This window comes from Leiobunum rupestre, chromosome 8 (genome assembly GCF_980474605.1).
Source record: "Leiobunum rupestre chromosome 8, qqLeiRupe1.1.hap1, whole genome shotgun sequence".
Lineage (NCBI taxonomy): Eukaryota > Metazoa > Arthropoda > Arachnida > Opiliones > Sclerosomatidae > Leiobunum > Leiobunum rupestre.
This window is the reverse complement of record NC_143391.1, coordinates 10,139,652-10,283,830: the sequence shown is the minus strand read 5'-3', so window position 1 is coordinate 10,283,830 and position 144,179 is coordinate 10,139,652. Positions and strand designations below refer to the sequence as shown.

At 37.4% G+C, this 144,179-nt stretch overlaps 1 protein-coding gene across 1 annotated transcript; it reads right to left on the bottom strand.

Annotated features, from left to right (window-relative positions):
* Positions 1 to 76,874: 76,874 nt before the first annotated feature.
* On the bottom strand, positions 76,875 to 140,599 carry LOC149932359 (glutamate receptor ionotropic, kainate 3-like). The gene is made up of 14 exons (XM_090155239.1): positions 140,455 to 140,599; positions 126,424 to 126,675; positions 117,146 to 117,312; positions 113,088 to 113,141; positions 112,492 to 112,656; positions 111,214 to 111,366; positions 106,546 to 106,650; positions 105,554 to 105,667; positions 84,573 to 84,773; positions 82,696 to 83,075; positions 80,836 to 81,034; positions 80,520 to 80,745; positions 78,008 to 78,729; positions 76,875 to 77,842 (listed from the first exon to the last, which is right to left on the bottom strand). Exons 1-13 carry the CDS (start codon positions 140,462 to 140,464, stop codon positions 78,452 to 78,454), a joined length of 2,304 nt encoding a protein of 767 aa, XP_090011365.1. The 5' UTR covers positions 140,465 to 140,599; the 3' UTR covers positions 76,875 to 77,842; positions 78,008 to 78,451.
* Between the last annotated feature and the right edge of the window lie 3,580 nt (positions 140,600 to 144,179).

Below are 144,179 nucleotides of genomic sequence, written 5' to 3'. Positions count from 1 at the left end.
CTAAAGGACTGAACATAAGCCTAATTTTTAAAAACCAAAAAATAAGTTGCGCTTATTGGGTCTCTCTGGGGGATTTGACCCGTTTAGCCCCGGATTTTATCGAATTGTCTCTTCGGATAACCTTTTAATTATATTAAATTGAAAAATGTGAGATCGGCTCTGCATATTAGCTGTGTTTTTCCTAGGTACCACGTCAAAAATTCAGTTTCATATTCGTAAATTTGACTAAACGTGTTAGTGTATTTTCTACAATATTGTTTGTTGAATTAATTATTTGCTACTTATCGAATTTACTAAGATGTAAAAAGTATTTTCTACCGACGGATGTGTAAAACCAACATTAATAAGCCAATAAAATTACGTATAAGGTTCACGTACTCCAGACTGTTATTCATGTTGATTTGACAGACTTTATAACTGTGTTATTTACAGCTATTTAATCATGTTAAATTGACATAAAATTACTTGAAATATTATAATACGGAATAAGCTGTTATATTTACAGAAACGTCTTGGCATCCCCTGCTTCCAACACTTTAATGTAATTTGAACAGGGCTTTTTTCTCTCAGTGTAGTTTTAGAATCACAAATGTACGGGAAAGAGCTTTGAACGAAGGAAACAATTGTGGAAACAACTGAAACAAATAGCCGACTTGGGTATTTAATATTTCCTCTATCTTGCTTGTTTATCAAATCTAGGAGATGAGAGTTTTCACATGACTGAGAAAGATACACATTGCAAGGTCCTGGCAAATTCCCTATGCTAGCTAATTTCACAGTTGGCCATTGATTTTCTGGATGAACTAATAGTTGTTACAAAATATCAAGAGTCGTTTCTGGGATAATAATGGTAGGCGATTTAGTCGGTCTGGAATCAACCCTTGAGACCACGTAATCATCTTTCAATCTGGACATTGCTGTGAAACTGTCTGCTGCTACGCTAGATATTCGAACTTTTGAAGTTAGTGTTCCCTTTTTAAGTGTATTTTCAATTGCAAAAACCACAGCTCTGGAATCAAGCATATATGTAATTCCCACTATAAATTTGACGAAGAATGCTGGAAAACATTTCTATCCGATCGCTTCTGAGTTTTCTCGTTAGCACAAATTCAAAACCATCGTTCAATATATACTTAACGCACGCTACAGTCAGGGGCGTATTGACTAGGCTTTAGGCAGAGCATGGATTAAGAAAACTAAGGCTGTTCAGCAAAGCTAGAAACATTAAAAATACCTGTCCCAAACGCTATCTCGCGGGCGAAATCGTCAAAACGGATGCAATATTGTTTTTGTTGCGTCACAAGTGACCTAGGCTAGAGCGGAGGAGCAGACGAATGTTGATCAACGGTTACCACGTAGATGTTTAAAATTGATGATGTTTTCGAATTATAATGATAATTATAATTAGTAGAGATATCTAGCTCTGCTGAACATCCTTAGTTTTTTTAATCCATGGGCAGGGTAGGCACCTGCCTAGGGCGGCCTTTTTCTAGGGGCACCAAAACTCTGATAAAGCCACACGGTCGAAGTACTTGGCTTGCCCCTACTTAGCTGACCAACCCGTTAGACAAAGTCAAGGGGCACCAAATTTTTCTGTTCCTAAAGGGTGGATTTAGTTGTGAATTTGATTTCGTGACAAGTTTCATTTGTCAACATTAATTTATTTTCATCTTTTAAGATTTTCAAGATATTCCAAAAAGGTAGTTTCTAACCAAAGAAGCCTTTCATAATCAAATGAGAAAAAGTTATGCATTTCGAAACATTTTTGAATGGTTTCCATGTACTCAATAGCTGCGATAACAGGTGGGGAAAATTAGTTTTAAGATTCTTACTGTATTAGCAATAGTTATGCTTTAAGGATTGATTCTAATAGGTCTTTCCATAAAATAACTTTATCTTCTTGTTCTAATGTTTCTTTTACGTTACTGCCTCTAACTGTTACAAGTCTTTGAGCGCGTGATAGAGATGCGATAAATTTCTGATTTTCTAGTGCGCGTGCTACGATTATTCTAATAAAGCCATATAGATAGAAATAAGTAGATATAAACTATTGAGAGTCGGGGCGCGCTCGTGCTGGTTCTGGAAAATTCACCCCCCCTCCCGCCGTAGAATCTATAATATGGACAAAAATACGTGGCGCCACTCATGTGCTAGTGGGGAAACTAAGAATCATGCGAAATTGAAATTGAAAGTTTCAAAAACTAAACTTTATAGGCTTAAAACAACTTGTAATTAAGGTTTTATTTTCAAAAAGTAAAGTGAATTTTCTAATGTACAACAATACTATGATTTATTAACATATAATACAGAATAAAATACAGTAAATTTACACTTTTTAATCTGAAAATGGTTAAAACCAATAGATAAAAATCACAAAATATCATTTTACAAGTATTATTCTAATTTTCATAACTGTTTCAGATAATGCTTTTATACTTTTCCATTTTTATGCCAAAGATTTCCCCAACGTAACAGAATTTTGTGCACAAAATGGCTTAACGCTATAAACCGGTTAAATAATCTAAACCCTGGAAATTACCGTTTTAAGGACAGTGACTGTTGCGTTGGAAAAAAAAACGAGAAATATCTAACAAGGAAAATATTCAAAGAAGACGCAATTCCTTCGGTTTTTGTGGAAAACGAAAAATCTGATTTTTACCTAAGATTTAATAAAACTGGAACCAAAGTATACTATTATATGTGTTTAATAATGTTAGTCAAAGTGGTGGATTATACAATAGGCACACGCCTAGGGATTTGTAGCTTCAAAAACTACATATCAATAAAACAGGAAGAAACCTAGGTGCAGATCACTTTGTTAGAGGGTGTCCTAATAATCATTATTAAAAATTTAGACATTTTTCCGATATTATATTAATATATTAGCACATGTTTGATGAAGAACTTGGCCCGCAACACTAACTTAATAATAATAATAATCAGCTAGGCACCACCTTAGGCCTAAGTCATCATGCGACTTCTGAAGCCCTTAATTCAGGTGGCCGGGTTACAATGCGTAGGAGGGTGGTGGCAAGCCCTGCATGCCACGAGATCGCGCCAACAACTCCCTACACTAACTATTACCGTTAACCTAGACAAGTTTTTATGGAAGGGGAAACCGAAGAACTCGCGGGAAAACCCCTTAAACCAGTGGGAAGAGAACTTGCAAACTCAACGCAGAAGGACTTTTTCCGAGTTTTCACCCAGTGCCACAAGCTGGAATCGAACCCGGCTCCTCTTGCTGCGATGCGAAAGTGCTAACCACTCTGATCGAAAGAAGTATCCATATTTATATGAACATACGACTAAGGAAAATAAGCAGAGACATTAATGATCAACTCCAGAAAGAAGCTATTAGAAAAAAAACTCACCAAGTTAATCCTTTTCCGAGTAAATGGACAAGGGTTAAGTTAGACCTTTTTAATCTGAAATAACGCGGTACTTCGGCACATATGCCTTCGAGGACAATAAAAGTTATTATAAAACATATCAAATTTCTAAAGTTATTTCTTCTTTGGTAATACCAAGTCTACAGACTACTTTTGAAAATTATTATATTAATATATATATAATATATATATATATAATATATATATATATAATATATATATATATATAATATATATATATCATCAAATAATAAATATATGTATATAGATATATATTAAAATATAATTATTTATTTATTACTCGTAATTTTATTTTATTTTATTTTTTTTATTATTATAGGTAATTTCACCTTTTTTTCTTCTACATTTAGTAAATTAATACATTTTTCTTTCGAGCCATGTACAATCTGGCGTTGTCCACGTCCAAACCACAAGTGTAGGTGGCGCCACGTATTTTGGTCGTTAAGACGCGGGGGAGTTGATCCTCGGCTTCACTCTCTACTTATTTCTATCTCTATGAATAAAGCAAAAAGTTTTAAAATTATTAATGATTAGGCTTAGCTTCTCGTTCGGTTTAGTTAGTCGCATCATGGACCAGGAATCTAAGGGGACTCATTGTTCCCGATATTTGCACACGGTAGGCGTGGCCTAAATCGGAAGGCTTACTGAAGTACATCAGCCGCTTTGAACTAGAATTCTGTTCAACTATCAGTAACAATCTTAGTCGGGGCTTAGGCGACAGTACGTGCTTAGTCCATTAAAGTTTACAAATGAAATGGATTCCACTGAATTTGATTAAAAATATTTAGTCATACGTGGCTTACTGATTATTTTCACCTAGCATTATGTTTAATTTCAATTACTTAAACTTTTAAAGAACCAATTTCAAAAGTAATAGGTCTAAAACTAGCTAAGCCTAATCATTAAAACGACAACAACGGTGCCATTTGGTCAAAGTTGAACGTGAACGCTCCAGCTTCACTACGAAACTACGTCGGAAATCGACTTCAGCCACGCCACGTTTGTCCACATTGAACTAAAATTACACGTGATTTTCCTATTCCCAGTATTTACGAGTGCTTTTTAAAGCCTGAACAGTGAGTCCCCTTAGATTCTTGGTACATGGTCGCATCAATGAATATCCATGGTCGCATGTCAGATTCGCTGCGTAGTACTGATGAGCCATAAATAGGCCGAAACCAGTTTACCGTTAGAAATTCTATTTTAATTTAATTTTAATTGGTTTTTGACTCGAAGATCTATTTGGTCCAAGTTTCTCGTTTCTATTCAATTCTCGAACACCTCTTGGTAAGGTCGGTTTACAGTTCGTTCGACGCCGAGTTTGCTTTACAGGGGTAAGCAAAAGCTCGGATTTTTTAGCTTCTTTCAATCGAGAGATGGCGCCAATAGTTGCTAAATTGTAGCGAAAACGTACTAGTGGCGCTATTAAAAACAAAATCTTAACATCGCCCTGCCCCTGTGAGTTACTACCCAGTTATACATCAGTAAACCCACCTACATTTCGTATATTTTATTCTGAACCACTATCCCCTATATTTGACTTTCTGTTGCTACGCAACGAGGATTCAAATTTTTTATAATTAGGCTTAGCTTCTATTTTCGGTTTCGCTAGAGGAGGACCAAACGCCTGAACCAGTTGATGGTAATTGGGTCGCCTACGTAGATGTACGCAAGCCCTTGTTTAGGCCGGATACCGTCATAGTCAGGTAGCAGCTGTTAAGTACTTTGGAAATTTTGCCAAGTACGATTTTTCAAATGAAATAGTCTAAACACATGTTAAACTAAATATTTGGCCTTGTCTTAAAAAATTCTTTGGCCTCTTTCAATTAGTTTTAATCATTTAAAATATCGCAAATATTTCGAAATTTGTTGCCGAGTTTCGGTGTTACTTAGAGCCCGTAGCCTAATATTTAATAAGTTTTATCGAAATCGCTAAGACGCACTGTACGTCCGCAACATTGTTTTAGATTATTATAAAACTGATATGATTTAAATATTATTAATTATTAAAATATCAAACACAAATGTGAACATTGAAATAATTAAGATATTTATTTTTTACAATATTTCGCTTTTAATGTTTAACCGACTAAGTTTACATAGTATCATCTGTCGACATTTCAATGTCTCTTTTGTTTTGACAATTATCCCTACAACTACATAGGTCAGTGCATTCAAGATTGTTTTTGCAACACCCACACGATCGGTTTTTACATCCCTTTGTGCAATTACATTTTCGAAGCTCTAAAAGAGCTTCTGGTGCGGGAGGCAGGTTGCATTGTTTTGGCCTATACACATGTTCCAAATACTCCCATCCAAAGTCAGTTGCGAGTGGTAATCCCGGCAATGGTTCTTTGGATTTCTTTAAAACCAAAGTGTGAAAATGGGCGCGATTTGTGTGGGGAATTAATGTGGCTGTTGTCGGCGGAAGTTGCCTACCTTCCTTTCCTAACTTCCTTTCCGGTTTGAAATTGCAATCGGCCGAATACGGTACATTTTTTTCCTCTAGTAAAGACTTGTATTTCAAGTGAATTGCGTTCATGTCTATACTTCGAGGCTTTGTTTCATCCTGAAGAGACAACAGAGAATATCTAACGATGTTAACTATTTCGAGGTCGCAAACAGCATTTTCAACAACCATGAAAATTTTGGTTTCTGGAGGTTTTTCGGATATTTCAACATTTCTTGTCTCATCACGAAGACAGTTCCTATGATAACGCATATTTTTGGCAAACGCGTCGTGCTCGTCTATCAGAAATGCTAATCTAGCTCGAACTTTTTCGCTTTTACTATGAATCTTGATCGATAAAAACTTCTTACCCATATCTCCTGATTTGACACCAAAGGTTTCAGGGCTATGTTCGCTTTGATCTTGACAGAATACACAGAGGTTTTCATTAAACGATACTCTTGCGCGTTTATATTGAGTTTCATTAAGTATAGTTTTCGTATGATCCCAGTTGCTTGGTCTACCTCTTTTCTTCCGTGCTAACTTTTCGATAGACACTTGATGCTGTTTTTCGTAATGATTAATGTTGCTCTTGTTGCAAAACGTTTTGTAGCACTTTCTGTGGTAGAAAATTAAATTTTCTTCCGTGATAGTAATCGCTTGTATTCGACTAAACGATTCCATATATTTGCCCACGGTATTCCAGCGTTTTGAGAGGTTTTTAATGGTTTCCATGGATACTAGCGTGGCTTTTGAAAAGTTATCGTCACGCTGTTCATAACAAATTACACACAATCTAACTTTTTCAAATTGGGCTTCCGCCATCGCGATTAATATTTAAGTTTCGATCAAAAATTAAGAAAAGTGTTATACTGATTAAAAACGCTTTAAAAATACGAATGACCGCTTTCTATACTTATAGCAAACCAGCCCCACCTTTTTCACCTTTGTGTTCTATTTCTACGAATTTCCCAATACTTCGGACAATAGACCTCTACTCTCATTCAATTTGTTTAAATAAACTTTAAAAAGTGGTTTTTATCTTTTTCTAAAATTATATTTTTTAAATTATCTTAATTATTTTAATGTTCATATTTGTGTTTGATATTTAATTAATTAATATTTAAATCATAAGTTTTTTTAATAATCTAAAACAATGTTGTTGACATATGGGGCTTTCTTTGTGAATGATAAAACATATTAAATATTAGACTACTGGTGCTAAGTAACACCAAAACCCGGCAACATTTTTCGAAAGTTTTGCGATTTTTTAAATGATTAAAACTAATTGAAAGAAGTTAAAGATTTTTTTAAGACAAGGCCATATATTTAGTTTAACATGTGTTTGAACTATTTCAATTGAAAAATCGAACTTGGCAAATTTTCCAAAGTAGTTGAATTATTTTTACACACACAACCTGACTATCAGAGACAAAAAGGATAAAGGATCCAACTAGTAAGGAATAAAATAGAAAGTCACCAATTCAGAAGGCTAACTACAAGTGTCACGTGGTGCCCCGAGGGGATCGCTAGCATTACCTAATTTTGCTTCGCCACTCAGCCCTCAACACCATGCCTCACACCTTGGCTTAAGGAAGAAACCCTTGATGAGCCTCCTGGCCTCTTCATCAACGCATAGAGGTTTAAGGTTGCATTTTATAGAAGCATTTCAAATGGTATCCAAAAACATTAAAAATTTAATTTGCAAATGGTAACCGAAAATATTATAAATTTTATTTAAAAATGGTATCCAAAACATAATCCGCCAATTTTATAAATTTTGTTTGCAAATTGGTGAAAGTAAAATCCCAAACCAGGGACTTTCCACCTGAACTTGGTGTAAAATAACTGATTTCATTTTGTTTTATATCAATTAACCATTTCTAAAATTTTGTCTTAATGCTCAATTTAAGTGTATCTATAATATTTGTCGTATTTTTTTTATATATTTCGAAATTTGTCTTAATTTGTGTTTTTCCATGTTTATATATTTTACCGTTTCTAAAAATTGTGAAACTAGTTTGGGAGAGAGGAGCTGGGTTTTCTTTTTCATTTGGACACTCCTTGGAACGAAGAATTCAAATCGCGTACGTGAAAGTTTCTCCATAGAGAACATAATCCACTCGAGAGCAATGGTCTTTCTGATGGACTAACAGCGGCTAGTGACGTCAGCCGCAAAAGTAGTGGCGCCTGACCTTCAGCCGGGGTTTGAAAAATGGAGGTACGAACGACGGCGCCGTTTTCTTCCCAGTTTGACCCACAACTCAAATCAAAACTAATACAAACAACTGTAAAATATAAAGTATTGTTGAAACGAGATAATATTTGTGTCTGTCCCTAAATAACAAAACTTCCCTAGAAAAAGAGGAAACGCGAAAAAAAACTTCTTGTAAATTTAAGCCTTGGTCATAATAACGCTACAAAACGAACACATTTGTTAGTTTCAACTTGGATTAATAATAGAAGCTAACGCTCTGTTATTAATCCAAGGTTTCAACTTTAATTCAAAGATATATTTCTTAAAGTATTATATTTTACTATCTACTATCATTTAAATTACTCTATTTATTAATTGCAACCGCTGTCTATAAACTGTTAACATGTTTGTAGGAGTTATTAACGCCACAAAAGTTGCAAAAACGTAGACAAGTACAGGAAATGTACAATTATGCCGATATACCAATTTGTGAGGCGGATAAGTCCACTTTTTCATCCGAATACTTCACTTTTTGATAAAAGCATGAAACTTTCCACATATGTACTATAGGTCTAGGAGATCATTTTAAGAATGTATGCCCAGCCGTCCGCCATCTTGGATCCAAGATGGCGGCCATTTTATGTTGGAAAATCCGGTTTTTGAATCCAAGATGGCGGATTTTGAAATTAACCCCGCAACTGAAAATACGTATAAACACACAGTTTCATACTTCAAATAAGCCAGTTTGAAGTGCAAATGATATGTCTTTTAGCAAATTTCATATTTATAGGATTTTGTCAAATCACTGTCATTTTGAATCCAAGATGGCGACTTTTTTTTGGTGTGAAATTAGGTTTTTATTTTTTCCTGAACATCCTAGTTGAGCTAACGACAAAATGACAACGATAACAACAATCGTAGGTGTTTGGATATATACCCTATTTATTTCGAATTTGTCAGCCATCTTGAGTCCAAGATGGCGGCCATTTTATGTTAAAAAATCTGGTTTTCATTTTTTTCGTCGGCCATATTGGACCCAAGATGGCGGATTTCGAATTAAACCCCGCAACTGAAAATATGTATAAGCCCACAGTTTCTTACCAAAAAAATCTATACCCAATGTGAAAACTTGTCTTTTGCTTAATCCCTAATTGCCTTCCCTAATTGTTTTACTGGAATGCCGTAGATGGAATTGAAGATGGCGCGCATTATAGTTATCCCCACAATTCAATGCAGATATTATTACAGGGGGAAATTTACACTCTACCTTCGTAAAGTATGGTCTGGCGGTTATCTCAGTGAGATAGACGAGACGTTAGAGCATGAAATGTCTCAGATCTATCCAGTGGATTGTGTAGTATATTGAAACTTCTGCCCTCTCTGCTTTAATGTCGTGTATTACTTTAAGAATTGATAAATTTAGACAAAATTGTAAAACCACGTCGTGTTATGGATAAGCGATTTTCTATAGTAGTTACAAACGAAAATGAAATTACAAAGCCTTCGAAAAACCAGAAGACCTTTGACTGGGAGTTATGCGTTATTGATAGAATGGTATGTCCAGCGAATAGAAATGGATTAGGTTATAAATCGCTGTGTAAGGATCTCAAAGATTTTAGAACAGCCGGATTGCTTCCTACGGAAATTCCGTATGATACTATACTTAATGTCGGAGGTGAGTTGAAGGCTAATTTAATGTCACATAAAGCAAAATACCACTTTTCGTGGAAAGTATAGCCAATATAAACTAAATAGAGCATTGAAATGTAAATCAGCACCCAATATGTCTTTCACGAGGTCTAAATGCGGGACTGAAAATTTTTCTAAGGCTTGCTTTTTTTGTGACATGATATGTGGAGACAGTGGCGGCGCTACTGAAATGCACCAAGTAATGACTTTAGAAGTAACTCAAAAGATTACCCAGTATGCTCAAGAGCTTTCAGATCAGAAAATTTTATCGAAACTTAGTGAAGGAGATTTGATAGCTACTGAAGCTAAATACCATAGGAAATGTTTAGTCAAATTTTATAACCAAAGACGAAAGATTTCTACCAAGAATTATGAAACGAACTCGAACATTAGAGTATACGAATCTATGGCATTTGCGGGATTACTAACTTATATTGAAGATAGAACTAACGACGACGAAATATTTCCAGTTTTTAAATTGAAAGATTTGTTAAGAATATACAATGAGCGGTTACAACAACTACTAGGCTATGAGCCGACTACAAATATCACAAGACTGAAGGAAAAATTACTCGACAGTATTCCGGAACTCTTTGCGTATACCCAAGGACGTGAAGTACTTTTAACTGTCAAAGAGGGAATGGGTGGCGCCATTCAAAAAGCTTGTGAATATGACGCAGAAAGAGAGCTTTTACATTTGAGTCGTTACATTAAACAAATAAGAAGAGAGGTTTTAAAATCTAAAATTACATTCACTGGACATTTTGATGCTGATTCACAGATAAATTCGATGCCTAAAGAATTATTAACCCTAGTTAATATGATTTTATATGGCCCAAGTATAACCGAGCTAACAAATAATACAGAAAATCAAGAGTCTTTGACCATTGCACAGTTGCTCTGTTTTAACATGGTTAAAAATTCTCCGAAAGAAACCACTATTAGACATGAACGCCAACGTGAAACTCCAATGTCGGTTTATTTATCTCTCGTGCTTCACTCCGAAACTAGGAAAATAAATTAGTTGACAAGATTCATAAATTAGGACTAGGAATATCGTACGACCGCGTTTTGCAGATCTCATCTGAATTCACCGAGTCAACAAGCAAATATTATGAAGAAACTGGAGTGGTCTGTCCAATCGGCCTCCTTGGTGGAATTTTCACTACTGGTGCCGTAGATAATATTCATCATAATACAAGTTCACTTACGTCTTTGAACTCTTTTCATGGTACAGTGATATCTCTAAACTAGGGATGCACCGATATATCGGCTAATTTTTCAAATATCGGTATCGGCCAATATCGGCTTAAGCGAGGCCGATATTAGCCCTTACTTCTGGTATTAGAAAAATATTTTCAGGAAAAACTTTAAAAAAAGGCGATACTCAACTAACTAATTAATGGAAAACATTTATTGCCACAACCTTACATTTCCTTTTAAAAAGGCCAGTTGATCGCTGTTGTAGGAAATAATTATTCGCGTCCAAAACGGTCAGGAATCATAAGTGGTTTTTCGACTCCAAAAGCCATAGATCATATCATTTTTTAACAGGTGGTTACGAGAGTAAACAAAAAAGCATAATATTGTGATAGGTAACTTTGTTAATATCGGCCGATATATCGGCTATTATAGGCCGATAAAATCGGCCGATATTATCGGCCACGATTAGCCGATATATCGGCCGGCCGATATATCGGCTGTACCCATATCGGTGCATCCCTACTCTAAACCAACACCGATTTCCAAGCGAACAAGGCATTACTAGAGGTTGTATACACATTAATAATACTGGAACTAAAAAACAAATTGCTGAACTTCCAGTTGCTTATACTCAAGTACAACCAATTTTCGATACGGTTGATACGAAACATAACGTACCGTTATCACCTTCACTAAGTTTATTACCGACTGAATGCGTTCCATTTTCAAGTGAAAATTGGTTACAGAATATTGGAAAACAATTGAATAAGGACGACCACGAAGTCCAAACTGATGTATCGTGGGCTTCCTATCAGTCTACAATAATTAACAAACCTATACACACCACGTCATGCGCTTTGATGCCAATGTTCCAAGATGCAGCGCACTCTGACGCTATGATATATCATTCGATCAAAGTAATTGTCCAAGCTACTGAGCATTTAAACCCTGGTCAAGTTCCAGTACTAACTTGTGACGCCCCATTGTACGCTATTGCCAAAAATCTTCAGTGGAGATTTCCTGATATCATTGGCGAGGAAAAATTAGTGACTGTAATGGGAGGAATGCACTTAGAGCTGTCCTTCTTGAAAGTTCTAGGAAATTTGCTAAACAATAGCGGTTGGATTGAAACCTTGGTAGCGGCACATGTCACCACCATAGGAAGAGCGCAATCGCTTATCTCAGTGTCAAATTTAACCAGAACAAGGTACGCACACCAAGTTACACTTTGCGCTTTACATTACTTGAAGAAAATGGCTTACGATAAGTACTGCAAAGAATGTGGACAAAATCCAGAATGCTATGAAAAATGGCAAGAAAGTATGAGCTCTAAAAGCGCGCAATTTAAATACTGGAATTTGGTTATGGAACTCCAATTAGTCCTTTTAGATTTCATTACTTCCCTGCGCAGTTCCGATTTTGACTTGTACGTAAAGAGTTTGAGAAAAATGGTACCGTTGTATTTTACTTTTAATCATTCAAATTATTCAAGATGGCTTCCTATCCATATAAAAGATATGGAGAATTTAGAGACACAGCACCCAAGTATTTACGAGGAGTTTTCACAGGGAAAGTTTACCGCTAACATTACCGGAAGGAATTTTTCGGCGATTGCACTCGACCAAGCGCACGAACAGCTAAATAAGATTGTTAAAGGTGACGGCGGAGCTATCGGATTGACTGAAGATGCGGAGGCTCTTAGGAGATGGATGGTTGCCGGACCAGAAATATCCAAAGTAATAAACGACTTCGAGCGGCTCTTGTTTGAAAGAAACCATTCAACATTAAGTTCTCACCATGAAAGTCAGCCAGCGTTTCAAAACACTTTCTTTTTGAATACCAAGGCGTTGATCAAAGAAATTAACGAACTAGGAAATCCTTTTGATAAGTTTGACAACTAGAACAATTAGGGAAAGTGCACGTACATGCTTTGACATTGGGTATAGATTTCTTTGGTAAGAAACTGTGGGCTTATACATATTTTCAGTTGCGGGGTTTAATTCGAAATCCGCCATCTTGGGTCCAATATGGCCGACGAGTTCGAAAAAAAAATAAGGAAAATGTCCTTATAGGGTATATATTCAAACACCTACGATTGTTATTATCGTTGTCATTTTGTCGTTAGCTCAACTAGGATGTTCAGGAAAAAATAAAAACCTAATTTCACACCAAAAAAAAGTCGCCATCTTGGATTCAAAATGACAGTGATTTGAAAAAATCCTATAAATATGAAATTTGCTAAAAGACATATCATTTGCACTTCAAACTGGCTTATTTGAAGTATGAAACTGTGTGTTTATACGTATTTTCAGTTGCGGGGTTAATTTCAAAATCCGCCATCTTGGATTCAAGATGGCGGATGAATTCGAAAAAAATTAGGAAAATGTCCAAATACCTACGAATATTAATTCCGTTGTCAGTTTGTCGATAACTTTAATAAAACTTCCAGAAAAAAATAAAAACCGGAATTTCCAACATAAACTGGCTGCCATCTTGGATCCAAGATGGCGGACGGCTGGGCATACATTCTTAAAATGATCTCCTAAACCTATAGTACATATGTGGAAAGTTTCATGCTTTTATCAAAAAGTGAAGTATTCTGGAGATATCCTTGCGTTGATGCCTCGAGGGAGTACTCCCAAATGGGTTAAGAAATATTTTGTCATAATTACTTAAAAATTAAGGCATAGCCTTATAAGAAGGACTGTCAGGCTTAAGTTTTCTCTTTGGAAAGTTTAAGATTTGCTAAAAATACATTGTGGCACTCTAATTGCGCGGAAAAGTGTTAAGTCTAATTTGCTCCTTTATAACTTAAATCACCTTGTTTAAATCCATAATTTCACAATTAATCACTACACTACACTCTTCCATGTAAAAGCAAGGCCAATTAAGTAGACAACCTAGGCAACATCAGATATTATAGCAGACGATTGAGACCGCTTTACCGCGTATAAATACTACAAACAGTAAATGCTGTAACTCTACGCGTAGCTTAACGACGAAATAGGGCGAAACTTTCATATCTCGCGATTTTGGGATATTTTCGTACTTCCCTCTACTGGTGCCTACTATTGTTAATCCAAGGTGTCATGGACATCATCTCGCTTACAAACCAGGAAGCTCGAGAATCACTAGGATTTTTTATAAGCACTTCCTTAGTCTTCATAACAAAAAATCGATTAATCTTTACTAGCTAGTAAAATAGCTGTGGGTCAGAGTTAAGTTCTTGAAGTGTAGCTTGATCCTAGTCTGAAAATTATTTACATTCAAATATTAAAGCTTAGGCGAATAGCACCTTGTTTGAGTTTTCAAGAACAGTATCTTTGTTTTGCGTTTCTAAATTAGCATCTTAATAAAGAAGATAAGTCAATAATGAAAAGGGATAATAAAGCTAAACCCTAAACAAATTTGAAGAATTTTAAAAACTTACTAATAGCTCGTATCGATAGGTCTTCGAGAAAACAAAAACGCGAAACTCGGACTAAATAGATCTTCGAGTGAATAATTAATTAATTTTTTAATTATACACTCGAAGATCTATTTGGTCCGAGTTTCGCGTTTTTGTTTGCTCGAAGACCTATCGATACGAGCTATTAGTAAGTTTTTAAATTTCTTCAAATTTGTTTAGGGTTTAGCTTTATTATCCCTTTTCATTATGGACTTATCTACTTATTCGCCAATTTTATCATCCTTTACAATGCAGTCCATAGGTGGTTCCTTTTAACTTAACATCTTAATAAAGAACACCACGTTTTCTGCTATTCATTACAAATTATTCCACGAAAAAATGTATCACCATTTCCCGGAAAAGATTCTTCGCCTTTTAGTGAAATTGGGTTTCCAAGACCTTCATCTGTCGATGTCAGATTTACGTTTACAGAATCAAGATTGACATTCACTTAGATAGATGAAAAAAGTTTTAACTGCATAATAAGGTACCTAGACATGATTAAATTAGTTCATCTGCCAGTGGCGTAGCTAATATCTCCGCCCCCCCCCGGGTACGAAGGCTTAAGCCAGTATCTAGCCCATATAATTTAGGGGCCCGTTGAAGCCGGGCCTCCCCTCATCGTGAAGGTCCTATTTACGGCACTGGCATCTGATACATTCGCTTCCGTGAGCAACGGCTTCTGAAGACAAAAATAAGTTAAAATGAAAGCGATTGACAATTGTCCTAAGCCTCTTGACTTACTTGCCGTAAATTGAAATTGATGATACGTTTTGGGTATCTTTAATTTGGCTGACGTTCGATTTACCCCAAGAAAATTTTTTTTTTATATAATAGAAACCAGACCCAGGTTCAATGAAAAACCACCTTTTGAATGTCATTAGAATGGACTTATTTCCCTATATTTGAAAATTTCTTTTTTAAGACAATTGGAAAGGAAATGGTAAAGAACTCGTACACATCCTAGAGAAAGAAGAAGAATTTAAGTAAAAATTCCAATTCGTGGGTGGTTGTCAACTATAGTCCCACAAATACCGTCTAGTGGCGAAACACGAGAATAAATCACCTCTTGATTTCTGTCATTAAATTTAGTACTTTCGTAGCTCAAATATCGATGGTTTTAGGTAACCGTTGCTCTAATAAATGATCACTCGGTAATTAAATTACTGAGAAAATGAAAGGTACAAACTTGAGAATAAAGGAGGGGATTTGTAATGTTTATACTTAATCTTCTAGAAATTTAGTTTGGTTCGTCGCTTCCCAATCACTGTGGATCATTTGTATTATCACTTTTAATTCCACTGGTATTCTAAGGAAAGGATTTGTATTTATTAACAATAAATCAAAATGATGATAAATAATCATATCCAGTAGATATATCAAAATATTTTGGGTGGGCTATTTCCAGTAAAATAGGAGCAGAGACAAATAGGCGCTAGCATAAATTATTCATGTCTTATTCAACTTGTTAAAATGTTCCACGCGCTCTTTAATATTTTAGCGTAAAAGGCTCGGGCGTCTTTTTATATTTCAGGGAGCACGCGCAAAATCGCTCGAGCCCGTTTGCGCTAAAATATCAAGACGCGCGTGGAACTTTTTAACAAGTTGAATAAGACATAAATAGAATTTATGCTAGCGTCGATTGACTAGTTGAAATGAGTGTGTCGGAACTGCAAATTAAATTGTCGTCGAAAAAATCTGTCTCGATAGAGAAATCTGGATTAAACTTAGCAAGTCGGCGTTTTTCTCAAGAACTAGACATCTTTCCAGACCAGATTTAAGTTCTTTTTCAAACAAGTTTGCTGATTTGTCATGGTTGGCCCTTCATTGACCCGCTTTTTATCAACCGACACAGACTCTTCTTCAATCGGTGACATTTTACAAATTCCTGGAGTGGCCACTTTATTTGGCAATACTTTTTTTCTTCTCGTTGTATCATTTTTTTTTGCTCAAGATAAAATTCTTTATATTATTGTTATTTATTACTGATTTCCATCATGAGTTGAAAGAAAGGCCAATTTTTCGAGATATCCTGTGAATACTTTATTTATTTAAGGGACGAATGGCTCGTATGGTATGTCATTGAAACAGTATGTCTCTCCGATTAAGGACGACCATTGGGAGGGTTTGGAAGGTAGGTAAATATGGCCATCAGATTAAACTATGATCAAGGCGGATTTAATCTTAGACGACTGGACCCAAACCTAGATTGTGATATTAAGATTTGTACCAAAATATACTTTTAACAAGTAGCGGTATTTATTGAATTTAAATTAGTGAAATCCATCGATTTCAAAATTCATCTAACGTGTTAAAACATGCGTTTGAATTTGGGTGGAAAGGTTTCTCACGGTAGGAGCGCTGACGGCGATGTCAATTGTAGAAAAGGCTCCAGGAGTAGCGTTGCCAGACGACCTATAAGTAGAGTACTTTTAGATAATTTCGATATAATTTTTGAGGTGCACTATAACTTCAACCACCTACTGTTCAAGGTGCTACCTAAAAAACGATACAGAGTAAAGTAAAGCGGTGTCCTCACTAAAACTAGTTTGTCATGAAAATTTTGAGACCTAAGATCTAGTAGTTTTTGATTTATTACCACTTAAGTGCCGTCTCTTGATCATTATTCCCTTTTGTAAAACCCACATTTGCATCCGCAAATGTAGGCTTTGTCCCTAACAGTCTTTCCCTTAACTTCAGAGAGTTATCTCGTTGTTTTGGGCCAACGCTGCTCGAGAAGGTAGGGATGACTCATCCTCGCTCGCGCCGTACACTTTTGGAATTCTCCGAAAGTGGCGACCTCTGACCCGAAGGGTTAAGAGCGGGGTAAAGTTACCGGTGACGCTTACTATTGCACCACAGTGAGTCCGCAAATATTTCTTGGCGGGCTTTCTTCTCCAGCCAATTAGGTTGGAGACCGGTAGCGTCATTCGAGGGCCCGCTATATAAGGGACGTCGGGACAATGGACTAACCCTCTTGGTTACGGACTCCGACCTAACCAGTCACATCTTGTATATTCTCTCTTCTAGAGAAAGTTTAGTTGTTTGCCATGCCTTGTAATATTTGGTAAATATATATATATATATTATTAATAATAAAGAGTATTTTATAGTGTAACTCTCGTACATGGTTTAGACATAAGCCGACAATTTCCAGGCTTCACACTTTGCAACCTTCCTGTGTTTGGTATAAAATTGATCAGGTTACGATTGGTCACATTACGTCGGGCTTAAGTTATTTCAACATAAATTGTGATGATGAACTTTTTTCTAATTGGAACCAAGTTTCTATCTTTAATGATTCTCGAGATTAATTTTGAATGACCTTAAAGACTTGGTTCAAGGTCATTGAAATTTTCATTATTGGTTGACACGCTTCATACACCCTTAAAATTTCAAATTCGAAACTAAAAACATTTTTAAAATTCGTTATTGGCCTTATATCAAATTTGGTGGCCGAACGGCTAATAATTATTTTTTCAATTTTACTTCTTCAAAAAATGATAAAGTTGACGCCGGCTCAGTTCCTTAGCCTTAATGTTTCAACAGTCAAATATCAAATAATTTATTTCGTCGAGCTAATCTCCTTTTTAACACATTATTATTATAGGAATGTTTTGTTAAAGTACCTCTATTTAACGTAGTTACCAATTTTCAAAGTACAAATAATTTAATTATATTATAATAAAACTAAGCCTTGGCTTCATTGAAGCAATTGCCCCCAGACTGTGTTCATACATTCTAGGTTCACTGCTTCGAAAGTACACATTTTAAAACTTCCTTATATAATAATTGTTATAATGAAACATTTTATGGAAAGTTAATCTAAATTAATTTTATCTAACAATAATGATTTTAACTTCAAAGTTTAAATGAAAATCGTATAACCCCATAGACGTGTAATAAGCTAACATGTACTACAAATATTTTGGCCTGCATATAGTAACGTAAGTTACTTAACAACATAGAATGTTACTTATGATAGAACCAAATATTCTTTCTTTTAACTTTTGCGTTGTTCGGTTTTATTGGTGTCTAAGACATCTGTTTCTCTGAACAAAAATCTTGAGTACCCAAGGGTATCAGTTTTAATAAAACTGTAGGGATTCGCACTGCTGACAGAATTTTGTTTTTATAAAACTTGGCTTAGAAGGTACTTCTCACTGTCTCTCACACTGATTTTTTTTTCCCTTTCAGAGTGTCAGATGCTATCCTGACATAAATGTTACTGTAAAAAAGGGTTTTCAAGACGATTTACTTGAAAGGTAGATTATACTTGCTACCCTAACTCCAATCAACATAAGTAATTAGTTAATGGGTTTATAAGTGTACCAATAAATATATTATTAGTATAGAAACATCTGATACATAGTTCCATCTGACATAGTTCGCCAATTTTCACTAATCTTTGGAATTTTTTCTACCTGAATCTCGCCCTCACTGTTTCTTGCACAAAATTGGAGCCAGCCCTTACCAAAATGGGAGTCTTACTTTAGTCGTTAATTAGTCTCAATGTAGGATTAAGGGTTTTTAAGTATTATGTAAGCATTAAAAACTGAGACCAGAATTGTGGGTCCTAAATAAAATCTATTTTAGTCTCAATAAAAGAGTTTTATTATTATATATTTAAATGAAACTCATTTTAGTCTCAGTTAGGAATACTCATTTCTGGAGACTTGAAAAAAGTTTAATTGAGAGTTGATTATGAGTTACAATATTATATTAAAATAAGAGTCATTTAAGACTTCACTTTAGTCTCATATTTGAAGACTCATATTTGGGGACTTGAAAGAGACTTAATTGAGAGTTTACTATGGGTTAGAATTTTAGATTAAAATAAGAGTCATTTAAGACTTCACTTTAGTATCATATGGGGATACTAATTTTTGGGGACTTGAAAGATACATAATTGAGAGTTGCTTAGGGGTAACAATTTGAAGTTAAACTAAAAGTAATCGTAAATTTTATGGTAAACTTTCGACTGGATCCTCTTATCTAGCTATTTTTGTAGGGTTATCTAAAGCGAATTTCGCTCACGTGCCGCGCAATTTCTTGCACAAAATTTTATCCTTTCTGAAATCAAAATAGGCATTAAGTGCCAGTTCTTACATTAGGGAACCCTCCGAAGAAGCTCTCGTGAGAGAAATATTACTGGGTAAAAGTCAACTGCTCGGAGACCATCCAAAATATATTTTTAATACATCATCACCACCATATGTAATGACCCTCAAGAGACCGAAAGTAACCCGCTGATGATGAACGGAAATGACGGAAAATGTCCCACTAGAAACCGGAAGGGACTACACTTACCAAAATGTTAGTGCTGCAATGTCGCTTTCAAGCAGCAAATTTGCAAACATTTTTCATAACAGCACATGAGCTACAAAAGGGGTTGTTTTATGACTGGGAATCGGTCAATTCCTGCCACTTTGCAGTGCGCTAACAGCAATGCTTTTATCCAGCTCTCCCGCAGCAAATTTAAACTTCAAATTGCGTTAGAGTTCTATTAGAGCACCACTACAATTACTTCGTAGCCCCACTACAGTTATTTTGAATCGCGTTGCAGCTATATTACCATTATTGGCAGTCCTATTTCACAAAAGCTAACAACCTCAAATTACACTGGCGTCTAGATCCTAATTTTCCAGGTTAAGCCACATCTGTAGGGGAGACTTGTTGATGCAGTTTCTATATACACCTACTACAAAGCTCATCATAATGACTACGTTATTTAAAGCTGAACACAAACCTAGTTACTTATTGCAGTTGGAGAAAACCAAAGAAAGTCTTACGTTGTCTTTGTGCTGGAATTAGTAAACGTCCACTAACGCTCGTTTGGATAATACTACTAACATTAACCAGAAACGAGTATGATAACCAAAACACTTAAGACATTTTCAAATGTAATTGGGCTACAAATTTACTAATTACTTCGCCATTATTGTAAACCTTCCAGTGGACGTTCAGGATATTTGTAAAAGATGAGACCCATACAACCCCATGCAGTAACAGCACACAGAACCAAGTTTAAGAATTTAATTAAATGTGAACTGAATAATTCCATATCGTTGATATTACAACATTAAATGACTCAATGTGAGGTTCATTGGGTAAAATATTTAAAAACTAACCGCTAATTTGAAATGATTGAATACATAAGTAAGATTCATAAGCATAATTTTGGTAGTTGTAAAACGCAGAGGTATTCCTTGGTTTAAATGAAACTTCTATGTTGTTTATAATAGCATGATCGCAACGTTATTCAAAAACCAGATAACTCAAAAAATTCAATTTGAATAAACATTATTTATGCAAAGATTTTTAGATATGGAATAAACAACTTGTTTACTGGGGTGAAATGTCTGGATATGTATAAAATTTACAGCCAAATTACAGAAATAATTAGTTGCAGTCAATAGTCTGCAATTGTAGCTTTATTTCAGAATGTTTATAAACTTCAGAAAAAACAAATGGACCGCGCAATTGCATCAAACGCTTAGCCATATTACCGCTAATATTTAGGGTACAGTTGTCTAATAGCATCTTGGTCAAAGATATGTTAATTTTAGTTTCTTATTTTTGTAAAGGCAGCTACTCCTAGAGCTCAGCCAAAAATTTCAATTATTCATAAATATTTCGTGGTTATAAAACTAATTAATATGCAAAAAATTAAGTTTTTACTCGGATAATTTTCGGTTGTGGATAAAAACAAATAAAACGGATATTTCTTATCTAGCGACTCCCTTACATCTAGTCCCTTTACAGCAACAATTTGAAGGATCAGAATTAAGAAAAAAGGTTTTTAAATAAATTTTCTACTGACAAATATGAATATCGGTTTCAATAGGAAATTCATATATTAAAATATATTGTGTTCTAAAATATTTTTAACCTTCGTTATCTATTCCTTGGGAGATTCCAAACTAAAAAGAACATCATTCGGCCTGATTTTTGTAGAATCATTAAAAATATAAATATAAATATATATATATATATCATACAGACGTACTTTTTATAGTACCACACGATTAAATTATGTCATAATTTACATTATAAATACTATACACATTTTAAAAACTATATACACACAATTATTTGTAATTTTTTTTGTAATTATAGAATAAAATAAAATAAAATAAAATAAAATTTTTCACTTTCACGATTAAATCCTAATAACACCCAATTTGGATTAAAATACATCAATAATCTTGTTTGGTATTAGTATTTCATTTAAGCAATGGATAAATTTCGTCCTATTTGGCTCACAAAAGTCATTATATTCTGCCAGACGATTACAGTTTACCTGCACTCTTCCAAGACATGTTTTATCTCTCGTTCTTGGATAGGACAAATCTTTACTACGTACGTTTTTTGTGGAATTTTAACATTTATATTCAATAGCAAAACAGAGCAATCAATTTCGTTATTTATTATTCTATTAATTAAAAGCGCATCTGATCTTAGAAACCGGTTATGAACAGTTTGTAGTTTAATAGCATTTAAAATATTTATGTAGTCAAAGGTACCCGTCTTTATAAAATAATTATGATATAAATGGGTAAATTTACGCTGAATACGTTCTACCATTATGAGCAAGTACTTGCTACATCCCGTATATATTTGTGAACAATATTCTATTTTGCTTCGTACTAAACTTGCATACAGTTTGACAAATAAGCTTTTGCTTTTCAAAATATATATATATATATATATATATATATATATATATATGCGTGTGTGTGTGTGTGCGTGTAGCTCGGTCAAAGAGCAAACTAGGAATCGAGGTCGAGAATAATCACCATCAGCGCGTGTCTCAACCATGTCTATCCATATCGCTCGCCTCGGAAGTTAAAAAATGTAGGACCCGAAGAGAATAAACTGCTTAATGTTCTATGTATGATCGATTACTCACTAGCCAATGCCCTAAACATAACGACCTAAGACTTTTTGGCCTTCAGCTATATGGAGGAGAAAGAGATTGTTCGTTGACGTTGGTGATAACGGCTAATGTACTCCCGCTAAAACCGATTTATCTGTAGAAACCTAATTGGGACATCGTCTGATTGGTATTAGTCTCAGCATAAATTTATCATAGAATCCCCCAAATTTATGCGATAAAATAAAGAAGAGCCTGGGACTTTTACTGTATACAACGCAAGAACTACGGTATCAATGTTAAACCCACTTTTTGCTTATAGCCTGCACTGAACTCATTTTAACGCATTAAAAAGGTTATTCAGGTACCATCTTCGGGTAAACAACTTACAAGGAGACACCATTTTCGTTGCCATGGCAAAACGGTTGCCCATTGAATAAATTCCCTTTAGGATTTTTCATGATACATGAAGGTCTACCAAAAAAATCGGTGGGTTACACTTCGGGGTGTCTCCTTGTTAGTGAACTTACCGAGTTTTCAGTGTATTGTTAATTTAAAAACGACATTAAGTTATTAGGGCAAAAAACTATGTTAACTAAATGTGAGCTAGAAGATTAAATTAAGTAGAATACCAAAGATGTAGTGAACTTCTTACTTACCGTGTGGAAATCTTAAAGGCAGCCTGGTTTAACGGAAGTGGAGGATATAGAGCTGATATAAGCCAAACGCAATTCTAAAATAGTAAGCCTTAAGGGGAAAATATACATTACACACTCAAAACTTACTGTTGAAAAAACAGCAAATACGGTTTATAATTTACAGCAAGGTGCAGTTGAAGTGGGTTAACAGCAGTTTGTCGTAAAATTTACGGCTTTCTGCTGTATTTTGAAGAAAACCGTAGCGACTGTAAAAATTCATATTCTTACGGTTTTTAAAATGACAGTTACATTAAAATTAACAATATGAAACCATGGTTGACGTTTTACTTCAAAAATGCGTAAAATATACCACACGTTGCTGTTTTTTCTGTTATAAACGGCAAGCGCTAGTATATAAAACAACTAATTATTATTTAGTTGTCAAAACATATTTTGTAATCGCACAAGTTTCATTTTAGTTTTAAATATAATAATATGCGATAATAATATTTTTATATACTCTTTTGTATAAGTAGCATCCCACGCAAAATGCTATGTTAATTACAACCCTTGTTCATCGTGTGCTTAATAATTTTAATAGTTTACTTTCCTTTGGTTCTCCCTATAACTCTAAAGTACAAAGGCTCGCGCTAAACATGATCAACTAGAGTTGTAGTCATTTTGATATTTTCGATTAAATTTTTCTATTGGGTTATGAAATTATTTTGTCAAAGTTTTGGTTATAATAATTTTAATAATTGATAAATTTTTTTATATATTTCTATCATGAATTGATTAATAAAATATATGAAAATTTTTAATCAAACCAATATGATAATCAGTAAAATTTTTATGAAATTTTAAGGTTGTGAATAGGTTCTGTACTAAATACGTTTGATAACTAAAATTACGGCAAACACTGGAATTTTACAAACATTGGATTTTACTGTAAAAACTGCGTGCATTTACCGTATTAAATAGTCTGGAATGAAGGTTAAATAAACAGCAATACTCTGTAAATATAACTTTATCTTGCTGTATTTTTAAACAGCAGAGTGTCCAGTAAATTTAACCGGAAGCATGACAATAAAAAAAACATTCAGAGTTGCTTGTGAAATTAACAGCATTCTGTTGGCATCTATGCTGACCGCAGCCTAATGTAAAATTTACAATAATATTTTTCTGTGTGTAGTGGGCTAATAGGAAATAACGTCAGCATTTAAACTAGTCCCGGGTAACTCGCTTAACTTCACTATTGGTGTTAGCGAGGGCATGATTAATTTTAAAGGTGTCTAGTAGCAGTCTAAGATTTGATTTGATACCAAATAAGAAGAGTACGATTGAGAATTGCCTATTAATTTACTTAAGAGATGTAAAATTATATTAAATTAATGTCTCCTGGTAATACTAACAATATTTTGCCCGAAGGACATAAGCGTTAACGTGCCGTAAAAGGCCATTATTCCGCTGAAGTGGTTTTTAAAAGAAAGAAGATACCGCCAGAAGGCGAAGATCAACTTAATGATACTTAAGTTAATTGCCAGTCAAGAGTCCAGATTGTTGGATGGCGAAAAATGAATGTGAAGTGGTCTCCGAACGCACTAACAAATGGTTGCGCGAAAGTGCGAGGAAGAATGGATCATTTATATAACCATAAGTTTAGGATACCTCTAAGTAGTCAAATAAGCCCTTTCAAGGTGGAATCTTTGTCTAGAAAACGTGATGAAACTATATTGGGAGGGGCTAATTTTACTAGGCGGAGCTTAGTGGGGTGTAATGGGAGAGAGGGATCTTTACGATAATTTTCGTGTCGGCTGCTCGCGTGGAGTAAGAACCGTCTTTTCTCTTCATATAGTGGGCAAGAATGGAATAAGGAAGTTATATTGAAAGGGAGTTAGTGAGCCAGAATTATAGATGAAATGCCGTATTTAATTAATGTGAGATTAAAGAAAGTTTTTAATTCTATATAACTTTATGGAAAGTTTACTTACCAGTTGGCTCTAAAAACCTTACCGCTGTAACTGCTAGCGTTTGAGTGCCTTTCTTTAAAGTTTTTACTTTCAAATCAACCTGGGATGATTTTTCCCAATGTTGATGACTTAGGCATAAGGTGGTGCCTTGGGTGTTAGCCTAGCTGATTATTATTATTACTGGCAACTAGCTGCCAGTAATTTGACCGTTAAAACAAATGTCAAATTGATCATTAAAATTCAATGCTATATTATTGTAAATAATACCGTAACAATGAGATTTATATTACTGTGAAAAGAGTAGTTTAAAAGTTTATTTAACGGTGACATGACTGTTCGTTTAACATGGAGTTTGCAGTAAAATAACGGTTAAGATATGTTTAATGTTACATTTGTGGAATACCCAATTTTACATTCACCGGTAAAATGAAATCTAGTCAAACCGTAAATTTTACATTTCTGAAACCAATCCAACTGTAAAATGAAATGTATAGAAACATTTAATTTCCTATTTGTATAGCACGACATTTCCAATCAAACCGTAAATTTCACATTCATAATGCATTTAATTTCCAATCAAACCGTATATTTCACATTCATAATGCATTCAATTTCCAATCAAACCGTATATTTCACATTCATAATGCATTCAATTTTCAATCAAACAGCAGTTGCGGATTAGTTTCCACCTTCGCCCATAAGTTTGGGATAATTACCTTCCTTACCTTGATATGTCAGCGTTTCGAGTCAGTAAGTTCTGTACAAGATCTGGACCCCTGCTAAGCCTATTCGTAAATCCTTCGCTGATTGAATCGTTGATTTTAAACTCTCTTTTATAGAAAGTGGGATTTAATCTAGTTTCAATTAATTTACATGATTAAATCAACTGTAATAATACTTATCTGTTACATATTTCAATATTAAGCTTATTCTCTAAATTGCTTAGTATCTAACAAATAAAACCAGCACGTCAACTATAAAATCGTTTAATTTATTAATATTACATTTAAAAAAAATGGGAACCAAGACTGTTGGCAGAAGCAAATAGCCACGGTTGCAGAAGAAGTTCAGTCTGAAAATAAAATAATTGTTTTGTTTTTCACAGAGGCTCTTGTTATAATTACCAGATCTCTACTTTTAAGAATCTCCCCTTTTAATCTTTAATCTTCCATTTAATAGACTAACCCCTTATTTAAAAAAATATCTAATACCTCAAAAAATCAAATTAGAGAAAAAAGTAAAAAGGACATACTTTAAATATACCAATAAATAAGTGAGAAAACTAGACTATTTTAGTGAGCTATAGCAGAGATAATAAACAGTGACAAATGTAGAGAATGGGGTCTGGTGGCGCTAATTATATAGGTACTTTAGTACCTATATTTTATCTGTGAAACCCGTTTTTAACGGAAAGATAACGGTTTTGTTTTAGTCGCGTATCCGACTGCATCGTAAATTTTTGATTTGTGCTGTATGTGGATCAGAGTTGGTTAGTTACGTTAAGTTAGAAACTTTAAAAAAATAAAGGGGAGATTTTTTAGTAGCTGGGAAAACGGAAAATGAAGTAACTGCTGATGGTGTTTTGTTTTGAACATTTGCGCCAAATTATGTAAAATAAAGTGTTGAACGTGATGCAATTTTGTTTGGCGGAAATATATATTTAATTTATAAAAATTAAAACTAATTACAAAATGGGCATCCCAACCTCATTATTATATTACATCGTTGGGCCATCTAAAATCGTTCCTAGTGACATAGTCACTAGTTAAATAGTACCTATTGACCACGTGATCCCTCCTAAATTTTTACCAAAGACTGTATAATAGCTTCGCTATAGAGACAGGCGTGTTGTATGCCTTTGCATACAATACTTTAGCGCTTTCGGGTGGCCGGTCAGAGAAGCTGTAGCAAGGTCGCGCTTTCTGATGGGTAGATAAAAAATTTTAATTTGGAAATTATATTTTCAACAAAATGCTGGATTCCTTGTTAACAAAAATGATAGTGTTTAAATTTCTGTAAGTATATATTGTTCTTACAATAACGTTTTAATTACCTTTGGATAGAGAATGGTCAATGAAAAATTAATTGGAAAAAGACAACTATATCTTACATCACCATCATGTAAAATTTACTTCAAAACGTGAATGTGATTCATATTAACTAATATTTTATTATGAAAATGTTTAAAAGAGGTGTAGGTGAGTTTTTATTGTGAAAATGTTTAAAAGAGGTGTAGGTGATTTTTTACTGTGAAAATGTTTAAAAGAGGTGTAGGTGAGTTTTTATTAGAAACTGTTATTTGAAGCTTAATTTTTAAATAATGTTATCTTTTGTTATTTAATTTTAAGTTCAAGTAAAAGAATGAATTAAAAATGTCCAAAGTATGGGCAAAAGAGCTCCGGATTGCCAGAATATACAAGGGGTTGAAGGATGTCAAAAATAATTTTTTAGATTTACAATTAATCAAGAACGGTATGGTTATTCTTTACAAGGATTTCACAGTGTATAGTTTGTGCTCACTATGCCTAATTATAGGCTTCAGTGGCAGATGCGTTTGGTGAATCGCAGTCAACCTTTCATCATTCAATATACTGATACCCGACTGGTGCTCACTTTGCCAAATGAAAGGCTTCTGTGACAGATGTCTTTGGTCGTCTTTAAAATTACTTTTTAATTAGATGCGTGTAATATTATTATTATAAAATGCATGTTTAATCATTTGAATGTTTAACTGATTCTCCTTCAAAATGGTGTAATTCAGCAAGGATATTTTTGGTTTATCGAAATTTACTTCCTGTACTTTAAGTTCATTGTAACTATATTTTCTTTCAAATTTAGTTGTCAAGAATGGGTTTTAAATTGTAACAACTTCAAGTTATTTTATTTTATGAAACAAAAATTATTTTAACTTGTTTTTAAGAGAGTAATTTCATTAATTAATAATCACTTTTTGCCTGATATCTTTTGTGAAAGATATTTTTCAAATTCATTTCAAATTTCCCGCAAACCAAAAACACTAAATCTTAGTTCTGTAGTCTTTGTAAAAGAAGTACAAAAAATTTTCGAAACCCTTTTTGACCAGCCACTGTTAACAGCTTTCTTACCTATAGACGCCTGTCTAGGGTATACATAAGACCTTTTCACACGGGCCAACTTTTCAAATCAAAATGCTGAGTCAGCAAAAATGGATCAGTGATCCATTTTTTCTCACGTATTTTTTTATTGGATCAACTCATCGAACTTTTATTCACACGAACCAACTAGTTGACTCAACTCAAGTTGACTCATCTAGTTGGGTCAAAAAGCTGGCTCGTGTGAAAAGGCCTTTGTCTTTGATTTTTACCAATACTGCGGATATTCAACGCTTACAATACTAAAATTTATTTATTATTAATAATATTATTTTTCATTTCCACCGTGTTATTCCACCACAATTATTTTTATATATATTATAATACAATATATAATATTGAACCAATATATTATCGGGATCGCTAAAATGATTATCCCATCTTTCTAAAAATGGGCTCAAATTAAAATTACTAACTACCACTTTTCTTCCACTCCTGTTCAAAAGTCACATTGTTTAGAACTATAGCCGTCCTAAATTTAAGTTAAATTAGTATGAAAAATGTATTTTAAAATAAAGATTACAATAATTACCTAAATTTTCAATATACACACTGCGAAGACTGCCCAGTAAAGTACTACAATTCAGAGATGGGAAAAAACCGAATTTTTTAATATTGAGCTAGATGGCGGCGCTCGCGCTCACACTCTTCTCTCTTTTGCCCAAGAGTGGAGCTCACGCTCGCGCTCTTCTCTCTTTTGCCCAAGAGTGGAGCTCACGCTCGCGCTCTTCTCTCTTTTGCCCGAGAGTGGAGCTCACGCTCGCGCTCTTCTCTCTTTTGCCCGAGAGTGGAGCTCACGCTCGCGCTCTTCTCTCTTTTGCCGAAGAGTGGAGCTCGCGCTCGCGCTCTTCTCTCTTTTGCCCGAGAGTGGAGCTCACGCTCGCGCTCTTCTCTCTTTTGCCCGAGAGTGGAGCTCACGCTCGCGCTCTTCTCTCTTTTGCCCGAGAGTGGAGCTCACGCTCGCGCTCTTCTCTCTTTTGCCCGAGAGTGGAGCTCACGCTCGCGCTCTTCTCTCTTTTGCCGAAGAGTGGAGCTCGCGCTCGCGCTCTTCTCTCTTTTGCCCGAGAGTGGAGCTCACGCTCGCGCTCTTCTCTCTTTTGCCCGAGAGTGGAGCTCACGCTCGCGCTCTTCTCTCTTTTGCCCGAGAGTGGAGCTCACGCTCGCGCTCTTCTCTCTTTTGCCGAAGAGTGGAGCTCACGCTCGCGCTCTTCTCTCTTTTGCCGAAGAGTGGAGCTCGCGCTCGCGTTCTTCTTCATTTTTTGGCCCGAGAGTGGAGCTCACGCTCAAAAAAAACTCTCGCACTCTTTGGAGCTCAGAGCACATCCATTGTGAATTCTGATGACAATCCGATTGACATTTGACAATGACATTGACAACTGACAATCTATTGAAAAGATATAAAATTAAGATACAAAATATATAAAGAATAATGAATTTAAATGCATATTAATACATAAACATGCAATATTAATTATTAACATTATTTTTATTCTGAAAAAGTACTAAAACCTCGTGCTCTTTTCTTTTTTTGTCAGAGTCCGAAGATCGTACTCGCGCTCTTCTCTTTTTGGTCCGAGACTGGAGCTCGCCCTCGCGTTCTTCTTTTTTGTTGCCGGAGGGGGAGCTCACGCTTGCGCTCTTCTCTTTTTTTGTCGGAGACTGGAGCTCGTGCTCGCGCTCTTCTCTTTTTTTGTCGGAGAGTGGAGCTCGCGCTTGCGCTCTTCTCTATTTTTTTGGCGGAGAGTGGAGCTCGCGCTCGCGCTCTTCTCTTTTTTTTGTCGGAGAGTGGAGCTCGTGTCGCGCTCTTCTCTTTTTGGTCCGAGACTGGAGCTCGCGCTCGCGCTCTTCTCTTTTTTTGTCGGAGAGTGGAGCTCGCGCTTGCGCTCTTCTCTATTTTTTTGTCGGAGACTGGAGCTCGTGCTCGCGCTCTTCTCTTTTTTTTGTCGGAGAGTGGAGCTCGCGCTTGCGCTCTTCTCTATTTTTTTGGCGGAGAGTGGAGCTCGCGCTCGCGCTCTTCTCTTTTTTTTGTCGGAGAGTGGAGCTCGTGTCGCGCTCTTCTCTTTTTGGTCCGAGACTGGAGCTCGCGCTCGCGCTCTTCTCTTTTTTTCTGGAAAGTGCAGCTCGCGCTCAAAAATAGCTCTCGAACTCTTTGGAACTCAGAGCGCGCCCACCTCTGCTCCAATTCTCCAACGTGGTGTGCAAATAGGCTTAGTTTGAATTCAATTTAAAAAAGTTGTCTCGTGGTTCGTTCTTAGAGCATTTTGTTTACATCAAAATATTAGAGATTTATTTGGCACTAGTAAGCTTTCTATAAAATACGGGAGGTCAAGTGTAAATGTTTTTCTACGTTACTAGCTGTAGCCTGTAGTTATTGAAGATATAGAGCGCAGGCTCGACTCGATAAAGATTTTGATGTTTGAAGTACACGTGCGAAACGGGCTTGTCAATAAAGTATTCGAAAACTTAAGCCCTTGACGTAGATAAAAATATTTTATACTTTAATTTTCTTATGGTTTTATTTTATGGAAATACCTATGAAACATAATTTTTTATTTAAATAGATATTTGAAAAATGAATAAAAATAAAACATATAATATGTATGATTTCCACGCGCGCTAGAAAAACCTATATTCCTCGGGTTGGAAGCCCGCACTCTAAGACTGCCACAATTAAACAAGAAGGCCAGAATACTTTATAAAAACTAAAAGAACTATTTAAAACATAAGCTTATAGTTTCCTTTAAATCATTTTGCTCTAGGGTTAAACACGTATTTCAACAGTCAACACTTTTATTGAATGTTTTGTTATTGTAAAGTTAAAAAAATATATTATCACTGTTTATTTAAAGGTCAAAATTTTCAAGTTCCATTTCACCGTAATGTTAAATATCAGATTACCGTTAAGTAACATAACACTAATTTGACCGTTAATTTTACGGCAAAATTTGATACATTCATATGACTGTAAATTTTAAGGTGAAATTACCGTTCGGTTCAGAGGCGTAGTGAGGGGGTGGTGGGGGTGGGGGGCATACGCCCCGGGCGCCGACGGTCAGGGGGGCGCCAAAGAGGCTCCTAAAGTATTAAAGCGGATATTGGAAACTTGAAAATTTTTAAATAAAAATTTATTTTCTTATTGATAATGATTAGGTTTCGTTTAAAAACAAGGAATTTTATGGCAGAAATTGGGGCCGGCGTAGGAGGGGGGGGGGGGACGAAAATTTTGGAGTTTGGCCCTCGGCGCCAAATAACCTCACTACGCCACTGGTTCGGTTAAGGTTATTTATTAGAGTGCAGTCCAGGATATCAGGGTGAAGATCCACAGCTTCCTTATTAAAGGCTTCAAAAAGTCGCTTGATGACTTAGGCCTAAGGTGGTGCTTTGGGTATTAGCCTAGCTGATTATTATTATCTCCTTCGATGTACTCGTTGACTCGTTGCTGGTACTGCTCACCTGACGTGCGGAGTTTCACCGGTAATCTTCCAAAGTAGAACCGTCCATACGGCGTAACGGAAGTGGTCAACTTCATGTAGGTTTCATAAAGAGACACTCGCCAATAGTCTGGCTTGCTAAATACTTCTGCATTCGCTATCCACCCCAACAGATCGTCTACTTCCATTTTCTGTAATACTTCTTCAGCAAGCGTATACACCTGTAGTTTCCTGGTTTAACCGAAGAGAAGGATCTAGAGCTGATATAAACCAAACACAATCGTATACACCTGTAGTTTCCTGGTTTAATGGAAGAGAACGATCTATAGAGCTGATATAAACCAAATACAATCGTATACACCTGTAGTTTCCTGGTTTAATGGAAGATAAGGATCTCGAGCTGATATAATCAAAATTTCTGTTTAATAAAACACTATTGAAATATTCACTACACACTGATTAAGCATTAGTCACGGTGGAACCGGTTTAATATGGACTAAGACATTACACATTGCAAACCTGGGGTTCCGTAACCTTAAAAAGATACAGTGCACTGCAACCAACTAACGGCAATTACAAGGCAGAAATGGTATAGAAAATACCTAAAGCCCACTCTATCTAAATAATGGCCTTAGTGGATCAACTCCTTCAGTCTCCTTGGCGGGTTCAGGTGGGTCGTTGACTTTTTCGAGTTACTTATCTCATCGGCCTCACTCCTCACTTAATGGCAACCCTTACGGCCATTATTCCGCGCGCGTAGAACAAAGTCACCGGTTTGCCCCATACCAATTTATACTTTCTATACCACAAAGATGAGTTTGGAAAGTTTTTAGGAAATAAGGCTATACAAACGACTAAAAAAATAACAATAACTGCGTTCTTGAAATTTAATTACTATGTGGATTAAAGAGAAAGTAGACTCGAACGAACCGCACCAATCTGGCGTTCCTCAACTTACACCTACGGGAAACAAATTGGCCTAACCCTATATCCTAGTTCCAAAAATTCTGACATTTAACTGAGCGGACTCAATTATTCGTCACAAAGTACTGGATGTAATTACCAAATAATTTTTACGTCTTCTTCATTCTTTCCAATAATTCAAACATGCAATTTAAAATGAGGTTAAACTACAGTTTAGACAGCTTTGATAGCGTTAAAAAGATATTTCAATGACCAAGATTTCTAGAGATTTTTCAGTAATATGGGGTTTTAAAATCTTTATTAGGTCTAATGATGGTTCTACGGTGAAACTCGCCCTCGGAGTGTTTTTGCCGCAGCGAAAACCATCCTTTATATTAAAGCTAAATATTTAAAGTTCATTTCTTGAAAATATTTTTCCTCATATCATAAGTAACATTATCTAGCAGGATAATAATCAACTTAAATTTAAAACAATTAATGAAATTTCGAGATACATTTTCAAGAAATTTAATAAAATTAAATGTTTTAAAATATGTAAATAATGACAATACTAAATATTATTAGTTTAGCTAGTGAAGCGAACGACTATTATGGCACTAAAATACTTTTAAGTGTTCGTGTGTTTTGTACAGGCGCAATAACTAATTCCATAAGTAACATAATACCCCTAAGTATGACATTGCGAATTTTTTTTACTGCATCCTTTCTTCACAGTGACGCAAAACAAAATCGAAATAGCGCCCCTCGGTAAGGGCACCATGATCTAATCTTACTCAACGTCCGGTAACGTGATATTCCGAGAATTTGGATCCCGATTTTGAATATCGCCATTTTTAGGCTTAATGCGTATTTAGCCGCGCTAATTTCGTTTTCGTCGCGTGCTCGTAGGCAACACTATAGTTACGTAACAGACGAAATTTTCTGTAGTACTATATGATTGGCTGAATTTGAACTCTGACTGCTTTTGGATGACCGATAGAAAAATTCAAATCACAAAGAGTGTTAAACTTCCGGGTTACAGAGTTGCTAGTCGCTTTATTTATTATCTTTGGTGAAAAAGGATGTAGTAAGAAAATATGCACGAGCAAGGCTTCAAGTGTCATGCTTAGGGTTATTATGTTACCTATACTCGTGTGTAACTAACACAATGCCGCGAAGTTGTTATTAATTAAAAGGGGATTTCCCCACGAAGGAAGCTATGTAAGACGTTCAGGTCATCCAAGAGAACAGAGCTGGCCATAAGTATACTATTATGAACTTTTCCAGTTTTTCTTTTGTAAAATCTAAACCACGGTAGGTCACCGGCGTAGGAACCTGGGGGGCAAACGCCTTTGACAGTGCATTGCCCCCTCACGTTCCTACGCCCATGCGGTAGGTACTTTGCTATGATACATTTTTTTAAGCGCAATCCACCCGTGATAAACATAAATATCTGTCAAAATCTCGTACTCGAGTATCAGTTTTGTCTAATTCTTGCAAAAAGCGGAACCGGAAGCTTCGGCTTCTTTTCACGTGGCCGAGCAATTTCCGGTTCCCGTTGACCCGAATTGCGTCATTCCTCCTCTGTTAGAAGTCTTAGCTTGGACATCCACTTAACGGCGGGCGTGCGCTGGCTGGCTCTGGGGAGAACTCCTCATCGATCACCGCGAAATCTTATAGGAAAGAAAGCGGAAGAAAAAAGCGAGATGAGAAGATGGAGAGAGGGAGGAAGCTGCGGAGTGAATCCTCCCTCTGTATACGGCAAAAATCGTTTCCACACGTCTCAAATTCCCCGCGTATCAAAACACTGAAATTTAAGCTCCATTTGCTGCCTATCATCCTATTACCGTCACGATCTAGATACCTTTATCATGAATAGTAGATTTTAGAGGATCGGTAAAAAGCCTGGTTTTTAGCCCCCGTAAACCAATCACACTAAGGTTATTTGAAAAAAAAAAAAAACAAGTATCGCTAAGAGTGGACGATACTGTTCGAAAAAAGAAAAAAGATAAACACGAAGTACATTTTTACGTCAAAAGGTATTTTTTCACGTTTTTATAGATTAAATATGATATACTAAATATCAGTTGATAGTTGTTATTGAATTAAAAAACCAAAATTTCGTAACAATATCAACCGCATTAGATTGCCATTTTGAAATTTTAAGATCACGTGGTACAAACGACCTTGCAAAACTCCCTCGGAGTCCCTCGAGCTGATTGATACGTGGGGAGAAATAAAATGCACTGTGGAAGGGTATCGAAAACCTGTCCTCTTAATTTACTGTCCATGCCTTTATAAAGAAATATAGGCACTGGAAACGTGCTTTCCAAAAAGCTCAGCCTTTAAAAAAATTGAAGACTGTGCTGTCATCGGCATGATAAAGTATTTTTTTTTAAATTATGTAAATCTCCTTTTAGAAGTTAACTCTGTCCTCGTATTGAATGCACCTTGAATAAATAAACTACTGAACCCAAATAATAACCAAAAACCTATTGTCCGTTGATAGCTACAGCCATTAATAGGAAAGCTGATATTGGGTTATTATTTGCTACTTCATTACTAGTGTATTGGATATCATTTTTCCAACCCTACAAATCAGGAAATTAGCCATAAATAGGAAAACTGATATTGGATATTAGCCTAACTGATTATTATTATTATTTTCTACTTCATTACTAGTGTATTGGTTATCATTTTCCAACGTTAAGTTTACACATCCGAAAATTATTTTCCAGTCCATTCGAATATTTTTGACATTTCATACAAAGACAATGCTACTACAAGAGAATTTTCGAATTTGTCAACCTCATTTTTAATAAAAATTAAATTATTATTTGTTCATTCGTGTAGAATGTTGAATTGCGGTAGACAAACGCGGTTCTTTAAAAATTCATATGCTTTGGGAGAATAAAAAATCAACGAATTAACTGAGGGTATTGTAGTTTCTTTTGATTGCTTCAAAAATTTTAACAATACTTTTCCAGTTGGGTTGAATCTTTTTTCAATACCAAGAGCATTTTTTCTAAGAGACGATTTTGCTTTCTCAATTGGTGAAGAGCATGCTTGAGAGAAGAAAGCTTTCAATCTTTGTGTTTCTTTGCCTGCCTAGTAACCTCCAGTGGTTTTCGTACAGATGGAACTTGTTTCTCCCAATTTCTAAAGCATTTTGGAGTGAAACCCAATGCAAAAATATTTGCATTGATTTCTATCGCATAAATTTCAAACTAAGACTTATTATTTCAAATCAATGTGAGCGCATGGTAATAAAACCAGCTGAATTGTTCGGAATTATCATACAGCTTTAAAAATCAATACACATGAACTTTGTGCTATACTGGTTACATATCTTTCTAAAAATCTTATTTGCTAGTTAAACACTTGGTATTGAGATGGCATAAGTATTTGATCTTTAGCCATTTTAAGTACATCCTCTAATATACACTGCGTCTCAGCAACACTTGTGTAAGAATATGGACAGATGGTTATAACTCGAGTAGTAAAGGTGGTAAGGTAATGACAATTTTAGTAATACATAGCACTGAATATAGACCCACTTCCAATTATTTGAAATAAATAATTTTGTTTTTGTTTACTGACCTATATAAAAAGGCTTCCTTTCACGAACTCACATACGGCTTAATAATAATAATATCTAAAACTAGATATAGAGCCACTTTCAATATTTAGTGAGTTTCCTATTTTGTGCTTTGTTAATTATTTAATTTTGAATATTACTGCCAAATTTTAGATTTAGCTAATTGTTTTCAAATTATTAAAAGTTAAAATGAATTTATTTCTTTAAATTGCAATTTTATTTATTATGTAATTAATTTTCATTAAATGTAAGCTACTTGATTATTATCTGTAAAGAATATTAAATAATTGTTTATATTTATATAAATATAAATATTTATATAAGCTAAATCACCCCAAAAACCTGCCTTACGCTTCACACCTAAGGTACGCCCCTGCAAACTCACGATAAAAGACATTTCATTACCGACCGAGTTGGCCCCCCTATTTCTCTGGTTAGGAAATTGTCACCTAAATATGTATCCGCTTACTCTGTGCCTAATTATAGGTAGTAATCTAATCATAAAGTTTTTACAGATAAAACTTAACCAATATAAATTTATAAAATTATTATACATAGATTTACCAAATATTAGATGTAGCTCTCTATATAGTTCTAGTTATAACTATAAGAAGCAGTATGTGAGTTCGTTAAACGAAGACTTTTAATATAAAGTTAATAAAAACCACCTATGGACTATATACAGTTACATTACGCGTAATTTAACCTTTTAATATAGACCAGTAAACAATAACCAAATTATTTCAAACTGGAAGTGAGTCTATATCCAGTTTTTAGTATTACTGTAGTAAGTATCATACTAAAAATTCATAACTATATCACCTTTACCATCCGAGTTATAATTAACATCCACATTTTAACACAATTGTTGCTGAGATACCGTGTATATTAGAGGACATATTTAAAATGTCTTTAATTTAAATACGTACGCCATCTCAATACCAAGTGTTTAAATCGCAAATAAAATCTGAATAACTAGGATTTTTTTAAATATATGTATCCAGTATTTAATATACGTGTGTATCAATTTTTAAAGCTGCAATTAATTATGAAATTATAACCTATGGCAAATAGCGTTAATCCTATATAATTCAAGCTTATTAAGTATAGCGCCATCTGCTTCAATATCTGTCAAGAAGTGAAGAAATAGCAGACGACTTTTGAATTTTTACGTTTTTCGGTTGAATTTTCAGCTGTTGCGTCAAGATAATTTTAAACGAGCAGACAGGTTTCACGTATTTTATTTAAAACTCGGTTGATATGTGGCGATACTTATGACAAAAATTTAAACTACGCACGAAGCCTATAAAGTTTATTTTTTGAAAGTTTCAATTGGAATTAGGCGCGACTCTTAGTTTCCCAGTTGAGTTCAGTTCATTTTCCGCCTCCAAGAGGGTCCCTTTTAAATCAGGGAGGCTCACATTTGCTTGCGCAAACGGGGCACGGTGGGGATAAGTTCACCACGTTGGTCCCTACTAACAGATTGGTGGCTCCACATATTTTTGTACCTTATATACACGCGACAGGGGGAGGGGAGAATTAATTTCACCAAACAAACACGAGCGCACCCGGAACCTCAATAATCTACTTCTTTCTATCTCTATGGTTTACGTTGCGCAAATATTTAATATTGGATTTCTATTTCGAACACCGAGGCGCTACCAATCGTGTAATCTAGATTCTGGTCCAAAAGAACATTTGTCCAAGAATGTACGATACATAGATGCAGAGGCTAATTAACCAATTAGGCTGACTAGACTTAAGAATAGAATCCGGCATCTTGCCAAAAGGTAGGGATGCTTAGACCTAGGGTTCGAAGTGTAGTGAATCCGCCACTGACCACAGCGCTTTTCATCATTAAACTACAATGAGCATCGAAACCTAACCTAAGAGGGGTTCCTTAAATTTTGAATTATTTATATTTATGGAACTTGATGCTCCGACAATCGATCGAAAAAGGGTAAATTGCACGCTAAACTAAAATTCTCGAGGAAAGCGAGCGGCTGTATCCTATAAATCCCAGTAGTCCCGTTTAAGTTGGTCAATTGTCGGTTGTCAGTGCGGAATGCAAATTTAAGGGTTGCATTTACGTTTCAGCCGCGGAGTCAAATCGAATGAATCGCGAGGAAAAGAGAAACGAATTTCTTACTGGAATAATTCATAAAAAGAAGCGGAAGAAAAACGAACTAAATATAGTCAGTTTTAATGAGAGAAATCCCAGAATGAGCTCTCCGATGTCATTTAAACTAGAGATTTAAAGCGAAGAGCTCTCCGAGGTAGTTTGGCGACGGGAGAGGGAATAATAATAATGGAGTAATCATTGTCTTAGGCTGTTACCTTTCCTTGACGGTACGAGATGTTAAATTGGGCGAAACAGTTAGGTTCTAAAAAACGGAATACGCGTTCGGAGTCGAGGCTGAATTTGGCTCTCGGGATATTATCGTCATTCTCCGCCTTTTCTAAGTCATCTCCGAATTGGAGTCGTATACCCAATGCCGCTTCGTTTAATCTTACGAGACACAATTTAAAAAAGGTTAGAATGGAAATATTATACGTTTTGAACTCGCGCGTGTGAAATGTAAGCCTGAACATTAAAAAAAAGAATAAAGCAAAAATGCTTCTAAACTACGGTTTGGTCTTAGCACTACATTCTTTCTACGATATATATTTAAAGAGTACGCTTGCTAATAAAGCGCTTCTAAAGTGAACTTAACATACCGAATTTGAGAATTGGCCGTATTCATTACGCGCAGATGTTTTCCGCTACAACCCTTTTCTAAATGGTCCAATATTACCCATTCCGAATACTTTGGCCCTAAGTCTTTAAACAATTACATCCAATCTATTTCTTTTTTGCAAATTACAAAGTATGACTTTTTCCTGATAAAGTTTATTTTTCATCTATTATTTCAAAATAAACACGCAATACCATCGAAGAAAGTAACCTTTAATAAAAAGGGATAATATTCGTGATCTCGGTATAGTGGTTAGTTTAATTTTTGAAATTGTACATTTTGGAGACATAAAAGTACGAAAAGTGTGAAACATATTTTGTCGATATCTGTTTGATGGTTTAAATAAGAATAAATCATAACTCGGGAATTAAAAAGTTCCTTAAGATTTGGATTGAATTAAATACACCTTGGGTAGAGAATTTTAATAAATAAAATTAAAAATCGTTTAAAGGGACTATAACCCATCTTGTTTGGTAGGGTGCGCTTAGACTATACAGACTAGCTTCCACAAGCCTTCCTAGCGGGGGCAAGGAAGTAGTAGGAAGGCTTGTAGGAGCTAGTCGGTGTAGTCTAAGCGCACCCTACCAAACAAGAGGGGTTATACTCCCTTTAAAAATACGGTTTAACCCATCAATTTAGTATAAAATGATAAGGTACAACCAAAAGTAGCATAAGACCCTAAAGTGTGTCAGCTGTACCTTCGCGCCTATTAAAATCTCTAGTGAGACCTAGTAACGCTATAGACTACATAACCTACTAGTTGGAATAGTACTAGCAACTTAATATTTAGTCTATAGTCTGGCGCGACTTTCTCTCTTCGATTTACTTACCTGTAGACATACGTTCTAAAACGCCTCACTCGGCGGCGCTGGTGTACCTCTTTTTTGATGACGTATTTTCCGACCCCCCTTCGTTTCCCTTTTTTACTTTGCGACAAACTCTCATTAACTACTATAACGTTCTGACACACTTTTGGGTCTTATGGTACTTTTGGTACAACTAACAACTTATATTGGATTGCTCTATTCTTCATCTACAAAATGGAATATATCTCGTGTATCTAAGCCAAGTCATTGAAAATATACACTGAGGTTTTGGGGTCAAGGTCAAATTTGGTAAAATAAAACGAGGTATCAAAAAAGCAACTATATGGATTTTTCATAAATCGATTTTTTTCGGTTGAAATAACCCTAGAAACGCATTTTGATAAAACTCCCCAAAGGGTAGGGTTGACACTCGCTTAAATCTGTCGCGAAATTACCCTAACTCTAATTGTCGCCTTTGGGAGACATTCAGACAACGGTTGTCTCGTCGCTAATACTTAACTGAAAAAACTTACAGCTAGATTGTACGTAATATTTTCCCTCTCGCTCAGTCTCTTTTTTACGGGCATCGTACTCCAATATCATTGACGTGACAACGAGAGCGAGATGGAACGACAGAGGAGTGTTCGTGTTGACCCCGGGGCACCCGTGAGACTGAGGAGACCAGTGAGTAGAGCTCTCCTCACCGACACCTAAGAGAGGAGTGTGATATCGAAACTTAGCTCGTACATCAAGACGTGACAGAAGTTTATTAACTTCTTGTCGGAGCATATTTCCAGCCGAAAATCAAGCGCTAGTAATAGCGAGATTGATCGCGACCGACCACATCGCCAGATATATATATATATATACACATATAGAGGCGGAAAACGACATCTATCCCTCACTTTTTTCACCGCTATAATACGTAATATCGATGGAACAGAGGCCACGACCGCGTACCCACACCCACCCGGGGCTATCTTAACCAAAGCCTACTGTCCGGCGGATGGTCGAGCCAAAGCCCGGTCGAAGGGCTTCACGATGGAACCTATCCCCGACGTCCATTCTTCGCGGACTATACCAGAAATGTGTATACTAGAGTTATTCACTCCAGTAATAGTCTTTCACCCTTCCCAATTTCTCAATAGGTATAGCGGTCGACGATGTCTTTCTCATACATCGCTCCATCCCTCTCTCATCCCCGCTCTGGCGCTTCTTTTTCCCTTCATCTTCATCCTTTTTTACACGGAAGAATCACGGCAGCATCCGACGAAAGAGATAAGATCATCTAGCGTATAATAAGAGAGCCGACGAGAAACAAAATATATTGAGTGGCGATCCATTGATTTTTTCACTCCTTTCTAAACACTCGAACACACACACACACACACACACACACACACACACACACACACACACACACACACACACACACACACACACACACACACACACACACACACACACACACTTGGCTCGATTCTTACAACTCTTTCACGAGCCTTCACAATTACTCTAAGAATAGCCTCAAAGAATACATTCACATAAATAGAACTTTGGCGAGCTTCTTTATGATTTTACGTTGACAATGAAAGTAAATAACCAGTTTTCTTTCAAGGCTGTACTTTAGAAGAACCAGTCACTTATGATTAATAATAACCAATTTAAAATAATTATTATTCATAATTAAAATTATTATCTTTTCTAGGTCATTTTCTTGTCTCTTAATTAGAAAAATAAATAAGCACATTTTTTCCTGGGTTAAAATTATTTAAAAACAACTCGCGTGTTAATAAAATTAATTATAATTGATTAATAATAATTCTTAATTGTATTGACCATCGTTTAAAAAAAATTCTTGTCTCATAATTAAAAAGAATAAATACATAAAGCTATGATATATTCGAATAATATAACTCGCGTAATTCCACTATATCTTAATCATAATTAATTATAATATAATTTATGGAAACTTCTTTTTAAAACGTATAATATTATAAAATTTTATAACAACACTTTTGATCAATAAAACAAACGTTTCCTAATTTATGCGCGTAAAAATATTCCCATAATTAGATACTTTAAAATTTCGTTCTATTTTTAGCTCTTTAGATGGATCTGAGAGTCGACTAGTTATTTCATATTTGGTTCGTGATCTCTCAGACTTTTTTGGTTCCCCGCGCGCGCTTTGCCGCAGTAATAAGCTTCCATTAGTGTCAGGAATCCATCACGTAGCCGACGGGCATAAAATGTTTTTTAGCGCAGAGATTTTACCAGCGTTCCCGATACTTCGGAGTATACGAAAAAAATATGTTTTATACAGAGTAGCCCATTTGGGTAATGCTCGAGATATAAGTGTAGCCAACCTCCATCGTCCAAAAATGTACCGAAGTCAAACTCTACTAATGGTACGGGACTCAACCATTTTTTGCGAACCTTTTTTCCCCTCTGGCGAACTATACCACCCATCTCTCACTCAAAAGAGAAAGAGTTTTAAAACAAAAATCTTTTTTGTAATTTTTTTCGCCAGTCTCGCCCAATCTACACGCGTCCCCCATCTTTACCGTTTTCGAATTTCCCAACCGAATATTTACCGGTTTAGGAAATGTAAACAAAGAAGGGAATATCCTTCGTATCAAGAATAAGGAACTAAGTCACCCTATATAGGGCTTTCGCCGCTATCCGGATCTTTAATTAAAATTTCGTTTACCACCGTATTCGTCGTTTAATTAATGTTCCGCCATTCTAATGAGAATCTTGACTAAGACATTTTTTCGTTATTTGACGCGAGTTTTTCAATTATATTGAAAAGCTACGCGGGAATGGTAAAATTAAAATATGTATTCTACGAATATTTTATTTGTCTAAAGTAACATATTTAGTTGCTGTAAATACGTAGTGACGTACCCAGGTTCTAAGACACCCGGGGCAAATGCTTGATTGCAGCTATAGTTTAGGGGCTAAAAAGTTACTTAGAATTAGAATTTATAAATTTTTAGGCAACTATGTTTAAGTCTCTGCCCAAGAGATATAGGTTAATATTTTTTTTCTCAAAACAAAGCTCCATTTTAAAATTTTGATAAATATATTCAAACTAATATATAATTTATTGTGTTAGCTGTATCTATATATAATAATATTCAAATTAATTTAGAATTTATTCTATTAGCTGTATCTAATATATATAATAATATATATAATTATATTCAAATTAATTTAGAATTTTATCTATTAGCTGTATCTAATATATATATAATTATATTCAAATTAATTTAGAATTTATTCTTTTAGCTGTATCTAATATATATAATAATATATATAATTATATTCATATTAATTTATAATTTTTTATATTAGCTGTATCTAATATATATAATTATATTCAAATTAATTTAGAATTCACTCTATTAGCTGTATCGAATATATAATAATATACATAATTATATTCAAATTAATTTAGAAATTTTTCTATTAACTGTATCTAATATATATAATTATATTCAAATTAATTTAGAATTTATTCTATTAGCGGTATCTAATATATATAATTATAATTATAATTATATTCAAATTAATTTAGAATTTATTCTATTAGCGGTATCTAATATATATAATTATAATTATAATTATATTCAAATTAATTTAGAATTTATTCTATTAGCGGTATCTAATATATATAATAACATATATAATTGTATTCAAACTAATATATAATTATATTCAAACTAATATATAATTATATTCAAACTAATATATAATTATACTCAAATTAATATATAATTATATTCAAACTAATATATAATTATACTCAAATTAATATATAATTATATTCAAATTAATATATAATTATATTCAAATTAATATATTATTATATTCAAATTAATATATAATTATATTCAAATTAATATATAATTTATATTGTTAGCTGTATTTATATATAAGTATATTCAAATTAAGTTACAATTTATCCCGTAGACAATATCTATATATAATTATATTCAAATTAAATTACAAATTATTCTGTAGACAATATCTATATATAATTATATTCAAATTAATTTAAAACTCATGTCCATAGCTTTATTACAAATGCATTTTACGTCACTTCAGTAAATTACAGAAACGATAACAGTCAAGTGGCATTACGTACAGTACTGTAAATTCAAAACAATTGAGAATTACGTGACAGACAAGATGTAAATATAATCAGCCAATAGTTACTTTTATAACTTTTAAAAAAACTCCGTAATAGTTCAAAATTATGACGCATCCGTCAGTATACTAAGTTAAGTGGGTCGCGTTTGTCAAGTAAAATATTAATCGCTCTAACAACAGAGTGCTTCAATTGATGGTATTCTCTTCCACGTCTAAATTCATTACGAGATGCGCGTCCAGATTATCGGACAGAGGCGCCAAATCCCGCCTGTACATTTTCATTGAGCTTATTCCAGCTTATTCCAAAGAGAGATCGCCCAGATTCCTAGTTTGCAAGCCGACGGATTCAAAATGTGATTAAATCGGTAAGGCTAGCGCTATAAGCCGACTAAACGGGTTACGTACTTTTAAGTACTACAAAGACAAGTTTTCGCGGTAACTGAATAACAAGAGTAAGTTGCAAATTATTCTTTACCGCCTTAATTTGTTTTATTAAACGAAGCTTACGTATAAAATACCCAAACATAATTTCGTAGTTAATTAGAAGTAATTAGTAGAACAGCCAAACAATTTGAATTTTAGCGTTGTGGTTGACGGCAATGACTACGCGTTATTTCTCATTGGCCACTATCCCCAACATAGAGTTTAGGCTTCGATACAAAATGTAGATGCTACTGATTCCGTGGCCGATACCGAAAAATCTTCTGTAGAACCATGATATTCTACTACTGAATTTTGTACGCGGGTGCTCGGTGCTTACATGGTTTTAAAAGCACGAGCGTGCTAGATTGACATCGCCATATCTACCAAGGATATTACGGTTATGATCTTGGTAGGATAGTGGGAATTATGCAATTTACCATATGCAGTGGGAAAAATTCAGAGAAAACCGTAGCCAATGACGTCACAAACTAGGCGCGATAAAATTATCATTCAAAATGAAATCCGCAGTGGGGCGCTAGACGTTAATTTAATTTTAATATTAAATAAACGGTATTTCATCAAAACGAACAGAAATATATAATGTAGTTTAGTTGCAACTTACTCTTTAAATTGTTTTATACTGTTCAAACTCTTCCCCTTTTAGCCCTAAGGAGATAAAGTTTTCGACCTCAAACCTATTCACTAGCTAATTAAAATCTTAGTCTACAACACTGTACGAAGGAATATAAATAGGTACGCTTATAATACGTTGAAGAGCTTGACGGGAGTGAACCAAATTAATCAAAATATTCTGTTAGTGACAGAACTCCGCGCTGCCCACCCACGGAAACTCCATTGATAAGATTAATTTTGTTTTATGAAAATAGAAATGGTAGGCGTGCGTAATACCTACATCTCTACTTTCCCATACCGAGCTGTCCAATACACTACTCGAAACAAAATTGACTTTTTCCATCGAATTTATACACTGAAAAATGAAAAACTAACATTAATTTCTCATCATATTAATATTTTTAGTGCAGGTTGTAAAAATAGCTTATTTATTTAAATTTAATTTATTCTAGAACATTTTCTAAATTTCTTGCAATATACGAACTTAATTGAATTTTTTTTAATATTATTTATTGTTTAATTATATATTAAATGTATATAAAAACGCGACGAAGTAAAAACGACTAACGACGTTTTTCGATAGTCCATCCAAGCGAATATTAAATTTAAAACACACTCTTTTCTTAATAAATAATAGAACATATACTACTACGATCCATTATTTATAAATTATATTAACTAAGCAGCCGCGTATTTTCAATTTAAAATATTTCAACGCAACGGTTCTATTAGCATTCTAAGGACACTAACAATTGCGCTTTTATGGACTTAATTCCGACAACTCAACGGCGACCTAAAATATTCATTTTAAACTTTCATACATTATAACAAGCTTATCTTGAAAGAAAAGTGAGAGAAATGGAGAATAGAGATTGAAACATTCCTCGCCTCTCAAGAAATTAACAAGGCGAATTGAGGAGCGGCTGCCTCAACGCTTTGATACAATGGAGAGAGAGAGAGAGAGAAAGAGAAAGAGAGAGAGAGAGAGAGAGAGAGAGAGAGAGAGAGAGAGAGAGAGAGAGCGTTGGCGCTCTCCGTTGTAATGGAAGAGAAGATAATTACAATCAAAATCCGGATACGCAGTCAACGACGGAGAGCGAGGGAAGAGCCAGAGAAGGATGTTTGTTAGGAATTTCCCCTTTTACTTCTCTGGACTTCCGAGATTTTACATTCCGTCGTTGAAACGGGGCCCGGCTGGCCCCAACTCGGAGGGACCCCACTCGCGTCGAGGCTAAAACCGGGTAATTATACGAACTCATAAATTATGGCGCTCGCGTGCGCTTGATGTAGCCCCCCCTTCCCAGTCCCTTTCGCACTTATATATATAACATAGGCATCATCGGAGGGGGAAGGCGACTTTAAGGAGACCAGCCTACTAATGCGAATTTAATGCAGATTTGGGGAGGCCGCGCGGGAGCACGAACCCGCTAAAGGGGTTTAGTTTATGGCCGTATCATCTTTAGGTTTACTAATCCAAGGCTAATTTACAGAGAAGTGGTCTTCCACCGATATATTTATCGAGGCGTGTGGTAGTGCCCTCTAGCTTTCGTTCGGCCCGCGCTACTTAATTCTTTATTCCGCGGCGTCTAAACAATCGCGAACGAATGGGTCTCCGAGGAAAGACGGAAATTCCGCTCGGGCAAAATGAAGATCTCTTTCAAATCTATATATAGCCGACATTTTCTTCCGGCTTTTACTTACAATGCTAGTCGCCATATTGAAGGTGCTTTCCAGGAAATCCGTTCTCGATGGATCACTACAATTATTATTCAGGAAAGGTGGCCGATTCTATATTATAATAGAATTTCGAAGAGATAACGCGCGGGTCTCGGTGGATCCGAATAATGAGTTTTGATAAATATCTAATTAACAGTATACGTTCAAACGAAAACAGACTAAATGGCGTATGTAATTATTACGCGAGTAGTAACGGAAGTACTATTGTATCTGCTGGGGCTAGTTTACGCGGGTTATATATCTCACTTTTTAAATAAAATAAATAATAATCAGCTAGGCTAATACCCAAGGCATCACCTAAGGACCAAGTCATCGAGCGACTTTTAAAGCCATTAATTCAGGTGGCCGGGTTACAATGCGTAAAAAAAATAACTATTGCGCAATCATTTATTTTACCTTATTTTAAAAACACGACAGCTGTTTCGAGACGACCTACGCGTCTTGTCGTCAGGTTGAAAAAAAATTATAATTTTTGAATAAATAATCAAGGCATCTAGCGACTTATAATGCCTTTATACAGGTGGCCGGGTTAAGTATCGTAGAAGGGTGGTGGCAAGCCTTTCATGCCACGCGAGCCAACAGATCCCCACACTAACTATTACCGTTATCCTCAACAAGTTTTTATGGAAGGGGAAACCATTTGACTTTGGGCCCGTAAATTAATATTTGAAGGGTCCTGTAAAAGCCCACGCGAGCTTATTTGTAGGCCCGCAATTAAGGTGCTTTACTTTCTGAAAAATTCTAAATTATTCTCAATATAATTATATTTAGATACAGCTAACAGAATAAATTATAAATTCATTTTAATATAATTAGAAATTTTTTAAAATGACGCTTATGGTTTTGAGAAAAAAATTAGATTACATCTCTTGAGGAGCCCAAAACTAGTTGACTAAAAAAACTGGTAAATATCCATTCCAAGTAACCTTTTAGCCTTTAAAGAAGAGGCATTCAAGAATCCCCCCCGGGGGTTTTTAGACTCTCGGTTGGTCACTACGTATCTATAGCAACCATCCAATCAAATTCAATGGGAACCAGTCTCTATGGCTTCACCTATATTAGCTAGAAGTGGGCGCTCTTCATTAAGATTTATTTTACGGTGGAATGTGTTTGACTGCAATATATAAGCAGTAGACGGATCACTTTTTCACGATGTACTTAATGGAGTATTATTAGCTATTCTTTTAAGCCTCACTTGGATTTCTCGAGCTTAACAATCGTAAGAAGAGGTCACTGAAAATCCCAAAAAAGGTCATTATATACATTTGTTTACTTTTAGAAGAACTTGCACTCTGGCCCCGAATCTCGCGTGGGCTTTAGTCGTTAGGCTTCGAAGATACAAATCACGGAACTAAGAAGAAACGCTTCAACGAATTTTCTTTCGCATTTGCACTCCAAGAAAAGAAAAGGTTCTAAATTGAAATCTATCCCGGATATACTAAAACAGTCGTTCCAGGGAATTCTTACTAACAATAATGATAGAAAACTATCCGTATATATTTAGAAGTTTCTTTTAAACCAAAGAATACTTAATTGATGTTGGTTCTATACCAGAGTGACTGAGAAAAATCATATCGCCTCGGATAGGAATCGAACCTACAACCTTTGTATCCCGTCCAGTGGCGTAGACGAGGGGGGGGTTTCCGAGTCCAGACCCCCTTATGTCTACCTTTGACATATGATTATGTATTTGTACCCCGCCGTTCCGCTAGGCACTACGGCGGCTTACAAGACTAACCAGTCAGGTCGGGGCCAAAATGCACGTTGCGAAACAAGCGTTCGGCCAGTGAGCCAGTTATAATAACTGGCTCACATATAGCAAACAAACGCCCTCATCATTGCCCAACAAAAGGCAACACGATGGGTCTGCCCGAGAACCCACCCTCGCACAGCTGAGGACTAGAGTGACCTTATTCTTCCACTGCAAATACCATCCCCGGTAAGGTTATCGAATGACAGGTATGGAGCGAAGCATCGCACGAAGCATCGCACGAACCCAAAAACCGAGCCAAGCAATCACGGTACGACACCCGTCACCCCCGGCTGGCAAAGGGGCCGATGCGACCTGACGCGCAAACCCAGAAGTCAGGCCCGGCAGCCGCAAATGACACCAGTGACCCCATTAAGGACAATCCGGATAGGGACAGTGGGAATTCGGATAGGGACAGTGGTAAATCCGGATAGGGACAGTGGGAACCTACCTTTGACAGTACTAAATTTCCACCTCATTCTGGACCCTCCTCCTAACATTCACATACTTCGACTCCCCTCCCTTGATGAATTTCTAGTTACGTCACTGATCCCGTCAATAAAGCGAACCCGATCGAGTCCTTCATAAATTGGATGTCCGAAGCCTGCTCGCTCGTGGCCTTGGTAGTTCAATAGTAGTGGCGTTGGTACAGTAGCCCAACGGTTGCAGGTTCGATTCCTGCCCGAGGTGATATGGTTTTTCTCAGTCACTCTGGTATGGAATCATGCTCAGGTGCATTCTTTGGTTTAAAAGAAACTGCTAATGGTATTAATTCCTGCACAATAAAAACCAATGATCCGTATATCTAATGAAATACTAGTCGGACTGTGCTAAAACCAAGAAGTTCCGTATGTTCAGTGGCGGTAGAACAGACGAAAGGGTCATTACCCTCGCGAATTGGTTTTCTCAGTCGGCCTCGAGGCGTTCTACGAGAAATAAAACTGTATTTATTTCTTCGAGATTTTCAGATTTTCCACCCGATAGGAAAATGATTCTTTGTTGTCTTTTTTATTTATTTTTTGGTTTATTTCCCCCCTCCGACTCTTCCTTCTCAGACAACCTCCCCGCCTCCCCGCCTCCCCACATCGGACGTCCCCGTAGTTTTTCCGTCTTCCAGAGTTCCCCATTTACATTTCAAATGCAATCTCGCTGTTTACCAGAGCGCCCCCTTTGGGGCATCGCCGCCCCTTTCCCTCCTCCGACCCCGGGTTTGTTTTATCTGACGGAATTCGTGATGAGTTTCCCCTTTTGAGAATCGCCGCGATGCCAGTTAAGTCAAGGCCACGCAAAGGTTTACCAGCCAGTAAATTCTCTGGTAAGCCTCGGCTTAACCCTCGGCGTTGTATCGAGAGAAAACTGGGGGGGGGGGCAGCGAAGGGGGGTAGGGATGGAAGAAACGAAGGAGAAATGGAGACCGAAGTAAAACCCGTACGTTGTTCCTCTTCTCAATCTCCTCTCTCTATGCGGCATCAGAAAATGAAAAAAGCAAATGCATTCGTTATGTACTAGAAACCGATTCTTACGCCGCCTTTGAGCTGGCGGGGGTTCTTTCGCGCCCGCTCAAAGAGAGATAGTAAGCGGATAAACGAGGGAACAGTGATTAGGGATAAATAAAACTGTACACGATTTCTCAAAAGTTATCTTCATCACTGCCGCTTTCTGAGCTTTCGTAATTCGCTTCGTCTCCCTTTTCGGGAAAATGATACTTTACCTTAGAAATGGAAGGAAAATTTGTTATACTTCTAATTATTCCTTAGAATTGTAATTAGTCGTAATTACGCGAATATGAATTCCTGACTTCGTGAGATTGCGGAATAACATTGAGATCATTTATCAAATTGAAAAATTAAATTTACCGTGTCTCGGAGAGAGCTATTTTTTTCACGCGAAAAGATTAATTTCGTAACTATATTTATTTATAGTAAATACTTACCCTTTACGGATTAAATACTAAAGTTTTTTATTCACACGAGTCAAAGGACGGTATGAGTTACAGCGAGGTTTAAATGAGACGATTGTTTTACGGTAAACAAACCTAGTCGAGAATCGATAATTAATTAGTCCACATTTGTTCCAAGCCGAAATCTTCCGGAGTCGCATTCCATCTCCCGGCGAGAAATCAGAAAAGAACGAATGGGCGATCAGCTCGAACGTAAACGTAAGAACATTAAGAGTCGAGAGTGGCTCCTGTTTATTGTGATTTTAACAAATAATCAGCGCGCGGAAGCGTGCACTTCCTCATTACCTCCTTTTATTTTCAGGCACCCTTTTCTAATTAAATTTCTTCAAGATGGAGCCTCTGCTCCCGCGCCTTCATTCTTTTCGACTTCGATCCGCTCGAAGAGGTGTTTCCATCTCTCTCTCCCACTTCCTCTCTGTCGCTTTCTCGCGACTATGCCGCGTCGCTTCGATCGACTTTTGGAATAGCTAAATTTTAACTCTATACTTTGTTTGGCCGCTGCGCAGGAATTTTCCGTAATCACCTTGGACCCAAAAGTCAAAACAACCGGCTGCGCGTTCTTGCTTTTATTCCATTTATAATGAAAGTTAAAAACATACGAACACAGGCCTTGGCATCGAGGGGTCAAACTCTCGTATATTCTACAGGAACACTCTTAAAACAAAAGGTGTATTTTCTTGTCCCATATTTAACACCTTAACAGGTTTATAAAGGATGTTATTCTACACATTAAAAAGCAGTTTTCCTGCTAGGGTGTTTATTTACACTGTTTGGGATGCTTAGGTCCTCCGTTTTGGTTACTTTTTTATACAGTTTGTGGTATAAACCTATTCCCTTCAGGGTACAAGACTACTCCTTTTAGGGTACCAAACGACTCCCTTCAGGGTGCTACAATACTCCCTTTAAAGTATTAAAATTAACTACTGCCTTAATGGAGCTACACCCTTACGAGGTGTTAAATCACTCAATTTACGGGGTAATATAACACCCTTTATACACATTTTCAAGTTTTTAATTTGGGACAATAAAAATCCCTTTAGATCGTTTAAATTAACATTAAAGAGTGTTTTTACAGATATTACACCCTTAATATACCATTAAAACACCCTTTGTTTTAAGAGTGAAAGTGGTTTAAAAAATCTGGAAATCAACTTTAAAATGCGGAAATACGAATAGAAATAAACGCACTTTCTCCTCGCCGCTAGAGGAGCCGTATTCGATACCCGCTTGTGGTACTAGGTAAAAACTCAGAATAACACCTTTCCCCGAGTGATTCCGTTTCCCCTTTCCATGAAAACTTGTTGAAGTTAACGGTAATAGCAAGGGTAAAGCAAGAAGGCTTTACTATCACCCTCCTACGCAGTCACATAAATTAAAAGCATTAAAAATCGCTAGCTCAATTGGGCCCAGAGCCGTAGCTAGCCTATTTGGAGCCCTGAGCAAACACCAAAATTGGCGCCCTGATATAGCTTTTATTGAATACTTATAGATAATACTTACTTAAAAAATACTATTCGTGATGTCTGAGATTGCTATGATTGTGTTTTTATTCTCAAAATGTATTTTATCAATAATTGTAAATTTTTCATGGTTAGATAATTTTTTTCAGATGTTCATGATTTCAAAAATAGGAGTAAATTAAAATTTAATTTATCAACAACAATAAAAGTATATTAAAAAATAATAATTTGACCACGGTTGGTATACAGGGTGGACGCCTCAGCCGTGGTCCAGCCTCGGTACTTATCCTAGTACACCAGAGTGCTGCGGGTCGAACACTTCTACAGACGCTGGTATTCCAAAAATGGAATAATGGGATAATTAGAAGCGCATCTTTATCCAATAACCCGAAAAAGCATTTGGAAGATGCGCTTATAATTCTCCCATTGGTCTATTTCTAGACTAGGAAAAGTACTGAGGCTGGACCACGACTGAGGCTTCCAATTCTTCCATTGGTCTATTTTTGGCTTTTCAGCGCCTGTAGAAGTGTTCCACCCGCAGCACTCTGGTGTACTAGGAGAAGTAACGAGGCTGGACCACGGCTGAAGCTTCCACCCTGTATATTTATATATATAAATTTTCAATGACAAAGTTGGGAAACCTACTCAAGATATGAGAGCATGAATAAAACCAAGTTGGAACAAGAAGGCAATAGCTGGTCACGGATTCTTGTGTAAAAATTCCGAAAATACATTGTGTGTTCTTAATGTTAAGGTTAACACAGTTCATTATTATCAAATCAATGATAACTTTTTATTCAACAAATAAAGTTTAAATGTGATGCTGAACAACAACTCCGTCTACGGCAGTGTAGATTCGAGCACGATCAGGTGAGTCTCAAAATGAGCGCTGGACGGAAGCAATCAACCACTCTCTGATGTCGCGGGTGTCTGTTATACTCGCTCCACGATAGATACTCACAGAAACACATCTGCTAGGGATTTAGAGGGCAATCCTTCCTCTGTGTTTAGATGCTTCAGAAAAGCTCGAGCTTGATTTAGTGTGCTACCAACATGTTGAAATTGTAGCCGTCTGAAGTTAGCCAAAGAAATTTCGTCCAACGCGTTCAAAACTTCGTTCAGCAAGAAGATTAAGTAATTGTGCATCTAGGGCGATTTGGCAGAAGAAAATCGCTATTTCTTCGAGTTCAATCTCCAAAAAGACCTGTTCTTACTTTTAGTTAGTGGTTTCAATTTCTATTGAACAATATTATTTAGGTTTATAAATAAATAATAAAAACTTTAAGAGAAAAGTGTTTTGTTTTAGGCTAAAATAACTTATGATCCCACGTGAAGTAAACTTTCTGATCTGATATCTTGGATAATAACTGTTGTAAATTTCAATAAAGGAAGTAGATAGGCTTTTAGATTTCGATTTTGATTCAGATTTCTTTAAACCAGCTATTTGTTATCTGCAGATCGAAAAAGATTCTGATGATCTCATTTTGATATGGTGGAAAAAAATCTAGGTTTTATAAAGCAAAATAACAGATAACTTATTGGAAGCACCTTTAGTCGAAATTTCACTTGGAGATGATATGGCGATCCCCTAAAGAGGATTCACCGCGTGATTCTTTTGGTTGTTTAATAGTTAATTTCTTAAAATTTAACACTCATCTGACACCAAATATAATTAAAATCCAAAGCCAGAGAAATTTCCAAAACATTTTCTTTTTTTTAAAAGCCATTTTCTTAATTATTGCATGAAATTTTCACAAAATAGCTACTGGTATACTCTGTGTCTTGCAGCAGTCTTAACTGTAGCCAGTAATTAGATCCAACTATTCTTCGTAAAAGATTGAACATATCAACGAAATTTTGTTTAGAATCTATTATTTTATCATAAATGCCTTTGCTGTAATTTTAACAGAAAGCGTTTTATGAATGTGCTTAGACAAGGTAAGTATTGTAATAATATAAGTAGTTAAAAACTGACTTTTGAGGACTGTTTGTGTGTTTCAGACTCTGGATTTGGACCGTCAAATAGACTAATTGATCATCCACTGGTGTTTTATATTTTTAGTCTTACCGATCTTCTATGAATGTCTAAAAAATGTACCCTCTGCAAATTATCGCTTGCCAGGCCCTAGCTATACATACGGCTCTGATATTGCTTGGTTATGAACATAGCTGATTATTAAAATTTTAAAATCTCAAAATGAGTTTCAGATTTGGAAGATCACTTTGAGATTAAAATTCCTGTATGCAAATTTTTTAATTAACTGACCCCTATCTCATCAAACTACCAGATGACTACGTATAAAATCTAGTAATTAACCTTTTTTAATTAGCCTAGGAAACAATTAACACAAACCAGCCACCCATTCAGCCTTAATTGGTTAGGTTATAGCTATTGATCTGTAAAAATGCACTGATGGTTTAATGCATACATAAAATATATCTAAGCTCTAACGTTTTTTATTCTAAATGCTATATGATTGGTTTTGCAATTTAAATTTAAAAAAATGATAAAAAGTTATATTTTACATCCAGAAACGTTTTTGAAGATAACGAAAAAATTATTTTATTTTTCCAAACTAAGAATGTTTTTGGAAAGTAAAGGTTAGCTTAAAGACTTTGTTTCCACCATTTCCCTCAGTCTCCATCACCTAGCGCCGTGTGTAGGTGGGGATTTTCCCATACAGTCATCCCACATACTTCTGTTAGAGTGCTTTTCCCTATTTTGAGGACGAATGAAGGTTTGGTACGCATTTAAGATACGTTTGCGAAACCTTTCTTGAAATTAAAAACAGTCCATTGTATACAGTGAATAATTAATGACATATCATTGATTGTGTTAATATTTAATTAATGGTAAATTGCAATAATTTGAAATTTTTTCTATCCAACTAGCTAATAATCAGCCCACGGCGCCATCTTAGGCCCAAGTCATCTAACGACGTTCGATGAAAAAAATCGACTTCTAGAAATTGCATTTTTCTAATTTGTTCAAATCACGCTTATTATGCTTGTTTATTACGGGCAGTATATTTCCTTTGAGTATAATACCAACTCAAATAGTACTAATTAATTTGGTCTTTTATAATGCTCATGTATAACTAAGGTGACCAACTTAAAGGGGAACGGCCAAGCTTTTCCAAATATGGCCTTATTTCCGTATCAAAAGATTAACAAGACGTTCAATATACTAACACGTACCTTTTTTTGTCTTGAAAAAATAGCTTTTGGCCCAAAAAGTTGAAACGAAAAATAACGCCAGATGTTTGGGTTTGAATTTTCGCCGCCATCTTAGGGGCTGCCCCCAGCGCCCCTAACCCCGTATGAGCGATTTGCGAACTATCCTAACTTTTAAAATCGCGCAATTTAGGCTTAGGTATCTTATAACTGGAACGCGTGCAAAACAAATTTTTTGCGTCTTCAGCAGCGCGCCCTTTTACCTTGTTCTTCTGTCTCACCGACTTCTCACCAGGTGTCGCGGCGGACGCGCGCTTTTCGATTTCCCGAAATTTCTTTATTATATTAAAAATTAACCACTCGATATTTTTTGATGCGGTTTTCGCCATAAATTTTACTTTTTAATGGGCTATAGGGCTATCTAACTGGTTAAAGCTTGACCGTTCCCCTTTAAATAACCTTTATTATAAATGGAATATTGACACAAAATTGACATATCGTTATTTATTTATGCAGAAAAATATCTTTTAAAAATTTCCCTAGTAAATTAATAAAGTTTCGCACTCATATTTAAAATCTGGCTAAACTTTCACACCGTCATACTCAAATATAGAAATCACAGAAGCTTGTGGGTGATTGCCGGAACATTGGAAGAAGTTTCCAAAATCCTACCTACAATCCATGCTAAGTGGGGGATAATGTCGGATATAGTGAGAGGTAATGGTGGCAAAGAAGATATACTTACTACTAACGAGCATCCATGATAGTAGTGTCTATATTTTAGTAACCACCATGACACTTTTATCATCAGCGGCTACAACTGCTTATAATGGCCATTATTAAGTGAACAAGAGACCAGATTAGCAACGACAAAACATTAACAGTAAATCTTTTTTTTAAATAAAGGAAAACAAAATTAGGTCTAAAGGCTTAATTGTTTCGTCTAAACCACGTTGTGTTTCCCGCGAACAAAAATTATAATAAATTTGGAGCGGCCCATTAAATCGGCCGCGTTGCTTTGGCCGTGTCCGCGCGAGCGCTTCAAAAATGGACCACCAGCGTACTTAACTCGCGACAGCTAATTGCGCGATAATAGCGACACCGTAAGCTAAATTTAACAATCTTTCGTGCCCTTTAATTGACGCTCATTATTAAGAAAACGCGCGGAAGCACGCCGCTGTAAACCCAGAAAATGCAGACCGCAACAAAAATTACAACGATCAGACGCTGCGAAATTAAGAACAGAAGTTCGTTAGGTAGGGCGAAAAACGCGAAAACAAATGATATAATACGGGGGGGGGGGGGTAAACGCTCCGTTACTTCGGGATTTTCAGCTCGCCAGAAAACAAGCCTATATATTCGTACGACTATAAGCCCGGGCTTAACCCCGATTAACTTCAGTTCTTAGCCCAACTCGGTATGGCTTAACTTCTTGCCGGAGTCAGGAAGGTTCCCCCTTTCAGTTATTTTAACATCGCGAAGAGACGACGGTAATTAAAATAGGCAACTAAAAGTGGAGGCTCTCCAAAAGCAATTAGCGCCTCTTAATCGCGCCGTTTATATTCGGGAGATCAACCGACGCCAGAGGGCTCTCACACACCGCTTCCCTCCTTTTCAAATATAAAAGTCGATATCAGGCGGGGAATAAATTTCTTTAGCACTATTTTGCCCCGAGGAGTAAAATTTGGGCCTTTATAGACTTTGTTTAATGTAAACAATGTCATTTGGCTGCTGGTTGTTTGTTTGTTGACGGTATATTTTTTGCACCTATACTCGAAGTCACTGTTAAGTTTTTAAATTTCTTCAAATTTATTTAGGGTTTAGCTTTTTTATCCCTTTTCATAATGGACCAATCTACTTATTCGCTAATTTTATCATTCTTTGCATTGCAGTCCATAGGTGGTTCCTTTTAACGTTACAGTTAACTTCGACCAACCGTGGCGTCACTAGGGTGTTTAAGGCGGCGCTTAAGCCACCTGTAACATTTCTAAAGCGCCACCTAAAATTTCCGAAAACACCTCCTAAAAATCAGTATTTTCCCAATAGACCATTCTATAAAGTAACGTTGGCCTTCTTGTTTTGATGTTGCTGCTGCGTTACGGTTGACGTATCGATGACGTTTTATTACGAAAAGCCCTGGACATAAGAGTAAATTCGACGAGGTGCCCTGTTTTTAAGCAAAAAGTGAACTGAACTTCTACGTATTTCATGATGAATGAGCTACATAAAAACAAGTTCAGCAAGCGTAGCTTATTTGATAGAAAGGCCTATTCACTCAAGTGGCGAAAAGTTTCTTCGAAATGCTTCCTTAGAAATGCTCATCATTTTTCCTAGGCAACTTTACAATCTTTTTTGGACCAGGGCTTTTTTTTCAAAAATAATAAACTTTATTTTGGTGCACATGACAACTAGGCCTTCGCACCATACACACCCTGATACAGATACTAAAAAACAAAACAAAAGAAAAAGAAAAAATATATATACAGAAAGATAAAAGTTGGCAGTCCTTTCGACTGTTCTCTCTTCTGTGTTTTTAACAAAAAAAAAACAAAAAAAAGCATCGCCAGTTTTGAAATCCAGGTGACACCACTGTCGACCAATACCAAAGGAGGGGATTTTTCGGCCTCCACCGGAAATATATAGTCCGCTAAATAAAGTGATTTATGTGAAATATTACTAGATTAGAGTTAGGTGAAATTTATTATAGTAACAGCTTGAAAGGGCTTGCACTAAAATTAGAATTTCATAAAAATATTTTCCCACTTAAAAATTGAATTTAAAGTGACACCCTGACACAAGTAACTCAACCACCGTCATTCGTAATAACCTCCGCTTCTTTATTAAGAAAGAGCATGGCAACTGAGTTTAAAACATTTTACAACTAAGAACCAACGCTTGGACAGGAAACGGTTAATTTCCCTACGTAAATTAAAGTGTTGGTTGCACGAAATTTTAGCTATGGCTAATTAATGCTTCATTAGAAAGAGGAAATATTTTATAGCAAGTACAGAAAATTTCATCAAAATCGGTTAAGTGGTCTTTGAGTTATTATAAAAAGAAGTCGAAATGGTGGAAATCGAGTTTTTCGGCGAATTTCAAGACTTCTAAAATTCTTCTCGGCACCCATGACGTCAGAAAATGCGAAGCGTATCATTGGCTAATTGTCTGTAATACATTTCTTTACATCTGGGATTAAAAGCGGATTGATTTAACACCCAGGAAAAAGTCCTACGCAGTATAGAAATTGAAATAGGCATACACAAGCCTACGTAGTATAGAAAAACGATATGAAACCGAAGGCTCCTTGTAAATTCTTCTTAAAACGTTAAAATATTTTTTATTTCGATAATAAGCCTAATATTATGATTAAAAACCTCTGGTTTGAAAACTTCTACAAGTAAACAGAATCCCTCCACTTCAGTTCCTTCTATTTTAGGAATAAAACTACAGCTTTGATTTGCCCCAAATTGCTCGTGCTACGGAGGAGAGAAATTCGCCGAAAATTTCAGGATTTTGGGGAGCGAAAAAGGTCAGTTAATACACTTAGGCTTGGAAATTTGTTTCGACAATGACATTTATTTACTATTACTTATTATTTATTCCTATAGATTTTTCGTGCAACCACCACTTTAATATGATGATTTTTCCGCGCGAGCTTTAGTACAAAGACCGTAAGTGGCGAGATAATTTTTATCTGCGGGTGCTCTTATTTGAAAATTGTGCCTCTCAAAAACGGTAGAGGACTAAGATCATCTACTTATCAGATAATGAAGCTACTCATTAATGTTAAATACCGACCGCTTTAGTTGTATGAGCCTCCGGGGTAACTCTGATTTCGAGTATAGTTACAGAGATAAAAGTAACATTTCCTTCAACACTAACTTTACCTATACGAGCAGATGTTCGATTGTCTACATGCCGCGTTAAAAATATTAATTTTGAATGTTATAAACCGATAAACGATTTTTCGAGACGATTGTATATTACATTTAAGTGCATATAAACGGGAAAAATTGTCAGTTGAATATTTCTTATATCATTTGGTAGGTTAATTAACGCGTTTAATTATCGCCAACTTTACATTAATTTCAATGGGGGCGGGTAAAAACTTTTAACCAAGTTACGCGTGAGCTCGCCCCTAGAGGCGCTGCGAGTCAATGGCTCGTACTCTATTGGCATACTCTAAAGGTCCATTTTCACGCTCGCTGGTAGCGGATAAAAATCGTCAAAATTCGCATCCGCCACTCGCAAGCGTGAAAATTAATCTAAAATATCTGTTTGAAACAGATCGACGCGGAAAGTGAAAAAGTGTGTAGCGGAAGCGGATTTTGTCAATTTTTACCCGCTACCAGCGAGCATGAAAATGGGGCTTTAAGCTTGTTTTCCACTGGCGCGCGCAACGACGCATTTCTCAGCTTTGAAACGTTCAAACGTTTTTAGGCGCGTAAAGAAAATAACATTATGACGCGCGCTAGTGGAAAACAAGCTTTAATCGTCGATTTTGTTTCTATAAAACTAAAACAGCGTACGATAATTAAGTATTTAAAAAATTAGGGTTCTTCTTACCAAGCGTGTTATCTATATGAAATATTTAGGCCGACGTTAATTAATAAATATACCAGCAATCAAGAACTATACCGTTGTAGTATCAATCAAGAACTATAATATCAACTCTCTAGAAGCAGCCATTGAACGGAATGGCGAACCTTTTTCAATTAGCACGCTCAAACACGGTCGTTTAGATTAAGGCGCGGAAGCGGTCCGCTTTTCCACGATAGAGTTTCCTCCGGCGAGATCTCCGCGAATTAACTTCATCTGGCCTCGATCCTGCACCGAATTGCTTCACTTTTAATGCGTTTTCTCCGTGACCCGAAACTGTGAAATCTGGTAAATGAGGAAGATTCCAAAACTTATTCCAGCTCCACCCATCCAGGACGGGTTCGTCTTCGCCTGGTTTCCCCACTTTTCTTGTTTTTACACATTTTACAGTGCAACGAAAAATAGGAGCGATTTTTTCTTTATCCGCGGCGCTCGGGATGCCCCCTGGGGGAAAACGTACGCGCGAGCATTTCGGGGGAAAATACAAGAACGGCTCCTTATTCTTATTTATACTCTTCTCGCTGTTTCGATATTTAAGAAAAAGCAAAGTTTCTCTCTTTCTCTATAGCTCTACGCGGATGTGACTGTTTTTTTTTTTAATATTCTGTTGCGAGGTTTTGGTCGCACTTTGCGCCGAGTATATTTTGATTAATGGCGAAGACACGTGAGGTCAACCGAGAACCCTCGCCATAAAGTAAGTCCGCGAGAGCTCCGTTTATACGACCCCCAAGTATTGGACGAAACCGTAAATAGTCGTTTCAACGCGACCGAGGCCGTTTGTCTACCGAAATATTTTGCAAACGAGCGTGCCGGTAAATAATGATTTAGGCGAGGTTGGAAATTTTTTACCCCTTTCATTTTAATATTTTCTCCTACATAGTGGCGCCTTATGGAATACGTCGCCCGAAATTGTCGCCAAACTTTACATTTAAAACTTTGAAATTACGTTACCTAACAGTTTATCCCAGGATATCCAAATCGGTAAAAGCTATACGCGGGTATTTCAATCTCGGAAGATATTCCGAGAACCGAAATCAATAACTTACGGTATATATAGTATCAAAAAGTTGAATACACTGACTAAACACCTCGTATAACGGTATCTTAGCCATGTCGCTCTGGTATAAATGAATATAAATATACGAATTTTAAATTCAAAATAGAAATTACATCGTAAAAAAATCTTTCGACTTTCTTTCGTTTAGTCGACTTTTGTGAAGCGGTGAATATCAAAAGAAGGGGTAGTCGTGTCGGAGTTGCTCGGGAAGGGGGGAAGGCCGCCTACTTTAAATATTCAGTAAAGATAGAAAATAAACAAAATATACATCAAAATTTCCTTCGGTAAAATATTCTATATTATGCGGTTTACCGAAAGCATCTCCGCATTCGCGCTGTGTCTCTTTATATGGCCAAAGCGAAAGCGTTTGACTGCCTCTGATTTATATTTTCTTTTTGGGCAGCAAAATATATTAGCGGAAAAACGGAAAAGTTTAAAAGTGCGGAGTTAGGGCAATCCCGGCCCAAATGCGAAACCCATTTAGACTAAAAAGCGTCGAAATACCAACTCCTCCTCCCACTCTTAAAAAAAGTACGCGGTGAACGAAATCTCGGAATACTCATCCTATTTATTTTATATTCTGGGGCTTCTATTTGTCGTATTCGCCATACAGAAGGGACGGATAAAAGTTTGGGGACTCGATATATATACAACGAACGGGGTCGACCTCGTAAATAAGGGGGTTGGCCCCCGGAGATCATCAGAACCGACAAAACCCGCAGTGTATCCGTTTCTCAAATGATGAATGTATTTGTGCTTTCGAAAAAATGCTACCCTTTTTTGGTTATTCTTGAAAATACTGTCTTGAGAAACCCACTTATTCTATAGCGTTTGCATTTCAACTAATTTCAACTAAATATTGGTATAAAGGTGTTTAACTACCTCTAAAATTAAAATTTACCACACGACTAACCGTATTATATGGTAGGTCAGTTTCGGGATGTCAATTATATCTTTACAAAGCTCACCCATTTAACCTGTCTAAAATAAATGGGGTTATATTTTTTATTAGTTAAGGAGATATGATTCATAATACAAGACTAGATTTGGGGAGTCTAGATAATTTTTTCGTTGGGGTTCTATTTAAACTGTTACGAGTAATTAACTCTTGATCTTGAAATTGTAAACACTATTTTATAAGCACTAGAGAACAGTGTACTCGATCTGAGAGAAATAGTATTGCGAGTGTAAATAGAAAATAAAACTATCGTATTTTTCAGAATATACCCCGCATAAGTTTGAGTAAAATATATCTTAAAGATAACCCGCAGCAGTATATAGCCCGTGGGTTATCCGATTACAATTTTTTTTTAATTTCGTACGTCTATTACGTAGGCATTAACGGTACATAAATGCAATATGTTATCCGTACGTCGAAAAACGAAAGTTGGTCAAAAATTGACCGATGATTGGGAAAACAAACTTATTGGCTGCCATTATAAATATGGAGTTTCCTGTTATTTTTTTCTTATATACCCCGCACCAAAATCGGAAATTTCATACAAAATGGTGCGGGTTATATTCGCAAAAATACGGTAAATAACAAATTTGTCCATAGTATTCTTCTAAATTATGGACATGGAGGATTTCCCTATAATAAAAGGCATGAAGTTTAAGGGCTGTTCACAAACAAAAAATTAAATTTTGACCACCCCCTCCTTCCCATCGTAACAAAGAGTAACAAATACGAATCATACAGCCTACTACACCGGTGGTCTCATCACATTGCCCTACACCAGCGTCTACAAACCCGGACAGGTGACAAACCAGCCATGGGTAGCGAGAGACCACTACTACTGTCGGTCACACCCTCGACGCAAGGAGCAACAATGAGGCAACCAGCTCCCATTTTGCCCACAGCTGTAGAATAGAGAGTGGATGCTCTAGCATCTCCACGAAAAAGCTACCTGTTTGCTAAAATATAGGGATATATATACCAAATAAATACGTAGGAAACAAGTGTAGTGGAACACATCACTGAATATATGGGTGTTTTATAGACCAACATTTCACGTTGGAACGATGTACATATTGTACTCAACATGGAATATAAACGAGGATTACTAAATATCAACCTAATATATACGTGTTTTTGCTAAAATTAGGGTTATACCTTGTCAAACCACCTACCAAAAAAATTCTTCACATATAAATTTGAGCACCTCCCGTGAAATTTAAAAACATATCACTAGAAACATAGGTTGGATTTTATTTTCAATGCCAATTTCGGTTCCCAAGCTAATTTGAACATCCTCTAACAATGTAAGTGCTGTTCAGTTTAAGTTCATTATAGTCATCCCATGATTTCCAGCAAACAATCTTTAAGACTTGATTATTCGTCCGAAAAATTAACATAATTATTCTCTAAATATTTTAAATTTTGAAATGACTTATTGTTAGCTTTTGGAAACATTTTAAAAGAAAATTTTAGACTCAGCTCCAATTAAAATTACCTGTACGACAATCATATCTTCCGAAATTGTTATATGAAACTTCACGATGATAAATATATTTTTTGCGTCGTTTTAATTTTGGTGGTCCACAGTCCAAAAAATTCCACTTAATTTATTTTTGATAGCTTATGATAATTACATCGATATTTGTATCCTACGGAGATTTTTGAGTAATAATTAGTTTTCAACATTATTCAATATTTATAAATATTTTCTTTTATTACCATGGTTGACTAAATTTAATAATTATTTAAAACAAAAGATCTGCTACTTCATGGTTATTTTCATTTAAAATCACTCGGGAGTGATTTTAAATGAAAATAACCATGAAGTAGCAGATCTTTTGTTTTAAATAATTATTAAATTATTCAATATCTTTATTATCAAATCATTTTGATGAATTACAGATTAAATGAACACGGACTGACATTTTAACCAGTAAATATGAAATTATCTTGTGCGTATTTCGGTACACACAATTTCTTAACTAAATGCTGATCTGTTTTATACTCTCTTTGAAGTAATAAACCCCTTGCTATAAATTCTTCAAACGCATATTTTCGTAAGATATATAGTTTGAAAAACCTCAATGGCTATAATGAGTCTATGCAGCTAATTTCACTTTAGTGGGGTGGCGGAGTGGTTAGCACTATCGCCTCGCAGCAAGAGGAGCCGGGTTCGGTCCCAGTTTGTGGCACTGGGTGAAAACTCGGAACAATTGCTTCTGAGTTGAGTTTGCAAGTTCTGTCCCCACTGGTTTAAGTGGTTTTCCCTCGAGCTCTTCGGTTTCCCCTTCCACAAAAACTTGTTGAGGTAAACGGTAATAGTTAGTGTAGGGAGCTGTAGCTCGCGTGGCATGCAGGGCTTGCCACCTCCCTCCTACGCATTGTAACCTGGCCACCTGAATTAATGACTTGATGACTTAGTCCTAAGGTGGTGCCTTAGCTGATTATTAATATTGAAAAATTATATGAAAATATAAATTGCTGACGCCCGTTATGAGTACTAAGTAAAATGTCTATAATAAAAGTACGTAATAAAGATAGTCAAACCTTAGTAGAAATGGAAAAAGTTTTTTTAATCAAAAATATGAATTTTAATAGTTTTATTTATGTGAAAGTTTTGCTATAGCCTAAACCAGCTGAAAAATGAATTTTTAAAGAAATTGAAGTTACACTTTATTGACTGTGACAACTTGAAAAACGCCGATCCGCCGGTAAAAATGCTTTCGTCTTAAGACTTCAATCTAAGAAGGTGAGGTGATACCCCATTTTGATTTTTGATAGAAAGATGGAGAGCACAAGCGGATTGTTTTTCATCAACGAAATACATAGAAATGTCAGTTGCTAAAAGGAATCTTTTAAATAGAATAATTTCTAAAATATTATTTAAATGCTATAAAACAGTAACACATCTAAAGGCATTAGCTTTTTAAAATTGTAATATTTAAAAAATAACTTAAACAGCCGACAGTTAAATAACGAGGAAATAGATTACTTTAACAAAAACTAATATTTATGTATTTTCAATAATATAATTACAGTTGACCTTAACTTTAATTTTATAACATTTGTAAACAAATAGCAGAAATTTTTTAAACGAAACTAACTTGTAAGTATTAAAAGTGTCTTCAATAAAAAAATAATTAAGTATTTTAATACATGTATATGAATTAAATTATCTTATTCTGTATATAGAATATTTTAAAATATGAATTTCATAAGTGGATTTATAGATTGATAACTTCACTGAATTCCGCAATTATCAAATTGTAGGGGTATCCAAGTTTCCAATACTAAAGATTGAAATTTTTAAGGTCGAGATCCCCATTATCAAGGTGAAAGTCCACCGTTACTATTATAGTAAATTTGTATTATAAGATTTTATAAAATTTTGGAAATGAAACTTTTGAAAATCAAGGTCACCATTTTCCATGACGTGATCATCATTTTCCAGGTGCAGCTTTTGAACGTTTACAGTCGACTTTGGTTCCTGCATGACGGTTCACCAGCACATCAATATCTTAATGTTGTTACTACTCCAATTCGAGATCACAATTTTCAATGTAGATATCAGTATTTTCTAAAGATTACCCATTTGCGAACCACTGTCATATCGCTACCTAATTTATGATAATTAATTAATTAATTATTTAATTTTACACCTATATTTGATTTTAAGTACTAAGATACGATAGAATTAGAAAATTTATGGTCTCGTGTTTTGACTTTCTAGTGTGATTAATCTCCCTTTATAAAAAAATGTGCCGCTTTTAAAGGAGAAGTTTCGGTTCATTTTGCGGTCGATAAGAATTTAAGGGCGACAGAAGGGCTGCTTCTAATATCGTTGGAAATTCTGGGTCGCCCTTTAAAGCGCAGGTAGAAAAGGCGTTTCAGACGACGGGGAGAGGAGAAAGACGACAGGTGTTTTCTCATTCGTGTCAAATTTGACTTAGGTACTAAGGATTAAGTAAAGCTTGTTCCCATCCAAGTTTAAAACTTCTAAAATGTCAATTCCAATCAAATCTCGGTCAACGTGGTCAAAGCTAGCAGACTCGTTCATTTCAGCAGCCCGTTCGCACTTAAACATTACGTTGTCACCTACCGGTAGGATCATTATCTGGGATTAAGGACACGGTAGTCCTCTGACTTCCGCTTTCACTGGGAGTTATTTTTAGCTTGGATAAATTGTACCTATAGAGGGATAAGGGAAGCCACTTATGCGATTTTGATTCTGTTTTTAATTAGTCAAAGTTTCTAGAATAACCTTACCTTTATGGTGGACTTCAGACTGGATCATTAGTCTTAGTCTTAGTAGCCTCATGGTTATACAGGGTGTTAACTAAAAAATGATATAGAGACAATTACTCAAAATGTGTTTTATGTAGGAATTTGAAATTTGCAGGTTACATAGAGGGTGCAGGGGGACAAATGTCAATGAAAATTTCAATGACCTTGAGCCAGGTCTTCAAGGTCATTCAAATTTTTTCTCGAGAACCATTAGGATTAGAAGAATGGTTCTACGTTTAATTCTAAGTCTAAACAGTTTTGACGCGATCTAATTTGACCAATGGGAAGCCGAGAAATGTTAGACCAAAAACCATAAGGTCGTGTGTGGTATTCTAATCAATACACGACATTTAAGGGCTTATAAATCGAAAACTACCAGATCTAATGGATCAAAATTGTCGTGAAACTCTAAACTGAGTGGGGGAGTTCGTAATTTGTAACATCTGATGACCTTGAAACATTAGTTCAAGATAAAATTTGAATGACCTTCAAGACCTGGTTCAAGATCATTGAAATTTTCATTGTCATTTGTCCCCCTGCACCCTCTATGTAACCTGAAAATTTCAAATTCTTACATAAAACACATTTTGAGTAATTGGCTCTGTATCGTTTTTTAGTTAACACCCTGTAGTGAGCGCGTGCAGGCAGCCATGACGAAGCGTAAGACCATTTATTTTTAAAGATAGCATAATCTTCCCTGCTAAACTTATGCACCCTTTAAGTTGCGTATTTTTCTTTACGTTTTGGATATTACGTCAATTTTACGTCACTCCAGGCAGTAATAATTTTGACCTTGTATCTGAATTATAGACTGATTTTTGATGCAATTGCGAAAAAATATATTAGACGATGCGATTAAGAGGAAAGTTGACTCCGAGCCTACTCGCGCAAAGTGTCTAACAACCTCTTAATCTAGTATGATGATGAAAGAAGGACAAAAGTTCATTCTCGCTGCTGGGCGACGCAACCCGGCTGTTATACCTTGAAATCCCTTTCGAAAACAACGGCGCCGTTGAACAGAGCGAATTAGCGGGGCCGATTAGTTCTCACCTCTCTGTCCCCTCTTGTAGCGTCGCATCCCGGGCGTCTTAAAAGGGCAAGGACAAGATGTAAGTCGCGCTTAGGTAACCGAGAGCGTGTCCTAATTAAGAACCCTCCCCGCAACCCCATCTTGAACCACCGCCCTCACGTACCCCTCTCTACGAAAGAGCAGACGACAACCACGGGTTTCGGTGCTTCGCAGTTAGGATCCAAAATCTTCCTTATCCGACAGTCGACTCGATACGAGTCCGAGGGGTAAAGTTTGCGTCAAGCGATTTTAATTAGCGGCGTCGGATGGAGACCTAGGAACTTTCGGGACAAGTTTATTAAGAGAAACCTTTCGGGATCTTCGGGCGGCGGGATGGTTCACTCGCGCCTCTAAAAATCGATGCGACGGATCTGGAGACGCCAGCGGATCTTATAAAATTTAGTGGTCGACGCGGCCCGATACAAAATAAGGGAAAGCGCGGGGGTTACAATTTAAAATTCCCTCGTTACTACGAGCGAGTTCCGGAGATCTGATGGGTTTCCATCAAGTCCATTATTTATTCGTCCACGGGGAGGTATAAACCCCCGTAGCTCGCTCGCTATTAAAGGCTAATTCCGTTAGGTACGTTGCATCCAGCGATACATTTTATATATTTATCTAGTATTCGGGTATTCGGTCTACGTTGTAACGGTTGTACTCTTTAATATTTAAATTTCATTTTTGGCGACTTAACTCGCGGAAAGAGAGGAGCCAGAAACGGTATAAAATAAGGTTCGAAATAAGGCGGAGGGATACGCCGTGAGTGCTTAAAACTTTCCAACGCGTTTAACATTTTAGATAAAACCAATTTTTCCGGTATAAGGCAGCTTCGCTTTTACAACATGATACGGTATACTAAATACTAAACTAGAAGCTATCGTTCGAGCCCTGCCTGGTAATTACGACTATATACCGAGATAGGCTCCGGGTTTACGAAATTTTTACGTCTTTCCCACGATACTTATATGGGACGGACAACGAGGAGAGCGCCACACGTTCGGAACGTAAAAATCATCAAACGACGAGACGACAGCGCGAGTAACAAGGGCCAAAATGTACCTATCTTCGTGATAAATTATGAAAGGGGTATTACCAATGGGGGAGAGTGGGTGTAAAAGGGTCGCGAATACCCGTTCGTCCTAGTTTCGGAGGCATCCTTATTGTCGGTCCCAAATTTAACGAGCAATTACTAAAAATCGGAAATTCAATAATACCGGTAGATAGAGCGGATATATTTGGAACGCTTCCTCTAATTGAATTCCAATGGAACCCGTCTCCACGCTAGAAGTAAACGGTATACCAACTCACGATACCTTTTAGGGTAGTAATCTATATGACCGGGGTCTATTGTCCTTTCAAAGTTGGTGTCACCCAATCTGACCTCCGAAGTTACGCGCTAGAAAATATTTCTATATAGTAAATTCACTCGCGTTAAGGGACTCATAACCGTAATTTTAAATCAAAGCTAGCTATACGATCGTTAAATTCTTCATAGTTGTTTTGGACGTTTATTACCTTTAAAAATTATAAAAATAACGTTTACGTATATAAATATATAATTAATATTTACGCTTCTATAACACTATATCACTAACAAGGAGACTATACCCGAGGTGGTTATATCCGATTTGGTTCAAACTCGGGTGGTAAGTAGACCTTCATGTAACTTGAAAATCGCTAAAAGGGTGGACAAGAATGGGCTTTCGTTTTGCCACGGCAACCAAAATGTTTTTCGCAACTTAATAACTGATTTTCTCTATGAAAATTAACATGAGAAAATCAAAGATTTTAAGGGTCCCCCCCGAACAATATTTTCCAAAAAATTAAAAAAGGATCATCAATTAGATAAATAATTCAGATCATGGCTAAATCTGGTACATTTGGACCAATATACGTCAATTTTGGTAAATATGAGTAAATATATACATATATTGGGTTAATACGAGTAATCAGTTTATAAGTTGTGAAAAACATTTTTGGTTGCCATGGCGAAACGAAAGCCCATTCTTGTCCACCCTTTTAGGGATTTTCAAGTTACATGAAGGTCTACTTACCACCCGAGTTTGAACCAAATCGGAGATAAACACATCGGGTAGTCTTCTTGTAAGAATAATAGTTCATTACCGCTTTTACACGAGAGGACAAACAATTTGTAATTTATAAACTTTATTCCATAAGTTTGCCTGATTATGTCTCGTTGGCGTCTAGCGCTATTTCGGAATAAAAAAAACGTTTCCTCTAAACGAATTATAACAATGAAGGCGAATTATTACAATAGGCTTCTAAGAATGAGCCGACGTCATGGAAATACGTTTAAGGATCTCTTTATTGACGAAGCAAATATATCTTCGTATTGTCTTATCAAGAAAGAAATAACAATTTGTCTCGCTTATTCGGAATCGAAGAGGACCCCAGGGGCATCGTCTGTTCCCCGGAAAAGTGATATCAAAACCCGATATTTCATATCCCGCCAGGCTTCGCGTGGAGATACTCCGTAACCTATCCATCGTGCCCCCGGGGTAAGCCTATTTATCCGATTCGCGAACGGGTTGGTAGCCTATTAGACGTAACTTCGGAGAACATCGTTAAAAACTCGGCCGAAATCGGAGGACGCGATTCTCCCCATTCCGAAACCCGGAAAAACAACTCCCCTCGCTCCCTTTCCGTCGCGAAATAAAAATCAGATATCAAAAGTTTTCACCTACTGGACTCCCCCCTTTCGCCGCCCGCAACGCCTATCAATTTTAATTAAAACTATCGGACTGACTGAGAGAATAGAGCGCGCGTAAGCCCGAGAGAAAGGGAATCGATTTGTGAACGGCGTGAACTAAGCCATTTCTAGTATCCGGAACTAAGTAAAGGGGCTAGAGTCGGGCCAGAGCGGGCCCGCGACGGTACCTCTAGTCCCTTTCCTGTAAACAGGAATAAATAGCGATTAAGCTCCGTGAGAAATTGACCCCTCGCCGCTAGAAAATAAGGCGGCCCTATTAGAGCGGGCGAAAGCGCACCCAGAGCGCCCTTATCGAAATCATTAACGATTGGAGGCCACCCTCCGACGAACTATGGCCCGATACTTCTCCCTCTCGCCATCGATTTTGACGGAGCTATAAAAGCGAGAAAGGGAGAAAACGACTATAGGCAAAGTCGACGATCCGTCGACAGTTCCGTCATAGGAAAAGGCACGAGCCAGTCTTACAGCCATATACGAAACCCTAACACGAGCTATTTCCCGAACGAGAACCCTATACGAATGGTAGAGTGAGGCTGGCAAACCAAATGCGTACGAGAGGAAGAGTGAGAGAGAGAGAGATAGAGAGAGAGAGAGAGAGAGAGAGAGAGAGAGAGAGAGAGAGAGAGAGAGAGATGAGGAGGAGGTGGACAACGAGACCTAGGTATAAATGCCTTATAGACATCCTCGTATAATTGGGCATTTTTCTGCAGGAAAACGATATCCGTCCTAATAGGTTCGCGAAGAAAGTCCTCCTACTTATTGGCGATCCATAAAGCCGCTGCTGTCTTAAGCCGTTCCCAGAGTTCGTCTCGATCCGCGGGGCTGAGGGAAAGAGCGGATCTATAGTGTGCGATGACGTCGCCCTCATCCCGCTTCCGTGGATTTCCATTGATTGACTGATGCGGCCTGGGCTTAATTCGTCTCGTGTCCCTTTACGCTACTCGCGAAACTGCGCTAGCCTTTTCACGCCAGTCCCTCCATCATCGTCGCGCTAAGGATCTACTATTTTCCTACGCCACTCGGTAAATTGAATATTTGCCGCCTTTCACTCACCTCTGACTGGGTCCTCTAGGAATATCGTTTCACCAAGCCATGAGAGATTGCTTAATTTACCGATGGAAATTATTTACGCGTGCCGATTCTGTTATATACAAATTATAACTTTTATCTTCCAGTCTTAATCTGTTTGTTCAGAATATCCTCTATGATAAAAAAACAAAATGGCGTATTAAAACAAATTTAAAAATTATACTTAAGTTTTTGTGACGAATGTCGGTATTTAAGTCTCTCTATAATAAAAATACCGAATGTAGGAATGCTTCAAAAATGTTGAAAAATACTTTTAATGAAGAAAATATTTAATTCAATTACGCTAAAGATGGCGCTGCACAACATAAGGAGAATCTTCCCGCTTCTATTTCAAATTTTCACCGTGCCACTGAGCGTGCATCGCGCGCCGTTATTAAATAGAAGCGGAAAAGCCCCCTAGTGTTGCGTAGCGTATCTTGAGCACAGTCGGAGCCATAATCTTCCTCATTATACAGGTTTCTACAAAAATAAAATTGCGTATAATTGGATGTTAAATTCACTCCGCCATCCTATCGGCAGAATCTGTAAAAAACATTATTTTGCGCTGAAAGTTAGATCTTCTCCCAACGGAAAGAAGAATTCCGAACAATACCGGAGAAAAAATTTCCGCGCTCCCAATGTAACATTTTTGATGCGATAGAGAAACGATCAAGGACCCTGGGGCTATAAGACATCCCAGAATTCCAAGTAGAAGAGTGGCGCGAGCCAAATTGAAAAATCCGCCCAGAAATCAACAAAAATATATTAGGGTAAGCGACCAATGCTTAGACAAACAAAGCCGCCCGGAAAGAATATCAAAATAAAATTGAATAAAAGAATTGAGATAAAACCATGTATGATATACCTAGGAGGAAAAAGAAACACGAAATTTCTAATGCAATAGTTGGCGCGGGGAAAAGGATCCGGAGTCGTGGAATTTATTGAAGCTCGCGGTTTCGGGGACGTGCATCGCTAGCAAATAAGTGCTTTCTTTATTGAATTCTGATAAGCAACCAAGAGCAACATCGGCCTCTACTAGCCATCCTAGCCATCCGCTTGTGCTCGCTATGTAAAAGGAGGAAAAACCACGCTAGCTAACGAAAAAAAACAACACACCAACAACGAAATCTGGCAATTCTTTTCCTATTTCGTTTGTATTTCCATCAACGGCCAGATTTCATTCGCTCATTTTTTCCTTCTCCGTATTTTTTCCATCTAAAAATTTGTATATTTGTTGTTTTGTGTACGTATTATATTCGCGTTAAAGGGAAACTGCCTAGTATCACGTCAAATACGAGAATACCTTAACTGTCCCTTTCAAATGTCTCCTCTCATACCGACTCGGTATAACATCTGTTTGGTGTCATCAAACTATCGGTAAATTTAAACTATCGGTTAAAATGACGCAGATTCCATTGGGTGCGAATTTTCAGTCAAATCGCGGATTTGTACACCTAGTCTATTACTTCGCTTAAAGATCTGAAATATAAAAATTACATTGTGTAGGGATAAATTAAAAAAAATATATATTTTTCTTCCCTAACATTTTTCAACGGGAATCTGCGTAGATACATGTAATAATAATCATAATCATAATCAGCTAGGCTAATACCCAAGACACCACCTTAAGCCTAAGTCATCAAGCGATTTTTTAAGCCATTAATTCAGGTGGCCGGGTTTCAATGCAAGCCCTACACTAACTATTACCGTTAACCTCAACAAGTTTCAAGCAAATAATATTAGCAAGATAGGTATAGTTGAAAATTTATCTCGTAAGATATATATTATATACTTATTACTAAAACTATCGCGAAGTAATTGCGTAATCGGAAGGTTCGATAGAGGAAGCACGTCACACCATATTCTCTTCGTTGAAAAAATTACGGCCAGGTTAGTTTGATGCTAAAATACGAGCAAATTCGAAAATAATTAAATTTAAAAACGAAGGGATGTTTATAATAGTCAATATTATTTTCCGATTCAATAATTAATCAGTATTTTGTCAAAGTAAATGTTATTTTTATTATTTAAAAATAAATAAATTTAAATAAATTAAAGTGAATACATTAGTGTATTTATTATTTATATTTAGGGAGAATTACTATGTTGAGATGAGCCGCTTTATTTTACTCGGTCCCAAGAGGGGGAAGGAAAAACGTCACAAGCGCCCACTTCAGTCGCGTCGGAAGACGTCAGATTTAGGGAACCAATGAGATACTGGGCTCAACATAGTCCTTCTACCTAAGAATAAATAATCACATAGTTTTGTAAGTCGGAAAATTTTTGCGGAAAATGACCGAGGCCTTTTTCCTGGAAAATGTACCGTAATTTTCCGAAAATATTTTTTTTCATTTCATGATTGTTTGAAAATTTAAATAAAGCGTCATTTTCGCCTCATTTTTTGGAATCTAAAAGTAAAACTAAACCTTTAGACTAGTTTTAAACTGATTTATAATGTAAAACTATATATATTTTGTAGTATGTTTACTGTTATAAATAGTTAACAAAATTAAAAAGCCTTAAAAAGTAATTTATCTTTCAATTTTTTTATTTTATTTTCCGGAAAATTTTCTGGAAATGTTTCCGCATTTTATTTTTTGGAAAATTAACTACACTATAATCACTTTCTTGGACACGTAATATGCAAATTGGTGGAATATATTAATAATTAAAAATAATGTGAGGAGAAAAGGAGGTGGCATACTTATGCTTATTACGCTACTTAAGGTCTTCGTATAAGTAAATTTAGGAACTCAAAAATTGTAATATTTCCCGAATAACCAAAGTAGCCAATAAGAGGGATCTTAAAATTCTGGACAAAAAAGTTTCATTTTCAATCCTCTCACTTACGCGAGCGGAATAACAAAAAAAGAGGGTGGGGAACGCGCCAGAAAGAAAATTCATTTTTAATATCTCTGAATACTTTTTAAAGGCGTATGGAATCCTCATTTCTGTCTTCCCCCGATCCTCCAACTTCTCGCGCGAAAGAAATGAAAACTCTAGTATATCCTGGCGTACCTTATACGGATACGAATTATACTCCAGCCCTTGAATACTCTAAAGACATTTTAGTGGTTTTCGCGAAAATATTTCAAAAAAAACTTTGAGTTTTTAAATTTCAATTAAGAAATGCTTTGGGTAAAATAAAATAGGTCAAATACCCCCGTAAAATTGTTCCGCGCGGCGCACCCACGCGCGAGGTGAAGTTAGTTTACAGGGTTTTGGCCTAATAGGCGGGCCGTTAAAGCGTTCAACACGAACCTACAATCGGATAAATTGAAACGAAAAGGCGTAAAGTTAAACGTAAACTAAGCCTCGCGCTAAAACGCGACTTGTAAAAGGAAAAGGCAAAACCACGCTAGGGTTCGCTAGAGAAGGGAAGAGGTCGTCACGGAAGAACCACCTTGAAATCGTAAATATTTTACGGTCCCTTTAACATCCGACGCTCTGTAACCTACGTTACAGCCTCCAAAATCCTCACGCGGAGGAAAGGCGAGAGGCTGGTCGCGGGCGAGGAAATTACGAGTCTGAAGCGGTTGGCCGCTTTTACGACGACTAACCGAAACAAGAGTCGTAAGTCGAAATTGGCTAATTCTTTCGGAGTCTATAGAGAGAAACGATACAATGTCTATCTCGGCAAATAGAAAATAATCGTGTAATCGCGGGAAAGGTCATCTTCCTTTAACCGAACTGGCCATTTCCCTCGGTAGTTCCGCCCTCTCCATCTTAAATAGAAAACGGACAATTGGAAAGGACAGCGATCGGGGCTGGGCACGACTGAATTGGGCCAAGAAATTGACCTTTCAGGTTAAGCCAAACTGCGGTGGTTTCGACCCAAATTGTTCTACAAGTTTATAACATACTCGTTTGTTTTACACGGAATTATTTAAGAATAAATTTTTTAAAGAATTTCGAATAGTTTTTTAATTTTCACTAGAATCTAAACCTTACAAATTTAAATGATACTATTGCCTTACATTTGTCTATTGCTAAATTTAATATAATGTAGTAAATTCCAATTAAATAAGAACTTTAAAGGGGAATGGCCAAGCTTTTCCAAATATGGCCTTATTTCCGTATCAAAAGATTAACAAGACGTTCAATATACTAACACGTACCTTTTTTTGTCTTGAAAAAATAGCTTTTGGCCCAAAAAGTTGAAACGAAAAATAACGCCAGATGTTTGGGTTTGAATTTTCGCCGCCATTTTAGGGGCTGCCCCCAGCGCCCCTAACCCCGCAATTTAGGCTTAGGTCTCTTATAACTGGAACGCGCCGCGCGTGCAAAACAAATTTTTCGCGTCTTCAGCAGCGCGCGCTTTTACGTTGTTTTTCTGTCTCACCGACTTCTCACCAGGAGTCGCGGCAGACGCGCGCTTTTCGATTTCCCGAAATTTCTTTATTTTATTAAAAATTAACCACTCAATATTTTTTGATGCGGTTTTCGCCATAAATTTTAGTTTTTAAGGGGCTATAAGGCTATCTACCTGGTTAAAGCTTGACCGTTCCCTTTAAGCACTCGAGTGTGGAATTAAATATTTCTTAGGCACAAGATCAAAGTGTATTTGAAAAACTGCCCGGACCCGTACGTCCTAATCAATTAGATCGAGGATGATACGGATGACGCAAAAGCCCCAACTTTCAGTCGTTATCCGAACAGTATCAAAAGAGACTCTGTCGATCGAGAGACCGTCAGCCGGGGGGACGGGTCCGTTTTGAAAATATTCCACTCCAGTTTGGTAGTCGATACAAGATCCCTCTCATCCATGGACGAAAAAAGGAACGACCCACGACTTCAAAAGACGCATCTTTACGCCGCGAAAGTTTAAATTGCCTTCGTAAATGAATCGCGTGCCAGAGGTAACCTACGCTAAGGCAGCGTTTTCTTTATTTTCCTATTTCTTTTCTTCTTCACATCTTCTAAAGCAACTCGGCCAAAAAACGCTTTGGCCTATAATGGCGGCCGCATCTCTCATTTTTTAAGCGACTAAGTAGTACACTGTCTTTACTACTACCTAGTATTATAGTACCCAGGATTACGATAAAAATATCCATTTTCCTAAATGGAAGTGCTGTATTAAGTAAAATGCGTATTTTTACAGCCATACACTGTTTTTTTTTCTCGCGTAAAATACATACTGAAGGACTCGAAGACCCATTTTTTTTTGGTGATGCGAGACATTGTATTTCGTATAAAAAGAGTTTTAAGCGCGAGAAAGGATGTACACGCTCGTTCGACCCCAGAGCCATTTACGCGTACTTTACCAAAAATAGAGCTCCGGATGCGATCAACGACGAAAAGTAAATGCATCTTCCCCCCGCTGGGTACTACAAACCAACATAGACCCTATCTCTAGCATTACAATACAGACAACATTTTGAATAAATATATAAATATTTGCAGGAATGGTATTCATTTATACTTAGGGAGAATGACCGTGTTGAGACGATTTTCGACGGTTCGTCCAATTCACTTCGCGGTCTGTTCCTCCCTTAAACATCAATCAAATAGGACCTTTTTTTTTCATTGGTTCCTTAAAATTGACGTCTTTCGACGCGGTTGAAACAGACGCGGCTGAAAGAGGATAACTAGACCATTTTGCCCGCGGTTCGTCTCGACATTGTCTTTCTGCCAATCTACAATCTTGTTCTAGTTTTCATTCAAAAATGTATATTTAAATAAGTTAAAAAAATATTCTAGTTTTTCCAAAAATATTATCGAGATTTTCTTTATTCACGGGAATTAATTCTTTTACACATCAAATAATTTAAATAAAAAACGGATCTGAATTATTTCTTTTCTTTTTTCGTATTTACCGGTATTGAATTTTCGCTACCTGGGAGCAAATGTTAAGCGAGTCTAAAAACCGCTAACTGAGACAAACGAGATTTTGTTTAAAGTCTACAATAATAACAAAAAAAGGTAATAGCTATTATAAAGTAATATAATATAAAATTATTCTTAATTCGCATGTCGTATCTCGACTCACTTGACTTTTGCTCTCAGCTAGCGGTCTGCGTTGACGTACTGATTTCGTTTTTTTTTTTCAAACATTTTTTAAACAATTTCGATACGAGACACTATTGTTGACGGTTACTTGAATATTCTTTCGCTTTAAATCACTTCAATATAGTTCATTGTCTCTCAAATCGAATCGGTTTAAACACAACACGGTTCACGTCGACCATAGAGTAATTTAACTTCGTACATAAATTGAAAAGTCCATGTTTTGACTCGAAAATTAAATTTTCGAGATTTCAACTCGGTTTGGAGTACTTTCTAGACTTTTTGTAAATGTGGAAAGTTCTAAATTATAATTTTAACTTCGTGACCACTTGGAATGATTTTGTTAACGCCATCTACTGACTAAAATGGGAAATTATCGATTATAGGTTATTTTTGAGTTAATTTACTGCTATATGTTTATATTTAAGTCTATATAATAGGGATATATAACGCGTTATATTATTTCAATTTCCTTATTTACGATATTTAGTCAACAAACGGCGCTACACGATTACCCACGCGCAAACACGTACATTTTGATTTCAGCTGGGATCAAGAATTTAAAGGGACTCACTGTTCCCGATGTTTTGACACCGTAGGCGTGGCCTAAATGGGAAGGCTTACTGAATTCGGTTCAACTATCATCGCGATAATCTAAGTTGGGGCTTAGGAGACAGAACGTGCATGATACGTGCGAGAAAGTGAGGTTAGGCTTAGTTCATTAATTTTTTTAGCTTAGAAATGAAATGGATTCCAGTGAATTTGATTAAAAATCCTCAGCCATATGCCGCTTACTGATTATTTTTACTTAACACAATGGTTAATTACCATTACTTAAACTTTTAAAGGCTTAATTTAAAAAAGGTCTAAATCTTACTAAGCCTCATCATTTAACGGACAACAACGGCGCCATTTTGTCAAAACTGAACGTGAACGCGCGAGCTTCTCTACGAAACTACGCCGGAAATCGACTTCAACGAATCCAAGTTTGTCCACATTGAACTTAAATTACCAGTGATTTTCCTATTCCCAGTATTCACGCGTGCATTTTGAAGCCTAAACAGTGAGTACCCTTATATTCTTGGACCATGATTTCAGTTTTGAAAAAGATGACAAATAACGGATAAATAACTAAAACGGGAGGCTTTCCAATACATGTATCGTAGCTTTTATAATCTATGACGGTGACAGTTATTCTTTTTTTAAACTCCATTCGGTAATTTTCGGTAAAAACGGACGGTTATTTTACTCTGCTCAATGGTTTGTTTGGTTTATTTTTGGTAACCTTTTTGGCCTGAAATTTAAAACGAATGCTTTATGGGCCAAGAATAACAAGCGGGTGGGAGGAGGGAAGGGTTCGGGTGCGGGGCTTAGATCAATAAGAGAGAAATAAGAGAGAAATGGGAGAGAGAGGGAGAGAGAGAGTAGGAAGAAGGGCATCAAAGAAACAATATCTCACCTCAACAGCTGTATATAAAAATCCACGGAAACCTCGGGGTCATTTTCGGCAAACGTCGAAAGATTGTATTCGCGCGCGGACATAAACTTCGGGTGCAAAATTCAATACATCAGCGACGGCGGGCACACACAGTCAGTCTTCGCTCCATTCTCTCGACCGTGATATTTTCGATGGCCTATTACGGGGACCCTTCCCGTCTTATAAACGATATTCTATTTTCCATTTCGGAGATATATTTTTCCTCTTCTTCCGTAAATCGGATTTATAATATATATATATTCCTTTTAAACCCGGACATTTTTAATAGTGTTATTTTCTGATTTATAATGTGGCGCGTGGTAGGGTGGGCATCGTCAACGCGGCAAACGTTTCTGTCAATGGTGGCGACCGCGATTGGTCGTGTCTCGTTGGAGAGCGCCGCTCGGTGGCGTCGCTGAGCCTCGGCTACGTGTGTCTCCTGGCGGATCGTCGTCGATATTTGATGATAATCTCGATGATGACCGAAACGCAGCTGAGACCCAGTCCCGTCAGCAAGACGACGAAGATTCCTCCGACGTTGTAAAGTCCCAGTTCGTCGGCCGTCCGGGTGGTGTTAATTTCCATCCGGTCGCACTTTTCTCCCCCCTCCTTCTTCTTCCACCACTTATTCTTCAGCGAGGCCAAAGTGCCTTCTTCCTGCAGACGTAATATCGTGCTCGAAAAAATCGAAGTGTACGGAGAACCTGCACGATGCCCCGAGAAGGAAGCCAGTCGTTAGCGTCATTGTTACTACATCTACTCGCGGTCAATTTTTGCTCCTCGTACGGCTCGTCTCCCCCCTACTGGTTTGGTCACCGCGCCGAACGCCGGGTCATTGCCCTTGGAAGGCTTCTAAGGGAATTAATAGACCTATTTTTAAACCGCAGTTTCTTTTAAATATGCTCGAAGTTCCTAATAGACATTTATCTTCCGAGTACGTTACTAACATTTCTTAGTTTTCTACGATTTACTTTTTATGTCATTCGAGAGTTTACGTGCCAAATATTACAAATACGCGGCTTTTCGAAACGAAGAAATTTCTAGCAAATTTAAGACACTAATAGTATTTATAGTCGCTTTTCAATATGACGTCATAGGATGTCACCGATACTTTTTCCTACAGATACAAAATTGTACACCAACGTGGCAGCCGTGGCTAAAGCTAGGAAGTGGTATTGCTATATTGACAACAATTAATAGTTAAATAGTGGACAGTTAATTTGGGTGATTCTCTTACGTTGTACATTGACAACCGTTGGGGAAAGTTTGGGCGCTGTAAGGTAAACGGTATGGGTTACTATAGCGAAACTAACAGACTGACAGACAGACAAACATTCAGAAATATCTATTATACAATGAAATAGCGATATCTCATTTACAGTGTAAATATTAATTCCATTTATAATAATCTAATACATATTTATCAACGTTTGTTTCTTTGCCTGTCTCACTATAGGCGTCCAGACCATTTGCGTTATCGGACCCAAACTTTGCAAATTGTTCTCAATATATAGAGTAAGCGAATCACGCAATACATGTCCATTAATCCAATCTTCTTTTCCGTGGGACCCTCTGAGTTTTTCCCACTCACTCTTTAGGATTTCATTTATTTTCAGGTTTTAAAGATGGAGATTGCTCTCTGAGATTTCAGGTCAGTTAATGGATCAAGGTTAACAAGTGCCCAAGGTATTCAACTTCCGAATTTGAATCACAAAATGGGCAAAAAATGGGAAGTATTCTTAAAAACTGGCAGCTTTCTGAGGTACAACATTTATATGGTATCTAGGCGTAAAGAATAGATCTTGTTTCTTTAGCTATTTGCAGATACTGTTTTAGTGTCTTAATCCTGCAGCTTGTTTCTGAATGTCTTAAGCTTGCAGATTATTTCTGACTGTCTTAAGCTTGCAGATTATTTCTGACTGTCTTAAGCTTGCAGATTGTTTCTTAGTGTCTTTAACTTACAGTTAATTTCTGACTGTCTTAAAATTGCAGATATTTTCTTAGTGTCTTAAGCTTGCAGCTGGTTTCTGACTGTATTAAGCTTGCAGATTGTTTCTTAGTGTCTTAAATTCGCGGATAAATTCTTAAACTAGCGAATTTGAAATGTTAAGGGGGGTTGTGTCTTAAACTATAAGAATTATACGATAAATTCAACTACAGCTATTGTCCCGAATGAAAGATGGGTTACCCAGCTAGAATTGCTAAATTTTTAAATGCTAGTAATAAAGAAAATTCCAAATTAAAGAAGAAAATAGAATTCTTATCGCGACGAAAATATAACGCCTACGAATTATCAACCACGATAGTGTCGCTGGTCATGGCCCTTAACAAAGTCTATACGAGATATTTGATGTCCTACTTTGGCCGACATCGACGTCGTAAAAAAAAAATATATATATTCAAAAAGCGAACAATGTTCGCGGAGAGGTCGGCAGCGCGTACGAGGAGAATCTGTCAGGCGCAGATCGAGAGAAAGAGGCGATATGATCCTTACCTTGAGGCATGGCGATCCCGTATCCTTTGCTGTCAAGGAGCCCTCCCACCTGCGTCAGTTGGCAGTTTCGCTCAGTGATATATTCGATTGAAGTGGATTCCATCAAAAAGGCGTAGTTCTCCTTGAGAACACGCTCCACGCCTTCCAAATTGGAATTGGTGAAAGCTGAAGGCTGAGATTGTTTCATGAACTCCCACATTCCCTTGTACATCTCGATTTCTGAATTCTTTTATTTTGGAAGAAGAAACGAGCGAAAACGGAACGAGCGAAGGTTAAACAGCGGTTTAGCTTACTCGAGATTCGTAAAATAGCTTACATCGAAAAAGGCGCAAGTGGAACCACTGGCCACGCAACCGTATTGTATTTTGGTTTGTTTAGCCAAGTCCTCGACCTTCTCGATAGGAAGTTTCAGCCTCTCGACAGTCAAGAAGGCGGCGAAGTTGGCCGTGTAAGACGAGATCATGATCAGAGTAAAAAACCACCAACTCAAGGCCGCCAAACGAGTTGACAGCGATCTGGAAAAAGGAGGAGAGAGATGGCGGCACTTACGTCAATAATAAAAGAAAGACACCACACATCCGAGCGTGTTCTAGGCAGGCGAGAAGCAATTTCTCTAATAACGACAGTACTTAAAAAACGCGTTTTAACGCTCGACTAGAAAAAGGAAGATGGACGATGGACAAGCCAAAAATAATGGGAAAAATTCTAGCGCGACTCAATGACGGTTAAATATAAATTTTAATTTCCCACTGGACGTTATTTTTCATTCGAGATGGGGTCACGGGTTTTTAAATCTTATTTTTTTATCCGATGGCCGCGACCTTAAATCCTATCCCTCCCCGCTATATACGTACAAATTTATTTTCTTCTTAACGGTATCGGCCAAACCGAGCGACATAGAGGTCGGGGGAGGGGGTGCGAAATGGGCAGTTAAAGGCGTTTGGTCGCTTTGACGTCAGTGATGGCGGCGAAAGCGCGCGCGAAGACCGAAGTCCCGCCTTTCCAAACCAAATCGCTTTTACTGTCAACGAGAAGAAGAGAGGACGAGACTCGTTGTCGACCTCAAAACTGCGGCACTCTTCTCATTCCATTCAACGGACGCCCTTTAGTTTTTTATTCGAGGTTTTTTATATTCGCCCTCCCTCTCGACTGTAGGGTCAACCGTACAGTAAAGTTGAAGTTAACGCGTTGGTACGGTAAGTACCACTGGCGTAAGGCGAAAGCTGTTCGGTTAGATCCTCTAAAACGTAGGCGTATAAGGGATCCCCGCTTCTCCGCCCAACTCTCGCCCAATTTATTAGGAAGGCTTCTCTGTCGTTGAAAAATGAGTTCTTTGGTCTCCATAAATTCAATTTTCCCTTTTTCCCGATGATATTTTGGCGCCCTTTTCGCGTAGTACGGCTCGTCTTCAAATAGGGTCTTTCGTCAGAAACCGACCGATACTCGCCCGACAACGAGTGCGAGTACAGCTAGAAATTTTTATTTCACACGCCATCTCACCTCGACTTCCGATCGTGGGAAATTCACGAGTATATTAAAAGCAATAGGATTTCTCCCAATTCCGCGTGAATATTTTTGTCTCGTTTCCCCCAAAAGACCTTTCGTATCGAACCAGAAGGCTTGTCAAGGTATAGGTCCAAGTCGCGGAACCGTGGTACTGGCAAAAAATGAAATAAAATAATCTAATATAATATAATATATAAAAGAAAAAAACCTCTTAACGTAAAATAAAAAATGGTACGAGGTACGTTGAGGAGTATAGGGCAAGATGTCGTTCGGTACCATGGTTATCGTGACTGAGTGAAGTGGGATATGTCTTTTGATGTAGGTACTATACGTTCTGAAGGGGGCTGGCCACTAAAATGTCATTTCTCCAACAAGGTTTTTGACAGGCGACAGTATATTGGCATCCGAAGACAGAGCCAGACCTGATAGCGCGGACTCCAACAGATAAAATTGAGCGGTTCACGCTCACCCCTTCCCTCCCCTTCTAGGGTCAAAAGAATAAAGGATGATGACAAGACATCAAGAAACTGTCTATTTTTCCTACTTTTTCGTTTGGCCGTATTTTTACAGCGTCGGTCAACCACCCGCGAAACAACGTAACGTAGAAAATCAAAGGTCTTAATGGACCAAGTACGAGTCGTAATTGAAGAATGTCGCGAGTTTGTCTTACCTAGGCGTGACGGAAGATCCCTGTCTCATGATTGAGCTGAGCATGAACCACATACTGTTGGCGAATCCGAAATTGTTGACGAGCATGTGCCGGCCGCCTCCCGCGGATCCCGGCTTGGCCACCCTTCTCTCGGGGACCCATTCGTTGGGCGAGAACCTGGCCGTAACGTAGAGCATCATACTGGCTAAGATATAGGCACCCAAGGTGAAGAACCAGACGTCGATGGAGAGCGACGAGAAGAAGATGAAAGGATTCTTTTCGCGTCGTTTCGGTTTCCGAAATAGGATGCTGATCCCCAAATTCATAAAGGGCATCGTAAAATCCACCACTTCTTCCCTTTGATAAGTGATAGTCACATCCGCCACCGCCAAATCGGCATCCTGCGACCGAAAAAAATTGGAACATCAATTTTAAAACGTCTATTACCACCCTCACCGCCGCGCTTCTACGGCGTTCCTTAGCCAGCGCGAGTGGACGATTGGGGCGGGGAGTCGAAAAGGCGGAAGAAATTGAGATAAACGACCTAAACAAGGCGACATTAAACCAAAGCGAGGCGCTCCGGAGAACTACCTCCCGCTAGAGTTGAACAAAAAATAGGCAGCCACCGTCTCGTCGAAAATTACACGGTTTGTATATGGAGCTCGTACGTAGAGCTTTTGTAAATAAGAGCCTATTTATTTCTCTGGGCTCTAAGGAATATACGCTTTTTAAACTTAATTTGCATACCAAATTTAGGTCCATTAATTAAAACTTTTGAAGGGTAGGTAAGTTCCAAAGGAGTTTCTTCACCTCGCCGAAGTCGGTCTCGCCAGGGACTCGCTTCTATTTAGGTAAAAGTTAAAGCACTTGGGAAACACGTACCTCTTCTTTTCAATATCGTGAGCCCAACTATATATTAACGGCATTCTTTAGCCAAGGTTAAAATATAGGAAAGGCCATTTCGCGGGGTATTGTCGGTCCACGCCAATGCCAAGATCAAAAAGGCTGGAGGAAAATCTTCTAGTTTAACCTTTAAAGTCAACAACGTCAACTCTTCCAAAATCGCGTATAAGGCGAGTGGCTTTCTCGGCAAATATTTCTCCGAATAAAAGCGTCTATACGAAGCCGCGTCCGTCTGCGGCGAGCGTACTAGGCTCGCGTGGCCCTTTTCACCGAATACGAAAGGAACGGGAAGGACTAGAAGAGCCCCAATTTAGAAGAAGCCGAGACGTCTTAAAATATCGCCCCAAGTGATGGGATGTTTGCTATATGGAGACTGTTATGATGGATTACGTTGGGTTCCGGGTTGCTTGGAAGGGAATTTCGAACGAGGGGACCGACCCCAGCGCGCGGAAGATCAAGGCGGGATAAAACCGAGACGACGGCGAAGGCTACCACTGAAAAATGAATGGGCTACCTAGTTTCGACAACGTCAATTCCATCGCGCCGCGGATAGGGTTAGAGCGCGCGAACAACCGACTCGATAGCCTACTACTAAGCCCATTTGAGCCTTTACGCAATCTGTTTATTCTAAAACTTATTGGGTTAAGCCTGACCTCTTCTATTCCATATATCCGGCCGACACCAGAAACAAAAGTGAAGGAGATGGACTTGAGGAAAAATGAGCTGCAATGCCCGTTTATAGCTAGAGAGTAGATTAATACTCGACCTTTACGCGACGGCGGGAGATAGGTGTAGTCTGCCTAGTCTCAAAGGCGTAGCTTTTGACGACGCTAAAATTAGACGATCTATCGTTACCGAGTGACGTACTGCCTACCTAACAGTATTACGAAGGGTAAAAGAGAACTTACGGCGTACTACTAAAAGGTGACGGGTGAGGTGATGATGAGGAAAGGAGAAGTAAAAAGAGAAAAGAACCGGAAGAAAGACAGTCTCACCCTATCGATGAGTTCCCTGATCATGCCGTTCCATTCGCCTCTTTCCTCCAGATTCCCGTAGTTGTTATCTCGGACTAATCGGATTTCGTATCGAAAGCCTAAATGCTCGGACAGAGCCTGCAGGAGGTCGACGCAGAATCCGTGGAATCGGCTGTTCCCCATTAGCGCCTCGTTCCCCTTGACCATCGTGTACGGCGGACTCTGTAATTATTTGCCAAAAAAAGAGAAGAAGACACGATCATTTCTAGATTATCTTTCTCCGGCTCGGTGTCCTTTTTTCGCGTAACCGCGATCATTCGCCGACTCTTCTTTACGACGATGCCTTTAAAGCGAAACAGGGTCACCCTTTATCCATCCGGTTACATCTCGGTCGGCGCGTTCCGCCAAGACGATTCCTCCGAGATAAAGAAATTGGAAAGACGCCGCGGGGTCCCCATCTTTCCGAGTCATCTCAATTATTCCACTTTCCAAACAATTAATGATGAGGTCGCGAACGTATCGCCTCAATAATTCTTGATCATTAACTCCGATTCACTGCGCCAACCGACGAAATGTATTATTTAGCCAACCGAAAAAATGAACCGCGACAGTTGACGCGGACCGGGCTCTCGGATATGAAAGGTGAAATAGACACGAAAGGGATTATAAATTGTTAAAGCTACTGTATATTATTTTTTAATTTATTGATAAACCAAACATTTTTCACGAATTCTCAACAATAACATTCGTTATGTTTAGGTTACATCGTGCACTAAGAGAAATAACTTCATGAAATTTACCTAAATGTGGTCCAAATTACCGTGATTTTAAAAAAATTTAAATTTTCACAGGGTAAACCGAGAAAATTCCCTGCTTTTTTAAATGGAATTTTTTTTGTTTTAAGTGTTCAAAAACATTCATATCTCATATAGCTCTACATTACACCCGACTTTGAACAAAATCGGGTACTCCTCTTGTCAGTGTACGTCTGTAACTTTTAGCAGTAGGACTGTAGTTTTTGCTATGATCTGTAAGACTTACAGAACTTTTTCTGGAAATTGTTATTCACGATTTTATACTGTTAATATCGCAGAAATGCTTTACATGTGAACTGTAGTTTTTACAACATACTGCAAACATGATAGATCTATATATTCAACTTATTATTTCCCATGGTGAATATTAGTAGAAATTATACCATCCCGTTTTCTCTGAATTAAAAATAATTTCTAATGACAGATCTAGCCTCTAAAATTCATGGCACGGTGTTAATCTGTAATATTTACAGAATGTTTTACATCTATTATGTTTCTATAATATTCCTTATGTTCGGGTCCACAGATTGGCACACGTAAAAATATTTGAAAGAATGATAATATTTTCCAAAGTTGCTTGAAATATTTCTAACAATAAAATATTTATATTGATTAATATATGTAATTATACCTAATTCTTCATTGCGCGTAAGAAACGCTTCCCTTACAAAAATTTAAACAACTAAAAGACTACCGTTGAGCTACCGTTAATTGACTTTTCTTAAAATCTACAACTTATGCTCAACTAAAGATAACCAAGAATATTGTCTAAAGAAAATCGTTCGACGCGAAACAACATTTACCCGATTTACAGGTTGTTTGCAAGTTGAGAACAACAAATAGACAATTTTTAACTTCATTGAGTTGCTATGCCACCCTAACTAAAAAAACATTTAAACTCTAATCTAGTTGATATAATGCCAGTTGACAATTTATTGGTTGTTTATAAGTTGAGAACAACAAATAGACAACTTTTTAACTTCATTTAGTTGCTATGCCACTCTACCTACAGGCACCCATTACTAACTCACCATCGCTAATAATTTAAAAATTACCTTACTTTTATAAACAATATTTGAATAAAGTGTATGAAAATATTTTTCGGGTGATCGTAGAAATTAATTTATGAGTATAGTATTCGTTGTATACTATCGTACAGCTTATCAGCTTCTTTGTCATTTGGCTAAGATCAATGTGTAGTATCTTTTCAAATTGCTTCTCTCCAAAAATCAATGGAATAACAATTTTTTCACCGGAATCACATACTCGCATGGTTTAACCAGAGCCGTTGTTAGCTTTTCTAAAGTTATTTTAAATTCATGATAAGACTTGCCGAGGTTCCGCGCAGTTTAAAGGGAACCTTTTGGAAATCAGCTATGAGCTGAAGCGGATATCCATTCTTAGAAGAAGCCTAAATTATTATTATTAATTATCTTATAGCAGCAATTGTAGTAAAAAATTATTCCAATAGATATCATTGTTTAAAAAAGCAAGCGGTTTACTATGAAGCATTTTTTTCAAATTAATACCAAATGCTATTTGCTTTGTTATTCCAGACGACGATTATTAAACTCATCTGAAAGAATTATTATTGACATGTGCAATTTGACAACATATAGTCTACTTTCGGTTGGTATTACCCAGTTGGGCTATCTCTTTTTGAAATTTCTTAATGAAATATAATTTTTCCTTGATCTAACCCAAACCTTATACTTGTGATACGAACAATCAAATATTCGTTCAAAAAATATCAAAAATATCTCGCAGTAGTTTTAAAATAGCATATGCTTTTCTCATTTATAGGGTACTTCAGTTATTGTTCCGTTTCTTTTATATTCGTCCCCTTTCTCGTTGTTTTGACTGTTTGGTCTCACTATCGAGAGTCAACGCGGGGCCAATTGGTGGATCTGGTAACTTTAGGCCATTTCGTCTCTATGTTGGCGATGGGTCACTTGTTGGACGATTGACCTTGTCATGGGTCGTAATTTTGGCCATAGTGCCGCTATGCTGACATTCGCGCAATGTGGCACTCTTTCGACGCTCGCCCATTTGGTAGGTCACTATAAGCTCGCCCATTTGATCGCTCACTCGATGCTCGCCCATTTTGTTGCTTACTCGAAGCTCGACCATTTGGTCGCTCATTCAAAGGTCGCCAATTTGGAAGTTCACTATAAGCTCACCCATTTGGTAGGTAACTATAAGCTCGCCCATTTTTTCGCTAATTCGAAGCTCGCCGATTTGATCACTCATTCGAAGCTCAACCATTTGGTCGCTCTTACGACGCTCACCCATTTGTCGCTCATTCTAAGCTCGCCCATTTGGTAGGTAACTATAAGCTCGCCCATTTTTTCGCTCATTCGAAGCTCGCCGATTTGATCACTCATTCGAAGCTCAACCATTTGGTCGCTCTTACGACGCTCACCCATTTGGTCGCTCATTCTAAGCTCACCCATTTGGTAGGTAACTATAAGCTCGCCCATTTTTTCGCTCATTCGAAGCTCGCCGATTTGATCACTCATTCGAAGCTCAACCATTTGGTCGCTCTTACGACGCTCACCCATTTGGTCGCTCATTCTAAGCTCGCCCATTTGGTAGGTAACTATAAGCTCGCCCATTTCTTCGCTCATTCGAAACTCGCCGATTTGATCACTCATTCGAAGCTCAACCATTTGGTCGCTCTTACGACGCTCACCCATTTGGTTGCTCATTCTAAGCTCGCCCATTTGATCGCTCACTCGATGCTCGCCCATTTTGTCGCTCTTTCGACTATTGAGTTAGGCAACTTTTAGTCTTCTGATCATCTGTAAAGCAGTTATCTGGCTTCCATTAGAAAACATTTGATCTCACGAAAAAAACTTTGATGACAATATTTGGGCTACCGATTTTTCGGTAAGGGTCTGCAAGTAGTGTTACGTTCCAAAATTTTTTTAATAAAGTTCTTGAATTTAAATTTTGATATATATTTAGAAATATTTTCATCAATATTTGTAAAGCCAATATATAACTCTGTTGCTCTATATGTGGGTGGTCCATTGCAATTTATTCATCAAACAACTTTAACGCTCGGGCATTCGTCGAAATCCAATGTTCGGATACAGATACCAAAGTCAATATTTCAGCCAAAGATTTTAACCGTAGACTGGTACTGTGTAGGAAACTGCCGGTATCAGTAGAACTAAAATACAACAATGTTGCCCTATAAGTGAGTGGGCCATTGCAAATTTTCACTTTGGGACATTTATCCGAACGTCGAATTACAACGGACTTTCGACTCGCAGCAAGAGGAGCCGGGTTCGTTCCCAGCTTGTGGCACTGGGTGAAAACTAGGAATGTTTTTTGGAATATTGATAAATATATAAATTTTACAGAAAGGTTCCTAAGTACCGACAGACAGATGTTTTTGTAAAACATACAGGGGTTTCTAGAAACTTTCTGTAATATTTAGAGAACATTTTCCTCTCACACTTTGGTACCATAAACGTCATTGTATGCAGGTCAAAACCTTTCAAAGTTAAGATGCTTTAGACAACGGAGGATCTAGAATTTATTTAACGAGGCTAGAGTATTGTCTTGGGTCCATTATTAAGCAAGATATTAAAAAGACAAAATACGAGTTCACGATAAAACACATTCCACACGCATTCAATATGATAGTCCTTCCATAATTCCGGCTGTATAGCCTACATATCCTACCCACTAAATCCGCCACTAGTTGCTGACTTTCTCTCCAAAAATTACCTATAGAAGCACAATTTTTTTTTTTTTTATCTCTTGAAAGTTATGAGAATAAGCCTCACTGCTGGGAAAGGGATGGTTGCTTTCTAAGTGATTTATGCTAAAAATATTCCGGTTTTCAATAAAACAAAATGAAAATTGTTGAGCAAGTGATGAGCCCATCATCTCTAATGTTATGGAGGTTGGTAAAATTACTCCAAACCAGAAATACCCGGCCAAGGGTTCGGACATTCAACAAAAATGTGTACGGGATTTATTTCACGCTTTATTTCAAAATATCTTGTTGGTATTCGGGATTTCTTGTCGGATTTCACGATTTCTCGTTGGACTTCAAGATTTCTTGTCGGATTTCGAGATTTCGCATCGGATTTCTCTATTTCTTGCTGGATTTTGAGATTTTACGTCGGATTTCTAGATTTCTTGCCGGATTTCGTGATTTCACGTCGGATTTCTGGATTTCTTGCCGGATTTCGTGATTTCACGTCGGATTTCTGGATTTCTTGCCGGAGTTCGTGATTTTACGTCGGATTTCTGGATTTATTGCCGGATTTTGAGATTTCGCGTCGGAATTCTGGATTTCTTACCGGATTTCGAGATTTCTTACCGGATTTCAGGATTTCTTGCCGCATTTCGAGATTTCACGTCGGATTTCTCGGAAAGTGTACGGGATTTCTTGGAATGTCCGACCCCTCGTACCCAGCTCTCTAAAACATTAGTGTCCAATTTGTGTAAAGCATGTGATGGAAATTGAAAATGAATTCCAACCGTTACCCTAGCAATTTTCACTGAACTGTTTTCTCGTACAAATCACCGAAATTGGAAATTCTAGTTTTAACCAGGTTTTGTCAAACGTTTCTTGAGGGGGAGGTTTTATCTCACGCCCTTCTTTACTTCACGTTCGTCACTATAATTGACAGTTCGCTGAGCTCCCCTCGGGCCGGTGCCTAAAAATAGAATGCCATACCACGGGTACCACAAGACCAATGTCAGAGTCAAGGTCGTCTTGTTCCCTTCTTTTTTTATTGTATTCATTCTGCGCGGCTGCCACTGCGTCTATACTATTGAAGTTCGTTATATTTAAAAACTCGTAGGTGGGTCAGTCCGGCGCCAGTGACAGCCTAGTTACGGTGACCTTTGTATTAGTAGATGGGAAACCGATATTGGCGCCAGTAGTCTGCAATTGTGACATTTTATTTTATTTTGAAATCATAGGATGTATTTTGGGAGTTTTCTAGTGGGCACGGGGAAATTCTTACGATGGTTTAAAAGATGCCGCAGGGATTATAGATGCCAGTGCCATCCTGCCTAAATGTCATCGTAGATATCTGTCAATAGGATAATTTTGTGTTGTGCGCGTTTACCGGTGGTTTTAAATTTCTTACCCCTTTTGACCATTGGTTGGGGACAACTCCACCTTCAACCATCATTGGACCTCATAATCAAAAAGTAAATTCACGTGACCTACGGGTCAGGTAGTCTATTGGTACAAAAGCATAGAGTGCGCTCAGATAAAATGAGCTTTTTATCGAAGATTTGTCTCTGGAACATCTTTTTTGGTCTACTTGAACCACCCAGCTAAAATATGCTCGAAGTCTATTCAACGGTCGGAAAAAAGTCATACGTCTAACAACTTAGTCGTCATAGTCCAAACTAATAACCGCCACATAGTTGGTCGATCCTCAACATCCAGATGGCTTCGCTCCACGAATCTTCGATGTTTCTCGCTGGACGAAAACTTATCATATCTTAGAGCGTCGCCTAGGTGTCTACATCTCGACCCAACGTCATCACTTCACCGTAATGGGTTTGGCCACCCCTTCGATGGACTTCGTGTCATATGGAAATGACTTGTGATCATTACTAAGTTTAAATCGATGTAATAGGATCATGGCAGATGGCACACAATTAAGTTAAGTTTAAAATTGTATCTAATTGGGATTTGGCTTAGGGGGTTTAGTAGTAGTTATAGTTTCCTTTTATTTTGGAGTGTACATGTTCTAACCATAACTATAGTCATATTCTAATGTCGGAAATGTTACAAGTTATTTGTCGCGAAGTAGTAATTAAAATTGGTCTTTTGGCATGGCAAAATTGCAAATATATCTCCTTATTTCATCCCTACCCAAAAATTCAAATAGTAGCGTACTCCCAGCAGTCGGTTATAGTAGATTCGCAGTGGTAATAAAATAATAGTAACAATTGGCAACTGGTAGGCCTAGCCAGATCTAATAGGGGATAAAAATTGTCATAATTATTTTTTGATATTGTGGGGAAGAGAATGAATTTTTTTAATTTTGAAGTCGTTCGTTTCCGATATTCCACTTCATTTAACATTAGAGACAATTTCAGAAATTCAAATAAAAGCTTTCTGACGGGGTGGACTATCGAATTTAACATTCTTTTGACGAGCTCCGGCTCCTGTTTCTCAACACGTCGGCGATAAATACTTCAAAGAAAACAGTTATATAATAAACGCTAACAACTCTTTGGACTGTAGGATTTACTTTTTCAAGGTCAAATAAAGAATGGCACGCGCTTTAACATAGGCGGAGGAAAGAGTTTGATACTTACCCTGAAGGAGTTTAATATAAACTTCTGGGTAAAGTTATGGAACTTCGATGATACAATGGTTTTCCTTAATTAATTTTATTTAATATACACAAGCTCTAAAGGGTGCGCCATAGCTTATCTCTTTTCTCGCTCATGGCGCTAATCTAGAACGATAGTAGAAACACCCAATTCTTCTATTAGAGGAAGCGTGCCCGCCCTGAAGAGTTTTTCTCACTTGAAACCTTTATTGTTTCATATTTAGTGTTTATTTCTTAAATGTACCCTTAATTAACATATAAACAACAATATCCGAACTATAAATTAATTATTTTCATTATAGTTTGGATATTTATTCAACTATAATTTCTTAATAATGAGGTATGTGGTTTTAGATTCACGAAAGGCTTTGTAGTAGATATGATAAATTAAAGCACTACTAAAGCGGGGATACTTTTAGTGGGATAATTCCTCAAAAACTACTGTATTTCACATTACGTGTAACACGTGGTTTGAAAATTGACGGGAGGGAATTATGTATTGCCCCAAATTCCTGAAAAGATTATACTCCCTTTAATCCTGGTTTTAGTAGCTCGTTACTTTCTAGCTTGTTTGCTTATAAATATACGTATAGATCAAATAGTAAAAATATGTTTAGAAAACTTCAGGTCTAGTAAGCATTGGTCAGATAGAAGGATACGCTGTTGACTGTTTTTCTCATTGGTGTTTCAGAGTAGCATTGTGTATTTAGGAGGAAAGACGATGTAACATAAAGCAATGATGTAGAAGTAGCTAATAAACATAATTATTAACCTCATGAGTCTGTTTGTTTTAGAAACAGTTTAAACAACAATTGGCACTGTTTTGACTTGATTTTTGAAAAAACACAGATTTTGTCAAACCTGCTGCAAACCTAGTATAATAAGCACGGTGTTGGAAATTCGCTACTTTTTACTGTAAAATCTAATTCAGCTACAGTGTGAACCACCTAATTTCAGCCATCACAAACCGAGGCGTTGGCCGTACAATGCATTTGATAGTGGCCCAAGAGTGAACCCGCCTTTGCCTAAAATGTGACGCTTAAGGGAGAGGTAGTGTGGTTTATTTTTTCTGAATTACCGTCTATATCTAATGTAGTCGTATTTGACTAGAAGATATGTACACTGAGAAGCAATAACACTGAATGACGAAAGAATTTGTCAGTTAAAAGGCCACCCAATATTAGTAACCCGGCCACCTCTTTAAAGGCATTAAAAGTCGCTAGATGACTTGGGCCTAAGGTGGTGCCTTGGGTATTAGCCTTGCTGATTAGCAAGGGCCATTTAAAAGCGTTTGAGCTGTGCGTATATTCTCTGTAAAACTTGTTGTAGACAATTCAATTTGACATTTCATAATTAAAAGACTGATTTTCTTTCCGTTGTTTTCTTTTTTTTCTCAATGTTCACACCCATTGTCGTTTATCATTGACACACTCATTTTTTCGTGGAATCAGATCAAAGTGTTTTTATCCAGTCACCGATCCTCAATTTTGTTTTACAGCTTTTTCATCGTGTTTTGTCACGGTACTCTAAATGCTTGTACTTTCGAAGTAAACAACGTTAAATTCGTTTAACTATTCGAGATTGCCTTGAAGAGATACCTTGAGACGATATAATGGCCCATTTCAACCGTTTTGGAGTAGTTATTGAACCCTGTTTCGAGATCTATGCTGAGTTGCTGACTAGCCTACAATGAGTTCTGGTGTGTGATATTCAAACAACGGCTATTTTCGGAAAGACCTTGTCACCGAGCCTGGTTAAGAATCCGAGGACACAGTTTACGATATTATTATTTCGGTGTAGTTTGGCAGCGGTTCCGACGGGAATGATCCTGAAGATGTGAAGTCTGTGTCGCGACCACGCTGCTGCTATGCTGGTCTGGGAAACTGAATCTTCTACCACTCTCAATAACCTCTGACTAGACCTCGATGCCAATTGATGACCTCTTATCTGAAACTGCTCATACAAATGACTACGGCGATCACCTTTCTGGTCGACATACTGTATGGTGTTTATGATTAATAGGCGCTTGGACTGTTCGTGTCACTAATAAAACCAGGACCAGAGGACTCAAATGTTCCAATTAGAGATCGGGGTTTGGATAAGAAATTTCCCTTTATTTTTTTTATATCCATAACCAAACATTATCGGAATAAAAACTTTTTTTTGCATATTAGCTAGCTTTATACTTAGCCGTGAATAATATCCATAAATAAACAGTTAACCGAAATTTTTATGATTAATGGAAATTTTGGCGGTTAATTTATTTGTTTCCCCGAGCTCTATTTCCAGTCAAACTGTATAGCTTGGTTCATACCATACAATTTTGTCACGTGCGATCCGTTGTCGCGCGCGAATCGTAGCCCGGCCTTCTCAAAATTTCAATCACACCATTCGTTTACTCAACCTTCTTTTAAAGAAACAAGAAGTAGCCTTAAAATTCGAAAGAATCCATTGCATTTTTTGTTAACCTCACTTTCGACGAAAACTTCGAAATAGTAGGATGGATAGGAAAAAGCTACCAGCGTTGAGTTTAGGGTTTTGGGAAGTAGAAAATGAGTTTGTTGCTTGCTTCGAGTTTTCCTATGGTTTTTGCTTGCGTATCGATATTTTAACCACGGAGACATAAAACCAATCGACCTATGTATACTGTGTGCGAAGCAAGAATAAACGCAGTTTCTGATCTGCCCTGCGGACTTCTCTGAACAAGTGTGAGATAAGCCCACCGAAAAAAATGGCAAAAAGCCCGTTCCACCCGTTTAAAAAGATTTGGGCCGCGCAGAATGTACTTCGAAATATTTCGAAGGAGTTCCTCGGACTTACAACCACTGTTTTACTACTGAAACTACCAGTTGCGAACGAAAAAAACCCCTTCATACGACGCAACTTTTGGAATTTTTGTCGCGCGCGACTGGTCGTATGCGACAAAATCGTGTTGTGTGAACCAGGCTTATGAATGTGTGGATTCACAGCTGAAATTTGATATTTTAATGATAATAAAACAAATGGTCGAGGTCACAATGTATCAACGGTCACGAGTGGTTAGGTTTGTCGAAATCGGAACAATTTACCAATTTTACATATTTTTGGTTTAAAGTGTTGGTTGCACGAAATTTTAGCTATGGCTAATTAATGCTTCATTAGAAAGAGCAAACATTTTATAGCAAGTACAGAAAAAGTCATCAAAATCGGTTAAGTGGTCTTTGAATTATTATAAAAAGAAGTCGAAATGGTGGAAATCGAGTTTTTCGGCGAATTTCCAGACTTCTAAAATTCTTCTCGGCACCCATGACGTCAGAAAATTGTGAAGCGTATCATTGGCTAATTGTCTGTAATACATTTCTTTACATCTGGGATTAAAAGCAGGTTGATTTAACACCCAGGAAAAAGTCCTACGCAGTAGTAATTGAAATAGGCATACACAAGCCTACGTAGTAGAAAACGATATGAAACCGAAGGCTCCTCGTAAATTCTTCTCAAAACGTCGGATCGCGCTCGCCGCGTAGCGCGCGCGTAAAAAATTATTTTTTATTTCGATAATTAGCCTAATATTATGATTAAAAACCTCTGGTTTGAAAACTTCTACAAGTAAACCGAATCCCTCCACTTCAGTTCCTTCTATTTTAGGAATAAAACTACAGCTTTGATTTGCCCCAAATTGCTCGTGCTACGGAGGAGAGAATTTCGCCGAAAATTTCAGGATTTTGGGGAACGAAAAAGGTCAGTTTCGGATTCAAAGGTAATACACTTAGGCTTGGAAATTTGTTTCGACAATGACATTTTTGGAAAGAGAACATCCTGGGCTTCAAAACAAGCCCGCATTCATTCGTTTTTATTACTATCGATTTTTCGTGCAACCAACACTTTAAGCGTATTGGAGCAACGTTTGACCACTAAATGCTCATTACCTCCAAAATAACAATGCAAAAGTGGTATGTGTAAAAACTTCATCTAACTTTACGGATATGTAAATTGTATTTAAAGTTACAAGAAAATTGGAGTTAATTAAGCGTAAATACTTTTATTGCCGTTTGAGATAATCCCCACAAAAAGTGACGTCATTTTATCAGCCCCAATAAGATCTACTAGTAAGCCAGGGTATAGTCTTAAATAAAGAAAAATAAAGTTTAGTTTTCTTCCCTAATCGTTGCTCTTTTTTAGTCTTTCACCGTTCTTAGTCCTAATTATAACCATGTCTAAATATGCGTTAATTAAACAAAAGAGCCGTCGAGCCTACAAATTAATCACTGTCGTTCAAGATAAAGCATATATTAAGAGACGTTAATTTCTATAAAGTGAAGGGCTGTGATAGAACGAGGGGGTAAAACATTCTGATTAAAATAAACGAGTACAAAAAACTTCCTTCCTCGTACAGCCACAATTAAAAAAAAATCTGAACCAATATTTTTACGGTATGCTTCACATTTTAAAAAGGATCATCGTTTAATATATTAAAAAGATAAAATCTTTTCAACAGTTCATAAATTGATCGGTAGGCGGTATCGTAGACCAAACTCTTATAAGAGAATGAAAAGAGAATAGCGAAGAAGAAAAGGTCGCCCCCGAAAGAAAATTTGTCTTTCCTTTAATCTAATACCCACTTCTTTCGCTAATAAATTATCCAACTTATCAATATAATAAGGGACAGATTTTTCGCGCCCCCGGCTAAGCCTCGTCCTTAATCTTTTGTCATCCATTCTTACGAGGGGAGCCGCAGCCTTGGACTACTATATATACCCGCTCTTCGGTCGGGGTGGCAGGGAACAAAAAAAAGGATGAATTCTTAATCGAGACGCTAGTAAGAAAAGAAGCCTACCTCTCTTCCGTTAAACAAATAGGTTTGGGCCCAACTCCCTCTAACGCAGTTAGTCAAGTTCTTCTTGTCACCCCAACAACCACTTCCCCCATTGGACCCCCCCCCCCCAGGCCTTTTTCGCTCTAAATATGTCCGCGGCTCCACCTTATTTCCTCGACGTCCCAGGTCGTCTCAAATAGTTCGGGACTTCCTTTTTTTTTAATCCAGTACAGTGTACCGAGTGGGGGGCGAGGCTTAAAAACCTACCCTTTCAACCTTATTCTTTTTAGAGTATAAAATATCTCTCTCTTATTCAGGCGTTTTTTTAAGGGGAGACGCGCTGCGAGCTCTAACCTTCCGGTAATCACTCGTAATTTTTCAATGTCCGAGATATAAAGAACAGAAGGAGAGAGGACCAAAATAGAACGGGAAAAGGTTGTTTCTCGGAATTTCTTTTTCCGGCAGAATGTGGGTCTGGGACTGTCTCTATGGCCCATCGGTTAGTTTTGACACCGAGTCCTCTCACACGGAGGAAAAAGACCAAACGAACTAAAGAAACGTGATGATCACCTAAACCAGACTCGACGTTTCTAGTTACGCTTCTATTACTTCCGCGAGTTCGGCCCTGATAGGATTATACCATTTCCCGAGAACAGAAGAGCTAGACAATTTATGTCTTGAAGAAACTAAATTTAAAACTTAGGAGAAAATAATCAAAACTTAAGAGAAAATAATCAAAACTTAAGAGAAAATAATCAAAACTTAAGAGAAAATAATCAAAACTTAAGAGAAAATAATCAAAACTTAAGAGAAAATAATCAAAACTTAAGAGAAAATAATCAAAACTTAAGAGAAAATAATCAAAACTTAAGAGAAAATAATCAAATCTTAAGAGAAAATAGTCAAAACTTAAGAGAAAATAATCAAAACTTAAGAGAAAATAATCAAAACTTAAGAGAAAATAATCAAAACTTAAGAGAAAATAATCAAAACTTAAGAGAAAATAATCAAAATTTTTGATTCATTATTCTTTAATTAAGGGAAAATAATGAAAAAGATTTTAGAATATTTTTCCTAGCAAAACCCTAAAGAGAGAGAGAGAAAGAAATGGTATTGTTTATTTCGTGAACTATACAGCAGATTCGACTATCACCACTAGGGACCAAGTGTGATTTTCGAATAGATGAGTGGTGACGAAGATTAGTTGTGAGGGCACTTTCCATCTCCCAGCTATAGAAGTGCATATTTATAATTATCTTCACCTCAGCCACTAGCTCCGTTATTATAGCGATTAACATCTTTAATTCATGTTTGATAAGGATTATTCCTATTCGGCACCGGTTGCCTTTTACGAGTCTCAACTCGTTTCTTCTCTCGGAAGTTTTCATTCTATTCTATTAAACTTTAATTTGTTTCTCGAAGATATAATTATTTTCTCTTAACCTTTGATTTTTTCTCCTCAAGCTCTAATATTTTATCTTAGGTTTTAAAACATTATGCGTAAATCTTTTTGCTTAGTTTTAATTATTTTATCTTAAGTTTTAATTTTCTCTCTTCAGTTTTATTTTTCTCTCTTCAGTTTTAATTATCTCTTTTAAGTTTTAATTACATCTCTTAATTTTTAAATTTCTCTCTCAAGATTTAATTTTCTTTTAAGTTTTAAAACTTTTTGCTCAAGTAGCAATTATTTTCTCTTAAATTTTAATTTTATCTCTTAAATTTTAATTTTCTCTATTAAATTTTAATTTTATCTCTTAAATTTTAATTTTCTCTATTAAATTTTAATTTTATATATTACATTTTTATTTTATTTTTTAAATTTAAATTTTCTTTTTTAAATTTTAGTTTTATCTCTTAAATTTTAATTTTATCTCTTAAGTTTTAATTTTATCTCTTAAATTTTAATTTTATCTTTTAAGCTTTAAAACCTTTTGCTTAAGTCACAATTATTTTTTCTTAAATTTTAATTTCCTCTCTTAAATTTTAATTTCCTCTCTTAAATTTTAATTTCCTCTCTTAAATTTTAATTTCCTCTCTTAAATTTTAATTTCCTCTCTTAAATTTTAATTTCCTCTCTTAAATTTTAATTTCCTCTCTTAAATTTTAATTTCCTCTCTTAAATTTTAATTTCCTCTCTTAAATTATAATTTCCTCTCTTAAATTTTAATTTTATCTCTTAAGCTCTAACACTTTTTGCTTAAGTCGCAATTTTTTTCTATAAATTTTTTTCTTTTGGCGAAATTTAAACCATTTCCTAAATCATATTTTATTTACGGTTTGACAAGCCATACAATATACGGCTCAAATTTATCCATCGCAACATAGTATACTTTGTTTCGCGCCAAAACATGGATGTTGCCATTGCCCTCCTTTCCCTATGTCCGCCGTTCTTTTGATCATGAATTTATCGGTTTTATGTTTAAACAAACCATTGCATACAATGAAATTACGCATGATATCTCATTGACTGCAAATAATAAAGGTAGGCTGCCTTAGCTTTATACAAAAAATTAGACTTTCTGGGTGGCAATTTAGAAAATACCAAATTTAAGACAGTTACAGCAAGAAAAATACCATTTTCTAAATGTAAAGATACCTGAAAATTTCGCGCCCGGGATTAATAACAATCACAATAATCAGCTAGGATAACACCTTAGCCACACTTTTGTCGAAGTTAACTAGTGATTTTTAGAAGAACGGACTGGGTTATACTGCGTAGTCTTCAACCAGTGCCATACGCCAGGATCGAAACCAGCTTCTTACGTTACGGGGTGAAAGTGCTAACCACTCCGCCACCCCACTTGAATATCAACGTGTTTCGGAGATCTGAACCTTATATTGAATTTAAGAATAGAATTTTCGCGTTCATTTCCAGATTTAACGCTGATTTCGATACTCTGGTACTGATTTCGAGAATTGTAAAATCAATTTTCTGTAGATTATACGGGATTGTAACTAATGTCCGACCTTTAGGAAAATATACTATAAATTGATAAACAACCATGATAGTGGTATTTCCGGTCATCGTTTGCTCGAAACAGCGACTCCACTATTTAGCGCCAGATAAAGTTTAAGGCCAAGATAATAGCGGCTATTAAGTTCCGTCTCAAGGTCAAAGTGTCACTTGGAATCCCTGTTGGCCGTTTCGGACCAAACTCCCTACACTAGTATCGCCTAGAACATCGGACTAGTTAGAGAGACGAAGGTGCTAAGCTATTTAAGTCTCGCGACGTCGATTATTCTAAGAGGACGTCGAACAGCGTACGCGAGCCCACGTCGGAGCGGATTGATTCTATTCAATGGCCAATTGATCGCGTCAGCGTCTACTAATCAAATATCCCTTTCCGCGTCCAGATTCGCGTTCTAGATGACGAATACGGAGATAGATGGTACTTCTCCGATGGTTATTATTCAATTCGTAGACGTAGATAAGTCCTACTTTTAAGCTTTCTAAATTGAAGGTAGAGAGAGAGCGAAGGACAGAAACTTCAAAGATGGCTTCACTTTCGCTCCACTTGACAATGCAGATGACAGACACTAAAAGGTTGGCTCGAATTCGAAAAAGGTCGCTAAGGGGTTCCGAGGGAAAAGATAAAAAATATATACGTATCGAAATGGATACGTAGTCGCGCGTGATGGCGGAAGACGACTGAGAAATGGCAAGAACCTATTTCTTCCATTTGTGACGAGTTACTGGCAGCAGTGTGTTGGCAAATTACCCTCCGCTCCGTTTCTCTTCGCGTCCCCACCCCTAGTCTTACCCTCCGCTTCTGGACACTATCTCCGGCTCGGTGTCGTCCGGAGGATGTAAACCTGTCCTTGTCGACATTAAGGCAACTCCGAGTGTCGTATATTATCCTTTCAGCCAACCAGGCGCGTTAGGCTGGCAAAATAGTCGTTACCGCGGTCACTACCGGACTCGTCGCTAAGGACGGAGAAGAAAATGGAATTGAAAAAACCCTCTCAAAAGTTATCCGAATAGAACCGGTCTATACTTAAATATCTAACGCGTTTGATGACCTTAATAATAAACGCGTAAAATGTAGGAAAATAGGCTCGCCTCTTAAGTGGAGATGCTCGCCGCCTCCCGAGAAATCGTAAAAGTCTTAAGTGTAGGACGCGTTTCCCAGGTACGGCAGGAAAAGGGACCATCGTTAGACGCTCTTCAAATTATAGGCACGCCGAGTGGGGGTCGGAAGCGGCGATTCCCCCCGCGCTATCATTTCTCTCTTTCGGAATCGCATTTCCAAAGTATTTGCAATTCTAAATAGCCGCGAGAGATTCTCGTTTCGCGGTGTAAGGCCCCACTTCAAACAAGGCTCAACAGTACGCGGGGACCATCCCTCCTCTTCCTTCCTTCCTTCCTTGATAAAAATAAAAAGAGAGCCTTTCTCGGGAGAAAGAGAAGGGAGGAATATTTTTGTGGCCTGTAATTAATTGATTAAACGTGAAATATCCGCCTTCTCTATCTATACTTTTATTCCGAAGCTATTTTCCGCGGTTGAATTCCCCCGAACCGATACCTCAGCGACAGACGCGACTGATTGGTTCGCGAGTTGCCCGGATCGACTATCATTCTAAAGACGACGTCTCGTTTACTCCGTCTTTACTCTTATTTACCAACGGGCAAATTCTAAACGGCTGCGATGGAAATTTCTTTTGAAAAACTTTCAAAAGGAGAGAATGGAGGATAGACGGAGGAGAAGAAAAAAGATGAACCGGTGATTAAACCTAGCTGCGCTAAATTGCCTATTAAGTTAGCTTAATGATTATTGACGGCCTCATACAGTATTCTTTCTTTTCTAAACGATGTTTAGGTCTTCTTCTAATGGGGTAAGGAACGGGCGGGCATTATTTCGCGCGGCTAAAACTTCTTTTGCCAGGAATATGAGCCTCGGCTGCGCTTCCCTTTTTCCTTTGATTTATTTGGAGCGCTAGTCTTAATAGGTTGGAATTTTTCTAAAAGCCCGCGGACCCGGTTCTATTATGTAATAGGAAGGCTACTCTCAGACATAGGATGAAAATGCACTTAATTTTAATTTAATTTTGACTCCAGCCGCGCGATAGTTTGAAGGGTTAATGCTCGCGCTGATTATATTATATCACGCAGTCGTCTTTTTTTAAGATAGCGACCAAAATATTTGTTCGGATGGTTGACAATTATAATCGTTGTTTAAGATTTCGTTTTAACCCTTCTTCCGATAGGAAAATCCATTATAATATTTTAAATCTTGTTCGAAACTACTTATCTTAATTTAGGCCTCGCAGACAGGCCGTACAACATCACTTACGTTTACCGCGGGATTTACTTTGAAAAAAGAAAACATATATTTCGACGATCCGCGCTTTACGGGGAATTAAATTTAATATTCGCAAATTTCAACCGAAAGGTATCAAAAGCTTAGCTCGTTCTCTAGTAGAAGTGAGGGGAGGGGGGTATGAAGAGGGAAATGTCAAAAGGGCGAGGACTCACATACTCTAAAGCTTTTAGGAATTGAAAATCAGCGAAATGGCTCGATGTAATATTTAAAACGACAGAATGAAAAAAAGAGTCCGTGGTCTCTATATCTGTAAAGTTTACAGTTGACAAAGCTACCGATATCCTGGAATCTTTTCGAAAGCAACTCTTTCCCGTTTAAGTCTCTCTGCCGCGCGATCCCCCGGTGCCCGCATCTTCTCTTAATAAATATTCATGACTTGATTTTCTTCTTCGGGAAGCTGATAGCTCCTTCTTCGTCCCCTCCCATCCATCCCTAGTCGGATAACGAGCCTTCCATCACGATTTATACGACATTGGCGCGTTCCTAATAATTTCCCTGTCCCGTACAAAAGAAGGGGGTGATTTTTTTAAATGTAAGCTATGTACGTCATCGGTCAACTTGATTAAAAGGGACTCGGTCTGGCCAATTTAAAGCCAAACGTTATTTTATATTGATGTGTTATTGGAGCGTAGCGAGCGAACCTCTCTAAGTATCGAGTTAGCTCTCGTTTTGTAACTCATAGTGGATCTCGACAAACTTTTAAAAATATAATACTTTTGATTTTTTTTTATGATTTTAAAGCGTTTTATGGCTCCTCATAAAGCGTATTGATAATTTCCATGCATTGGTAATGTAAACCAAAATTTACAATAGTCTGAATTAAATTTAATTAATGTAAACCAAAATTTACAATAATCTGAATTAAATTTAATTAATGCAAACCAAAATTTACAATAATCTGAATTAAATTTAATTAATGTAAACCAAAATTTACAATAATCTGAATTAAATTTAATTAATGTAAACCAAAATTTACAATAATCTGAATTAAATTTAATTAATGTAAACCAAAATTTACAATAATCTGAATTAAATTTAATTAATGTAAACCAAAATTTACAATAATCTGAATTAAATTTAATTAATGTAAACCAAAATTTACAATAATCTGAATTAAATTTAATTAATGTAAACCAAAATTTACAATAATCTGAATTAAATTTAATTAATGTAAACCAAAATTTACAATAATCTGAATTAAATTTAATTAATGTAAACCAAAATTTACATTAATCTGAATTAAATTTAATTAATGTAAACCAAAATGTATATTAATCTGAATTAATTTAATTAATGTAAACCAAAATGTATATTAATCTGAATTAAATTTAATTAATGTAAACCAAAATGTATATTAATCTGAATTAAATTTAATTAATGTAAACCAAAATGTATATTAATCTGAATTAAATTTAATTAATGTAAACCAAAATTTACATTAATCTCAATCAAATTTAATTAATACTAAATATATTTATTTCACCAATATTTACAAAATTTACAAAGAATAGAGGTAATTTAATACTTGTAAATACTTTGCTCTGAATATTCTTTACAAAGGCAACCATTAATTTAAATCAATGATTTTTTAAAAAAAAGTTTAAAATTTTAAATAACTGATTTAAAACAAATTTAATTAAATAAGATAACCCTGATAATTCGAGGGAGCCTTAGTTTTATAATTCGATCTTAGAAAATATAGAAGAGGAATAGCAACTAGGTTAATTGACCGTATCTTTGTACTTTCGGCTAATTAACTTCCGGAAATTTTTCGTCTCTTGAAATATATATTAGCCCCAAAACTAGAGTTGGTATTCCTACTCTAAATTATTTATGATTCGACCCACGAGTGTTATATTGAGCTCCAAAATGTATAACATAGTTGCCAAAGAACGTGGGAGTTTGACATTTCCACGAACCGAAAATTCCGAAATTAATTTAATCACGAGCCTGTGATGTTGTCCTGATTATAGACATAATTATAAATTTACGATTAATGTAACGGCTACACCAAGAATAGATAGATTAAGCGGGACGCTCTAGAAGTTTGAACGATAACTTCGGGAGTATCTAGACGTTCGTGAAGTTAAATTCTTTAAAATCAGTTAAACGTGCTTCAACTTTCACTGCTAAAGTAAACCTTTACAAATACAATAGAATTTTAACACATTTTAGAAATATCTCCTAAAGCCGGGTACACGACGAAAATAAAAACGTGTTTAAGCAATACTAAAACGTGCCTTATGTAATACGTATAGCTGTGAGTATTGGCTAATCGCAAATATTGGTTTTTGTGTACCCTGCTTTACCTTTTGTGTCTCCAAATTCGACTATAATAATAATAATAATACTTAGAACGAATTTTTCCGGCTCTCTTGTACAGAATAAATAAAAAATTAAAAAAAAATTAAAAATAACTATTGCGCAATCATTTATTTTATTTTATTTTAAAAACACAACAGCTGTTTCGAGACGACCTACGCGTCTTGTCGTCAGGTTGAAAAAAAATTATAATTTTTGAATAAATAATCAAGGCATCTAGCGACTTATAATGCCTTTATACAGGTGGCCAGGTTAAGTTTCGTAGGAGGGTGGTGGCAAGCCCTTCATGCCACGCGAGCCAACAGCTCCCTACACTAACTATTACCGTTAACCTCTACAATTTGTTTTGGAAAGGGGAAACCGAAGAACTCCGTGGAAAACCCCTTTAACCAGTGCACACTCAACGCAGAAGGAGTAGTTCCGAGTTTTCACCCAGTGAAAACTTGTATAACATACAAGTCTTAGGAGGATTTCAATTTAAACCAGTATTTAAGATTGATAAAACGCGCGTTGCTAGAAAAGGAACCACCTATCATAATTATCTCTCGATTTGTTGAACGGAAAAAGTGTAATATTAGGTATTTTTATTGAAAGACTTTAGATATATAACTACGTGTCACATGAGCTTGGCAGAAATATGGAGTCGTCTTCAAGTTATAAAAGATTCCGACTCCGAAGTATAAACGCGAAAAGATAACCGTGGAGAATGATCACGTGACTCTCGACGTTGTCGTTCAAACTTCTAGAGCACTTTGCTTAACCTCTCTAATGTATTTATTTATACTTAGGGAATAGTAATAATTACTGTGGCCTAATTTCCCCCCGACGCGAGTGGGGGAAAGGAACCACGTCACTGACGCGAGCTTCAATCGCCTCGGATGACGTAAGTTGTCTGTAACCAATGATATTTAGGGGGGAAAAAGAGGGGATTGAGAGCAACGCTAATAACCGTCTCAACATTATATTTATTTATACTTAGAAAGAATGACTTTCTAGATATGGAAACACTTTTATTATTCCGCTAACCTATTATTATAATTTCGCTCCGGTTTTTGTTATTTTACAACCAAATATAAAGAGCAAATGTTGATCCGGAGAACGAGAAAGATAAAGATTTGTTGAAGTTGTAAGTGGGAAAATTTCCTAGGCCTTTTTTTAGAAAATGTTCCGTATTTTCCCGAAAAACAGAAGATTCTATTCGATGATTAGCCTAATATTGTTCGCAAATTTCGATTTCGCGGCATTTTCACCCCATTTTTTTTAGAATCCAAAAGTAAAACTAACCCTCCCGACTAGATTTTCGGAAATTTCCCGCGGTCCGGAAAATTTTCTGGAAAGTTTTCCAGAAATTTTTCCATATTTGATTTCTTCGCGTTTTACGAAATCCAAGGAATTCAAATAATAATGAAAAAAATGCGTGAGTACTTACAATGAGCGTCGTCACTCGGAGAGTTTTGTTTCTTAAGGACTGTAGGACGTCGTTGAAAACTCCCGTTTTCGGAACGAGATACTTTATGCCAGTGTGAATGTTCCAGTATCCGACCTGCGTCAAATTACGTTCAAAAATTACCGTTGTAAAAATCAACAAATTAAAACAAATAAAAAACATAGCCTTTAAAGTGAACCGAATTCTTTGAACTTAAAAACATAGGCACGCGCTAAAGTTAAAATTGGGAACGGGAAACAATTGTTTGCCAAAGAGTCGAGAGCATTATACCGTTTCAAACTATTACCGAGTTAATACAATCACCGGGTAGTATTTTAAAGGATAAACCTATTGTCCGCAATTCGAGACTTAACTGCGAGGTGATTATCCGTTTCGATAAATACTTTAGGTGAAAAAAAAGGTACACGAAGAAATCCCTGGCTTGTAAAGTAATAGCTTGCGAAGTAGAATTTCCCTCGGTTAGCCAATTCATCCTCTAGCAATGGCTGGCATCTCTTCCTTCCTTCCTCCATCCCCCCTCCGTTTCCTTAAACAGTTGCCCCGAGTATATTCAACTTTTTTTTCATTTCCAGTTACGATTTGTCGAGAAAATCGATGTTCTTTAAATCGAAACAGATGGACGATTTCTCAACCAGTAAAAAAAAAGAGCGGAAATTTTACAAGCGAAGAGAGAAAGAGTGAACGGGGAACGTAATCTACTATTCTTTTCCGAACTTCCTTCCTCTCTCTCGCTAGTTGCGTCTCCATTCTCATCGCCATCACCATCCCAAATCATCCGCCCCCTTTTCTCTTTCGTTCGCTGATAATCCCCTAATGAAAGTCCATCCCTAGGTAATAACCGAGAAAGGGTAGGTATCTTAGCGGAGGAAGAGACGAAGAAAACCTGATGGGGATCATTATATACGTATAACGTACGTTGGATTACGGTTCAAAAGGTTGAGAAGGTCGGCTTCAGGCGCCAGAAAAATTCTTACTTTAGTGAGACCCTTTTTCTTCAATTCCAGAACGTCCAGTACGAAATCGACTCGCCGACCGTGTTCGTCCAGTTTGACGATTCCGGTCGTTCCGACTGTATTGATCTTTACGCGATAAAAAAAGGAAAAAGTATAAACAAGATGAGATCCTTTTCTCCTCCCACTAAACTTATTTCCCCTTTCAACCCCCTTCGTTATATATACTAGCTTACAGCCTTCTAACGAACAAGCGTCTGTCCGCGTACTCTCCCCAAAAGCCACACGTATAGATCTATACCGAGAAAGAGGCTTATACATTAAAGAGGTTTGTAATAGAAGTCTATAATGTATAAGAAATGGCCGAGGGCTAAGTTTCTATATAGTATAGCGTACGACGATGGGTTATCGAAAAGAGAGAGAGTTTCCAGTACTAAGTGAAGCTTCAGACGTTTATGACAGGCCGAAAGAAAAGGAGCGAGAGCCTGGCGTGTAGTGGATTGAGAGAGGAGAGTTTGCCATTTCGAACTTTTACTTTTTCTCCGTGATTACCCCCGATGGAGTACATATTTTTCCGCCCTTCTGCCGGAATAGAATCCCGGCTTTATGGATTATTCCGCGAGGGTCTAAAAAAGTGGAATTTTGGTCCGAGTAAAAGTTTAAAAGGAAAAATATCGTAGAAAAGAAGAAAAACGCTGAACAATGTTAAAGTATTTTTTCTCCGTTTTGGCGCGGCATCAGCGAGGGGCATCGCGTATTTCTGGCGATCGGTGGACGAAACGGGAAAGAAAAAATATAAGGGGTTGCCGAGGGGGAGGGTCGAACCCTTAGGGTCCTCTGTCCTTCTGACGCGGAAAAATGGAGAATCAATTGAGAGAGAAAAAGTTATTGTAGAGTTGGTAACATTTTATTGGGATGCTGCGGTCTCAGAGGGCGGTTTCCGACGAGATTGCGATCCACGTCTCTATTTTCGGGCGCGGCCCAATTTCCACGCTCTATTTTTGAAGATGTTCTCGAAACAAACGCGATTTACTGCCGAACACATTGGCTAACGCCAGAAATACACGTTCGGGTCACTCCCGCGTCGGCGGAAGCTATTTTTTCTTCCAACCAAGTCACTTTCAATTATTACCGGTCGAACATTTTACGCTGATGGAGTTGAAATAGTTTTAAGACACTCACTTTTAACGACGTTATCTATCAAATCCACTCGCGCTTGACACACACACACACATATATATATATGTATATATATATATATTTCCTGCCATAAACAAATTGTGCTCAAAACCTAATGATGATAACTTTGGAGATTTTATATATTATGATCATGAGTAACATAATTCCAATAAGCATGACGATTAGCGAGATTTACAACCAAACTGATTTTCATAGTTATTGCGTAATCAAGATGTTTTCTCAGCATAGAGCCCTCTAGTGTCTAAAATACACGAGACTTCCGCTAAGCCGAAATATCTGGTTTCCGATAGATAAACGGAATGTTAGTCTAAAATGATAAAATTTAAAAAAGTTTTTCTCGGCGCCTCGATCTCATGTTTTTTATCACGCGTGATTCGCACGCGGGCTTCAAAACAAAGCCAAAGCCCCTCGCGAATCCAGAACGTGCTTTCCGATATTAGGCTAAAATTTTTATCAAAACGTAGTCATCCAAAACGGTAAGTCGCGAGTCCAAGTCACAGCTTGAAGAGAGTATCAGTGCCGAAAAAAGGTTCGGTTAGAAAATTAGCATTAAAGCAATAGGAAGTGTAATACTTATTGTTAATTATGTTACTTATGTTATGACTAAATAAATTCAGCTCGATAGCAATTTTTCCGAAGTTTGGCCAAATGTTGACTTAAGTTACTGGACTATATCGCGAAATAAATAATTAAGACTAAATTGTTTTAACTAGGGAGAAAATGATTTCCATATTCTTCCAAAAGTCGTTCGCTTAGCCTCGGTAAACGGCGTCTTTAATGCCGTAACGAGTTGATTTTGGTGAAGCTTATAAAAATGTTCGACAAACTCGGTGGAAAATAGAAAAACAACGGAAATACAAGCTTCAAAAGAGGCTAAAAGTTTGTGGAAAATGGGGTAAGTATCTTGAAAGGGTGAGCCGCGAAACGGAAATTCCTGCAGGGGTTCCGAGAAAACTTTGACGGTATTGGCGAAAGCGGCGAAATAGCAAATCCCCTTTTCTGTTCCGAAATATAGGCAACACACGGCACGCCATCCCTTTTTCAACTCCCGACTCTCCCTCATCCCGCGCTTCCCAGCGCCACTTCTATTTTCTTTTCGCCCACAGAGCGGACAGAGAGAAAACACGAGGCCTATAAAACAGAAGCGGAGAGAAGAAAATTCGGTCCGCTTATCGGCTTTTCCCCGTTTTAATCCCATATTGGGGGCCGCTGTGTTGAATTGGAACTTAAGCGCGATTAAGATAAGTGGCTTTCAGCGCACCGTAAAAACAAGCTAAAAGGGGAGACGACCCTATTTCTCGGGGAACCTTACTTCCGCGGGCCATTGTGCGTTGAACCACGCTTAGACACCATTATCATAATCACGGCAACAACTGGGTCGACGAATCAAAAACAAAAAATACGGAATCTAATCACGGTGATGGTTTTGGCTTTGATTTAAAACTGGAGCTTATATCCCTATACCACAAACACTCTACTCTCGGTTTAAAGTTTAAAAGACCCCTACATACTTCGGATTTTATAGAGAAAGTATTCTTTTATTTTGTAAATATATATTTGGCTTAATTTTAGATTTGGATTTAATTCTATATTGAAATTATTGAGATTATAAAATATATCTTGATCACGAAATAGACGGAGAAAGTCAAAGCAAATATAAAATAGAACTCCGTACTATACAGGGTGTCCACTCGAGTTAGTTTTTGGATGACCTTGAAGACATGGTTCAAGGTCATTGAAATTTATAAACTAAAGACCCTCAATCCTGATGAGGATGTGTAGCAAATTTCAGTACTCTAACACGAGTATCTTTAGAGTTATCAACTTAACGACCTTCTTGTTTTTCATCTAGCATTTCTCGGCTTCCTATTGGTCAAATCCGATCAGGTCAAAGCTATTTGTACTTAAAAAGTTACGTGGAACACGTGTCTAATTGGAACCAAATTTCTAACCCTTACGGTTATCGAGTTAGTTTTGGATGACCTTGAAGACATGGTTCAAGGTCATCGACGTTTTCGCAGTAGGCTTCCTCCTATATCTTGTATACGACTTGAAAATTTCCAAATCGTACCTAAAACATATTTTGAGATATTCGCCCTGGTTCATTTTTTAGTGGACACCCTGTATATTCTAATTCACAATGATTTCCGATTGGCGGTTTTATAACGAAGCAATTATACCTACTTCTGACACCTCACCTCCGAAAAATTGCCTTCCATCTGTATTGCGCTATCTATAGTTGGTTAAAATGGTAACTATGGAGCTAATTTTTTCGGAGCTCTGGCAGGAAGTGGGCAAGCGCTATTGAGTCTTGACTACGTGCGAAGCACTGATTTCGAATCTAGGGTACGAGGTTTATTTTATATTTAGTCCTTTTACAACGAGTTCATCAATACTTGAGGTTTTTATAAGGCAAAACATTACTTGTGTTTAAAAACATCTTCGAAAGGGGCACACATGTTTAAAGCAATTCTATAGTCTAGAATATGAGGTAAGTTCAAGACTTTATCATCCGTTTACTTTTGGGTGTAGACAAGATAATAATTACGCGAGGGAGAACTAGAAATCGACTCGTATTTATTTTCCATATTATTCAAGCAATTTTTTATTTATTCTTTGTAAAACTCAGATGCCGCTATCTATTTACGAAATATTTATAATGACAGTTTTCACAAATACCTTTTTTTCGCAATTTCAAAGTACATTGGGGAAATAATGCGACGATAATTTTTAATCCAAAATGAGTACCTTTTTATACTATTAATTATTAATTATTAAAATTACATATTTAAAATAAAACAACAAAATAATATGACTGCAATATATTTAATTTAAAATATTAATATTACAAAATATAACGTATATATTTATTATCATATATTTATATTATTTATTTAAAATAATAATACTTATTAATAATGTTTCGTATTCCTTTCGAGAGATGGAGCTCTAGACCTAAAATCAAGATAGAACCTCACATGGGGCTGGACGTCTGTATAATAGCCCAACTCGGGAGTTATAAGCCGCAGTCCCACGTTCTTCCTCGCGAATATTAGTTCTTGGTGTAGATTAGACAAGCGTAAATCTTGCCACGAAACTTGGGCAAGCAATGACCGTATTTACAGTTACAGAAGCAAATTTGGGCAAAAGGGTTACGATGTAAAATGGAATACGGATCCGGGATCGCGATCGGTGGTAATAACATTAAGACTACGAGATAAAATGATCAGTATCAGTCTGAGGCCTCACCAGCTGTTATTCCTAATTAGGTTACTACGAGATGAAAACGCGAGTGTTAATGGTGAAACAATAGTTGCCAAAGATCAATATTCGATTCGAATTAGTACTATCTAAAATGAGAGTACAATGAATATAGACCACGAAACCGAGGAAACTCCGGGGCACATCCTTCCTGGCATCAGTCTGACGCTAATTCCATCTGAGCTAGCAACTATCAACGGCCTTGTCTAGTCAAAATAGCGTCGCTCTTACCATTTTCATGTAATTGACGACCGATTTCCCTTGCGTCCAAGGTCGATTGTGATTGCAGGACAACTTCTCTTCGTGGATAGTTTGGCTATTGTCCAGATCGTGTAAGGCTCTGGCCAGCAAGTTGAGCGTGTCGAAGAGAACGGCGGTCGCAGTCTGAGTCGAAGGAAATGAAAACAACAACGAGACCGTTAACCAAATTCTAGACGCGTCGAAATAGCTTTTTGCAGCGCCCGCGTAAAAACACACTGGCGAGAGAAAATCGCTTTACATAATAGCAAAGAAAAATAACTTCGTAGACGCGACTATGAAAAGAAAGCGGCCTCCTTCATCTCAGCCGATGGATTTCAAAGGGGACAGTCTGCGCGCGTTTACGGGTTGCGCTCTAGGCCGCTGTTTTTTGTCATTCAGCGCGACGGCTCCATATACAATGTTCAAGTAGCTAGTTTCGTCATACATGGTAGCTAGAGTTCCGAATTTCATTCGATCGATTTTGAGATTAAAATTAAATGGGTATACGGGGGCCCATTGAGCTCTTTTCCAAGCATCCCCTTCAGTGCTATTCCCAAAGCGCATTAGACGCCGTCGCGCCGTAGTCGCGTTATTCCCAAAAATAAACCAACTTTTAAGTTGCTTCGTAGGAAATAAAAGTAACCACAGTTCGTATAGTATTTAATACAACCACGATGTTAAATATTTACAAAAAGAGCGCAACATTTTGGTAAACAAATAGTTTTGAAGTTTCTAATGAAGTTAATTAAAAATAAAACTCTAAATGCGTCGATTAATTATTGTCAATTTAGGCATCTTTGAAAAGCAGTACAATGTCGCAGAATTTTAGAAATTTGAGTCGAAAGCGCTTTAATTAAGCAATAACTCGGATTTAACAAGAGGAAATGTTACGCGGTAAGCGTTACGTGAAGCAAATAGGGTTCATCTACTGGAAAATTAACGAGTCGGCCGGAGGAGAAGCGGATCGATACAGCCAAATATATTAAAGTGTATAGCTCTTTTCCACGAAACGGATGAAAAATAGAAGATCATTTTGAACGTTTTCAGATTTCCGAGGAAGGGGGACGATAAACCCTTTTCCAACCCACACCGAAGCCGCGCTCGGTCTATCCTTGACCAGAAAAAAGGACCCTTCGTTCGCCCTTACTTCCCAAGGTCATCCTCATCTCGGCACATCGTCATCTTCGAGCCCGTCGTGAAACGTCCGTTTGCTGATTTTTTCGAAGCGAATACTCTCGCTGGAAATATAGATAGATAGAATTTTCTTACCCGAAAAGTTGGGAATTTCCGAAGTCGAGGGCCGTATCGAGATCGGTCCGTCGTCTTCTGATTGGTTGAGACGTCGTACTCGTACTGCGACCCCTGGAGGAAATGGAAACCGGAAATATTGGATAAGCCGTGCCGGAAGTCTTCCATGGGGGCCGTATGGAAATCCTAAGGCGGAAGATAAAGCCGGGAAAAAATATATACATGAGTATAGACCGGTGGAATAAGGAGGAGAAAGCGTCATCAATTGAGAGAAAATCCGACAGAGGGGGCGGCCTGCGGAAAGTCAACGAGTCGGAAGAAAGAAGATTCTTTTTAATTTTATCACGGATCCGGGGAAGATGGCGAGAAGATAAAAAACATAAACGAATATAGCACGCTCGCGAGGCCGCGAAAAAACTAGGGATAAAATACGAGAAGGTGGAATACAGCCGGGTTTCTGCGGACGCGGAGTGGGTGGCTGATGCGGGACGGGGTCCTGGCCAGAAAAGCGGTATAAATAGAATACCTCGGGCGTGTAAACTGAGCGTAAAATCCCCGCTGTATAAAAGAAAGGGAGAACGGCGCGCGACATCGTCGTGAATTCAAATTCCACTCACCAGCGAGGTTACAATGTAGTTGTGGTATTCCGTCAACATTCCCAAATCTTGAGCCTACGAGAATAGAAAAAAAAACGATATACATTTTCGTTTAAAAAGACTGAGCGATAAAGATATTTCGTAAAGTAACTCAAAATAAATATTTGTATCCTATACGTACATTATAGGGTTAGAGTGCTGGATATAATATCTCTACTTTCGCGCTTTATTTTGTCTTAGGATTTGTTTGTATAAATACAAGTTAGCCTAGTTTGAAAATATTACTTTTATATATGTCATAATATTTCGCGTAAAAAATTGTTTGCAAAACAGGAAGATGTAGAAAAGCTCAACGTAAATTTTGCAGCCCGGTGTTGGCCTTCTCCCTGCACACCAGTGTTGTTGGAGTATTTTTACAATAACGACCAGCCTAGTCAACTACTATTCCTCGCTCGTACTGGAGCGCTACCAACTGCGGCCAGATTCGCCGTGATTTTCGGCGAAAACCCCGTCTGCCCTCTATGTGGTGCTCCTGTGGAGGATATTCCCCAAATCTTGATTGAATGTCAGAAATTCGCCGTAGTGAGAGCGGATTATATGCATGCTGATGAGTTGGATAAGTCAGACGACTGTGTGTCGTTTCTGCTGGGCTTGGGGACTGGGTGTGCCGGATGGCAGGATATTCTAGTTACCAAAAGGATTCTTGGTCGTTGGGGGGCTTACGGTTAAAAAGGACAAATTGATCTCTTGACATTTTGGTGTGTGTTGGTTGTATATATCATACTTTTAAATTTTATTTTTTTAAATTTTTAAATTTTTAAATTTTTCAATTTTTTAATTTAATTTCATTGTTTTTATTTTTGGCGCATTTTATATTTGAATTTAAAGTGCTAGCGTTTTTCGTTTTTATGTTTTTTGACTCGCGAATCCAGTAAATGGTTTCCTCCCTGTTATAAAAGGGATTTGTATTTTAAAGGGAAAATAAATATTCATTCATTCATTCATTCATGTTCTAAGAGTGAAAAACCCAAAGCCAACTAAACTACCTAGAAATACAAATGTACGTGGATTCCGGCGAATGGCCAAGCCAGTACCCGACTAGATCCACCTGATGGGGACCTTTTCTTAATAGCGGGCCATTACGGAAACAACACCCACTACTAAGTTGATATCGGATGGTGGTTTTCTTGGTGGCTCAAAGAAATTGGAAGACGAAGTTTTCGAGACATTCGAGTTTCGAGCTGTACGGTTCCAAGGATCGTCTCTCCGAACCCTCAAGTGGTTTCGCTATTAGAATAGTATTGTTTCAGCGACCAACAGACAATTGAGGACGTCCTGATGGTCTGTCCGCAATTAAATATATCGCAAGGTGTTTCTCCTTAGCCAGTTAGATCTAGACAACGACAAGACTATACTCTACTTTAACAAGACTGATACGCGCAATGGCCTAAATTTTGTTACCACATATTTGGAGATTTTATATATAGGAAATATATTGAACATATTTTCTATTTTTATGTAAATTTATGATGTTGCGTCCTTCGCTGACTTAAAAGGGACCCCAAGTTGGACATTGGGAAACCATAGATTTTTCCATTGGATTTATTTATTTATTCACTCTGGAAAAGGTATATTCATCATTCATTCTGGACATCCGTTAGCTGCAACATCAGGAAAACAACCTTTTGTCTCAAGCCCGAACGGAGTTTTTCCCAACAGCGAGGTGCTTGTTTTCCGTATGTAGCTACAATCTAGGGTGTTGTTTTCGATTTCCCGCTGACCTTGGTTTACACTATAAAATGGCCTAGTTATATCTAGATAATTCAAATTAATATAAAAACACTTTAAATTTCTAAATATTATTTAAAAAAATGAAGATTATACGTTTTAATTACATTTAATTAACTTCACTTCAAAAATATAATGAAGAAAAAAACGGGCACCCGACCTAAATATAGAATAAAGTGCGATGATATGGAAATCGCGTATAAAAGCGTTCAAATTTTAAATATACAATATTCCAACATTTGGCGGGGCATAAAAGGTCAAGGGTCGCGTCTGAAGGAAAGATTATCTTCCCGTTGAGAAGTATACAATACAAAGCTGATATAAGTCCATCCCCGATCCTTTGATACGAGCTGGGCTAATGGGTTTTGCCACATAAAAACTTGGGCCGCCAAGACGATAAAAAGTGGGTAAAAAAACGCGAATATATATAGAAACGCTAGGAGGAGACTAAGATTCCATTAAAAAGAAGAGGTTGAGAATCCCGTATTTATCGTTCTCCATCGCGCATCAAATACGGATGAGAAAATCCACCGATTTTTACGTATTTTTTTATTAAAGTAAACATTTCTACGTCAACAAATATTTCTTAGAATGCCACGAATCCCGTAAAGTCTACACTCAGTTATACCGCCTTCAAAATACCTGTTTTATACACCAGTTAAAAAAAATCTGGAGTGAAAAATTCGGTTATAATATTAGATTATTTTCTCCAAAATAGAGGCTTTTTAACTTCGTTGTACGGCGGGCGGAAAACCCAAAAGAAATCCAATTTTTTCCAGGTTTCCAAGCGCGTTTTCTCTTTCATCGCGCTATCTGTGTTTTGCTAGGAAAGCAGACGATAAAAGTACGTAGGTAAGGTCTGGAAATAGGCGTAAACAGCCAACCGCGTGTATAGGTCTTTTGTCCTTTTTCAAAATGACGGGGTAGTGGTGCGCGCAAACCATCACTTTTATGAGAGAAAAGCGGGCGAAAGTGCTCCAAAAACCCGAAGCTATAATTTAGCCCGGGTACTCGTTTCCCCGTGAAAAGCGTCATTAGAGACACACGCGCTATCTTTGCCTCCCTGTTCTACCCAATTTGGTTCCTACAGTTTCTACCATTCAGTTTCAGTTACGTCTTTTTTTCATTTCATTCTCTTATACTGGCTTTAATAATAATAAAAAAGCCACCGCCAGGCCTTGAAGCTAATCTAAAAATCTGACATTTGAAATTTCGCCTTCGTTCTCTCATTTTAAAATCACCGTTTTTCATCTTTATAATATGAATTCTGGGAGAATGAGCGAACCGAAAAAAAAATGATGTTGATAAATTTTAGCTAAGTTTTTAAAACCTCCCTGTTGAACCTCACACGAAAAAAAAAGTTAATTTTGTTTTGAACGGAATAGCGGTTTTCTGCAGTTTTTTTTTCCTTCCCAAAAGTGAATTGTTAGGAAACGATAAAAAAAGTCTAAAAAAAACGTTAATCTCTTCCTAAACCTTTTTTAAATTATCTACCTAAACAAAATAAACTCGAAGGATATATCTCGCCAATTCTCGTTTTTACCCTCCTTATATCAAATGGAGCGAAAAAAAATGTCTTTATTATTTTTATCGACTGTGTAATTTTTTTTAATATTTAATACCATAAATTTTAGTTACCGCTTTTCTGATAAACTTCTCGATCTAACGCAATTATTTATCAAAAAAATAATTTACACCTTTTCGTTGGAATAGTTCTTTTTATAAAATAACCTTGGCCATCTTGTTGAAATGTTGCCTCCCCGCTTCAGCTGTGGATCTGTTTTCTCTCCCACTAAAGAGTTAATGAACTCATTCTTAGGCATTGGCTGAACTATTACAGGGCAACACTTCAACAAGAAATATATGACTTTTAGAACAATATTCAAAACTAAGAAAAAGAGTTTTAAAATATTAATTATATCGGCTTAAAATATACTCCAGTTAAAAATAAAATGTAAACGCGTCACACAGCAATTTTACTAGCTTTTTGGGGAAATTAGAGTTATAAATTTTCGTTTCGAAAAAGGCATATTTTCCGAAAAATGAGATACCAAAATTATCCTCGTAGGACGCGAGCAATTTCGCTCTTGTCGACGACGGAAGCGCGAAAAATTCGAGCCCGAAACCCTCTCACTCCTCCACTAAACGTCGGGCGTCAGAGGCCTAGCTACCAGTGATAGTAAATGAAGGGTGCGGAGAAGCCCCTCGCGATATAAATGGCTATACGTGACGTGGACAAAATACCAGAGGAGAGCAAGATGGAAGAAGAAAGAGAGAGAGAGAAGACTTACAGCGTGAAAGACGGTGATGACTTTTTCGATGGCAATGTCGAGGATAATATGAGTTTCCCCCTGTTGTCCCAATTCCTTGAGAATCTTCCTCAAATTGTCGTCGTGGGAAATCCTTCGAAGACGGACTTTGTATCCGCTGTTGTACAGGTCTTCCACTTTGAGAATTCCTACGAGAGAAACAGAGAGAGAGAGAGGCGTGTTGAGAAAATTCGTATTTAGACGGGCGTAGAAGGGGAGATTGCGTTGACAACCGAAGCCTTCTCGGATTTAGAGGCTATAAATTGCGTGTCAGACAGGGACTCATTACCCAGCCTCCCTTTCACCCCCCTCCGGTCCCCAACTGTACCAGGGCAAGGAAATTTAACACGCCCCTATTCTAACACACGGTTAAGTAGCGGGGCTCCTGGCGCCCCTTTAGACCATTGAAATAATAATTGCGGCCTTCCCTCGTCATGGTGTGTAAGGATACAGTCTCGCGTCGCGACTCCCTGACGATTTCAGTCCGCCTTCCACGCTCGTAAGGAGCGGCCAGGCTGAGTTCATAGAGAAGATCGCGATTCAAAGTGGCGTTGCCATTGGGACTCGAGATGGTGGACAACGTTTGCCGGCAAAATCGTGTTTTCCTCGATCCCATCAAAACCTGTCAATTACGGGCGACGGAGCCCTACGCTCTTACCCCGATTATACCCGGCCACGGAATCAACACCTACTTAGCGTAATTTACGAGGTAATATTAGACGGCGAGGGTCCCCCATTATTAGTCGCGCTCCTCTCTTAGCTCGGGCCTTCGTTGCCGACGAGAGTTAAATTAATTAGAGCTTGTAATTCGTCTTAGGAAAGACGCGAAATGAATTCATCCGTTAATCATCTCTCATCCGGGATTGAGTCCCATGGTTTTATCAGCGCCCAACTCTTTCCGGGAAATCCCAAAGAGACGGATCTTTTAACCCGGCCGACTCAAATAACCCGGTTACGTAGTAGCCCCCCTGCCGTTATATCGCGTGGGCCCATTCTCCAAATACTCTCGATAATAACGATGACTATGGAAGAATACGGAGAGCTTCGTTAATTAGAATATCCATAATTAAAACCCTCCGGAGCGAAGAATTAGTGGAGTGGTGGAAACAACCCTATATTTACCCGGCCAAACAGTCAGGCCACGGTAATGAACTTTGGCCAAACACTCGGCGCTACACTTTTATATATTGAAAAGAGAGCCCACCTTTCGCGAATACGCGTTGTAGCATTAATTATGCGAAATATTTAAGGTAAAATTATACAATCGGTAGATTCGCTTCCTACTTAATTCTAATTACGTCTTTTCAGTCTACCACTAAAATATCGCGGAAGAGTGGCTTGAATCGTAACGAATTAATTTTCGTCGGTCGATGCAGACCGAGGGTTTACGGCGATGTCGTTTCGCTTTATTAACTCCAAAAAATAAGTAAATAATATGCTTCTTGCGAGAAAATGATCTTCTTATACTATACTTGAAGCCAGCGCCTTATCACGATTTTTCGAATTACGCTTCGCAAGAAAAAAGAATACAGTAAAAGCCTCATTTTCGTTCAAGCTGAACGTTTCTGTTTTAACAATTACACAATTGAATTATATTTTTCTTATTAGGCTGAACCTTCCTCTAGTGCTTAAAATAATTTTTATAATACTAATATTAATAGTTAACGAGGTAAAAGGTCCTAACTAAAGGGTAGTTTGGGCGCTTGCCCAACTTGTTTAGCTCCGGGGGTCCGAATTAAAACGTAATAACTTAATTACTTTTAAATTTTAAATTGTCAAAATTATTTTAGTCACTAAAAAAGAGGCTGTTCTATACTTAAATATTAAGTTTATTAGTTAAAATACAAAATTAAAAGAGTTCAGCTTGAAATAGCGCGAAAGTAGACAATGGCCACTGTAGTCTTCCCCCTTAACTAACTAACTTTCTAAAACCATTACATCGTGAAAATATGAGTCTTAATATTTAGATTTTACGTCGTTTGACACTGTAAATATTCAGCCTTAATTAAATGAATACGAGTACTTCTCTATGTAATATTGTTAGCTTCTGATACGTCCTAATTTAGATTTCCAGAGAAGGTAAAGCGATATGTGCCCCGGCGTTTCCTGGAACCATACACGGGGAGATATCCGCGCTTAATTTGAACATCTAATAATAATAATCTCGACAATGCGGCTATATGTAAAATGTAGGGCCGCCTTTGAAGGTTTTGATCCGGTCAGGAATAATAGCAAGCGTGATATAAAGGGAACGAGAGAATAAGGTTTCCACAGGGGGGGGGGTCAGCGGGATCAAAGGCGCTGTTCCGCGTTATTTGCTTAAATGGACAAAAGGAGGCGTGTCGTCGCTCGAGGATACGACATACTCTCTGTACGCGAAGGGACACGCGGTGAAGCCCGGGACGACAAACTCAACCGCCTTCTAATTATTATAATCTTGTAAAACCATTATTCCAAAACACCCTTAAATTTGTTCCAAGATAAACATGTCCCGTACAACAGACGGGGGGTGGCTTCACGCGATACAAACGTATTAAGACGAAACACAAATAACCACACTAGATCTACATTCCATTCGATGAGCATTTCAATTTTAAAGAATAATTTCAAATCTGTCCACCGTATCGATGAAGTTCATTAACCTTGCCTACAGCCACCCGCAAAGTTTCGAAATGAAAAATAAAATCAAAAACCTACTATAAAATGTAAATAGGAGGGGGATAAAGTATTGGACTTTGAACGAGCTATTTAAAAGGCAAGATTCGCTACCATCCGCCATACCGGCCTACAGGGACTTTATCCCCGCCGCAGTAAAATATAGTTTATTTCTTTTACAGGCTTTAAGAAGGCAAAACGTTACTTTTTTTCTCAAAAATTAAATTATTTTTTTAATTATTTCTTTCTGTAGGTCGATTTCGAAAGTCAGTGGGTGAAAAGATTCGTCACCTACTTCTTCGAGTAGTCTGGTCCATCGTCTTATCTTAAGGTTTGGAGAGTTTGAGACAATAACCGAACAGACGACGGTATGACGTAGGGGAAATGAGTCTTCTCAAGATAGAGGGAACTAATCTAAATACACGAATTGTTTATTTGGCATTACCAAATAAGCTTCAAATACTTATCCAGAAGTTGTCAGCAGAAATTTTAAAGAAAATGGTTCGAGTTTTTAGCAATAATATTGATTCTCGAACTCAACGAAAAGCGTGTGAGCCACAGCGCACAGGGGAAGCTATAATATCAGTTCAAGAGTTTATCGCTCAACTTACAGGCCCGTATATGACCCTATGGGGTGAGTGCCAGCGGATGCTCAGCGCCCCCAAATGAATACTTGAGCATCCCCAACCCGACCGACCCAAAAAAACGATTGTTCAACAAATATCATATAACATCGGTTACCTGTATTTTTAATAAAATATTCCGTACTCAATGAAGTCGAAATTCATTATTTAAAAAATAACAAAATAAAGCCAATTTCGATATATTTACGAATTTTCGGAGTGGGAGTTAAAAATTAAGGTTTTTAGTATCAAGGCATTCCCCCCCCCCCCCCCGCAAAAACATTTGAGCACCCCCGAGTTATGGCGGCTGGTTACGGGCCTGTCTAGTTACTTTCGCTACTACTCAGTTCGTAATAAATAGTTTGCAAACGGCGTCAAAGACCTCAGCTCAACGGCGAATATTTAATAACCAAACCGTAGCGCACCTACATCGAAACAACCATAGGACAGGACTGGTTCATTATGGGCGCGGGGGTATAATCCGCGCGGGGAGGGTCTTAAAAGGGTTAGAATGAAGGGATTCCTTTTGCCCAAATTGAAAAGGTTTGTTCGCCACCGTTTATCGAATTAAATCCGGAAACTAAAGCCTTTGGAGTATTCGAGTCTGGTCCCCTCGGAGGAGACAGGCGTCTCTGTCATCCCAAGGCGCCATATTTATCTACCCACGAGGGCTAATTATAATGAACCGCGCTATTTATAGCTAACTGGGGGAGATACAGCCCTTCTATGCCGCGTTGAAAGGGGAGGATTAAATAAAAAGTGCCTAAAATATCGGCCTATCCTTCTATTTTTCCAGCGGAACAGACACTCGGCCGCCTCCAAACGAATACTACCTTAATAAAGAATGCAAAGATAAATTTCAACAAAGGATATAAGTCGTCGAGTTAGGCCGAGTTTGCGAAGTAAAGAAGGTTAATGTACTGGCGCTATTGCATCCAAATTTGATTTTCTACAGCGAACGGAATCTAGTAGTACGTATAAAACTGCCGGCGGATGCGTTAATATTTGATCCGTACCTTTTAATGTTTTATTATCTGGAGAGTTTTTGGTAAGATGAAAAGAATCGGTAACTTCGCCGCGTTCCCTATTCCTTTCCGAACAAAAGGAGGCCGAGAAAATCACTAAGGTTCAATACCCCGTAGACTTTACCGTACCGCCGGTATTGAGCGTGGAGTTAGATAAGCCCGGATATAACTATAGTTGTAACGTATAAGTTCGGCTCGCTTTCTCCGTTCTATCGACGCTGCTAATTAGATTTGGAGCCCATCTCTTTTTCCGCGCTATAGAGGCGGCTCCTTCACCCGGATTAGTCGCGTTATACGTAGAATAGCTGACGAAAAAGCGCTTTTTTCATCAACGCTTTCAATGTTTCCGGCTTATAAACGCCGGCCTATACGCTTCCATCCCTCTGGAACGGGGAGAGCGGGATTCGCCCTATAAATGCATTAGACGCGGACCTGAAGAACTCGAGTTATTAATCGGCTTTCGGCCACCTTAACGCCAATATTTTCCAACTGAATAGCGGGAAACGATATTAACGAAAGACCAAGAGTTACGCGTTCCCAGAAAACTCTCCCCTCCGCAAAACCCTTTTACTTAAAAATAACTCGGATTACCCGCAAAAATTCAAGTTAAGCCTGGACGATTATTTTTACTATTATTATTATTGCCGTAACGACTAGAAATCGGCTTATTTTCCTGTACTCTGTTAAGAGTCAAAAAATGTCAATGAGTTTCTACAATAATGTATTTAGGTTAACGGCTAAAGGCTGGTTTTCACTAGGGCAAAAACGCCACGACGGTGAACGTCGACGCGAAAATTTCCCGTTAGGCCTAGTGCAATATTTTTGCGTCGACTGTCACCGTTGTGGCGTTTTTGCCCTAGTGTAAACCAGCCTTAATACGTGTAATGCGCTTTTACGATCTATCCGCGTGGGTGGAGAATATCTTTCGGGAATCATGAAAACAGAGGCTTTAGTTCCTTTCTGTAAATTCTTCAACGAGTGCCTACCCATTCTGAATGTGAGGAGGCAAATGTTTGACCCAATTCTTCCATGAGACGCAAAGAACTGCGAGCTCTAAGAAAGTAGATAAAGGGTTTGGTCGGTTTAGCTAGGAATATATAGTTGGGTTACATTCTAAGTAATAGCTAGTGACTTTAGTAACAACAGAAATATGCATTATAAATCTCACGGGAAAAGTATTGAAACATTTCACGTTTTTGAAGAAAAAATAGGTTGGGCCAAAATACATTATATAGTTTGTTTTTAATAATATTCATTGACAAAATATGGGTTAAAAATTAGTACACATCCCTAGGCAGTTTAATTTTGATATCTTACGTTTTGAATCCGAGTCTGAGCCAGCGAAGGTAGATTTTAATGGCCTGTATGGATACTTTTCTCTAAATAAATATATTATATACTTCCGGTAATAAATATTATTCGCTATGACTTAGCTATTAGCGCTTCTGACTCTTAATTAAGTCGTCAAATATAAAAATAAGAACGGTAATAGTAACGGTATCTAACGTTATATTACGGAAAAAGGCCAGATTTAATTTAAAGTGCGTTTGTCATCTGAAGATATTTGTCCCCGGTTTATTTTATTGTTTATTTTATTTATGCTTTCTTTTGCTCCCTCTGCTTTTCTGTAATTCGCCGCATATATAATTTGTTTTTAAAATTTAAATTTATATTTTTTTAAAATATCTCATAATCGAGTGTTAAACTCTTTTATAGCTTTTGTTTTGGTTTTTCTTTTTGTGTTTTGTTATTTACTACATTGTTCTATTTGAGTTTTAATATCGATTTTTTAAGATAGTTAATTAAAAAAATATATAATAATTTAAAAAAGGCCTATAAGGGGCTGTTGACTTGGCCCTTCACAACATTTTATCACAAAAAATCATGATAATAAACTGATTTGATTTGATTTGATTTGAAGTGGGGTGGCGGAGTGGTTGGGACTTTCGGGTCGCGGCAAGAGGAGCCGGGTTTCACTCCAGCTCGTGGCACTGGGTGAAAGATCGGAACCACTTCTTCCGCGTAGAGGTTGCGAGTTCTCTCTCCACTGGTTAAAGGGGTTTCCCCCGAGTTCTTCGGTTTCCCCTTTCCATAAAAACTTGTAGAGTTTAACGGTTATAGTGAGTGTAGGGAGTTGTTAGCTCACGTGGCATGAAGGGCTGGCCACCACCACCCGCCTAAGCATTGTAACCCGGTCACCCGTGGTGCCTTGGGTTTTAGACTAGCTGATTATTATGATTATTAAGTAATTCAAGTCTAGAATTTCGTTTCAGGGCTGATAACTTATAAACCCGGGTTCTTATTCTAACTCGCTCGCAACGAATAACGACGATTGTTACCCAATATAATTTTAGTGAATAACAATCAATCGTAATCGCTAATGAACCTTAAGATTTACTGAAAATGCAACTTAAAATCTATTTCGAATGAAGACACTCATTTTGTTTTCCAATAACCTTAAGATCCTTTTAAGCTCCGTTTAAGTTTGGCCTTGAAGCCGGTCATGGACCAGTTTAAAGGGGAATGGTCAAGCTTTAACCAGTTAGATAGCCCTATAGCCCATTAAAAACTAAAATTTATGGCGAAAACCACGTCAAAAAATATTGAGTGGTTAATTTTTAATAAAATAAAGAAATTTCGGGAAATCGAAAAGCGCGCGTCCACCGCGATACCTGGTGAGAAGTCGGTGAGACAGAAAAACAACGTAAAAGCGCGCGCTGCTGAAGACGCAAAAAATTTGTTTCGCACGCGCGGCGCGTTCCAGTTATAAGAGACCTAAGCCTAAATTGCGCGATTTTAAAAGTTAGGATAGTTCGCAAATCGCTCATACGGGGTTAGGGGCGCTGGCGGCAGCCCCTAAGATGGCGGCGAAAATTCAAACCCAAACACCTGGCGTTATTTTTCGTTTCAACTTTTTGGGCCAAAAGCTATTTAAAGATACGTGTTAGTATATTGAACGTCTTGTTAATCTTTTGATACGGAAATAAGGCCATATTTTGAAAAGCTTGGCCGTTCCCCTTTAAGACTGATAATTAAACTTCATATCCGCCCGTTCGATTTAAAAACTAAAGAGGTATTTGGCCAGCGTACCTCTTTCAAAAATCACTTCGGTATTCAAATGCTCCGACGAAATAAACATTACCGTAATTAAATTACACCGGATACATTTATTTCGGATTTGCTAAAACTAATAAAACTCAATAGCAATAACGAGAGAAAAGACCGCGGCTGTAGTTAATTAAGAGAATTACCGGCCGAATTTACCTAAATGTAAACGAGAATCAGTGGGTCTCGGTGATGGAAAAACGGGGAGAAAAACTGAAGGGAAAAGAGGAGGGAATGAGAGAGAAGGAGGAAAGCTTTTTCCACGAAATATTCGAAGCGCGATGAATGAAAGCCGCGGATCAAGAGTCGCAATTTGGTTAGAAGCAGTGAGGGAGGAGGAGGTGGAATTGCTATCTTCGCGCCCGGCCTGCCACCACCAAGGCGGCTTAAGAGAAAACACTAGAAAACGTGAAGAGGCGAAGAGAGATGAGTTTGAAGGGGAAGTTCGAAGGGAAGGGAGAACGAACGTCGAACGCGCATATTTCATTGACAGAAAACTTGTCGAACGCAACGTGTCCTCGAAGAGACGACCCCTCCTAACGTTCCGGAATACTTAATCTCCAAATGCCACCGAGTAAGAAGCGCATTTATAGATACCGGGGGAGAGAGTGGAAAAGGACTCGTACAGCGAGGCACTTAAAAGTTAGACGGAATAGTGGAGAGAGAGAGAGCGAGAGTAGAGGGATAAATTGAAAGTGGGAACTTTCAAAGAATTGGAATGAAGGCGAGAGAAGGGTGTTTTCCATAAATCTCCAAATACTTAAAAGTATTTCTACTCTGACGCGCCTTCTAAAATTGGGAAAGATTCGATATCGGGTTCGTCGGCAGATGACGTATTTCCCAGCACGTCGACATCCCCAAATATTTATATTTATCCTCGTACGTATTAAAGTCATTGAACCGTGATTCTTCAAAAAGAGACGAAATGAGATCTGACTTCCGCGCGATGCTCTATGCAACCCCGTTTCGTCAACCAAAAAAATATCATCTTTAAAGGGAAATCCAAATCCAAATATTTGACCAATAAGTCAATAACGATATCAATACAGGCGGTGACAATGAAAATGAGGAATTTCTTGTAATAACGTGAACGGTATCGCTTTTATACCCGCCCTCGAAAATTAGTCGATTTCTCTAGATTTATACTCGTTATTTACGAGACTGTTTGGCGTTATCAGCCTAAGAAAATTATGGCGTAGCGAAACTAATTTTGGTTTACGCTGATAACCACGTTCGAAACACTATCGACAATTGCAGCGATACACTATTACATTAAATTAAAAGCTCTATAAGTCATTAGTTACAAATGGATTAAATAAACCCCGTAATAGGGTAAATAAAGTTAGAGGAAACCGAGTGGCGTCTAGTTTGATTAACGGCTAAAGGATATTAGTTCCCCACTTATAACGCGGTGATGGCGGGAAAAAATGGGGAAATGCCATCAACACGGCCAGTAGGATTGAATTTAATTCGAACTAGGGCGTTCTAGTCGCTTTCGAAGGCCAAAACCTATTTCCGCTAAGCATTTCCGAAGTTTGAATGTCAATATTGCTAATTAAAGGCCCGCCCAAAACTGCGCGTAGACGTATCGTTTCGCGCTGTAGCCGAAATCTGGAGTGACGGCGCTAGCAAAGCGATAGACTGATGATAGACGAGCCCCAAAAATTAATCATTGACTGGCTTAATCCGCGCCCTTTACCCCGCCCCATTCCCCCCCTTCGAGCGTCGGGACCCTAGATCTCTCTATCGCGGCGTAGGGAGCAGCTGCCCGAGAGGGTGTGAGCGGTTTTCGTAGGCGAGTGAGTTTATTGGTAGGCGAGGGGTCAGAGAGAAAGGGCAGGCGCCTATTTACCTTCGTGGTCTTCGTACATGACGAGAAAGGACTTCCAGGCCTTGGCGGCGACCAAATCCATCAGGGCTTTGCTATAGATGGCGGGATCGGGGAAGAGATTGACGCTGTAATTGACCACCGGCGATCGGAAACCCTCCTCGGTCTCCAAGTGAGGAAGCCTCATAGCTTGACCGGCCGACTGCAGCAAATAGTTGACCGAAGGGGACGGCGATCCCACTAAGGCCACGATCCCTTCGCCAGCCAGATGGCAAACTGCGTCCGCATCAGGAGACGCCACGCCAGATGAGAAAGAGAGAAGGAGAAAAAGAACGATCAATTATGAGCTAAGACTTCATCATATCCTACGTCTTTTATTATACGTGTAACGCGCCGCCAAAGATCAATCTGGACGAACCCAAAAACGACCCGACTCTCCCCGCTAAACACATACACCTTAAATCATACTACACTGCACCGCGCGGTATACTACTCGAAAAGCAAAAAGATAACATTTTTCGTATACCGTTTCACTATATAAATATCTGTTAAGTTAAAATAACATTTTTATTTTCATATCGGTAGTCTGAAGAGTAAATGAATATTCATCCCTCTAGGTACAAACCCTGGTGAGCTACTTCTCCCTGAACACCGGTATGCGGCGGATGGAACACTTCTACAGGGGTATGACCTATTTTTCGTCTACTGTACCTATACACTCTTTTATATCCTTATTTGTGAGAGCTGCCATTTTATTACAGGTCTGATTTCAAATTGTGCATGCAAGGCCACTTCACGCGGTCAAGTGCACTCAACGTCTCGAGCTGATGAGCACGTGCAGGCGCCTTTGTATGTACTATTTTAAATTAGGCCTGTAATGAAATGGCCGACTTCATAAAATAGAGTATACGCACCATACAATAGGAACTTGGCAGCGTGACGTCCCACCGTACCTTTGGCTATGGCCGCCATGCTGGTAATCTTTTTTTTCAATTGTAAAAAGCATGGGTGACGTATTATATACGTCATGCTGCCAGGCAGGGTTGGAAAGTTTAAAAAAATATTTAAACAAGGCATTTAAACATGTTTTAAACCAAAACTCGTTTAAAGCCTATATATATTGTTTTATTGAACTCCAGAGATTGTAGTTGAAATTTTTAGAATAAAATTCATAAAGTCTTTCGTAACGTTTTGAAGTAATACAGTTTTCTATACGCCACATGTTGATGCATTTCGATAGTCACATTGTGTAAAATATTCATGACGTCATAAAATTTCAAAAATATAGACACTATAGCAGAAGCTTATAGTAATATTACAATATCTACCCTTCTTGTCCATAGTTTTCCTAATAGTGTCCAAAGTTAGCACCCCCCCAAGCTAATTCAAAACTATTTTGTCCAATGTTTGACTTACTCACTTCATTTCTTAAAATAGTTATTGTTTTAAAAATTCACAAATTTAAATGCCAAAAACCAGAGTAAATTAAAAATGAACATTCATTATTTGTATTTCAAATCGGTTTAAAATGGTCTACTCTCAATTTGTGTTTTTAAATCGAATTTTACAAAAAGTGTCCATTCTTACCCTCACTCACCCTACGATAATTTAATATTAATTATGAATATTGATGGTTCTATCGCAATTGTGTTCGATTCTCGTTCGAATTTCTAATCGTGATTTAAGCATACTAATAACTATTTAATCGTTTCAATCAGGATTTAATCGTTTCAATCAGGATTTAATCATTTTAATCATATTTAATCATTTAATCATGATTAAAAATGATTTAATCAATATAATTATGATTAAACGTGTTTTAATTAACATAATCGTGATTAAATTGAATTTAATCAAAATAATCACGATTAAATCGGATTTAATCTTTTGAGGGGTGCGTCGTTAATCAAGGAAGTGACCTGCCCCTCGGATCTACGTCTACAAATCCAACCAACAAAACTACAACTACTGCAGGGAGTAAGATACTTTTCCTGCAGTAGGAGTTCATTACCAACTTCTGGATATAATCATTGAACTTAGATGCTTCTATGATTTTTCATTAATTCAGATTATTAAATTTACGGATTTTATTTATCTTAGCTTTCCTTCTTATCCTGGTCCGTTCACTTATAAAACGTATCTACCCAAGAGCAGAAGTATATTTTTAAAATGACAGGCTTTAATTTAAAAATTGTTTTAATTGAACAATATCCTTTTCACTGTTTTTCCTGATATATCGTATTATGATTATATAACGTAGCTGACAGCTTTGACTACTACTACTACTACTACTACTACTACTACTACTACTACTACTACTATTACTACTACTACTACTACTACTACTACTCTCTCTAAAAATGTATCCTTCTATTGAGAAGTAAGTATGAAGAAGAGTTTAGAACGTGTTGCAAACCATGTTTTAAAAGGCTTATTTTAGTGGAAATTAAAAACAGTTTAAAACCAAATATTGTGTTTAAAACAATAAAAAACAATGTTTTTTTTTAAACACAGATTTTGCCAACCCTGCTGCCAAATCCCTTTTATTAAGCTGCGTAAAAGAAAACTAACGTCAATTCCATCATTTTCTTCAAGATATTACGACACAAAACGTTTCTGGTTTAGAGAATATCCAATCAAAAAAATAAAATAGAGAAGAAAAATAAAACAAATGAAACCCCAACGGTGAGGCTCGATTAAATAACCAAAAAGCCGTAATAAAATCCTCTTTCCTTCAAAAAAAAAGCACAAAAAACCAGAGGCACCCGGAGAGTGAAACAGAAAATCCGGGACGATCCGGACGCGCCGAAATAAAAAAAATATCCGAAAAAACCAGAAAGGTAGATGTTAGGTGGGCGTAGGTACGAATCAATATAGGGAGACCTTTGGACGAAGTATCAGCGAGAATGCGGGGAGTAACGGGGTTCAGTAGGACGCGCGACGAAGGACGGGAAAAGAAAAGTTTAATCCTATTGCGGTCTTTCTTCGCGGCAACCGAAATCGAATGAAGAAAGAGCGGCCGACTCGAGCCGGACAGGCATTAATTCGGATTTATCTTTGGTCCACTTTGATATTTTGGAACCAGATCCAGACCCGTACTAGTAGAGTATATATAGTGATGGAGAGCGGGATGCGGGAGCGGTGGCGGGGTGGGGGAAAGGGCGATCTCTAGCTCCCCCCTTTGTCCGATCGATGGATAAGGGCTCAACCGGTGAAAAGGAGCAAAATGAGTCGGACAGTCTTCTTCGCAATCGGATTGGGACGCGCGTCACCGGCTCGCTACATACTCGATAGCTTGTGAGAGTAACCGATAGAGTGAAAGGAGCAAAAACGTGAAAGTGGGGAGAGAGGAAAATGTCATTTCTCGGGTTTTTGCTCTTTCTATGGTCGTTTGGAGCAGCCGGCTCGAACGCAACCGGGTTCTAGGCTGAGCGCTCGCCCTCAAATAAATAGAGTTGCCGCTCTATAACGGAAAATAAAATTTACCGCGATACCAAAAAGAGAAACTATATTATCCGGCCTGCAGTCTCGAGCACTCTCGATTTCTTTCTACCTCCGTAATGCAAACGCGCGTTTGAAAGGGTTGGAAGCCGTCGTATGTATTATACATTAGAGCGATTTATGGGATGCTAATCTTGGCCACCATTTAAAAGGCGTTTTTGTTGTTTTATCGCCAAATATTGAACGAAAGCGTTATTAAATTATGTAAAAATATGCTGTCTAGATTATTAACATTTGAGCATTACATTTTGATTTAGCCAACGCTGTAGTTTTTAATTTATAAAAAAAAACTTAAAAACGCATTTATTTGTTTTAAATCAGATATTTTATTGATTTTTTTTCCTTCTTTCAGGGTGACCACCGAAAACTCAAAAACTCATATAGGCAAAATAGGAAATTCATAGTCGATTTATAGGATTTTATTTATTTATTAAATCTTTTGAAGCGAATATCCATGGTTTTAAAGGGAATTTGGTTTGGTTTCTTCTACGGTGTAAAATTGTTTGGCTTGCAACTACAAGACGTACGCGATAGCTAACATTATTTTGTACGAAATTCTTTCGAACTTTCTAGATTTTGATATCCATCCATTTAAAAAAACATCATTTCAACAAAGTAAAGGTGAAAAATGTCCTAAAAATTGGAAGTAATAGGAAAATAGTGTAATTATAGGAAGTTAAAAGACGACATTAAAAACATATTAAAAACTTTAAAATATAGGTGGTGTGGTCACACTGGTCCTAATTTGCTGGGAACTGATTGGTAATGGCCATGTATTAGTAATATATACTAAAATTTAAATTAATCTTAATCAGGGTTGGCAAAAAACCACTGGTATGGTTTAATAATGGTTAAACTTACAAGTGAGTTTTGACTGTACTTAGGTAATTATATAACTGATTACAAAGTTATTATTACAAAAAGCTTTACTTTTATATGTATCTATTTTAGAAATTTTTTGGAGATGGATTACATTTTTGAAAAATCCATTTTTGTTTTGATTTTCTAACCGTGGTTAAAACCGGTTTAAACAAGGTGAATAAAACCGGACGGGATACCACCAACCCTAATCTTAATTAAATTAAAATAATACTTTTTATTAGTTAGCTACGAATTGGCATTACTTCGGGAATTTTTTTTGTACATGTTCATAAATAGATAGAAGTATATTAGGAAATGAATAAATGATTTAAAACATTGTTTGGTTCAAATAAGACATAGCTATTATAACAATTAAGCCGAAATGAGTTTTCCTAAACCTTTAAGACGCGCACTCTGACTCCATCTATATTAAAATATAAAACTTAAAATTGTTAGTGTACTACATGTCCAAGAACAAATAATATCAATGAATGGTTTAAATCTAATTCATTTGAAATCAACAAAGATAAAACTGTTTATATGAATATCTGAAACAGAAAACGCAATAACAAATAATATTTATGTGGACGGAACTAATTTGCATATCGTACCAAAGGCAAAATATTTGGGTCTGTAAATAGAGTAATTGTTAAGCTGGAATTATCCTACAAATTACATTAAAAATAGCTTCTAGTATTTATATTTCAAGATGAAATCGATAACTTTTTAATATCAATATACTCCGTCAATTGTATTTTTACATTTGTTTAGATTTGTTATTGTATCTTTAATTGAGGAAATACGTCTACCCAAATCATAAATAGATTAACTGTGTTACCAAAACGGATATTCGAACTTTAGATAATGCTCCATTTTTAGCAAACACTATATTTAAAAAATAACAATCTTCGAACGAAGCTTTTTAAAATAATTAATTTAAACTCTACACTACTGCTTTACTCAGTTGCAGGTTAAGAAAGGCAAAATATAAAGTACATTTGGCAGAAAGACACTAGCATGAATTTAGAATTTGGTCTGTTTATGGTTGAATTTCTAAGTATACCTGCGCGCGTTATATAAATTTGCAAAATACCATCTGTTGCGTTATATTTCGAAGTGATAGTTAAATAATTAACATATATAAGATTTAAAAACAGTTGTAATAATTTATTTTTAGTTCTACAAGCGAGGCATACCTAAACAAATTCCGTTTGGCGAGTCCAGGGTAAGTATAGAACGGATAATGCCGAGATTAACACGTTGACGTACATAAAAGTGCGATGATTTTGATGTTTGTTTAGGTGCATAATTAAAAAAATACGCTATAATGAAGCTTAAAAATAACAATCAACATTGGGGTGGCGGAGTGGTTAGCACTTTCGCCTCGCAGCAAGAGGAGCCGGGTTCGATCCCAGCTTGTGGCACTGGGTGAAAACTCGGAACAACTCCTTCTGCGTTGAGTTTGCAAGTTCTCTCCCCACTGGTTTAAGGGGTTTTCCCTCGAGTTCTTCGGTTTCCCCTTCCATAAAAACTTGTATAGGTTAACGGTAATAGTTAGTGTAGGGAGCTGTTGGCTCGATCTCGTGGCATGCAGGGCTTGCCACCACCCTCCTACGCATTGTAACCCGGCCACCTGAATTAAGGGCTTCAAAAGTCGCATGATGACTTAGGCCTAAGGTGGTGCCTTGGGTATTAGCCTAGCTGATTATTATTATTAAATATTTATTGATCACTTTGAAAATTACGTAAAAGACATTTCTAAAAAAGATTAATATAAAACGTGCAGGAACCTTTCGGAATTCAAAAGAAAATTCCCGTCGCCGATTTACCGGAAATTCGTGCTAGTACCTTTCCGCCAAATGTACTAGATATTTTTCCTTTCTTAACCTGCAACTGAGTATATAAATTTTTTAAATTTCATAGCTACATTCAAAATCCCCAATATTTATAAACTCAAACAACTGGCTCCGCACTTCATTTTAAATAATAAATTAGCAAAAACCAAACGCTTACTTTGTTAAATAAATTGTTAAAATAAATCCGGCAATTGAAACAATCTATAAATTTTTTGTTAAAAATTTAATATTTTACTGCCTGCATTGCGGACTACGACTTCTTAAAATTAATGAAATAAAACTTATTTTTATTAATTAGTTTTGCCTCGGTTTATAAAAATTTTCAATGAAAATTCATTCCCCCCTCACTGTCTGAACCCCCCCCCCCTAAAGCAAAAAACTAATATCCTGTTTCAAAAGAAAAATAAATAAATTTCAATTACCGTCAAATATATTATTATCAAAGGATTTACTGTGCGTTATCTCTATATTTTCCAACAAATAAATTTTAGAAAATCAACGAATACGGTTTGTACATATTAAATACTGTGTTCTGGCATTTTTCTAATTAGGATTAATGTTCATGAATTCATCATTCTGGTAAAAAGATAAAATAAATTCCGGAAATGAGAAAAACCTATTTAAAAGTCTTATTCAAAATTCAGCGTTGTTTAAAAAAATGTGGGAGAGAAGAAGCGGTGTAAATTGGCTAACAATAAGCCGGCTGTAGCGATTTATAAAGAGAGAAAAAAGACGGAAGAAAGGAGAACTTTTTAGGGATGATTTTCGCAGCTATACGTTTTGCATAAAACATTCTTTCACGGTGAAGAGTGAGAAATAGCGCCTGGGTTCGACGCGTACCCTCTATACACACAGATCATCCCTTTTAAACTAAGTCTGCCCGGGGAAACGCGCGCCATATTGTATCGGTAGAAGTCAGATTCAAAGGAGACGAAAAAATATACGTACATTCTCCGAATGATATCCGACGGAATCATCTCAAATCGTAGAGGGATTTCGTGTTGCAATCGCCCAGCAAAATGTATATTTTATTCCTAACACTTCAAACGTAGAAAGGACCATCCCTGTTCTAGCGAAGGTGTCGAATAGGTACAGTTTAAGCGGCTTACGAAGCCAACCGGCGAGTCGCGTTCATATACGATGTACGAGCAGCTACGGCTATTTTGAGAGCGCTTACTCTCAAGCGGATAGGAATAGGGAATCTAGAGAGTTTGAAGAATATTATTTTCGGTTAAGAAATGGTAAAAGAACCACCGTTTATTTTTCTAAGGGAAAATGAGTTTAAATTTAAGGTTTTGGGTGATAAATTCAATGAATGAAGCTTATGAAACTCAACGCTACTCAGAAAGAAACAAATATTTGCGAAAGGCTGAAAGCGTAGGAATATATTAATATAAATTTAAATTTAGAAAAATGCGCGACGAAATCGTACAAAATGGAAAAGGTAGGAAGTTACGGTAAATAAAAAGAAATATAATAACATTTAACATATAAGATACCGTTTTGTAAAAGTAATTGGACACCGATCGAAGGAATTGAAAACGAATACGAAAGGAACAAGGAAGTGTACGGGGGGGGGACACAAACAAGTTGAAAAAGCCAAATTAATCTTTTGAGAGCAAACCTCTATATAATTAATATTAGTACAGAAATGTGTTTTAAATTAAAAGAGCTTCAGTAGCATCGCAATTTTTAAATACCTGATAAAGAGTGATAATTATCCTTATCTTTTTATAGATTCTGGTCCTATCAAAATTTACGGAGTCCATTACTTCGATTACAGATGTAGAGATATTTACCGATTGATAAACCATATTTTACTGATGAAATAGTATTAGAAACCCTGAACTATCTTTTCTTACGAAACATTTTTTTAAATATCAAGGGGGTGTAGTGATATTGTTCGGTCAATCAGGTCTTATAAAAGTTCTTCTCAAAAGCTTTACTATAATATTAATTAATATTCAGATAGATTAATTATAAAATACCAATATATTTCTTAAATATTTAAAGTGTAAAATTCGAATTTAATTTCAACTATACTGAAGACGGCGCTGCACAAAACCGGGGGCTTTCCTGCTTCTATTTAATGTACTTTCGTTGGCACATACCAATTGACTGGCTCCTCCTAGGAAGAAGAATGTTACTATCTATTTATCCATTTATCATCTATTAATTTTTATTTATTTAGTCAATTCAAAATTAGTTAGTTGATTTACATTGGAATGAAAATAATGGGCCGATATTATTGCATTTTGTATTTTTAAACTAAATTAAATACCTTTCATTTAAAAAATTTGACGAAAAATATCCTAATTTATTTCACTAGTTAAGTAATTTTATAACAGATGGCGCTTTTGAACATTTTAACAAATTTAAAATTTTAGAGATTCTGGTGGAATTGCATTTTGGGGGACGTTTGGAAATATATTGATTTGAAAGAGTAGGCCATGGCTAGGACATGTGCTGGGAAAAAAATTGATATCGTCTCGAATATGTGTGATAAAAGACCATGGTTCTCACCACATTCATCATAAAAATATAAATAACTGTTTAAAGCAAAAACAGCGTAATTCATGTTACATGGTTTTTGTTTTAAGGCGACGAGTAGTATTGAGTATTTGACTCTGGTAGTCGGTGGTTTTGAATTCGAACGAAAATTGCAATATTCCAAAATGTTACGTATCGTTCCTAATTCACAAAAAATAAAGAAAATTAACACCAACCAGCCATCCGACCTTTTTGAGTAACGTTTGATCTGAAAAATAAAAAATAAATGTCTCGCGAAGGTAAACGTATAGAAAAGAATAGGAAAAGGAAATCGCTTTGAATATGGCAAGTTTGGCAACGAAGCAATCGGAGTATCCAAATTTCATTTGAGTATCCGGGCGTCGGGCGGCGCTGTCGACGGGGGACCGTATGCAAATAAAAGGGTGGATTGCCGGAAAAACAACGACGAAGCGAATAAAGAGAGGGAGTGTCGCGAGAATATCTCTAATTCCCCGAAGGCGAAAAACGACGCGGGAAACAAAACTAGAACGGTTTCTCGTTCGACGCCCTACCAAGGCTCTCCCCGCCCCCCTCCCGATCCGTAATAGGGTATGAAAAGACGGAAAAAGAAGAGAAGAAAACGCTATCGCCGCCGCCATCTCCTTTCGCCGATGAAGCGCGAGTTTTCCCTACGCCACCAAAATCGTCGTTTCTTTTAGCTACTCAAACAGCGTCCCTTCTTCATTCCTAATAGCCTCTGATACAACACCCCGGGAACTATCCCTCTTCCTCTCCAGCCACGCGCCCCGACCCCCCGCGCAGGATACCGACGTTCGAGGCACGCCAAAAAACGATCCGAGCTATAAAAGAACGAGGTCGTACTTTTAAAAGGAAGGAAGGGTTGCGCGCGCGGGGAAAAAACTGCTCCTTTGAAGATTTATTCACCTTCGCTCGTGGAGAGGAGGGCCATTTTTGGTCGGCCACACATAGCGAATTTCGGTCTATGCCGGCCGACTTTTAACGGCACACTTTGGCCCTCCCGCGCTCTCTCCGTCTATATAAATATCTCTATATATAAGGAGGGTTCGTATATGTACGCCGCGGAGTGTGTGGTTCGGAGAAGAAGAATACATCGGCAATGATTCTCGGTCGGTTTGGGATGGCGGCGGTAAGGCAAAATAAAATCCCGCGAACCAAATCGCGCATTTTAGTCTACAAATCCGACCAAATTGCTCCAGCCGCCTCCTCTATATCTTTCTCCGTTTGCTATACGGGCTTTTTTCTTTTCGTCGGCCCATCGCTTTTCCGTCCAACGCGCTTCCGCTACGCGATTCTTTGGCATCTCGCACTCAACCTAGTTTTCCAGCGGCTCGGACAGAGGGGGCGTCACTTTCGACCAGTAGTATCCGTATAATCCCGAGCCATAACTCTATCCCCGAGTCAGTTCCGTAACTTATCCATTTCGCCTTTTAGAGGGCTCTATCCCAGTTTGAATTACGCGTTAGGGAGTCGGCCGAGTACGGCGACTTTTATAGTTCAGTGAGAAAAAACTTAGGGCTAATGTCATTGCCGTTTTCTCTCGCCATTTTCATTTTCTTTTTTTTTATAAGCCATTTGCTCCGCCGCGATTTTCAGCCGTACAGTATTCCGTTTTTTTGCCCTCCCTCGTAAAAGACGGAGGGAGTTACCGTTTTCAGCAAAGAGCGCGCGGAGAAAAGATGGGAAGCGAAAAAATTTAGATTAATGATTGGAAGAAAGAGCGAATCCCGCGGCAGCGAGACACCACTTCCGCGCGCGCTCCTTTCCGCCGAAATATTATTCAAAGAATGTTCTATTTTTCTCGGGACGACGTCGTCATTCTGAGAGCATCGGCCACGCGCCGCAGATCTTTCTTTCGAGACGGGCCATTTTGCAAAACCGCGTTTTTCGGGGATGGGGCCGAATTACGGCGATATACCGCAGGTAACCCCATTACGCGTACACCATAGACTGAGATGGAAAACGCTCAACATTCTTTCTCTTTATTTGAGGAACTGGCTGGCTGCTTTCAAAAATACGGATATTAAATTCTTCAGAGTTAGGATCGGAATTTTGAAAACATCGTCTAAAAACTGGCGAAAAATGTAAATTCGCAACTACATATACCGGAATTCAGTAAATTAACAAAAACGACATTAACTACGCGAGGAAACTTTTAACTAGTTTTTATTGCTCTAATTTTTTATATTTAATTTCACTCATATATACCAAGAATGTATTTATTTATACCTAGGGATAATGTCTATGTCGAGACGGTTTTTAGCCTTTCTCTCAATCCACCCGTTGGTCCCCCCAGTACGCTCAGAGTTATAAAATAAAACGAATAGTCCCGGTATTTCATTGGCTGCTTAAAATTTACGTCACCTAACGCGATGGAAATCAAACGCCGGTGACGTTTTGTCTTCCCCCCGCGCGAGACGGGGGAAAGGCGTTCAACGTGCCCGGCGATTGTCGCAACATAATCATTCTTCCTAAATATAAATAAATACATTCTTGTATATACACATACAGAAAACTCTTAAAAATAAATTACTATTTAAAAAAATAAAATTTTATCTAATACTAAAAAATGTCTTATCCGTTAAAACTTACGCCAGAAATGATTGAAAACTATATTGGTTACTATACTAGATAAAGTTACTCTACTGTTAAACTGTACTAGAATTTCCCTTTCAAAAATTTCCACGTCCAATAGGTTTCAAATATTCATTTTATATTGGATTGAAAAATATTTATGATTTGAAATTGACGGGAATTTACAGTATAGGATTTCAATAAAATAACGCGTAATTAATACATTGGATTAAATATATTAAGCACTCTATTAATTTGAATTGTAAATAAATGGTGTTTTCAATTAGGGTTCGAACGAAAGACCTTTACTTTTCTCTCGCAGTTAGAGTCCAATTAATTTAAATAAACGACTCAGTAAGTTAAATATATATAACTGAGAGACTTTATCCGCGAATAAAAGGAGAGACGACTGTCCTATCGCGGGACCCGCGGGGAGATAGTCATCACTGCGAAATGGGATCAGCGGCTTTATAGCCGCGGAGTCGTATACACGCTAACAGAAAATAACTCAAAAAAACCCGCGGAATATTTTGCGAATTCTCTAAATCTCCCTTTTCTCGGGATTATTTCGTTGCGGGGTGAAAAAACAGCGACAACTAGAAAGAGGCTACGGCGCTGGCCAGAAGGACTCGACAAGAATAAAAAAAGGTTTTGGCTTTAAGGAAATGTCGGGAGCGCGCAAATCGCTGCGTCGACGATGCGGTGAAAGTTCGACGAATCATAATTGCTTCTTTCAGTGAGAGAGCGGAGATGGCGCTTCCCTTTCTATCTCTCTCTCCGGCTCGTTTTAACCCTTTTGGAAAATAGAGGAGGGATACGCGCGGAGACATACACGGACAAAAAAATAAACGCGCCTGAAACGATAAACTGTCTTGACTTCTGGACGCTCACGCTCTGGTGTAGCTAGCCTTTTCTACTTTGATAGAAATTCGGAAAGTTTAATTGGCCGTGAATGATTGAAATTCCGATTAGGAAGTAGACCGGAGACGGCCTTCCTTTCTTATTCGCCTCTAAGAAGGTCAATGAATGCCAGCCGCCCTTCGCCTTTGTGTCATTACAATTACGCGGGAATTACTTTATTAAGGAATTGAAGGGAGGAACGCGGGATCAAAATTAAAAAGCGCCGAAAGAGCCCGGGGCTTTTCACTTTTTCTAAAAGGAATGTAATTCGTTTTGAAAAGGTTGCGCGATGAATTTCAATTAGGACTTTAAAGAGCGAAAGACCCTCCCCCAGTCTTTGATCTCCAGCGCCGCAAAATCGAGAGTCTAAAACAGTTCGCCCAGTAGGAATTTTTATCAATAGAAAAATATTTATCATATCATTTTCAAAATAAAATACAAGGCTACAATAAATCTATAAATTTTAACCAGCAATAAATTTATTAATTTGGGCCAGCGATAAATCTATAAAGTTGGACCAGACCAGAAATTAATTTATAAAAATAAACCAGTAATAAAATCTATAAAATTGAACCAATGATATATCTATAATTTTAAACCAACAATATATTTATAAATTTTAACCAGCAATAAATCTATAAAACTGAACCAGCAATATATCTATAAAATTGAACCAGCAATATATCTATAAAATTGAACCAACAATTAATTTATAAAATTGAACCAGCAAAAAATCAATAAAATTGAACCAGAAATATATCTATAAAATTGAGCCCGAAATATATCAATTAATTGTTAAATTTGAACCAGCAATTAATTGTTAAATTTGAACCAGCAATTAATTGTTAAATTTGAACCAGCAATTAATTGTTAAATTTGAACCAGCAATTAATTGTTAAAATTGAACCAGCAATTAATTGTTAAAATTGAACCAGCAATTGTTAAAATTGAACCAGCAATATATCTATAAAATTGAACCAACAATTAATTTATAAAATTGAACCAGCAAAAAATCAATAAAATTGAACCAGAAATATATCTATAAAATTGAGCCCGAAATATATCAATAAAATTGAACCAGCAATTAATTGTTAAAATTGAACCAGCAATTAATTGTTAAATTTGAACCAGCAATTAATTGTTAAATTTGAACCAGCAATTAATTGTTAAATTTGAACCAGCAATTAATTGTTAAATTTGAACCAGCAATTAATTGTTAAATTTGAACCAGCAATTAATTGTTAAATTTGAACCAGCAATTAATTGTTAAAATTGAACCAGCAATTAATTGTTAAAATTGAACCAGCAATTAATTGTTAAAATTGAACCTGCAATTAATTGTTAAAATTGAACCAGCAATAAACCTACAAAATCGAACCAGCAATATATCTATAAAATTTTAACGATGAATAAAGTAATTATTAGGAACACTGTCGACGTAGATACACTTTCGAACAATAACACGCGAAACGCATTAGTCGCAATTTTGCAATAGGGAAATGTATTTTAACGAAATTTTAATTTGGGCTCACGTTATTGAAAAATAATTAAGCAAACGGTCATCATTTTAAATCAAAATCGCTTCGTTATTCAACAATGAAGTAAATAGCTCGACTCTCCCGCGCGTGAAGAACCTCCGTACTCTAGCGGCCCGTCTAATCTCGAGAGAATGTCGCCGAATTTCCAACTAAATTAATCGGGTATTCGGCGAACTGAAAGCTAACCATGTCAACAAATATAGATATGGCAGCGAAGATACGCTGAGAGCATCCACGCCGATATAATAATACTAAATGAAGACTATGAACAGTAGAGAGAGAGGAAAGAGGCTTACCGGCTTTCATGGCGTGAAATTTGTCCTCTCGTTTGATCTTGATGACGCGAGCGACCAGTCTCGAGTAAGGCAAGATGGTATCGTTAAGATTGACGCTTTCTATCGTATGGAAAATATCTCTCTCCAATTCTTCGTCATCTTCCGCTATCACAACACCTGCAAAATCAACGTGAACAATTAAGATTGATTCGCCGTAATAAGCACGCGTTGTAAGGAATTGATTCGTGTAAAACGCGTCACGCGAACCGAATGGATGTTATTAATGGATAAATAGTGGCGACACTCGGGGGTAAGCCAGGTTCGCCGTAGATGGTCTGGAAATTTTAAAGGGGTTCCCCAAAATCCCAAATACTACCAAGAGGACCCAAAATTCTTAAAATTAAGAAAAACGTATGGGGGTTAATTTTTAAGTTCCTTAATATTCTATTGAAATTTATTACAAGGCGTTTAGATATTGAAATTTGGAAGATAAATCGTTATATTTCGCTAGCTTTAGGGAGTCGAAAATCCTTCTGAGGGATTAAGAAAAAATAGGGGACCACACTTATTTGCTCTACCTGACTAAAAAATCGAAGCGCCCCGACTGAGTGGGGTGGCGGAGTGGTTAGCACTTTCGCCTCGCAACAAGAGGAACCGGGTTCGATCCCAGCTTGTGGCACTGGGTGAAAACTCGGAACAACTCCTTCTACGTTGATTTTGCAAGTTCTCTACCCGCTGGTTTAAGGGGTTTACCCCCGAGCTCTTCGGTTTCCCCTTCCATAAAAACTTGTTGAGGTTAACGGTAATAGTTAGTGTAGGGATCTGTTGGCTCGCGTGGCATGCAGAGTTTGCCACCACCCTCCTACGCATTGTAACCCGGCCACCTGAATTAATGGCTTCAAAAGTCGCTTGATGACTTAGGCCTAAGGTGGTGCCTAGATGATTATTATTATGAAAACTTAAAATTTCTTTAATCCTAAGCTTTTTGCAGCTCTCTAATGACCACAATTCGTAATAATTTGCGGTAAAGGGCGATATCTATTGGGAAATTAATCGCTAGAAAAATTGAATAACGCATCAATTAAACCGCGAAAAATACAAAAATAAAAGCGAAAAGCGATAATCAAATCGGTCTTCGCGGTATTCAAACTATTAATTCAGATCCGGATCTGTCAAATTATAGGAAGAACTATAAAGATTGATGACATTATCGGAGGCAGAGAGATGGAGAGGCGAAGATACCCTCAATTTAATATTTCGGAAAATTGATTTAGTTAAAACAGTTCCGTATATTTAGGTGGAATTCGCAATTCACCCGAGGCTGCGACCCTGGATAATTACTAAGCTAACACTGGGAAGGGTAAACAGGGAGAGAAGCGTCGGCATCTAGAAAGGCGGGGTGGGGAGAGAGTTTAAAATCCTGGAAAGCCAGCTAAGGGCCATTTATCCCGAATTCGCCGTCGTCGATTAAACACCAGACCGGAGTCGATCGGTAGACGCAAACGCGAGTAGCCAATTTTGAAGGGTGTCCCCGCCTCTTGACTCTCCACGGTCCGGTTGGTCATTTTACAGAATGCCATCTAGCCCCCCTCCGACTATAGATAGTCTGGTAGCCATCGAATCGGGGCCTTCCAGAGCAAACGCGATTAGTAAAATGCCTGAAATAACGGATATACATTAATCTTATTCAAATGTAAAAGGGGCTCAATTTTACGAGAACGGATTAAACTAATTCGCCCGAAATAGACACACACACACCGACACACACACCCACACCCTGAGACGTCGGACGACTAGGACTAAATTATACGTATCCCTCTCTAAAATTCAGCCACGGGGGAAGAGCTTAAAATATTTGCAAATGAATAATCGGTCGCTATCGCTATCATTAACGACTTAGGGCGAGTTATTAAACCTAACCCCCTTCAGCGGCGCGCTTCTCAAAACAGTCTCCTCGTTTACCGAGCATTCCTCGCGTAATTATTCTCTCCGGACTGAGCTATAACGGAGCGACACGCGTGATGAGCAAACAGGGAGCTCGCGCAAATATTTCCCACGGATAAATATATCAAACCCAATTAATTCGTTTCGACTTGATCAACGGAGTCGTTACGACGTTGAACGACTTAAATCGTATACGAGCGTCAGAGAAAATGACCCGAAAAAGGATCGAACGAACGACCTGAGAGACGCGCTTGTAATTCGGTTCGTCGGGACAAATCCAGTCCATCGTCGTCGGAACAGCGAATCGGACGAAGGAAGAAGATAATGGAAAAAGAGGCATCCACCGTCGTTTCGAAGATACAAGTCATTAGACACCGGCTCTGCTTTGGGATATAAACGAAAGAACCGAGTGTCGTTGGTGCGCGTGCTGGGCCCTTTCACTAATAAATCGTTATAAATCGGGGTTTGATTCGCGCGCGTCAACTAATTCGTTTCGGTAGTGCTATATACGAAATCAACTCCCAGAATCTAATTGAAAACCTAGAAATTTTCCAATGGCGTAAATCGCTTTCCCCCAAAAATTGGGACGTGACTCAATTTTATACCTATACGAATTGAATGGGAAAGATCGAGCCTGTTTGGATTATCTCGTTATATTAAAGGGGAACGGTCAAGCTTTAACCAGTTAGATAGCCCTATAGCCCATTAAAAACTAAAATTTATGGCGAAAACCGCATCAAAAAATATTGAGTGGTTAATTTTTAATAAAATAAAGAAATTTCGGGAAATCGAAAAGCGCGCGTCCACCGCGACACCTGGTGAGAAGTCGGTGAGACAGAAAAACAATGTAAAAGCGCGCGCTGCTGAAGACGCGAAAAATTTGTCTTGTACGCGCGGCGCGTTCCAGTTATAAGAGACCTAAGCCTAAATTGCGCGATTTTAAAAGTTAGGATAGTTCGCAAATCGCTCATACGGGGCTAGGGGCGCTGGCGGCAGCCCCTAATATGGCGGCGAAAATTCAAACCCAAAAACCTGGCGTTATTTTTCGTTTCAACTTTTTGGGCCAAAAGCTATTTTAACAAGACCAAAAAAGGTACGTGTTAGTATATTGAACGTCTTGTTAATCTTTTGATACGGAAATAAGGCGATATTTGGAAAAGCTTGGCCGTTCCCCTTTAAGATGAGCGCGCGTTACTAATTTAGCCGTTCATCGACGAATGTTGTCTTAATCGTTAAGGTTGTTATTTGGGACGCGCGTCAACCTAAATTCCCAGTCTGGCGTCCTCCCCATCGCGTGTTCGTCCGTTCTCGGAGAGCGTTCGTCTTTTCACTGAGCTTTTAGGGTGGCGCAATTTGATAGTTTCACGGAAACGGATTCGTCCTAGGCCAGTAATCCGTAAATAGACGTCGCTCCGTCAACGTTACACGCTGGAATTGGTATAAACATTAGCGCGAATGAATCTGCTCCGACCACGGCAACGAGACATTCAGTCCGCGGTCTCGCGCTGACGGAATAACGACAACAACGACCGAATCGTTATTTCGGCTTACTCAACTAGATATAATTCAGCGGATTCCATTTCCATATCTTCCAGTTTTCATAGAGGAATTTTCTTGGTCTTTTTTCCGCTCGTATTTGGAAACGGTCGCGTCTCTGAGGATAATTTACATAACGGTTTTCTTTAAGCGTATACGCGGAATTTTCGAATGGGGTTTCGACTATACGCAAACGGCCCAACCATTATAAATCACGCGAAGATAATGCTAAAATCGAATTCAGGATAGCGAACCGAGGCCTAAAA

Excerpts from the sequence above, each read along its gene's own strand:
- LOC149932359 (XM_090155239.1), bottom strand. Across the intron at positions 105,668-106,545 it reads AGAAAAAGGGTCTCACTAAA|GTCGGATACTGGAACATTCA; the intron begins GTAAGAATTTTT and ends AATTTGACGCAG. Across the intron at positions 84,774-105,553 it reads TCCGAGTGACGACGCTCATT|AGTCCGCCGTACACGATGGT; the intron begins GTAAGTACTCAC and ends AAATAATTACAG.